The 144,179-nt window shown below is 42.5% G+C and overlaps 1 protein-coding gene across 1 annotated transcript; it reads left to right on the top strand.

The window, feature by feature from the left end:
- The first annotated feature begins 23,367 nt into the window (after positions 1-23,367).
- LOC115131827 (alpha-1-syntrophin-like) lies at positions 23,368-142,068 on the top strand. The gene is made up of 8 exons (XM_065004093.1): positions 23,368-23,731; positions 46,778-46,963; positions 124,937-125,129; positions 132,455-132,644; positions 134,938-135,068; positions 137,065-137,261; positions 138,447-138,634; positions 139,245-142,068. The coding sequence occupies exons 1-8, from the start codon at positions 23,449-23,451 to the stop codon at positions 139,335-139,337; spliced, it is 1,461 nt and encodes a 486-aa protein (XP_064860165.1). The 5' UTR covers positions 23,368-23,448; the 3' UTR covers positions 139,338-142,068.
- Positions 142,069-144,179: the final 2,111 nt, after the last annotated feature.

Genomic DNA, 144,179 nt, shown 5'->3' with positions numbered 1-144,179 from the left:
TGTTTACTTGGACAATGTAAGTTATTTAACTTTCCGTGTCAATAAAGTTTATTGAATTGCTTTGAGAAAGAGATGGAGAAAGAGAGGGAGAGAGAGGAAGAGAGAGGGAGGGGAAAAGAGGGCGAAAGAGGGAGAAAGATGGAGAGAGAGGGAGAGAGAGAGAGTGAGAGAGCGGAAGAGAGCAAGAGAGAGAACGCGAGGGAGGGAGAAAGGGAGGTTGTCACAACTGCATTTATATGCTTATCTTTAAATCTTCTAGAAGGGAACAGGCATCCCCTCAATCTCCAGATCTATCTTCATCATCTCCATCAACAGCACAGAGCCTATACTATTCTAGGAAACAGATGAAGAGATGACTAGGGAACAGATGAAGAGATGACTAGGAACAGATGAAGAGATGACTAGGAACAGATGAAGAGATGACTAGGGAAAAGATGAAGAGATGACTAGGGAACAGATGAAGAGATGACTAGGGAACAGATGAAGAGATGACTAGGGAAGAGATGACTAGGGAAGAGATGACTAGGGAACAGATGAAGAGATGACTAGGGAACAGATGAAGAGATGACTAGGGAACAGATGAAGAGATGACTAGGGAACAGATGAAGAGATGACTAGGGAAAAGATGAAGAGATGACTAGGGAACAGATGAAGAGATGACTAGGGAACAGATGAAGAGATGACTAGGGAAGAGATGACTAGGGAAGAGATGACTAGGGAACAGATGAAGAGATGACTAGGGAACAGATGAAGAGATGACTAGGGAACAGATGAAGAGATGACTAGGGAACAGATGAAGAGATGACTAGGGAACAGGTTAAGAGATGACTAGGGAACAGATGAAGAGATGACTAGGGAACAGATGACGAGATGACTAGGGAACAGATGAAGAGATGACTAGGGAACAGATGAAGAGATGACTAGGGAACAGATGAAGAGATGACTAGGGAACAGATGAAGAGATGACTAGGGAACAGATGAAGAGATGACTAGGGAACAGATGAAGAGATGACTAGGGAACAGATGAAGAGATGACTAGGGAACAGATGAAGAGATGACTAGGGAACAGATTAAGAGATGACTAGGGAACAGATGAAGAGATGACTAGGGAACAGATTAAGAGATGACTAGGGAACAGGTTAAGAGATGACTAGGGAACAGATGAAGAGATGACTAGGGAACAGATGAAGAGATGACTATGGAACAGATGAAGAGATGACTAGGGAACAGATGAAGAGATGACTAGGGAACAGATGAAGAGATGACTAGGGAACAGATGAAGAGATGACTAGGGAACAGATGAAGAGATGACTAGGGAACAGATGAAGAGATGACTAGGGAAGAGATGACTAGGGAACAGATGAAGAGATGACTAGGGAACAGATGAAGAGATGACTAGGGAAAAGATGAAGAGATGACTAGGGAACAGATGAAGAGATGACTAGGGAACAGATGAAGAGATGACTAGGGAACAGATGAAGAGATGACTAGGGAAGAGATGACTAGGGAACAGATGAAGAGATGACTAGGGAACAGATGAAGAGATGACTAGGGAACAGATGAAGAGATGACTAGGGAACAGGTTAAGAGATGACTAGGGAACAGATGAAGAGATGACTAGGGAACAGATGACTAGGGAACAGATGAAGAGATGACTAGGGAACAGATGAAGAGATGACTAGGGAACAGATGAAGAGATGACTAGGGAACAGATGAAGAGATGACTAGGGAACAGATGAAGAGATGACTAGGGAACAGATGAAGAGATGACTAGGGAACAGATGAAGAGATGACTAGGGAACAGATGAAGAGATGACTAGGGAACAGATGAAGAGATGACTAGGGAACAGATGACTAGGAACAGATGAAGAGATGACTAGGAACAGATGAAGAGATGACTAGGGAAAAGATGAAGAGATGACTAGGGAACAGATGAAGAGATGACTAGGAACAGATGAAGAGATGACTAGGGAACATATGAAGAGATGACTAGGGAAGAGATGACTAGGGAACAGATGAAGAGATGACTAGGGAACAGATGAAGAGATGACTAGGGAACAGATGAAGAGATGACTAGGGAACAGGTTAAGAGATGACTAGGGAACAGATGAAGAGATGACTAGGAACAGATGACTAGGGAACAGATGAAGAGATGACTAGGGAACAGATGAAGAGATGACTAGGGAACAGATGAAGAGATGACTAGGAACAGATGAAGAGATGACTAGGGAACAGATGAAGAGATGACTAGGGAACAGATGAAGAGATGACTAGGGAACAGATGAAGAGATGACTAGGGAACAGATGAAGAGATAACTAGGGAACAGATGAAGAGATGACTAGGGAACAGGTTAAGAGATGACTAGGGAACAGATTAAGAGATGACTAGGGAACAGATGAAGAGATGACTATGGAACAGATGAAGAGATGACTAGGGAACAGATGAAGAGATGACTAGGGAACAGATGAAGAGATGACTAGGGAACAGATGAAGAGATGACTAGGGAACAGATGACTAGGGAACAGATGAAGAGATGACTAGGGAACAGATGAAGAGATGACTATGGAACAGATGAAGAGATGACTAGGGAAAAGATGAAGAGATGACTAGGGAACAGATGAAGAGATGACTAGGGAACAGATGAAGAGATGACTAGGGAACATATGAAGAGATGACTAGGGAAGAGATGACTAGGGAACAGATGAAGAGATGACTAGGGAACAGATGAAGAGATGACTAGGGAACAGATGAAGAGATGACTAGGGAACAGGTTAAGAGATGACTAGGGAACAGATGAAGAGATGACTAGGGAACAGATGACTAGGGAACAGATGAAGAGATGACTAGGGAACAGATGAAGAGATGACTAGGGAACAGATGAAGAGATGACTAGGGAACAGATGAAGAGATGACTAGGGAACAGATGAAGAGATGACTAGGGAACAGATGAAGAGATGACTAGGGAACAGATGAAGAGATGACTAGGGAACAGATGAAGAGATAACTAGGGAACAGATGAAGAGATGACTAGGGAACAGGTTAAGAGATGACTAGGGAACAGATTAAGAGATGACTAGGGAACAGATGAAGAGATGACTATGGAACAGATGAAGAGATGACTAGGGAACAGATGAAGAGATGACTAGGGAACATATGAAGAGATGACTAGGGAACAGATTAAGAGATGACTAGGGAACAGATGAAGAGATGACTAGGGAACAGATGAAGAGATGACTAGGGAACAGATGAAGATATGACTAGGGAACAGATGAAGAGATGACTAGGGAACAGATGAAGAGATGACTAGGGAACAGATGAAGAGATGACTAGGGAACAGATGAAGAGATGACTAGGGAACATATGAAGAGATGACTAGGGAACAGATGAAGAGATGACTAGGGAACAGATGAAGAGATGACTAGGGAACAGATGAAGAGATGACTAGGGAACAGATGAAGAGATGACTAGGGAACAGATGAAGAGATGACTAGGGAACTGTCACGCCTTGGTCATTGTATTTTGTGTTTTCATTATATGTTTGGGTAGGCCAGGGTGTGACATGGGTTTATATGTTGTTTTTCGTATTGGGGTTTGTAGTATTTGGGATCGCGGCTGATTAGGGGTGTTGTATAGGCTTGGCTGCCTGAGGCGATTCTCAATCAGAGTCAGGTGATTCTCGTTGTCTCTGATTGGGAACCGTATTTAGGTAGCCTGAGTTCACTTTGTATTTGGTGGGTGATTGTTCCTGTCTTTGTGTTGTATTCACCAGATAGGCTGTAATAAGTTTCACGTTCCGTTTGTTGTTTTGTCTTTATAGTTATTTCATGTATCGTTTCGTTTTCTTCATTAAAGTAACATGAGTAACCACCACGCTGACTTTCGGTCCGACTCTCTTTCTACAAACGAGGAACGCCGTTACAGAATCACCCACCACACACGGACCGAGTGGCGTGGTAACAGGCAGCAGGAGCAACGAAGGGAGGACGTTATGGACAGCAATGGCATGGAGTATATGACGTGGGAAGAAATCGACAGGTGGGCGGCCGACCCAGAGAGAGTGCAGGAGCCCTACTGGGATTCGCTGGAACAGTGTGACGAGGGCTATAGACGAATGGAGTTGAAAAGGAAAACACGGCGGCGCAGAGCGAAAACCGAAAGTAACCCCCAAATATTTATTGGGGGAGGGCGCAGAGAGAGAGTGGCTGAGTCAGGAGTCAGACCTGAGCCTACTCTCCCTGTTAATTGTGAGGAGCAGCAATATAAGGACTTCTGGTCTTGGGAGATGATATTAGACGGAAGAGGTTCCTGGGCTCAGCCTGGTGAATATCGCCGCCCCAAGGAGGAAGCAGAGGCAGCAGGAGATAGGAGCCGACGATACGAGGGAACACGGTTGGCAAGGAAGCCCGAAAAGCAACCCCAAAAAATTATTGGGGGGGGGACTTACAGGGAGTATGGCTATGCCAGGTAGGAGACCTGCGCAAACTCCCTGTGCTTTCCGGTGGGCTAGAGAGACCGGGCAGACACCGTGTTATGCTATGGAGCACACGGTGTTTCAGTGCGGGGCATAGCCCGGTGCGGTAACCAGCCCTTCGTATTGGCCGGGCTAGAGTGGGCATCGAGCCAGGTAAGCTTGGGCAGGCTCGGTGCTCAAGAGCTCCAGTGCGCCTGCACGGTCCGGTCTATCCAGAGCCACCTCCACACACCAGTCCTCCGGTAGCAGCTGGTCCGGTCTATCCAGAGCCACCTCCACACACCAGTCCTCCGGTAGCAGCTCCCCGCACCAGGCTTCCTGTGCGTGTCCTCGATCCTGTAGCACCAGTTCCAGCACCACGCACCAGGCCTTCAGTGCGCCTCGCCTGTTCAACACAGCCAGAGCCTTCCTTCCCTCCTACGCTGTCAGAGTCTCCCGCCTGTTCAGCACAGCCAGAGCCTTCCTTCCCTCCTACGCTGTCGGAGTCTCCCGCCTGTTCAGCGCAGCCAGAGCCTGTCTCCTCTCCTGCGCTGTTGGAGTCTCCCGCCTGTTCAACACAGCCAGAGCCTTCCTTCCCTCCTACGCTGTCGGAGTCTCCTGCCTGTTCGGAGCAGCCTGAGCTGCCAGTCTGCAGAGAGCTGTCAGTCTGCATGAAGCAGCCAGAGCTGTCAGTCTGCAAAGAGTTGCCAGTCTGCAGAGAGCTGTCAGTCTGCAAAGAGCTGCCAGTCTGCAGGGAGCTGTCAGTCTGCAAGGAGCTGTCAGTCTGCATGAAGCAGCCAGAGATGTCAGTCTGCAAAGAGCTGCCAGTCTGCAGAGAGCTGTCAGTCTGCAGGGTGCTGTCAGCCTGCATGGAGCAGTCAGAGCTGTCAGTCTGCATGAAGCAGCCTGAGCTGCCAGTCTGCAGAGAGCTGCCAGTCTGCAGGGTGCTGTCAGCCTGCATGAAGCAGCCAGAGCTGCCAGTCTGCAAAGAGCTGCCAGTCTGCAGGGTGCTGTCAGCCTGCATGGAGCAGTCAGAGCTGTCAGTCTGCATAGAGCAGCTAGATCCGCCAGTCAACCAGATTCTTCCAGATCTGCCAGTCAACCAGAATCTTCCAGATCTGCCAGTCAACCAGAATCTTCCAGATCTGCCAGTCAACCAGAATCTTCCAGATCTACCAGTCAACCAGTCTCTTCCAGATCTGCCAGTCAACCAGACTCTTCCAGATCTGCCAGTCAACCAGTCTCTTACAGATCTGCCAGTCAACCAGAATCTTCCAGATCTGCTAGTCAACCAGAATCTTCCAGATCCGCCAGCCAGCCAGGATCTACCGGAGCCTACTACCTGCCTGGGCTTCCTCTCAGTACTGGGCTTCCTCTCAGTACTGGGCTTCCTCTCAGTACTGGGCTTCCTCTCAGTACTGGGCTTCCCCTCAGTCCCGGGCTGCTTCTGTCCCGAGCTGCCCCTCTGTCCCGAGCTGCCCCTCTGTCCCGAGCTGCCCCTCTGTCCCGAGCTGCCCCTCTGTCCCGAGCTGCCCCTCAGTCACGAGCTGCCCCTCAGTCCAGTGGGGATCTGGGTGAGGACTATTAGGCCATGGTCGGCGGCGAGGGTGGATTATCCCAGGACGAAGGAGGAACTATGACTTTAATGAAGTGGGGTCCACGTCCCGAGCCGGAGCCGCCACCATGGACAGACGCCCACCCGGACCCTCCCTATGGTTTTGAGGTGCGTCCGGGAGTCCGCACCTTAGGGGGGGGGGGGTTCTGTCACGCCTTGGTCATTGTATTTTGTGTTTTCATTATATGTTTGGGTAGGCCAGGGTGTGACATGGGTTTATATGTTGTTTTTCGTATTGGGGTTTGTAGTATTTGGGATCGCGGCTGATTAGGGGTGTTGTATAGGCTTGGCTGCCTGAGGCGATTCTCAATCAGAGTCAGGTGATTCTCGTTGTCTCTGATTGGGAACCGTATTTAGGTAGCCTGAGTTCACTTTGTATTTGGTGGGTGATTGTTCCTGTCTTTGTGTTGTATTCACCAGATAGGCTGTAATAAGTTTCACGTTCCGTTTGTTGTTTTGTCTTTATAGTTATTTCATGTATCGTTTCGTTTTCTTCATTAAAGTAACATGAGTAACCACCACGCTGCATTTCGGTCCGACTCTCTTTCTACAAACGAAGAACGCCGTTACAGGAACAGATGAAGAGATGATTAGGGAACAGATGAAGAGATGACTAGGGAACAGATGAAGAGATGACTAGGGAACAGATGAAGAGATGACTAGGGAACAGATGAAGAGATGACTAGGGAACAGATGAAGAGATGACTAGGGAACAGATGAAGAGATGACTAGGGAACAGATGAAGAGATGACTAGGGAACAGATGAAGAGATGACTAGGGAACAGGTTAAGAGATGACTAGGGAACAGATGAAGAGATGACTAGGGAACAGATGAAGAGATGACTAGGGAACAGGTTAAGAAAAACTATGATGTATGAAGTTCAAAATTGGGTTTGATAGTTCAAATTATCACACCATGTTGGAATTACATGTCACCAAACCATGAGAAAGCAGAGTATCATAACACAAAAATATTGCGTTTTGGAAAAAGTACCCAATTGTCATACTTGAGTAAATGTAAAGATACCTTAATAGAAAATGACTCAACAAAAGTGAAAATCACCCAGTAAAATTCTACTTGAGTAAAATACTAAAAGTATTTGGTTTTAAACATACTTAAGTATCAAAAGTAAAAGTTTAAATCATTTCCTTATAATAGGCAAACAGGATGGGACGATTTTCTTGTTTTTTAAATTGACGGATAGCCAGGGGCACACTACAACACTCAAACAATTTAAAAACGAAGCATTTGTGTTTAGTGAGTACGCCAGATCAGAGGGGGTATGGATGACCAGGGATGTTCTCTTCATAAGTGCTTGAATTGGACCATTTTCATGTCCTGCTAAGCATTCAAAATGTAACAAGTATTTTAGGTGAGTACTATATATAAAAAGTACAGATACCCCCCAAAAAATATTTAAGTAGTACTTTAAAATATATTTACCTAAGTACTTTACACCACTGAAAATACTAATCAATGGGTTGAATGAAGGGATGATATATTGTTTACAAGTTCAACTTCCGAGCACAAGAGCACACTGCTTGTTGTAGACACTGTCTAGCCACTCTGAACATAAACAAGCAGTTTAAGAGTTTTCTAATTATATTCTCCCAAATCATATTCTCCCAAACAGTACGTAAAACCCCTAGTAAAACATGTTTCAGTAGAGTAACTAAACAGCACCTAAAACCCCTAGTAAAACAAGTTTCAGTAGAGTAACTAAACAGCACCTAAAACCCCTACTAAAACAAGTTTCAGTAGAGTAACTAAACAGCACCTAAAACCCCTAGTAAAACAAGTTTCAGTAGAGTAACTAAACAGTACCTAAAACCTCTAGTAAAACATGTTTCAGTAGAGTAACTAAACAGTACCTAAAACCCCTAGTAAAACAAGTTTCAGTAGAGTAACTAAACAGTACCTAAAACCCCTAGTAAAACAAGTTTCAGTAGAGTAACTAAACAGCACCTAAAACCCCTAGTAAAACAAGTTTCAGTAGAGTAACTAAACAGTACCTAAAACCCCTAGTAAAACAAGTTTCAGTAGAGTAACTAAACAGTACCTAAAACCCCTAGTAAAACATGTTTCAGTAGAGTAACTAAACAGCACCTAAAACCCCTACTAAAACATGTTTCAGTAGAGTAACTAAACAGTACCTAAAACCCCTAGTAAAACATGTTTCAGTAGAGTAACTAAACAGTACCTAAAACCCCTAGTAAAACATGTTTCAGTAGAGTAACTAAACAGCACCTAAAACCCCTACTAAAACAAGTTTCAGTAGAGTAACTAAACAGTACCTAAAACCCCTAGTAAAACAAGTTTCAGTAGAGTAACTAAACAGTACCTAAAACCCCTAGTAAAACATGTTTCAGTAGAGTAACTAAACAGTACCTAAAACCCCTAGTAAAACAAGTTTCAGTAGAGTAACTAAACAGCACCTAAAACCCCTAGTAAAACAAGTTTCAGTAGAGTAACTAAACAGCACCTAAAACCCCTAGTAAAACAAGTTTCAGTAGAGTAACTAAACAGCACCTAAAACCCCTAGTAAAACAAGTTTCAGTAGAGTAACTAAACAGCACCTAAAACCCCTAGTAAAACAAGTTTCAGTAGAGTAACTAAACAGTACCTAAAACCCCTAGTAAAACATGTTTCAGTAGAGTAACTAAACAGCACCTAAAACCCTACTAAAACAAGTTTGTGACACGTTAACAAAAGCTGGTTAGAGTCCAAGAGTGAAGCTAAGAGAGCAGAGTCAGACGGCCGGGATTTGCCCGTCATTATTGCCCTGTGTGTGACAGCTGGCCTCTGCATCTTTGTTACCGTTCCCTTAATCACACACCAGCAGGTCTGCTGCAGCCTGTGGGTGACCTGGCAGATCGCACGCCCTGAAAAATAACTGTTCACCCTGCCACACTTCCTGCTCCTACTGACAGCTGACTGACTGGCCGGCCCTGGCCCGGTGACTCTTAACCCGGGCCGACCCAGGGCCGATTCTGTGGGGTTAGGGCCAAGGCCATGGTTTAGGGGGTTTGGGAGGCCATTGTAATAGTTAATGTGGTCGTCATTCAGTGACCCTGAGCCTGCTGTCCACTTGTCTTTTACTGGTCTTCCTCCACCTCTTTCTTCTCCCTTTGCTTGTTGGGGCCACACGGCGGCACGCTTATCAGCTGAGCTCAGGAAACAGTCGGTGTAAGAGGGGTCACGCGGCAGACGCTGTGTTCATTCTCTAGAGTAAAGCCCCCCACGACCTTCAACACACACACACACATACACCAGCACTGGCATCACCCTCAACATGCGCACGCTCACACACACACCATCAGTCTTGACATACACACAAACATCCCTACCCTTAAACATGCATGTGGAAACACACACCAAATCCCGCAAGTACCCCATCAGTATGAGAAAGTGCAGAGAGCATCCATATCATTAGTAGGGGGGAGAGGGACCCCCAGACAGACAGACAGTAGGGATTACAAAATCCATGGCCCAGACAGAGAGAGAGATAGCCCATTACGTAGCTCCTCCCTCTATCCTCATGCATATATATACCTTTACATTATTCAGGAAGAAAAAGACAGAGGAAATAATGAGATCAACCGAACACCGCGGGGACAATAGAGGACAGAGTTATACAGCAGAAGGTGCAGCCGCCCTGACCTCGCGCTGTCACTTGACACCCTCGTTCTCACCCAAAGTCTCACTCACGACTCGAGTCAACCGGGTGGGTAAGTACATATTGGTAAGTGGATGGGGTGAGTCGGCCCTAACCTGCCCACCCCAATTTGTTACAACTAATTGAAATGTAAAGTAATTTACAGTACTGTAAAGCAATATAAAATAATGTAAACAAATGTAAAGTACTGTAAAGTAACATAAGGTACTGCAATGTACTGTAAAGGGCTCCTGAATGGCGCAGCGGTCTAAGGCACTGCATCTCAGTGCAAGAGGTATCACTACAGTCCCTGGTTCAAATCCAGGCTGTATCACATCTGTCTGTGATTGGGAATCCCATAGGGTAGGCTGTCCTTTAAAAACATTTTTTTTTTCTTAAGGTTCAATTTAAAAAAGACTTAAAAAAAGACTAAAAAAGTAATGTAATGTAAGCACTATATACAGTATAGGGACGGTATTAATCTGAAATTGGGTCTGTGTAACCCTGTATGAATCAGGCAGGCAGAAGCCCCCTCCACCCTCCATCCACCACCCTCCCTGACAGGCTGCTGGGGATGGGGGTAGCAGGCCAGGCTGCCAGCCGTCACCTCAAATGGACACACTGGCCCATATGGCATATCTGGAGAGGGTGGAGGGGGATTTGAAATGAATCAGCAGACCATCCCCAACTGTCCTCTACCACCACCACCTCACTACTACTACCACCACCAATGCAACACACACAAAATCACAGTCAACTGATGTGCATGTGTGTTTATATGGATCAATACAGTTAACACTCAAGTATGTGTTTGTATCTACACACTTTGTTGTGTCTACGAGTCTTATGAACCCTGCAGGTATTCCATTCATTGCAGCTTTTAGGAATATTAGATTGGATCCTTTAGAATGGCTTGGGGTGGCCACCTGCCATACACATTACGAAGAAGCAGCAGTATGACAGATGCATGAAGAGCAGGTTATATGGTCAAAGAATGTCATAATTCCATTGTTGTATGTGCTACTCAAATCAAACAGCATTGTCCACTTAGATAGATCATTTGATACTGTCAGGGTTTTCGCTGCTGGTCATTTGAGTCAAATGCAGGAGAGCAGAGATAGGTGATCAGGTGACTTTATTTGCCATTAGCAATAATAGACGAGCGCAAACAGCTCATGCCAACCGGCAAAAGTGACAAGCTCAAAATACCATCAAGAATACAACCATAAGTTTCACCAAAATTTCCCCAATAGGGTACAGGCAATGCCCAGGGTGAAAAAACCAGACTGGTGCGATACAATAAACACAAAACAAAGACTGTGATTAGGGAATGTAAATCAGGTGTGCGGGGAACAAGACAAAACAAATAGAACAATGAAAAATGGAGCAGCGATGGCTAGAAGACCAGTGACGTCGTCCGCCGAATGCCGCCCGAACAAGGAGAGGGTACAACTTTGGCGGAAGTCGTGCCAGTACCCTCCTTGGAGCCACGCGATGACACCGGCCTCGGGGAAGACCCGGAGAGCGAGGCGTAGGGCAATCGGGCCGGAAGCGGTGGAACTCCCGCAGCATTTCATGGTCCAACACGTCCGCCACCGGAACCCACCACCTCTCCTCCGGTATGTACCTCTCCCACTCCACGAGGTACAGAAGGCCCGACGCCTCGAATCCCGACGCCTCGAATCCAGGATGGGACGAACGGAGTACGCCAGGACACCCTCTCGATGTCCAGAGGGGGTGGAGGAACCTTCCTTACCTCAGACTCCTGGAGTGGACCAACCACCACCGGCCTGAGGAGAGACACATGGAACGAGGGGTTAATACGGTAATCGGGGGGAAGCTGTAACCTGTAACACACCTTGTTCACTCTCTTCAGGACTTTGAATGACCCTTCAAACCGCGGGCCAAGCTTCCGGTAGGGCAGGTGGAGGGGCAAGTTTCAGGTCAAGAGCCAGACCCGGTTCGCACCGGGCCTCACTGCGGCGACGGTCCGCGCTGGTTTTTTGTCGCAGCGCAGCCCGCTGGAGGTGGACATGGGCGGCTTCCCATGTCTCCTCTGCGCGCCTGAACCAGTCGTCCAACGCAGGAGCCTCGGTTTGACTCTGATGCCACGGTGCCAGAACAGGCTGGTACCCCAATACGCACGGAAAGGGGGAGAGGTTAGTGGAGGAGTGGCGGAGTGAGTTCTGTGCCATCACGGCCCAGGTTATGAACGCCGCCCACTCCCCCGTCCGGTCCTGGCAATAAGACCGCAGAAACCTGCCCACATCCTGGTTGACTCTCTCTTCCTGCCCGTTACTCTCGGGGTGAGAACCTGAGGTGAGGCTGATTGAGACCCCCAGACGTTCCATGAACGCTCTCCAGACTCTCGAAGTGAACTGGGGACCTCGATCAGACACTATATCCTCAGGCACCCCGTAGTGCCCGGAAGACTTGTGTAAATAAGGCCTCCGCAGTCTGTAGGGCCGTAGGGATACCGGGCAAAGGGAGGAGACAACAGGACTTCGAGAAACAATCCACAACGACCAGGATCATGGTGTTTCCCTGTGAGGGAGGAAGATCGGTCAGAAAATCCACCGACAGGTGTGACCAAGGCCGTTGTGGAACGGGTAAGGGATATAGCTTACCTCTGGGCAGGTGTCTAGGAGCCTTACACTGGGCGCACACCGAGCAGGAGGAAACATAAACCCTCACGTCCTTTGCCAAGGTAGGCTACCAGTTTTTCCCACTCAGACAGCACACCGTCCGAACGATCACCGGATGACCAGAGGAGGATGACGTGTGGGCCCAATAGATCAACTGGTCACGGACAGTAGACGGAACGTACAGATGCGCGACGGGACACTGAAAGGGAGTGGGCTCTATATGTAACGCCTGCTCAATGTCCGGGTCCAGCTCCCACACGACCGGCGCTAGCAGGCAGGAGGCCGGGAGTTGGGGAGTCTGATCCATGGGCCGCTCCTCTGTGTCATACAGCCAGGAGAGTGCGTCTGCTTTCACATTTTGGGAACCTGGTCTGTAGGACAGGGTTAACACAAAATGGGTAAAGAACATGGCCCACCTTGCCTGACGAGGATTCAGTCTCCTCGCTGCCCGGATGTACTCCAGGTTGCGGTGGTCAGTTCAGATGAGGAAAGGGTGTTTAGCCCCCTCAAGCCAATGTCTCCACGCCTTCAAAGCTTTAACCACAGCCAACAGCGCCAGGTCCCCCAAATCATAGTTCCGCTCCGTCGGGCTGAGTTTCTTCGAGAAGAAAGCACAGGGGCGAAGCTTCGGTGGCGTACCCGAGCGCTGAGAGAGCACAGCTCCTATCCCAGTCTCGGATGCGTCCAGCTCCACTATGAACGCCAAAGAGGGATCTGGATGGGCCAGCACGGGAGCCGAGGTAAACAGAGCCCTTAGGTGCCCAAAAGCCCTGTCTGCCTCAGTCTACCACTGCAAACGTACAGGACCCCCTTCAGCAGTGAGGTAATAGGAGCAGCCACCTGCCCAAAACCCCAGATAAATCTCCGGTAGTAATTGGCAAACCCTAAAAACCGCTGCACCTCCTTTACCGTGGTGGGAGTCGGCCAATTAAGCACGGCTGTGAAAATGCGATACCCTAGGAAGGAGACGGCCTGCTGAAAGAACAGTCGTCCAAGTACCCTGCGCACCAAGGACACATGCTCGACACGTGTAGCGGAGTATATCAGAATGTCATCGATATACACCACTACACCCTACATGTGTAGGTCCCTGAAAATCTTGTCTACAAAGGATTGGAAGACTGATGGAGCATGCATCAACCTGTACAGCATGACGAGGTACTCATGATGCCCTGAGGTGGTACTAAACGCTGTCTTCCACTTGTCTCCCTCCCGGATACGTACCAGGTTGTAAGAACTCCTGAGATCCAGTTTAGTGAAGAAGTGCGCCACGTGCATTGACTCAATCGCCGTGGCGATGAGAGGTAACGGGTAACTGTACCTCACCGTAATTTGATTTAGACCTCGATAGTTAATGCGCAGACCTCCCTCCTTCTTCTTCACGAAAAAGAAACTCGAGGAGGCGGGTGAAGTGGAGGACCGAATGTACCCCTGACACAGGGATTCAGAAACATATGTCTCCATAGCTGCCGTCTCCGCTTGCGACAGGGGATACACGTGACTCCTGGGAAGTGTAGCGTCTTCCAGGAGATTTATCGCACAATCCCCCGTCGATGGGGAGAAGGAGAGAGCCAAATCTGCATATTCTGGGGGAATGTGCACAACGGAAACCCCTACACACCTCCCCGAGCACTCTCGCGACCACCCCGTGAGAGCCCTCTGTTGCCATGAAATGGTGAGGTCATGACGAGCCAACCAGGGAAGGCCTAATACCACGGGAAACACAGGAGAGTCAATGAGGAAGAGACTGATTCTCTCCTCGTGACCCCCCTGCGTCACCATGGTCAGGGAGATGGTGGCTTCCCTGATTAACCCTAATGGTCGACTATCCAGAGCGTGTACAGGGAAAGCTCTAACCACAGGAATAATGGGGATCCCTAAACTAAGGGCGAACGCTCTGTCGACAAAATTACCAGCCATGCCTGAATCGACGAGCGCCTTATGCTGACTCTGAAAAAAACAAACATGGTTGTTGGTTATTGGATTCGCATTTATCGTCGAAAGAATGAGCGTTACATCGAGGCCTGTAATCTGGAGCAGGATCGATTTGGAGGTGGAGGGTCCATCACGGTCTAGGGCAGTGTGTCACAGCATCATCGGACTGAGCATATTTTCATTGCAGGCAATCCCAACGCTGTGCATTACAGGGAAGACATCCTCCTCCCTCATGTGGAACCCTTCCTGCAGGCTCATCCTGACATGACCCTCCAGCCTGACAATGCCACCAGCCATACAGCTCATTCTGTGTGTGATTTCCTACAAGACAGGAATGTCAGTGTTCTGCCATGGCCAGTGAAGAGCCCAGATCTCAATCCCATTGAGCAAGTCTGGGACCTGTTGGATTGGAGGGTGAGTGCTAGGGCCATTCCCCCCCCAGAAATGTCCGGGAACTTTCAGGTACCTTGTCGGAAGAGTGAGTACCGTGCAGTATTTCTAACTTAATTGAGGAAAATAAGAACAATCCGAAATTCCTTTTTGATACTGTCGCAAAGCTAACTAAAAAGCAGCATTCCCCAAGAGAGGATGGCTTTCACTTCAGCAGTGATAAATTCATGAACTTCTTTGAGGAAAAGATCATGATTATTAGAAAGCAAATTACGGACTCCTCTTTAAATCTGCGTATTCCTTCAAAGCTCAGTTGTCCTGAGTCTGTACAACTCTGCCAGGACCTAAGATCAAGAGAGACGCTCAAGTGTTTTAGTACTATATCTCTTGACACAATGATGAAAATAATCATGGCCTCTAAACCTTCAAGCTGCATACTGGACCCTATTCCAACTAAACTACTGAAAGAGCTGCTTCCTGTGCTTGGCCCTCCTATGTTGAACATAATAAACGTCTCTCTATCCACCGGATGTGTACCAAACTCACTAAAAGTGGCAGTAATAAAGCCAAACCTTGACCCACAAAATATCCAAAACTATCGGCCTATATCGAATCTTCCATTGCTCTCAAAAATGTTAGAAAAGGCTGTTGCGCAGCAACTCACTGCCTTCCTGTAGACAAACAATGTATACGAAATGCTTCAGTCTGGTTTTAGACCCTATCATAGCACCGAGACTGCACTTGTGAAGGTGGTAAATTACCTTTTAATGGCATCAGACCGAGGCTCTGCATCTGTCCTCGTGCTCCTAGACCTTAGTGCTGCTTTTGATACCATCGATCACCACATTCTTTTGGAGAGATTGGAAACCCAAATTGGTCTACACGGACAAGTTCTGGCCTGGTTTAGATCTTATCTGTCGGAAAGATATCAGTTTGTCTCTCTGAATGGTTTGTCCTCTGACAAATCAACTGTAAATTTCGGTGTTCCTCAAGGTTCCGTTTTAGGACCACTATTGTTTTCACTATATATTTTACCTCTTGGGGATGTCATTCGAAAACATAATGTTAACTTTCACTGCTATGTGGATGACACACAGCTGTACATTTCAATGAAACATGGTGAAGCCCCAAAATTGCCCTCGCTAGAAGCATGTGTTTCAGACATAAGGAAGTGGATGGCTGCAAACTTTCTACTTTTAAACTCGGACAAAACAGAGATGCTTGTTCTAGGTCCCAAGAAACAAATAGATCTTCTGTTGAATCTGACAATTAATCTTAATGGTTGTACAGTCGTATCAAATAAAACTGTGAAGGACCTCGGCGTTACTCTGGACCCTGATCTCTCTTTTGAAGAACATATCAAGACCATTTCAAGGACAGCTTTTTTCCATCTACGTAACATTGCAAAAATCTGAAACTTTCTGTCCAAAAATGATGCAGAAAAATGTATCCAAGCTTTTGTCACTTCTAGGTTAGACTACTGCAATGCTCTACTTTCCGGCTACCCGGATAAAGCATTAAATAAACTTCAGTTAGTGCTAAATACGGCTGCTAGAATCCTGACTAGAACCAAACAATTTGATCATATTAATCCAATGCTAGTCTCCCTACACTGGCTTCCTGTCAAGGCAAGGGCTGATTTCAAGGTTTTACTGCTAACCTACAAAGCATTACATGGGCTTGCTCCTACCTATCTCTCTGATTTGGTCCTGCCGTACATATCTACACGTACGCTACGGTCACAAGATGCAGGCCTCCTAATTGTCCCTAGAATTTCTAAGCAAACAGCTGGAGGCAGGGCTTTCTCCTATAGAGCTCCATTTTTATGGAATGGTCTGCCTACCCATGTAAGAGACGCAAACTCGGTCTCAACCTTTAAGTCTTTACTGAAGACTCATCTCTTCGGTGGGTCATATGATTGAGTGTAGTCTGGCCCAGGAGTGTGAAGGTGAACAGAAAGGCTCTGGAGCAACGAACCGCCTTTGCTGTCTGTGCCTGGCCGGTTCCCCTCTTTCCACTGGGATTCTCTGCCTCTAACCCTATTACAGGGGCTGAGTCACTGGCTTACTGGGGCTCTTTCATACCGTCCCTAGGAGGGGTGCGTCACTTGAGTGGGTTGAGTCACTGATGTGATCTTCCTGTCTGGGTTGGCGCCCCCCCTTGGGTTGTGCCTTGGCGGAGGTCTTTGTGGGCTATACTCGGCCTTGTCTCAGGATGGTAAGTTGGTGGTTGAAGATATCCCTCTAGTGGTGTGGGGGCAGTGCTCTGGCAAAGTGGGTGGGGTTATATCCTTTCTGTTTGGCCCTGTCCGGGGGTGTCCTCGGATGGGGCCACAGTGTCTCCTGACCCCTCCTGTCTCAGCCTCCAGTATTTATGCTGCAGTAGTTTATGTGTCGGGGGGATAGGGTCTGTTTGTTATATCTGGAGTACTTCTCCTGTCCTATTCGGTGTCCTGTGTGAATTTAAGTGTGCTCTCTCTAATTCTCTCTTTCTTTCTCTCTCTCGGAGGACCTGAGCCCTAGGACCATGCCTCAGGACTACCTGACATGATGACTCATTGCTGTCCCCAGTCCACCTGGCTGTGCTGCTGCTCCAGTTTCAACTGTTCTGCCTTATTATTATTGGATCATGCTGGTCATTTATGAACATTTGAACATCTTGGCCATGTTCTGTTATAATCTCCACCCGGCACAGCCAGAAGAGGACTGACCACCCCACATAGCCTGGTTCCTCTCTAGGTTTCTTCCTAGGTTTTGGCCTTTCTAGGGAGTTTTTCCTAGCCACCGTGCTTCTACACCTGCATTGCTTGCTGTTTGGGGTTTTAGGCTGGGTTTCTGTACAGCACTTTGAGATATCGGCTAATGTACGAAGGGCTATATAAATAAATTTGAATTGAATTGAATTGAAAAATGTAACATCTCACAGCAAGATCTGGCAAATCTGGTGCAGTCCATGAGGAGGAAATGCACTGCAGTACTTAATGCAGCTGGTGGCCACACCAGATACTGACTGTTACTTTTGATTTCGACCCCCCCTTTGTTCAGGAACACATTATTCCATTTCTGGCAGTCACACATCTGTGGAACTTGTTCAGTTCATGTCTCAGTTGTTGAATCCTGTTATGTGGATAGAAATATTTACAGATGTTAAGTTTGCTGAACATAAACGCAGTTGACGGTGAGAGGACATTTCTTTCTTTGCTGAGTTTATGTTCTACTGTACTTGTCTGTAACTATTAGTCAATCTATTTTCACCTGCACATAATGCTGGTTAACGCAGAACTAAAATCTTGCGTAATTTGGTCAGACTTGTAGTCTTTCCACGAGAGATGACATCGCCAAGGTCTTCAAATAACAAATCCTTTTCACAGTGTTTTAACACATATCAGATCTGCAGCAGTAAATTGTATTGTCAGAACTGGGAAGATTATTGTGGGGTCTCACTTTATAAAAAACTACAACTCAAAAAAGGCTTCATACATTTACTTAACTAGGCAAGTCAGTTAAGAACAAATTCTTATTTACAATGACGGCCTACACTGGCCAAACCTGGACGACACTGGGCCAATTGTGCACCGCCCTATGGAACTCCCAATCACAGCCGGCGGGGATACAGCCTGGATTCCAACCAGGGTGTCTATAGTGATGCCCCTAGTACTGAGAAGCAGTGCTGCGCCACTTTGGAGGGTTATGTGTGGGTCTGGGGTGGGTGGGTGGGTGGGTCTGTCTGTCTGTCTGTCTGTCTGTTTTAAGATCGATCTATCTACACGTCAAACAGATTAATTTAAATTACCTTTGGAGATTAGGTGTACAGTTGAAGTCAAAGGTTTACATACACCTTAGCCAAATACATTTAAACTAGTTTTTTTCCACAATTCCTGACATTTAATCAGAGTAAAAATTCCCTGTTTTAGGTCAATTAGGATCACCACTTTATTTTAAGAAAGTGAAATGTCAAAATAAAAAATATAAATAATGATTGATTTCAGCTTTTATTTCTTTCATCACATTCCCAGTGGGTCAGAAGTTTACATACACTCAAATAGTATTTGGTAGCGTTGCCTTTAAATTGTTTAACTTGGGTCAAACATTTCGGGTAACCTTCCACAAGCTTCCCACAATAAGTTGGGTGAATTTTGGCCCATTCCTCCTGACAGAGTCAGGTTTGTAGGTCTCCTTGCTCACCCACGCCTTTTCAATTCTCCCCACAGATTTTCTACAGGGTTGAGGTCAGGGCTTTGTGATGGCCACTCCAATACCTTGACTATGTGGTCCTTTAGCCATTTTGCCACAACTTAGGAAGTATGCTTGGGGCCATTGTCCATTTGGAAGACCCATTTGCGACCAAGCTTTAACTTCCTGACTAATGTCTCAAGATATTCTTTCAATATATCCACATTATTTTCTTCCCTCATGATGTCATCTATTTTGAAGTGCACCAGTCCTGCAGAAAAGCACCCCCACAACATGATGCTGTCTCCCTCGTGCTTCACTGTTGGAATGGTGTTCTTCGGCTTGGAAGCATCCCCCTTTTTCCCCCAAACATAACAATGGTCATTATGGCCAATCAGCAGACCAGAGGACATTTCTCCAAAAAGTACAATATTTGTCCCCATGTGCAGTTGCAAACCGTAGTCTGGCTTTTTTATGGCAGTTTTGGAGCAGTGGCTTCTTCCTTGCTGAGCGGCCTTTCAGGTTATGTCGATATAGGACTCGTTTTACTGTGGATATAGATAATTTTGTACCTGTTTCCTCCAGCATCTTCACAAGGTCCTTTGTTGTTGTTCTGTGATTGATTTGCACTTTTCGCACCAAAGTACGTTAATCTCTAGGAGACAGAACGTGTCTCCTTCCTGAGCGGTATGACGGCTGCGTGGTCCCATGGTGTTTATACTTGCACACTATTGTTTGTACAGATGAACGTGGTACCTTCAGACATTTGGAAATTGCTCCGAAGGATGAACCAGACTTGTGGAGGTCTACCATTTTTTTCAGAGGTCTTGGCTGATTTCATTTGATTTTCCCATGATGTCAAGCAAAGAGACACTGAGTTTGAAGGTAGGCCTTGAAATACATCTACAGGTAACCCTCCAATTGACTCAACTTATGTCAATTAGCCTATCAGAAGCTTCTAAAGCCCCAACACCATTTTCTGGAATTTTCCAAGCTGTTTAAAGACACAGTCAACTTAGTGTATGTAAACTTCTGACCCACTGGAATTGTGATACAGTGAATTATAAGTGAAATATTCTGTCTGTAAACAATTGTTGAAAAACTTACTTGTGTCATGCACAAAGTAGATGCGCTAACCGACTTGCCCAAACTATAGTTTGTTAATAAGAAATGTGTGGAGTGGTTGAAAAGCGAGTTTTAATGACTCCAACCTAAGTGTATGTAAATTTCCGACTTCAACTGTATATATCTGAGCTTTGATTTCATGTCTGTGTGTGTGTGTCTGTGTGTGTAAAAGGCAAAACTGCTCCTAGATCGGCGTTCATAATCAACTATCTTTTATGAATATGGGCCCAAGTTTTGTCGACTCCAGACTACATAAACCACCTGGCGGTGGGGCCACCCTTATCCACATATTCTTTCATCTGTCTCCCCATTTCAGTATTGCATTAAAAAAACATCAACATCTATTTAAATGTAAAGTATTGTAGTTGTAGCTGAGGTCAGAGGTCAGCCCACATGGCTACATTTAGCTTTTCCTGGCTACTTCTGAATTTTCTCTTCTTCCTCCCAAAGTGTGCACTTGTTCAATTCCCTTGACTGATTTAAAAATACCATGGTGGAACCTCCCCATTCACCTTTACATTGCAAATACAAGTCTCCTATGTAAAGATACCATAAACGTATGTGGAGACACACGCGATAGGTAGGTTCAACCACCAGAGGGTGGCAAAGGCTTGAAAACCCCAAGAAATAGGATCTAAAAAGCTATTGAACTCCATCGAAGTATTTCCCAGTGTCTTTCTTACTTTTTATTTTCTATTTCCCACAGATCACGAGCTATGGGCCAGTGAGCACAAAGTATAAATTATTAGCCTTCCAAAAATGTATAGGTGAAACCATATACAGAATACGCTTCTAAGTGTTTTGCACTGACAGATGTTCTATTGGAGTTATTTTACGGGAAACTTTCCTCACGATGTGTATCGTGGGTTAAAGGTAGACTGCATTCAACTTGAAGGGACTCCATTAGTGTAGTTCCTTCCTGTATCCTTGTAAGGGGTGTAAAGCAGTACAAAAAAACTACATTAACTAGAGAGAGAGGGAAAGACATGCGGGTTGAAGCTCCACGTTCTAAATCGGGGTAACTGCTGTGCTGTTTCACCTGCTGCCTAGTAACAGATGCAGCGCATTTACAGCTAGACTATAGCTTGACAGACATTTCTTTCTCGCGACTGTCTTGTTGTGTTCCAAATTGCAACCCTATTCCGTATTGTGGTGCGCAGGTTAGCGTTTTTCGTCATGAATCTTGTTCTGGAGGAAGCTCTGCAGAGTAGTCACTAGCTGGCACAGCCACTAAGTCATACATACAATCAGAACCATAAACTCAACCACACTGCTAAGACTAATGCCTATAACCCAAACCTTAAATTTAGACTAAAAAGCACATTTTTGTTTTCATGAATTTGAACAATATTGTCAATTTTGACTTTGCAGCTGACCTACCTAAGGGGAAATCGCGCAGTTCTGCCTCCAGCACAAGACTCATGACAATAAACGTCAACCTGCATGTATAATGCACTACTTTTGACCAGAGCAACCAGAAACCTATAGGGCCCTGACCAAAAGTGCAGGGAATAGGGTGCCATTTGGTATGGACCCTCTGTTCTCTGTACTAAGAGCACACTCCCCTTACCCCTCAGGAATTCACATTTTGTCTGCCTCAGGCTCTTCGGAGTAATTGGCAGATAGGGTTGTTATTGATTAGGTTTCAGAGCCCCATACTACATCCTCGTCTACAGCATGGTGTTAACTTCTTTAGAGGAAGGGCCATATGCTAAGAGCCCAAGAACGAGGTCAATAGAGTTTGTATCCCAAATGGCTCCCTATTCCCTATATAGTGCACTACTGTTGACCAGGGCCCATAGTGGTCTAATAGTGAAAAGAGTACTGTTTCTGGCCTAGTGAGATGGTTGGGATGGTTGTCTCCTATAAAACAGTTTATAGGTTATTGATGATCCTATTACACTGGCAATTTTAATCTCAAAGTGGACTGAGTTGCTATTTCTCAGCACTTTTATAAAGTAGGCCTATGTTTCACCTTCTTCATTGAATGTGTTTTTTATATACTAAAACAAAAGGGATACATATCATGTCTTTCCTTTAACCTTTTGAGGTGCAAAACTGTAGTGGACTATTAGGCTATAATGTAAATGAATCATATAGAGTTTCCCTCTGGTAGAATTCAATATCATCACTAAAGAGGGATTGTATTGTAATACATTTTGGCTAAAGATAATGGGATATTTAGATCTACCACCATTAGATACAATGCAACATCATACAAATTGTGTATGTTTCATACAAGTGTAAAGAACAAGTTACAACATGATATTGTGGTTCCCGAGTGGCACAGCGGTCTAAGTCACTGCATTTCAGTGCTTGAGGCGTCACTACAGACACCCTGGTTTGAATCCAGACTGTATCACAACCGGCCGTGATTCGGAGTTCCATAGGGCGGTGCACAATTGGCCCAGTGTCAACAGGGTTTGGCCGGTGTAGGCCGTTATTGTAAATAAGAATTAGTTCTTAACTGACTTGCCTAGTTATATATAAAAAAATACAAAGTAAATTGTGGTGACCTTAACCCAACACCTAGTGGCTGGTTAAGGTGTTGGTTTGACAGTTGCTGGACCTGGGTTTGAGTTCCGTTTGGGACTACCCCCCCTGAATTCGCTACACTGGTGTCAGAAGCGGGATGGCACTTGAGGCCATCGGAGGGGCATGGTGAGCGACTCGGTAAAGAGAAGCATGAGGACACTCTCCTGAAGGAAGGGGATATTATATAACCTAGCAACCTCATCAAATGGTTTGGGTATAATGGCTTGACTTGACTATTTCACTAGTCAAGTCAGTTAAGAACACATTTTTATTTACAATGACGGCCTATCCCAGCCAAACCCTAACGACTATGGGACTCCCAATCACGGCCAGCTGTGATACAGCATGGATCGAACAAGGGTTTATAGTGATGCCTCTAGCACTGAGATGCAGTGCCTTAGACACCTGCGCCACTCGGGAGCCACAATTGCTGGACTGGTGTCCGAGTCCCGGTTGTGGCTACCCCGAATTCGCTACAATATCAATAAAACAAATTATCAGAGAAAACATCAAACCTAAACCATGGTCAATAATATTAAAATATAAGATTAAAATATTTGACCCATCAAAAACATCGTTAGGAGTAGTTTGATTTGGTAGGCTACTGCAGCCTTTGATTCATGCTAAATCGGGATGTCTGTCAATAGAATGATTTCTAACACTTTATTGTGGTTTTTATGAAGAAATATGAAAGTCCAGGACCAATTAACTATTTTCATCGTCCCCAAAAAATGTTGGCCCCACTGCACCAACTTTGTTCATTAATGAAAAGAATTGTGCTCAATTAACTTTCGAGTATGATATTGCATAACATCTTGGAATAGGAGAGAGAGTTGGAGGAGGGGGCTGGGTCTCCTGCCTTACCCCTATCTCTTTACACGACTGCCAACCCGTCTATAGAGTTATTCCAGGAATGTGTTGAACATGGCTGCCGCGATGAAGGCACAGAAAACTGGACTGTTGGAACTTCGAGTTACCGTGGACCGTTGGATCCGTGTATTAGCCACACTTACGGAGGAGACTTTAACCGTGAGCCCCGGAGAGGTCGCCGAAGAACCAGCGAAACCCAACCCAACTCCCGCCGTTGACATTAATGGAGACCCAGCCAACCTCAGCTCCTTTCCCGTCCCAGAAACGATCACCAACGTTAAGCGCACGGTGAGAGTTACAAAGCAAGATGTGGGAGGACTTGGAATTAGTATTAAAGGTAAGTCCAACATGGCGCTAATAAACAACACTCTAAAACGTGTATTTGGTCCCTTTCCTAAATGTAACTATGTAAACTACCCGACACTTGGATTAGAATGACCTAAAAGTAAATGCTGAAAGTAGCCTACTAAAATTATCCCTCACCGAAGACTTCAACTCTTCAAAGGTCAGTCATTGGGTTGAAGGTTTTCGTGCTGTATGTATTGCACTAGATAGACTACGCCTATTTATCAAAGTTCTAACAGCAGAAACCTATTGAAAGAACACATCACAAACTATTCTCACCAAGACCAGCCATATCAGTTCATCATGAAAGTATCCCAATAACCCGTACAACGTTGCAAGCAACTGTATTTATTTCGACATTTTATTTTGATGACCTGATTCTCTCTGTAAACACGTTATATGACAGGGTGAGATCGACTACCAGGAACGTTCGAAGTTGGTAAGGATGCAATGGTAACTTTTAGTGAAAGCTAGTCTATCTGCCATGCAGTCATGGCATATAGTAAACTCTTCATATAGAAATAAAAGCTGGTGTTATGCAAGCACCACTGTGAAACAGTTCCATGATGTCATGGGAGTGAAATGTCTAATGTAGTCCTGTGGGAATTTGGAGCCAGAGTCTGAAATCCATACCAAAAGCTGACATTTAAGATGATATGGCAGTCTACTACATCAAACAAGTAGGCTAAGGTCCATATGTTGTATTGAATTAGAAAATCTATTTATTACATGATTTTTCTTTCAAATACTGTGTTTACAAGTTATTATTCCCAACATCAAAATGTCTCCGAATAGTCCATTGTCTTTTTCAAGTATTCCTCAATCAAAGTTATGGCTCAAACATGTGATTGGGAGGCAATGATCTACCTGCTTACTGTGTCATCGAAATCGAAAAGCAAATAAATAAAAACATTTGAGACACACCCTTTTCATGTAGGCTACTGGATCATCTATTGTACACCACCCAGGGCACCATTGGAAATGAGATCCTGCTCTCAATTGGGCTCCCCTGATTCAATAAAAGTTAATAAAATATTTGTGTGTATATATATATATATATATATTTTTTTTAAACTGTAGCGTGCACATGCAATCGGATACATTGATGAAACATGCTTGTAGGAAGAGCAAGACTTTTGAGGTCTCAAGCAGAAAATACAGTATTTCTAAGAATACTACTCTACTCTTGTTTGAGCTTGAGAGGGGGTGTGTGTGTGTGTGTGTGTGTGTGTGTGTGTGTGTGAAGGGGGTGAGGGGAGTTCAACCCCTTCAAAATCACTTGATCTAGAGAATAACATTCCTGTGCTCAGTTATGTTTAGTAGCGCCCAGGCTGATAAACTATTTTCCTCCACAAGCTTCTGCCCACCTGTAAGAACAGGCAGCTGCCACTCAGATCTCCCAACATGGTGTCTCAGATCTCCCAACATGGTGTGGTGGCCTATAGCCTCAGCTGTCACTCAGATCTCCCAACGTGGTGTGGTGGGCTATAGCCTCAGCTGTCACTCAGATCTCCCAACATGGTGTGGTGGCCTATAGCCTCAGCTGTCACTCAGATCTCCCAACATGCTGTCACTCAGATCTCCCAACATGGTGTGGTGGCCTATAGCCTCAGCTGTCACTCAGATCTCCCAACATGGTGTGGTGGGCTATAGCCTCAGCTGTCACTCAGATCTCCCAACATGGTGTGGTGGGCTATAGCCTCAGCTGTCACTCAGATCTCCCAACATGCTGTCACTCAGATCTCCCAACATGGTGTGGTGGCCTAATAGCCTCAGCTGTCACTCAGATCTCCCAACATGCTGTCACTCAGATCTCCCAACATGGTGTGGTGGGCTATAGCCTCAGCTGTCACTCAGATCTCCCAACATGGTGTCACTCAGATCTCCCAACATGGTGTGGTGGCCTATAGCCTCACATTCCTTTTGATGTTTAAAACAGCAGCAGAGCTGGTTAGTAAAATACCTCTCAGTCTAGTCAATGACACACACATGAACATATGCACTATACACACACATACACATGGATTTAGTACTGTAGATATGTGGTAGTGGTAGAGTAGGGGCCTGAGGGCACACAGTGTGTTGTGAAATCTGCAAATGTATTGTAATGTTTTTAAAATTGTATAAACTTCTATCATATAAAATAAGGCACCGTCATCAAACTCTCTTCTCTGTATACATCAATGAGGTCGCTCTTGCTGCTGGTGAGTCTCTGATCCACCTCTACGCAGACGACACCATTCTGTATACTTCCGGCCCTTCTTTGGACACTGTGTTAACAACCCTCCTGGCAAGCTTCAATGTCATACAACTCTCCTTCCGTGGCCTCCAATTGCTCTTAAATACAAGTAAAACTAAATGCATGCCCTTCAACCGATCGCTACCTGCACCTACCCGCCTGTCCAACATCACTACTCTGGACGGCTCTGACTTAGAATACGTGGACAACTACAAATACTTAGGTGTCTGGTTAGACTGTAAACTCTCCTTCCAGACCCATATCAAACATCTCCAATCCAAAGTTAAATCTAGAATTGGCTTCCTATTTCGCAACAAAGCATCCTTCACTCATGCTGCCAAACATACCCTTGTAAAATTGACCATCCTACCAATCCTCGACTTTGGCGATGTCATTTACAAAATAGCCTCCAATACCCTACTCAACAAATTGGATGCAGTCTATCACAGTGCTATCCGTTTTGTCACCAAAGCCCCATATACTACCCACCATTGCGACCTGTACGCTCTCGTTGGCTGGCCCTCGCTTCATACTCGTCGCCAAACCCACTGGCTCCATGTCATCTACAAGACCCTGCTAGGTAAAGTCCCCCTTATCTCAGCTCACTGGTCACCATAGCATCTCCCACCTGTAGCACACGCTCCAGCAGGTATATCTCTCTAGTCACCCCCAAAACCAATTCTTTCTTTGGCCGCCTCTCCTTCCAGTTCTCTGCTGCCAATGACTGGAACGAACTACAAAAATCTCTTAAATTGGAAACACTTATCTCCCTCACTAGCTTTAAGCACCAACTGTCAGAGCATCTTACAGATTACTGCACCTGTACATAGCCCACCTATAATTTAGCCCAACAACTACCTCTTTCCAAACTGTATTTAATTTATTTATTTATTTTGCTCCTTTGCACCCCATTATTTTTATTTCTACTTTGCACATTCTTCCATTGCAAAACTACCATTCCAGTGTTTTACTTGCTATATTGTATTTACTTTGCCACCATGGCCTTTTTTGCCTTTACCTCCCTTCTCACCTAATTTGCTCACATTGTATATAGACTTGTTGTTTTTTTTTTTTTACTGTATTATTGACTGTATGTTTGTTTTACTCCATGTGTAACTGTGTCGTTGTATGTGTCGAACTGCTTTGCTTTATCTTGGCCAGGTCGCAATTGTAAATGAGAACTTGTTCTCAACTTGCTTACCTGGTTAAATAAAGGTGAAATAAATAAATAAATAAAAACATCAATGGCTTTGTTTATCATGGCTGTTGTGAATAATGCTTATCATGGAGAGACGCTATGGCAGGGAGCTGGGCGATATGTGCAGAAATCCATATTGCGATAAATGACCTGAATTGATGCGATAACTGTAAATAGAATGAAAAGTTTATAACATTCATTTGCACCACAGTTTATTTTATATATATATATATTTTTATTCTTTAAACTACTACTGTCATCCAGGACCTCTATCAGGTGGTGTCAGAGGAAGAGACAAAAAATGACCAAAGACTCCAGCCATCCAATCCATAGACTGTTCGCTCTGCTACCGTCTCACAAACGGTACCAGAGCATTGGCTCTTAGACCAACATGCTCAGAGACAGCTTCTACCCCTAAGCCATAAGACAGCTAAATAGCCAGACTGCTAAGTAGTCAATTAATGGTACCGGAATGATCTGCACTGACCCTACACACACTCACTAGACTATATATAGACACTAAATTGACAATGCCCAAAATACTTGTATTTCTAACAATAATCAACAACCATCTTGACAGAGCTTGAAGAATCTGTTTAAATAATAATGGGAAAATATTGTACAATCCAGGTGTGGAAAGCTCTTAGAGACTTACCCAGAAAGAGTCACAGCTGTAATCACTGCCCAATATGATTTTAACATGTATTGATTCTGGGGGTTGAATACTTCTCTAATCAAGATACATTTAAGTCATTTAGCAGACGCTCTTATCCAGAGCGACTTACAAATTGGTGCATTCACCTTATGACCTCCAGTGGGACAGTAGTGCATCTAAATCTTTTCAGGGGGAGGGGGGGTGAGAGGGATTACTTTATCCTATCCTAGGTATTCCTTAAAGAGGTGTATATTAGTGGTTTATTTTTTATTAATAAAAAAAAATGTTAGAATTTTTCTTCCACTTTGACAGAGTATTTTGTGTAAATAATTCACACAAAAAAAGACAATTAAATCAATTTGAATCCCACTTAGTAACACAACAAAATGTGGAAAAAGTCAAGGGGTGTGAATACCTTCCCAAGTTCTCTCAACCTTCCCAAGTTCTCTCACGTCACCCCGCTCCTCCGCTCTCTCCACTGGCTTCCAGTTGAAGCTCGCATCCGCTACAAGACCATGGTGCTTGCCTACGGAGCTGTGAGGGGAACGGCACCTCAGTACCTCCAGGCTCTGATCAGGCCCTACACCCAAACAAGGGCACTGCGTTCATCCACCTCTGGCCTGCTCGCCTCCCTACCACTGAGGAAGTACAGTTCCCGCTCAGCCCAGTCAAAACTGTTCGCTGCTCTGGCCCCCCAATGGTGGAACAAACTCCCTCACGACGCCAGGACAGCGGAGTCAATCACCACCTTCCGGAGACACCTGAAACCCCACCTCTTTAAGGAATACCTAGGATAGGATAAAGTAATCCTTCTCCCCCTTAAAAGACCTAGATGCACTATTGTAAAGTGGCTGTTCCACTGGATGTCATAAGGTGAAAGCACCAATTTGTAAGTCGCTCTGGATAAGAGCGTCTGCTAAATGACTTAAATGTAATACTTTCTGAAGGCACAGTACATACAGTTGAAGTTTACATACACCTTAGCCAAATACATTTAAATTTATTTTTTCACAATTCCTGACATTTAATCCTAGTAGAAATTCCCTGTCTTATGTCAGTTAGGATCACCACTTTATTTTAAGAATGTGAAATGTCAGAATAATCACATTCCCAGTGTTTCAGAAGTTTACATACACTCAATTAGTATTTGGTAGCATTGCCTTTAAATTGTTTAACTTGGGTCAAATGTTTCGGTAGCCTTCCACAAGCTTCCCACAATAATTTGGGTGAGAGGACATTTCTCCAAAAAGTACAATCTTTGTCCGCATGTGCAGTTGCAAACCGTAGTCTGGCTTTTTTATGGCAGTTTTGGAGCAGTGGCTTCTTCCTTGCTGAGTGGCCTTTCAGGTTATGTCGATATAGGACCACTTACATATCTGTTCAATCTAACCCTGGAATGTAAGGAATTTCTGAACATCGGGAAATCAGCATTTGTCCTACCAATTTTTCAAAGGGGGAGATCAAACTCTTTTAAATAATTATAGGCCAATCTCAAAGCTATCACCCCTGGTGAAAATACTTGAAACCCTTGTGAGTGAACAGCTAAAAGAGTTTTTATTTACTAACTCTATTTTATCAATGTACCAATCGGGCTTCAGGAAGAAGCATAGCACAATTACAGCAGCCATGAAGGTTTTAAATGATACCACTGAAGCCCTTGACAAAAAACAGCACTGTGTCTCACTTTTTATTGATCTCGCTAAGGCTTTTGATACAGTTGATCATGCTATACTAAGGCAGAGAGTGTAGGTCTTTCAGAGCATGCAGTTGCATGGTTTGCTAACTATCTGTCTGATAGAACTCAGTGCACTCAATTTGATGGGCTTGTCTGTTAAATTGGCTGTCTTTAATGGTGTGCCCCAAGGTTCTGCTCTGTACTTGGTCCTCTCTTATTTACAATGTATATAAATGATTTTGACAAACATTTCCAAAATGCGCAACATTTTTTTTTATGCTGATGATACTGTTATTTACTGTTGTGCCTTGTCTCTTACAAAAGCTTTCCAGAACATGCTAACTGCTTTTTATACTGTTCAACATACCTTGTGTCAATTGAAGCTTATCCTCAATACTGACAACTAAACTAATGGTGTTTTCTAAAGCAAGAAATATACCACTGAACCTTTCACCTTTAACTACCTGTCAGGGCAAGGAGATTGAGGTTGTAACCTCATATAAATATCTTGTAATTTTAATTGATGCAGGCCTCTCTTTTAAATTGCATATTCAACAACTTACAAAAAAATTGAATCTGAAATTGGGATTTCATTTTAGCAATAAGGCCTGTTTTCGTTTGAAGCCAGAAGCAGGCTAGTATCAGCTACATTTATGCCTTTACTAGACTATGGGGATATTTTATATATGAATGCTTCCGCTCAGTGTTTGAGATCAATTGACACCCTTTACCATGGCACTTTGAGATTTATTTTAAACTGCAAAACCATTACGCACCACTGCACTTTGTATAGGACTTGTCCCGATTGTTTTTAAAAAAAATCACTGATGAAGGATCTTGAGACTGATTCCCTGACCTGTCAATGTTTTTAATTAGCTGTTTTTGATTTTGTTATACTCTTGTGAATTCTATGGTGTTGACTAGATTACTTGTAGTTTTTCATGTTTGTCATTTTTGTAATGACTTGGTGCTGCCTATCTTGGCCAGGACGCTCTTAAAAAAGAGATTTAAAATCTCAATGAGCCCTTCCTGGTTAAATAAAGGTTAAATGCATAAATAGGACTCATTTTACTGTGGATATAGATACTTTTGTACCTGTTTCCTCCAGCATCTTCACAAGGTCCTTTGCTGTTGTTCTGGGATTGATTTGCACTTTTCGCACCAAAGTACATTCATCTCTAAGAGACAGAGCGCGTCTCCTTCCTGAGTGGTATGACAGCTGCTTTTTCCCATGGGGTTTATACTTGCATACTATTGTTTGTACAGATGAACGTGGTACCTTCAGGCGTTTGGAAATTGCTCCCAAGGATGAACCAGACTTGTGGAGGTCTACAATTTTTTTCTGAGGTCTTGGCTGATTTCTTTTGATTTTCCCATGATGCCAAGCAAAGAGGCACTGAGTTTGAAGGTAGGCCTTGAAATACATCCACAGGTACACCTCCAATTGACTCAAATTATGTCAATTAGTCTATCAGGAGCTTCTAAAGCCACAACATCATTTTCTGGAATTTTCCAAGCTGTTTAAAGGCACAGTCAACTTAGTGTATGTAAACCTCTGACCCACTGGAATTGTGATACAGTGAAATAATCTGTCTGTAAACAATTGTTGGAAAACTTACTTGTGTCATGCACAAAGTAGATGTCCTAACTGACTTGCCAAAACTATAGTTTGTTGACGAGAAATTTGTGGAGTGGTTGAAAAACGAGTTATGTAAACTTCCGACTTCAACTGTATATACCTCAAATACTTCGTACCTCTGCACATTTATCTGGTACTAGTACTCCCTGTACAGTGCATTCGCAAAGTATTCAGACCCCTTGACCTTTCCACATACATGTGCATGTGTCTGATCAAATGGTCAGAAACAGACTCCATGAGGGTTGTATGAGGGCCTGACGTCCACAGGTGGGTGTTGTGCTTACAGCCCAACACCGTGCAGGACGTTTGGCATTTGCCAGAGAACACCAAGATTGGCAAATTCGCCACTGGTGCCCTGTGCTCTTCACAGATGAAAGCAGGTTCACACTGAGCACATGTGACAGAGTCTGGAGACGACGTGGAGAACATTCTGCTGCCTGCAACATCCTCCAGCATAACCGGTTTGGCGGTGGGTCAGTCATGGTGTAGGGTGGCATTTCTTTGGGGGGCCGCACAGCCCTCCATGTGCTCGCCAGAGGTAGCCTGACTGCCATTAGGTACCGAGATGAGATCCTCAGACCCCTTGTGAGACCATATGCTGATGCGGTTGGCTCTGGGTTCCTCCTAATGCAAGACAATGCTAGACCTCATGTGGCTGGAGTGTGTCAGCAGTTCCTGCAAGAGGAAGGCATTGATGCTATGGACTGGCCCGCCCGTTCCCCAGACCTGAATCCAATTGAGCACATCTGGGACATCATGTCTCGCTCCATCCACCAACGCCACGTTGCACCACAGACTGTCCAGGAGTTGGCGGATGCTTTAGTCCAGGTCTGGGTCTGGGAGGAGATCCCTCAGGAGACCATCCGCCACCTCATCAGGAACATGCCCAGGCGTTGTAGGGAAGTCATACAGGCACTTGGAGGCCACACACACTACTGAGCCTCATTTTGACTTGTTTTAAGGACATTACATCAAAGTTGGATCAGCCTGTAGTGTGGTTTTCCACTTTAATTTTGAGTGTGACTCCAAACCCAGACCTCCATGGGTTGATAAATTTGATTTCCATTGATCATTTTTGTGTGATTTTGTTGTCAGCACATTCAACTATGTAAAGAAAAAAGTATTTAATAAGAATATATCATTCATTCAGATCTAGGATGTGTTATTTTAGTGTTTCCTTTGTTTTTTTGAGCAGTGTATATATATTTTTAAATAAGCATTGGTTGTATCCCTCAGGGCAGACAAAGTGAAACATGCCAATTATAAATCTCCTTAGATAATTTAGTCAAAATCAATTAAGTGTTTTGCGTTCATCATTGAATTGTTAGTCAAACCGTCTATTCACACAGTGGGAACAAAGGAGTGATGTCCTCCTGAAAGGTTGTAGTTTGCCCAGATACAGGGACAAGACTCTACAGCTGACTTAAGGGAAATTCTGAAGAGCACTCGTCTGGTGGTCTATACTGTACTATGCAGATGATATACTGTAGTATGTTATCGTGTCCGTCCAGGGGTTTTGGCAGCCGTCCCAGCCAGTTAAGCATTATACGGGTGAAAGTGTACTGACCAGGTCCTGGGGTGATTATTGGCATCCAATGGCTTGTATTTGCACTGTCCTGGGGGCAGGGTAAGAGGTCCAGAGTGTTTTGTGTAATACAGTGAAAGAAGCTTACGTGATAATTGGCTATAGTTTCTCTGGTACAAATGCTCAATGAAAAAGCTTAAGATATTATTTTAAGATTCACGGTGTGGGCCCTTGGACCTTTGAGACTTATACGGTTAAGAGGTGGCTCAAGTCTGTGCATAAAATATTCAGAGACACTTACTGTCCTCTACACTCTCACATGCAAGCTTTACGAAAGCTCTATGTTAATGTAGACCTCAGCATTACGAAAGATCTATGTTAATGTAGGCCTCAGCATTATAAAGATCTGTTAATGTTAATTACAAAGATCTGAGTTAATGTAGACCTCAGCATTATGAAAGATCTATGTTAATGTAGGCCTCAGCATTACAAAGATCTATGTTAATGTAGGCCTCAGCATTATAAAGATCTGAGTTAATGTAGGCCTCAGCATTATAAAGATCTGAGTTAATGTAGGCCTCAGCATTATAAAAATCTATGTTAATGTAGGCCTCAGCATTATAAAGATCTGAGTTAATGTAGGCCTCAGCATTATAAAGATCTGAGTTAATGTAGGCCTCAGCATTACGAAAGATCTATGTTAATGTAGGCCTCAGCATTATAAAGATCTATGTTAATGTAGGCCTCAGCATTATAAAGATCTGAGTTAATGTAGGCCCTCAGCATTATAGCATTAATGAAAGATCTATGTTAATGTAGGCCTCAGCATTATAAAGATCTGAGTTAATGTAGGCCTCAGCATTATAAAGATCTGTTAATGTTAAAAGATCTGAGTTAATGTAGGCCTCAGCATTATAAAGATCTATGTTAATGTAGGCCTCAGCATTATAAAGATCTATGTTAATGTAGGCCTCAGCATTATAAAGATCTATGTTAATGTAGGCCTCAGCATTACAAAGATCTATGTTAATGTAGGCCTCAGCATTACAAAGATCAGCATTACAAAGATCTGATGTTAATGTAGGCTACAAAGATCTGTTAGTTAATGTAAAGATCTATGCCTCAGCATTATAAAGATCTATGTTAATGTAGGCCTCAGCATTATAAAGATCTATGTTAATGTAGGCCTCAGCATTATAAAGATCTATGTTAATGTAGGCCTCAGCATTATAAAGATCTATGTTAATGTAGGCCTCAGCATTATAAAGATCTATGTTAATGTAGGCCTCAGCATTATAAAGATCTATGTTAATGTAGGCCTCAGCATTATAAAGATCTGAGTTAATGTAGGCCTCAGCATTATAAAGATCTATGTTAATGTAGGCCTCAGCATTATAAAGATCTATGTTAATGTAGGCCTCAGCATTATAAAGATCTATGTTAATGTAGGCCTCAGCATTATAAAGATCTATGTTAATGTAGGCCTCAGCATTATAAAGATCTATGTTAATGTAGGCCTCAGCATTATAAAGATCTGAGTTAATGTAGGCCTCAGCATTATAAAGATCTATGTTAATGTAGGCCTCAGCATTATAAAGATCTGAGTTAATGTAGGCCTCAGCATTATAAAGATCTGAGTTAATGTAGGCCTCAGCATTACAAAGATCAAATGTAGATTATAAAGATCTATGTTAATGTAGGCCTCAGCATTACAAAGATCTGAGTTAATGTAGGCCTCAGCATTATAAAGATCTATGTTAATGTAGGCCTCAGCATTACAAAGATCTATGTTAATGTAGGCCTCAGCATTATAAAGATCTGAGTTAATGTAGGCCTCAGCATTATAAAGATCTGAGTTAATGTAGGCCTCAGCATTATAAAGATCTATGTTAATGTAGGCCTCAGCATTATAAAGATCTGATGTTAATGTAGGCCTCAGCATTATAAAGATCTGAGTTAATGTAGGCCTCAGCATTATGAAAGATCTATGTTAATGTAGGCCTCAGCATTATAAAGATCTAGATCTCAGCATTATAAAGATCTATGTTAATGTAGGCCTCAGCATTATAAAGATCTATGTTAATGTAGGCCTCAGCATTATAAAGATCTGAGTTAATGTAGGCCTCAGCATTATAAAGATCTGAGTTAATGTAGGCCTCAGCATTATAAAGATCTATGTTAATGTAGGCCTCAGCATTATAAAGATCTATTATAAAGATCTGAGTTAATGTAGGCCTCAGCATTATAAAGATCTGAGTTAATGTAGGCCTCAGCATTACGAAAGATCTATGTTAATGTAGGCCTCAGCATTATAAAGATCTGAGTTAATGTAGGCCTCAGCATTACGAAAGATCTATGTTAATGTAGGCCTCAGCATTATAAAGATCTATGTTAATGTAGGCCTCAGCATTATAAAGATCTATGTTAATGTAGGCCTCAGCATTACAAAGATCTGAGTTAATGTAGGCCTCAGCATTATAAAGATCTGAGTTCATGTAGGCCTCAGCATTACAAAGATCTGAGTTAATGTAGACCTCAGCATTATGAAAGATCTATGTTAATGTAGGCCTCAGCATTATAAAGATCTATGTTAATGTAGGCCTCAGCATTATAAAGATCTATGTTAATGTAGGCCTCAGCATTATAAAGATCTATGTTAATGTAGGCCTCAGCATTATAAAGATCTATGTTAATGTAGGCCTCAGCATTATAAAGATCTAAATGTAGGCCTCAGCATTATAGTTAATGGCCTCAGCATTACAAAGATCTATGTTAATGTAGGCCTCAGCATTATAAAGATCTTATAAAGTTAATGTAGGCCTCAGCATTATAAAGATCTATGTTAATGTAGGCCTGTTAATGTAGGCCTCAGCATTATAAAGATCTATGTTAATGTAGGCCTCAGCATTATAAAGATCTGTTAATGTTAATGTAGGCCTCAGCATTACAAAGATCTTATAAAGATCTATGTTAATGTAGGCCTCAGCATTATAAAGATCTATGTTAATGTAGGCCTCAGCATTACAAAGATCTATGTTAATGTAGGCCTCAGCATTATAAAGATCTATGTTAATGTAGTTAATGTAGGCCTCAGCATTATAAAGATCTGAGTTAATGTAGGCCTCAGCATTATAAAGATCTATGTTAATGTAGGCCTCAGCATTATAAAGATCTGTTAATGTTAATTATAAAGTCTAGTTAATGTAGGCCTCAGCATTATAAAGATCTATGTTAATGTTAATTATAAAGATCTGAGGCCTCAAAGATCATTTAATGTAAAGATCTATGTTAATGTAGGCCTCAGCATTATAAAGATCTGAGTTAATGTAGGCCTCAGCATTACGAAAGATCTATGTTAATGTAGGCCTCAGCATTATAAAGATCTGAGTTAATGTAGGCCTCAGCATTATAAAAGATCTATGTTAATGTAGGCCTCAGCATTATAAAGATCTGAGTTAATGTAGGCCTCAGCATTATAAAGATCTGAGTTAATGTAGACCTCAGCATTACGAAAGATCTATGTTAATGTAGGCCTCAGCATTATAAAGATCTATGTTAATGTAGGCCTCAGCATTATAAAGATCTGAGTTAATGTAGGCCTCAGCATTATAAAGATCTATGTTAATGTAGGCCTCAGCATTATAAAGATCTATGTTAATGATCTAGTTAATGCCTCAGCATTATAAAGATCTGAGTTAATGTAGGCATTATAAAGATCAGCATTATAAAGATCTATGTTAATGTAGGCCTCAGCATTATAAAGATCTATTAATGTTAATTATAAAGATCTAGGCCTCAGCATTATAAAGATCTATGTTAATGTAGGCCTCAGCATTACAAAAGATCTATGTTAATGTAGGCCTCAGCATTATAAAGATCTATGTTAATGTAGACCTCAGCATTATAAAGATCTATGTTAATGTAGGCCTCAACATTATAAAGATCTATGTTAATGTAGGCCTCAGCATTACAAAGATCTGAGTTAATGTTAATTATAAAGATCTATGTTAATGTAGGCCTCAGCATTAGAAAGATCTATGTTAATGTAGGCCTCAGCATTACAAAAGATCTATGTTAATGTAGGCCTCAACATTATAAAGATCTATGTTAATGTAGGCCTCAGGAGCCGAATTCCTAACAAAGCCTGAATTCCAAACATCAAACACATCAGGTCCTGCTCCAGGTGTTTGAAACAAGAATCAATAGTAAGTGAGTTTAAACATGTAAGATGTCCTTTTAAGTGTGATTATTTTCCCTTATAACTAATATGATGCATGGTCAAATAAATAGCGTGGAAATTATAATGTTAAAATCAGAACAATGACATCTGATTATATTTCTTTGGTGAAAATCACATTCAATAAACTCCTTGGGGTATGAATGCTTGCTATTTAAGTATTGCGCAATATTCAGTGTGATTTCTTTGTTTAGAATTTCACATTCAACTTGATTGCCAAGAATGTAGTCAATGAAATATTGCCCCAGAAGCTTATGATTGGTTCATGATCTAATCTAAAAGTCTATTTGGAGTTTGTTCCTTGGTGATTTCTATTTGATCACCTGGTGATATTACAGTCTGGATAAATTTTTCTGCAATTTCTGTTTTTATCAGTTGAATCACTGAGGATATTTTTTCCTGCTGTCTCTCGCCTCAAATGCCTCTCACACAATTCATCAGAGGGCAGAATCTCAACTTGGTGGGCATTATTTCTGCACCTCAATCACCGAACAAACAAACATCAAATGTCACTCTAGTGTGCACCGCTAGACCTAGACAGACATAAAAGGCATAGATCATGTTGACAGCGGAGGGAGTCGCCGTCTATGCCGATACCACTGGGATTGAGATGCATGGGCGAGGTGTATCAACCTCAGCTTTTTTTATTGAAGGCACCTGGCTCTAGTCTCAGAAAGACGATGCACAATGTAAATCTGTGGAATCGCCACGTATGAGCCAACCTGTGAAAGATATATATATTCTGAATTAATTTGATTTAATCCTCTTTCTGTACATTTCTCAGCCGCTTTAAGGACGAGACCTAACTGGCCTTGACAATATTTACCAAGAAAGGGCCCCTTGGAAGTAGCAGATTCATCAGTCTATGAACTGAGCTTCATTATCCTGTTAGAGAGAAGAGACTGCAGTGGGGCAAAGTGGATGACTGGTGTCCTCGTATGTTCTAAAACTGCAGTCTTAATGGGGAACTTATCCCTTGCTCAGCTTTTCGAAAGAACTGCTTGAGCACGGCTTTGCCTTCAGAAAGTATTCAAACCCCTAGACTAAATCCACATTTTGTTGTGTTACAGACTGAATTCAAAATGGATGAAATGTATTTTTTGCCCACCCATCTACACACAATACCCCATAATGACAAAGTGAAAACATGTTTTAGAAATGTTTGCAAATGTATTATATCTAATTTACATAAGTATTCCCACCCCTGAGTCAATGCTTTGTAGAAGCACCTTCAGCGGAGATTACAGCTGTGAGTTTTTCTTGATATGTCCCTAAGAGTTTTCCACACCTGGATTGTGCAACATTTGCCCATTTATTATTTTCAAAACTCTTCAATCTCTGTTAAATTGGTTGTTGATCATCGCTAGACAATCATTTTCAGATCTTGCCATAGTTTTTTAAGCAGTCAATGAGCAAAAGCGCCCTCTTTGGCCTTTTGGGTGGAAGGTTATTTATATTTTTCTGAATGTAATAATTAATAAAGATTATTTAGAAAACCTGATGAAATTGTGGTATTTCTAATGTCAAACAGTTTTGTTATATTTCAGTCTTATGTGATGTATACAAAGTGTAATAGTGGGATGCAAACTCAAAATTGAATAAATGTCAACTCAATATGTTTGTTTCTCTCTGGCAACTGAGTTAGGAAGAACGCCTGTATTTTTGTAGTGACTGGGTGTATTGGCACACCATCCAAAGTGTAATTAATAACTTCACCATGCTCAAAGGGATATTCAATGTCTGTTCATTTTATTTTTACCCATCTTCCAATAGGTGCCCTTCTTTACAAGGCATTGGAAAACCTCCCTGGTCTTTGTGGTTGAAATTCACTGCTCTACTGAGGGACCTCACAGATAAGTGAGATGAGGTAGTCATTCAAAAATCATGTTAAACACTATTATTGCACACAGTGAGTCAAAGCAACTTATGTGACTTGTTAAGCACATGTTTTTCTCCTGAACTTATTTAGCCTTGCCATAAGAACGGGGTTGAATACTTGACTCAAGACATTTTCAGCTTTTCATTTTTAATGAATTTTTAAATATTTATAAAAACATAATTCCCTTTTGACATTATGGGGTATTGGGTACAGGCCAGTGACCAAAAAAATATATTTAATCCATTTTAAATGCAGGCTGTAACACAACAAAAATGTGGAATTAGTCAAGGGGTGTGAATAGTTTCTGAAGTGCCCACCTGAATTATTGGCACCCTTGGTAAATATGAACAAAAAAGGCTGTGAAAAATGTCATTGTTGTTTGTCAGCTTGATCTGACATTCCAAATATCACATGACTTTAAAATGTTAAGTTACAATTGTTCAAATAAAATACAATTGTCATTAATAAATCATTATTTAGATCAAAAACATGCATGTCTCAATTATTGGCACTCCTGCGTTTTGTACTTAGTGCCCCCCTCCCTCTGCCAAGATAACAGCTCTGAGTCGTCTCCTATAATGTTTGATGAGGTGGGAGAGTACACCCTCCCTCTGCCAAGATAACAGCTCTGAGTCGTCTCCTATAATGTTTGATGAGGTGGGAGAGTACACCCTCCCTCTGCCAAGATAACAGCTCTGAGTCGTCTCCTATAATGTTTGATGAGGTGGGAGAATACACCCTCCCTCTGCCTAAATTTTATCAGCATATCGATTGCGCAACCAGGGGTGGAAAAACCTTGGATCATTGTTACTCTAACTTCCGCGACGCATATAAGGCCCTGCCCCGCCCCCCTTTCGGAAAAGCTGACCACGACTCCATTTTGTTGATCCCTGCCTACAGACAGAAACTAAAACAAGAGGCTCCCACGCTGAGGTCTGTCCAACGCTGGTCCGACCAAGCTGACTCCACACTCCAAGACTGCTTCCATCACGTGGACTGGGATATGTTTCGTATTGCGTCAGATAACAATATTGACGAATACGCTGATTCGGTGTGCGAGTTCATTAGAACGTGCGTTGAAGATGTCGTTCCCATAGCAACGATTAAAACATTCCCTAACAAGAAACCGTGGAATGATGGCAGCATTCGCGTGGAACTGAAAGCGCGAACCACTGCTTTTAATCAGGGCAAGGTGTCTGGTAACATGACCGAATACAAACAGTGCAGCTATTCCCTCCGCAAGGCTATCAAACAAGCTAAGCGTCAGTACAGAGACAAAGTAGAATCTCAATTCAACGGCTCAGACACAAGAGGCATGTGGCAGGGTCTACAGTCAATCACGGACTACAAGAAGAAATCCAGCCCAGTCACGGACCAGGATGTCTTGCTCCCAGGCAGACTAAATAACTTTTTCGCCCGCTTTGAGGACAATACAGTGCCACTGACACGGCCTGCAATGAAAACATGCGGTCTCTCCTTCACTGCAGCCGAGGTGAGTAAGACATTTCAACGTGTTAACCCTCGCAAGGCTGCAGGCCCAGACGGCATCCCCAGCCGCGCCCTCAGAGCATGCGCAGACCAGCTGGCCGGTGTGTTTACGGACATATTCAATCAATCCCTATACCAGTCTGCTGTTCCCACATGCTTCAAGAGGGCCACCATTGTTCCTGTTCCCAAGAAAGCTAAGGTAACTGAGCTAAACGACTACCGCCCCGTAGCACTCACTTCCGTCATCATGAAGTGCTTTGAGAGACAAGTCAAGGACCATATCACCTCCACCCTACCTGACACCCTTGACCCACTCCAATTTGCTTACTGCCCAAATAGGTCCACAGACGATGCAATCTCAACCACACTGCACACTGCCCTAACCCATCTGGACAAGAGGAATACCTATGTGAGAATGCTGTTCATCGACTACAGCTCGGCATTCAACACCATAGTACCCTCCAAGCTCGTCATCAAGCTCGAGACCCTGGGTCTCGACCCCGCCCTGTGCAACTGGGTACTGGACTTCCTGACGGGCCGCCCCCAGGTGGTGAGGGTAGGCAACAACATCTCCTCCCCGCTGATCCTCAACACTGGGGCCCCACAAGGGTGCGTTCTGAGCCATCTCCTGTACTCCCTGTTCACCCACGACTGCGTGGCCACGCACGCCTCCAACTCAATCATCAAGTTTGCGGACGACACAACAGTGGTAGGCTTGATTACCAACAACGACGAGACGGCCTACAGGGAGGAGGTGAGGGCCCTCGGAGTGTGGTGTCAGGAAATAACCTCACACTCAACGTCAACAAAACTAAGGAGATGATTGTGGACTTCAGGAAACAGCAGAGGGAACACCCCCCTATCCACATCGATGGAACAGTAGTGGAGAGGGTAGCAAGTTTTAAGTTCCTCGGCGTACACATCACAGACAAACTGAATTGGTCCACCCACACAGACAGCATCGTGAAGAAGGCGCAGCAGCGCCTCTTCAACCTCAGGAGGCTGAAGAAATTCGGCTTGTCACCAAAAGCACTCACAAACTTCTACAGATGCACAATCGAGAGCATCCTGGCGGGCTGTATCACCGCCTGGTACGGCAACTGCTCCGCCCTCAACCGTAAGGCTCTCCAGAGGGTAGTGAGGTCTGCACAACGCATCACCGGGGGCAAACTACCTGCCCACCCGATGTTACAGGAAGGCCATAAAGATCATCAAGGACATCAACCACCCGAGCCACTGCCTGTTCACCCCGCTATCATCCAGAAGGCGAGGTCAGTACAGGTGCATCAAAGCTGGGACCGAGAGACTGAAAAACAGCTTCTATCTCAAGGCCATCAGACTGTTAAACAGCCACCACTAACATTGAGTGGCTGCTGCCAACACACTGACACTGACTCAACTCCAGCCACTTTAATAATGGGAATTGAAGGGAAATGATGTAAATATATCACTAGCCACTTTAAACAATGCTACCTTATATAATGTTACTTACCCTACATTATTCATCTCATATGCATACGTATATACTGTACCCTATATCATCGACTGCATCCTTATGTAATACAGGTATCACTAGCCACTTTAACTATGCCACCTTGTTTACATACTCATCTCATATGTATATACTGTACTCGATACCATCTACTGTATCTTGCCTATGCTGCTCTGTACCATCACTCATTCATATATCCTTATGTACATATTCCTTATCCCCTTACACTGTGTATAAGACAGTAGTTTTGGAATTGTTAGTTAGATTACTTGTTGGTTATTACTGCATTGTCGGAACTAGAAGCACAAGCATTTCGCTACACTCGCATTAACATCTGCTAACCATGTGTATGTGACAAATAAATAAAATTTGATTTGATTTGAAGATAACAGCTCTGAGTCGTCTCCTATAATGTTTGATGAGGTGGGAGAACACATATTAAGAGATTTGAGACCATCCTCCATATAGAACCTCTAGATCCTTCAGAGTCCTTGGTACTGCTGAAATTGTTGCAACTCCTATTACTAGCCTGTTCAACCTCTATTTCATATCATCTGAGATTCCCAAAGATTGGAAAGCTGCCACGGTCATCCCCCTCTTCAAAGGGGGAGACACTCTAGACCCAAACTGCTAAAGACCAACAATTGAAGTCGGAAGTTTACATACACCTTAGCCAAATACATTTAAACTCAGTTTTTCACAATTCCTGAAATTTAATCCTAGTAAAAATTCCCTGTCTTAGGTCAGTTAGGATCGCCACTTCATTTTAAGAATGTGAAATGTCAGAATAATAGGAGAGAGAATTATTTATTTAAACTTTTATTTCTTTCATCACACTCCCAGTGCGTCAGAAGTTTACATACACTAAATCAGTATTTGGTAGCATTGCCTTTAAATTGTTTAACTTGGGTCAAACGTTTCGGGTAGCTGTTTAAAGGCACAGTCAACTTAATTTAATTTGATTTGACCTAAGTGTATGTAAACTTATGACTTCAACTGTATATCTATCCTACCCTGCCTTTATAAGGTCTTCGAAAGCCAAGTTAACAAACAGATTCGAAATGGTGGGATTCGAAATGGTCGGTGATCTGTTTGTTAACTTGGCTTTCGAAGACCTTATAAAGGCAGGGTAGGATAGATATACAGTTGAAGTCATAAGTTTACATACACTTAGGTCAAATCAAATTAAATTAAGTCCGCTATGCAATCTGGTTTCTGAGCTGGTCATCAGCCACGCTCAAGGTTGTAAACGGTATCCTAACTGCCATCGATAAGAGACAATACTGTGCAGCTGTATTCATCGACCTGGCCAAGGCTTTCGATTTTGTCAATCACCACATTCTTATCGGCAGACTCAACAGCCTAGCTTTCTCAAATGACTGCCTCGCCTGGTTCACCAACTACTTCTCTAATAGAGTTCAGTGTGTCAAATCGGAGGGCCTGTTGTCCGGACCTCTGGCAGTCTCTATGGGGGTGTCACAGGGTTCAATTCTCGGGCCGACTCTCTTCTCTGTATACATCAATGATGTCACTCTTGCTGCTGGTGATTCTCTGGTCCACCTCTACGCAGATGACACCATTCTGTATACCTCTGGCCCTCCTTTGGACACTGTGCTAACTAACCTCCAGACGAGCTTCAATGCCATACAACTCTCCTTCCGTGGCCTCCAACTGCTCTTAAATGCAAGTAAAACTAAATGCATGCTCTTCAACCGATCATTGCCCGCACCTGCCCACCCATCCAGCATCACTACTCTGGACAGTTCTGACTTAGAATATGTGGACAACTACAAATACCTAGGTGTCTGGTTAGACTGTAAACTCTCCTTCCAGAGTCACATTAAGCATCTCCAATCCAAAATTAAATCTAGAATCGGCTTCCTATTTCGCAACAAAGCATCCTTCACTCATGCTGCCAAACACCCTCGTAAAACTGACTATCCTCCCGATCCTTGACTTCGGCGATTTACAAAATAGCCTCCAACACTCTTCTCAGCAAACTGAATGTAGTCTATCTATTACAGTGCCATCTGTTTTTTCACCAAAGCCCCATATACTACCCACCACTGCGACTTGAATGCTCTTGTTGGCTGGCCCTCACTTCATATTCATCGCCAAACCCACTGGCTCCAGGTCATCTATAAGTCTTTGCTTGGTAAAGCCCCACCTTATCTCAGCTCACTGGTCACCATACCAGCACCCACCTGTAGCACGCACTACAGCAGGTATATTTCACAGGTCACCCCCAAAAGCCAATTCCTCTTTTGGCCGCCTTTCCTTCCAGTTCTCTGCTGCCAATGACTGGAACGAACTGCAAAAATCACTGAAGCTGGAGACACATATCTCCCTCCCTCACTAACTTTAAGCACCAGGCGTCAGTGCAGCTCACAGATCACTGCACCTGTTCATAGCCCATCTGTAAATAGCCCATCCAACCATCCAACTACCACATCCCCATACTGTTATTTATGTAGCTCCTTTGCACCCCAGTATCTTTACTTGCACAATCATCTTCTGCACATCTATCACTCTTATTTAATTGCTATATTTTAATTATTCCGCCACCATGGCCTATTTATTGCCTCACCTCCCTTATCCTACCTCATTCCCACACTGTATATATACTTTTTCTATTGTATTATTGACTGTGTGTTTTTTTATTCCATGTGTAACTCTGTTTTGTTTGTGACACACTGCTTTGCTTTATCTTGGCCAGGTCGCAGTTGTAAATGAGAACTTGTTCTCAACTGGCCTACCTGGTTAAATAAAGGTGAAATAAATAAAACATATACTCACTTGTGGACTCCTCTTAAGCTTACCCCGCACATTTTCAATGGGGTTTAGGTCAGGGGACTGGGATGGCCATTGCAAAAGCTAGATTATAGGGTCAGTAGTTGTGGAGACTTGGTGACCCCAAGATGTAATCAATTTATACAATTCTCCAACTGTGATCTTTGGAGATTTTTTTGCCACTTGAACCATCCTTCTCATTGTGCGTGGAGGCAAAATACTCTTGCTTCATCACAGCTCCAGTTGTTTTAAATGTCTTCATTATTGCCCTCATAGTGGAGATGGGTATTTTCAGGCGTGTTGCTATCTCTATATAGCCATTGCCTGATTTGTGAAGGTCAACAACATTTTGTCTCCTTTCACTTGTGTGTTCCCATGTTGATGGATGACTAAGGGAGTTTAGTGTGTCACCTCATATTTATACCCCAGTGAAACAGGAAGTAATGGATTACCACTTAAGATTTCCTAATACTCAGATGAACTTTAAAAAGTAAAATATGAATCAGAATATACATCAATTAGATTTTGTTCATAAGAATTTCTAGGTTGCCAATCATTTTTTTAAACAATTTGAAAGATTACATTTTTTCACAGCCTTTTTTGTTCATACTGTATTTACCTATGGTGCCAATATTTCAGGAGGGCACAGTATATATTGTTAGTATGAACAGTGGGGAGATCAAGTATTTGATACACTGCCGATTTTGCAGGTTTTCCTACTTACAAAGCATGTAGAGGTCTGTAATTTTTATCATAGGTACACTTCAACTGTGAGAGACGGAATCTAAAACAAAATCCAGAAATTCACATTGTATGATTTTAAAGTAATTCATTTGCATTTTATTGCATGACCTAAGTATTTGGGCTTTATAAATAGTTTATTTGTATGTGTTGGGCTTTAGCTGAGATGATTCTTTACACAGTTAAGTGTATTTGTCAAGGCTTTAATTGTTCCTTGACGACCCCCCTTCATTCTCACTGTGGATAATTCTAATGGTATAACTTTGAACAGGAAGTGTATCCACTGGAGTATTGGGAGAGAGTCAGGTGTCCAACATCTTTTCTGCAGCGGTGCTGCCAGTAGTAATCATCATTAAATAACATAGTAGATGCAAAGCATTTGAATATTTACATTCATGCACATTGAAATTCATTTTGAACACTTTGTGTTAGAAACATTTAACTGCAGGGCATCCCACATCATATGAAGGAATGTGCCTACCTTATTTAGCAGACACAGTCAACAGTTGGGAGTAGGGGCCAATTTAATCGTAAAATGTTTTCTTGCTGTTAAATACAGTCTGTGAACAAACTTAAAATGCATACGTTGATGGTTCGAATTACAGGATGCCAAGGTCATATTTTTCCATATTCTGTTCCATCACTTATATCTGTGGACCATCCTTTTTTATATATATATCAGTCCTTTTTGGGAGCCCAGATAATTTATTTATAAATCCCATCATTGGATGGTTCGGTACATATGAAAAGCATTTTCTCAATCACAAATATTCATACCACTTTGAACTGTCCATAAATAAAGATCCCTGTAAACAGTAGTGTGGTTTCAAGCGATTTATTATAGGTAGCTAGAAGGAGATCAGCGTCTTACCTTCCTGTTCTGCAGCATAAATCTGACAGACCACCTACTGTCACAGTGGAGCACAAGTGAAACATGAAAACTACTTTGAAATCCCGGCACCGGGTTTTTTTCCTGACTGGAATAGCTGGATCAAATGTAAAACGGGAAATAGAGTTCTGATTGTGTTCTGCACTGTACAATATCGAGCATGTGAGCTCAGAGATGTGAAATTGTGCACTAAAATCAAAATATGGAATTTTCACAATGCCCTCAAATGACATAATTTCCAAACATTCCAAAGAAGCATGTTGACTGGTCCCCTCCTTTAGTGTTATATCAAAGATGCAAAATCTAACCTTACCAACATATTATTGCAGATCATTTGATGATGTATTTAGCTGTTGTATAATGAAAGTTCTGGAAAAACAGCAAAAAACCTTTTCATGTCACCTTTAAGCCCTAGGAAAAAGCATATGTACGGTATTCCTGTAGACCACCATATTTCATATTCACATCCCTTCTCCATTAAGAGAGGGGCACAAACTTAGACTGGTAACCATCTGGTTTATACTTTGTATGAGAAGCGCACCAGGTTCCTTTAAGATGAACTGAACCGATGCCATATGCTTTACTTTGCAGGTGGGAAAGAGAATAAAATGCCTATTCTCATCTCGAAGATCTTCAAAGGGTTGGCTGCTGACCAGACGGAGGCCCTGTACGTGGGTGACGCCATCCTTTCGGTCAACGGCTCTGACCTCCGGGAGGCCACACACGATGATGCCGTGCAGGCTCTAAAGAAGACGGGCAAGGAGGTCATCCTAGAGGGTAAGCACCACCAGGACATTTCTGCCAGGCCGGGGTTCCAAGAAATGTTCTAGCATGACCAAGTCGATTATCGACCAAAAGGTCGCTGGTGTAGAGGTTCAAACCCAGCATTGCATGCCATGAGGTAGATTGCTTCTCCTTCAGTGGATTAGAAGCAAGATGAACTGTGAGTAAGTGAACAGTAAGTAACTTTGGATAGAAGTAGCGAACGACTGCCAAGAAATAAAAATGTCTCACCTCGAGGAAAAGCCTCTTAGCACACTGAGATCGAGCCGGGGCTGCAGAGGGGGGTTACAGATGTAGGATCTTCATTTGATCACCCTGTTTGTTGCAGGATGACTTGTAGTGTTACATTTTGTAGTGTATTTGAGGTTTTAAAAGGCTTCTGAAGTTTGTAAATGTCATATTTATCAACCCCTAGAAAAATGTCCATGAATTATAATCCACATAATAATTCACATTTTCTGTTGCTGCATGATTAATTTCCTGCAGCAGCAAAATGGCTGTATCAGAGTCGATCCTATTTAACCAAAAATAATGGCTGCAGCAAATCCCATCAGAACCCATCAAACACCCCATTGAAAATAGCTAAAATGAGAACTTCTGGGCTGCCGGTTGGCACTGCAGGGGATCAATGTGGAGAAAGTCCTGGAGGTGGTCATGTAGGCTCACTGCTCTCTGTCTGTCAGCCAGGCCAGGCAGCTCCAGCAGCAGGCGAAGGGAAACAGACAGTGTTGAATTGGAGACGAGGTCTTTAACTGAGATCAATAGAAAGCTTGCATGTTGTCCATCGATTGCATCACAGGTGTTCTGTGACTCCCAATATTTTATGTGCGTAATGAATGTGCACATCATTGGACCGGTCTGTTATTCTACCCTCTACAAAAGGGACTTATGCTGTGCTCTAGAAGGAAGCACAATATCCACAGTGAATTTCTGTAGCATTAAGTTAGGCTGTTGACCACCAACTTCTCCAGTACTGTCCAGATGGTCCTCTGAGACATGCATACAGTAGACGGATACACAAGTTTATTAATGTGAGGCGGGTTAGCTTGCTGGCACACAACTCCACAACCAGCTAGGCAAGGGAAATCCCTCTAAATCCCTCTGCCCTGTCAACACCGGAGCAGAAAAGGATCAGGCAGCTCATCCAACAGACCTGTGATCCATAATGTCAGAAATCATTTCATGGGTTACTCATCCTGAGGAGCGGATTTGGCAGGAAACAAGTCGAGAGGCTTTGGGACTTTGCTGAGGGGGAGGTTATTGAGAGGCTTCTGTTGTGTCTAGGAGTTGCTCCAACAGTTTATAAACAACCGCGCTAAGCCTGAGGTAGTTTGGTTGTCTGATCTCAAGGCAACATGGCATTGTATTCACTACTTTGTCCATAGTGACACCTGTGATAACCTTATGACTACCTGAACTTGGAAAAGAGAAGTAGTCTCACACTGTCTCTGTGCTCCTGTCTTAGCAACTTAGTTGAAGATGTGAGTATTTTTCTTTATTTTCTATTGAAAATTGATTGCATTTTGAATCTTGATATGTGTTGTCTTCCATTGCACACACAACATTTTTCTTGAGGCAAGTCGAAGTTCGGTAGCCAAAGTCTACGCCCCTTCATCGGTGATTGGTTAACAGTAGGGGTGGGAAATATGGACGGGATTCTTCAATGAAGTGTTTGCTGTCATTCAACGAGAAAGACGAGAGTGCAGCCAATGATGTATATAAACCCTGGATTGTTGATGTTATGTGTTGAGACGCTTTGAATCCACCAGTCAGCCATGTTGGCGCTCCTCAGAAAAGCAGTCTTCCATAGGAATGAATGGAATTCTACAGTATTTTATTGAAATGTTTGAAGGAAAAAAATACATGTATTGAAGTATATTTTGATTGTGGTGGGGACAATAACATTAGTACTTTCTAATAATATATATATATATATATATATATCTACACACACACACACACACACACACACACACACACACACACACACACACACACACACACACACACACACACACACACACAGTTGAAGTCGGAAGTTTACATACACCTTAGCCAAATAGGTTTAAACTCAGTTTTTCACAATTCCTGACATTTAATCCTAGTAAAAATTCCCTGTTTTAGGTCAGTTAGGATGACCACTTTATTTTAATAATGTGAAATGTCAGAATAATAGTAGAGAGAATTCTTTATTTCAGCTTTTATTTCTTTTATCACATTCCCAGTGGGTCAGAAGTTTACATACACTCAATTTGTATTTATTAGCATTGCCTTTAAATGGTTTAACTTGGGTCAAATGTTTTGGGTAGCCTTCCAAAAGCTTCCCACAATAAGTTGGGTGAATTTTGGCCCATTCCTCCTGACAGAGCTGGTGTAACTGAGTCAGGTTTGTAGACCTCCTTGCTCGCAGACACTTTTTTCTAGTTCTACCCACACATTTTCTATAGGATTTGTGGGCTTTGTGATGGCCACTCCATTACCTTGACTTTGTTGTCCTTACGCCATTTTGCCACAACTTTGGAAGTATGCTTGGGGTCATTGTCCATTTGGAAGACCCATTTGCAACCAAGCTTTAACTTCCTGACTGATGTCTGTCTTGAGATGTTGCTTATAATTTTATAATTAATTAATTTTGTAATTTTCATGCCTCATGATGCCATCTATTTTGTGAAGTGCAACAGTCCCTCCTGCAGCAAGCACCCCCACAACATGATGCTGCCACCCCCGTGCTTCACGTATGTGATGGTGTTTTTTGGCTTGCAAGCCTCCCTCTTTTTCCTCCAAACATGACTATGGTCATTATGGCCAAACAGTTCTATTTTTGTTTCATCAGACCAGAGGACCAGTACCATCTTTTGTCCCCATGTGCAGTTGCAACCCGTAGTCGTCTGGCAAACCGCAAACCGTAGTCTGGCTTTAAGGCAGTTTTGGAGCAGTGGCTTCTTCCTTGCTGAGCGGCCTTTCAGGTTATGTCCATATAGGACTCATTTGACTGTGGGTAAAGATACTTTTGTACCTGTTTCCTCCAGCATCTTCACAGGGTCCTTTACTGTTGTTCTGGGATTGATTTGCACTTTTCGCACCAAAGTATGTTCATCTCTAGGAGACCGAACGCGTTTCCTTCCTGAGCGGTATGACAGCTGTGTGGTCCCATGGTGTTTATACTTGCATACTATTCTTTTTACAGATGAACGTGGTACCTTCAGGCATTTGGATATTGCTCCCAAGCATGAACCAGACTTGTGGAGGTCTACCATTTTTTTTTCTGAGGTCTTGGCTGATTTCTTTTGATTTTCCCATGATGTCAAGCATAGAGGCACTGAGTTTGAAGGTAGGCCTTGAAATACAGCCACAGGTACACCTCCAATTGACTCAAATTATGTCAATTTGCCTATCAGAAGCTTCTAAAGCCATGAAAGTAGATGTCCTAACCGACTTGCCAAAACTTTAGTTTGTTAACAAGATATTTGTGGAGTGGTTGAAAAAAGAGTTTTAATGACTCCAACGTAAGTGTATGTAAGCTTCCGACTTCAACTGTATACACACAGTGCATTCGGGAAATTACTCAGACGCCTTGACTTTTTCCACATTTTGTTATGTTTTGCCTCATTCTATAATTGAAAAAATAATATATGTTTTGCTCTATTCATCTTTCCCTCGGTCCTGACTGGTCTCCCAGTCCATGCCGCTGAAAAACATCCCCACAAGCTCATGTTGCCACCATCATACTTCACAGTCCTCCAGACGTGGCGCTTGGCATTCAGGCCAAAGATGGTCTGAGAGTCTTTAGGTGCCTTTTGGCAAACTCCAAGCGGGCTGTGACGTGCCTTTTACTGAGGAGTGTCTTCCGTCTGGCCACTCTACTATAATGGCCTGATTGGTGGAGGGCTGCAGAGATGGTTGTCCTTCTGGAAGGTTCACCCACCTCCACAGAGTAACTCTGGAGCTCTGTCAGAGTAACCATTGGGCTCTTGGTCACCTCCCTGACAAAGGACCTTCTCCCACGATTGCTCAGTTTGGCCGGGAGACCAGCTCTTGGAAGAGTCTTGGTGGTTCCAAACTTCTTCCATTTAAGAATGATGGAGGCCACTGTGTTCTTAGGGACCTTCAATTCTGCAGAAATGTTTTGGTACCCTTCCTCAGATCTGTGCCTCGTCACAATCCGGTTTCTGAGCTCTACGGACAATTCCTTCGACCTCATGGCTTGGTTTTTGCACTGTCAATTGTGTGACCTTATATAGACAGGTGTGTGCCTTTCCAAATCATGTCCAATCAATTGAATTTACCACAGGTGGACTCCAATCAAGTTGTAGAAACATCTCAAGGATGATCAATGGAAATAAGATATACCTGAGCTCAATTTTCTAGTCTCAATGCAAAGGGACTGAATACTTATGTAAATAAGGTATTTCTGTTTTTTTATTTAAAAAAATGAAAACAAACAAACAAAAAACGTTGTTTTTTTGTCATTGTGAGGTATTGTGTGTAGATTGATGAGTTCTATTTTTTAAATTCAATTTTAGAATTGGGCTGTAACGTAACAAAATGTGGAAAAAGTCAAGGGTTCTGAATACTTTCCGAATTGTGTGTGTGTTTAATACAATTTACAATTATGCATTAATGTGTCTGTAATAGAATACATGTGGGAAAAACAAATGTAGACGTTTATAAATGCTTCTCTACAAAGTATTTGTTACAATGGTGGGGGAGTGGCAAGATGGAGGCGTGTGGTTTCAAAACAGCGCCCCCTGTCAGTCATCAAATGTAAATTGTATATACAGTAGTATGTGGAACGGGACCGTCAAGTGCTGAAGTGTGTAGCGTGTAAAAATGTCTGTCCTCGGTTACAACACTCACTACCGAGTTCCAAACTGCCTCTGGAAGCAACATCAGCACAATAACTGTTCATCGGGAGTTTCATGAAATGGGTTTCCATGGCTGAGCAGCCGAACACAAGCCTAAGATCACCATGTGCAATACCAAACTTCGGCTGGAGTGGTGTAAAGCTTGCCGCCATTGGACTCTGGAGCAGTGGAAACGCGTTCTCTGGAGTGATGAATTACGCTTCACCATCTGGCAGTCTGAAGGACGAATCTGGGTTTGGTGGATGCCAGGAGAATGCTACCTGTCCCGAATGCATAGTGACAACTAAAGTTTGGTGGAGGAGGAATAATGGTTTGGGGCTGTATTTCATGGTTCGGGCTTGGCTCCTTAGTTCTAGTGAAGGGAAATTTGAACGCATACATAGACATTGTAGACAATTCCTGTTTCAGCATGACAATGCCCCTGTGCAAGGTCCGTACAGAAATGGTTTGTTGAGATGTGTGGAAGAACTTGACTGGCCTGCACAAAGCCCTGACCTCAACCCCATTGAAAACCTTTGGGATGAATTGTAACGCCAGCTGCGAGCCAGGCCTAATTCACCCAAAATGACTTGAATGGGATTATTGCCACAAATGCAAAAATCTTAGCATTAGGAAACAGTGCCAGGGAACTAAAGCAAAGCATGTCATACTTTGTCCATTGACTGCTTTCAGGGTAATGAAACCAATAATTCATTTTGTAATTTGGGGGAACTATCCCTTTAAGTTACAACAGATATCCCTCGAGCCTGTGGTATGTTACTTTAGATTATTGCACTTTATGTTCATAATAATATTGAATGATAGTGCAGGGCATAATGGACATGAACATATTTAAGGAGTGTAGAGGGAAAGGCTCTTCAGTATTCCTGGCATCCCTCCAATGGAATAATCAATCTCCAACTGGGTTACACAGACACCTGAGAAGGTCAGATACATATAACAGAAAAACATCACCGCTTAAATCGTAAAACTGCAGCAGGCTTTCATTTCTTATCTGAGCTTACTGTTTGTGTGTGCGTGTGTGACAGAGAGAGAGAGAGAGAGAGAGAGAGAGAGAGAGAGAGAGAGAGAGTGAACAAGATGGAGAAGGTGGGCTGCACCTGATATGGTTATACTTTACATAATGTGTCTGTACCAGTCAAAAGTTTGGACACACCTACTCATTCAAGGCTTTTTCTTTATTTTTTTTGACTATTTTCTACATTGTAGAATAATGGTGAAAACATAATTTGAAATAAATAACACATATGGAATCATGTAGTAACCAAAAAAGTGTTAAAGAATTCAAAATATATTTTAGATTCTTCAAAGTAGCCACCCTTTGCCTTGATGACTGCCAAGTGTGTGCAAAGCGTTCTCTCAACCAGCTTTTCCAGCTGTGTTAAAGGAGTTCCCACATGCTGAGCACTTGTTGGCTGCTTTTCCTTCACTCTGCAGTTCAACTCATCCCAAACCATTTTAATTGGGTTGAGGTCGGGTAATTGTGTAGGCCAGGTCATCTAATGCAACAATCCATCACTCTCCTTCTTGGTAAAATAGCCCTTACACAGCCTAGAGGTGTGTTTAGGGTCATTGTCCTGTTGAAAAACAAATGATAGTCCCACTAAGTGCAAACCAGATGGGATGGCGTATAGCTGCAGAATACTGTGGGAGCCATGTTGGTTAAGTGTGCCTTGAATTGTAAATAAATCACTGTCCGTGTCACCAGCAAAGCACCATCACACTTCTTCTTCCATGCTTCACGGTGGGAACCACACAAGCAGAGATCATCCGTTCACCTACTCTGCGTCTCACAAAGACACGCCGGTTGGAACCAAAAATCTCAAATTTGGACTCATCAGACCAAAGGACAAATTTCCACCTGTCTAATGTCCATTGCTCGTGTTTCTTGGCTCTTCTTCTCATTGGTGTCCTTTAGAAGTGGTTTCTTTGCGACTGCACTTGAGAAAACTTTCAAAGTTCTTGAAATGTTCCATATTGACTGACCTTCATGTCTTAAAGTAATGATGGCATGTTGTTTCTCTTTGCTTATTTGAGCTGTTCTTGACGTAATATGGACTTGATATTTTACCAAATAGGGCTATCTTCTGTATACCACCCCTACCTTGTCACAACACAACTGATTGGCACAAACACATTAAGAATTCCACAAATGAACTTTTAACAAGGCACACTTGTTAATTGAAATGACTACCTCATGAAGGTGGTTGAGAGAATACCAAGAGTGTGCAAAGCTGTCATCAAAGCAAAGTGTTACTACTTTGAAGAATCTCTTTTTTGGTTACTAAATGATTCCATATGTGTCATTTCATAGTTTTGATGTCTTCACTATTATTCTACAATGGAGAAAAAAAAATTGAGAATGAGTAGGTTTGTGCAAACTTTTGACTGGTACTGTATATTGGATGTATATATAACATAATACAATATAGAGAATAATTCATACTGTTATATAGTATACTTTACTTTAATACTGTATAATAGCAGTTTGTCCTGTTCATTCCTCTAACCTCTGGCTTGGAGGAGAGGTACAAAAGCACTGGACCAACTTCGACCTGGTTAAGGCAACACTGCCACTGACACATATCTCAGCCTGGACCTCATTTGGATTCTGCCCTGAGACTGCACTCATCACTGCCCCTGGCCAACCATGCAGCATTCCCACACAGTGAGAGGGAACCAGGGGGGGGAGGGTGGCAGCATGCTCCCCAGGGCAACCAAGCCTAACAGGGTGTCACAGAGGGTGGCTGGTTGGAGTAGAGGTGACACCATGACATGGACAGGAGAGAGAAACTGTGTGTGTGTGTGTGTGTGCAAGCATGTTTTTGTGTCCATGCATACATGCAGCTTACATGCACACTGTGTACATACGGTATGTGCAGTGTTTGATGTGTCTTGTGGGGGGGGGGTAAGAGTACCGGCAGTGCACCATGTGCTGTGGTGTGGGGCAGAATGGAAGGTCTCTAGGGAAAGGTGATGAGCAGGATGTAGCTCTTCCTAAACCCCACCAGACCAGGAATCTTTTGCTCCACTATATGTGGTATCTACATGGTCTACCGTCTGAAAAGGACACTCTACTGTATGTGCTAATGAGAGACTAGGGCTGCCTCCTTAACTCTACCCTATTCTGGTCAAAAGTAGTGTCTTATGTAGGCAATAGAATGCCATGTGGGACACAGTCTTACATGTATTCAGTAGAGACCAACAGATGGGGAAGGTTACATTGTAGCGTGAGAAAGTGCTGCTATCGCAGCACCGTTCCTCAACTATAAGCAAGGGTATTTTCTTAATGTCAGGCTAACGTTTGGTTGAATTTTACTGGACCAGTCTCTGGCCAATGGCAGTAAATCCGTGGCTGAAATGTGCTGGTGCCCATTGCCAAGACATTTAACGAGGAACACTGGTCACGACTGACAGAGCGGCCCAGCCTGCCTGCCTGCACACAGAGCTAAGGGCCCTATAGTGCACTGATGCAGCAGGGTTTAGAGTAGTTACATTGTAGCCTGGTTGCCAGACTCTTATTGCCAGAGACAACTTTTTGTGGTCTTATGTTAGATCGTTGTTGAATACACACTACTGAGACAATCAGGTCAATGTTCAGTAGCGAACACTGTAGCCAATCGTTTTGAAACGGACAACGAAAATAAGCATTACTGATTGGACTAGCCTTTTACCGGTTCCTCCATGTTTTAAAGCATTTTCTGGTTGTGGTGTATGTAAAAGCATGTCAATATCTTGTTGCTTCTTAATGTTACAGTAGATGTATTACGACTATTGATGAACATCAAATTGAAGTGCATCATTCCAAGATCAAACTTACAACTGCATTTCTCTTGTTTGTGAGCTAAGCAACCTCTTTAGTTATAGGGTTTTTCTACAGGGGATCAGTTCCTGACTTGAACTGTTTCAGTGCCATAAAAAGTCTATACAATTGAACATATACACAAAGTGCCTTCAGAAAGTATTCGTACCCTTGACGTATTCCACATTTTGTTGTCTTACAGCCTGAATTCAAAATGGATTCAATAGATTTTTTAAAAATCTCATCCATCTACACACAATAGCCCATAAGTGAAACTTGTTTTTAGAAATGTTTGCAAATATATAAAAAATGTAATACAGAAATATCTTATTTACATAGTTATTCACACCCCTGAGTCAATACTTTGTAGAAGCACCTTTGGCAGCGATTACAGCTGGAGCTTTCCACACCTGGATTGTGCAACTTTTGCTGATCATTTTTGTAAAATTCTTCAAGCTCTGTCAAATGGGTTATTGATCATTGCTAGACAACCATTTTCAAGTCTTGCCATAGATTTTCAATTATGGCAAGAACAGCTCAAATAAGCAAAGAGAAACAACAGTCTTATCATTACTTTAAGGCATGAAGTTCAGTCAATACGGAAAATGTCAAGAACTTGGAAAGTTTCTTCAAGTGCAGTGGCAAAAACCATCAAGCGCTATGATGAAACTGGCTCTAATGAGGACAGCCACAGGAAAGGAAGACCCAGAGTTTCTGATGCAGAGGATAAGTTCATTAGAGTTACCAGCCTCAGAAATTGGGGCCCAAATAAATGCTTCACGGAGTTCAAGTAACAGACGCATTTCAGCATCAACTATTCAGAGGAGACTGTGTGAATCAGGCCTTCATGGTCGAATTGCTGTAAAGAAACCACTACTAAAGGACACCAATAGCAAGAAGAGACTTGCTTGGGCCAAGAAACACGAGCAATGGACATTACACCGGTGTAAATTTGTCCTTTGGTTTGGAGTCCAAATTGGAGATTTTTGGTTCCAACCGCCGGTGTGGGTGAACGGATGATTTCCGCATGTGTATGTTCCACCGTAAAGCATGGAGGAGGAGGTGCTATGGTGTGGGATTGCTTAGCTAGTGACACTGTCTGTGTGATTTATTTAGAATTCAAGTAACACTTAACCAGCATGGCTACCACAGCATTCTGCAGCGATATGCCATCCCATCTGGTTTGGGCTTAGTGGTACTATCATTTGTTTTTCAACAGGACAATGACCCAACACACCTCCAGGTTGTGTAAGGGCTATTTTACCAAGAAGGAGAGTGATGGAGTGCTGCATCAGATTACCTGGCATCCACAAACCCCTGACCTCAACTAAATTTAGATGGTTTAGGATGAGTCGGACCGTAGAGAAGGAAAAGCAGCCAACAAGTGCTCAGCATATGTGGGAACTCCTTCAAGAAAGTTGGAAAAACATTCCAGGTGAAGCTGGTTGAGAGAATGCCAAGAGTGTGCAAAGCTGTGATCAAGGCAATGGGTGGCTATTTTGAAGAATCTAAAATGTATTTTGATTTGTTGAACACTTTTTTGTTTACTACATGATTCCATATGTGTTATTTCATAGTTTTGATATCTTCACTATTATTCTACAATGTAGAAAATAGTAAAAATAAAGAAAAGCCTTGAATGACTAGGTGTTTCTCAAAGGTATGACCGGAAGTGTTAGTCAAAACTGTAACTCGGCCACTCAGGAACATTTACTTTCTTCTTGGTTAGCAACTCCAGTGTAGATTTAGCCTTGTGTTTTAGGTTATTGTCCTGCTGAAAGGTGAAATCATCTCCCAGTGTCTGATGGAAAGCAGACTAAACCAGGTTTTCCTCTAGGATTTTGCCTGTGCTTAGCTCCATTCTGTTTATTTTTAATCCTGAAAAACTCCCCAGACCTTAACAATTACAAGCATACCCATAACATGATGCAGCCACCGCTATGCTTGAAAATATTGAGAGTGGTACTCAGTAATGTGTTGTACTGGATTTTCCACAAACATACCACTTTGTATTCTGGACATACAGTTAATCTATTTGCAGTATTACTTTAGTGCCGTGTTGCAAACAGGATACATGGTTTGTAATATTTGTATTCTGTACAGGCTTCCTTCTTTTTACTCTGTCAATTAGGCTACTATTATGGAGTAATTACAGTGTTCTTGGTCCATCCTCAGTTTTCTCCCATCACGGCCATTAAACTGTTTTAAAGTCACCATTGGCCTCATGGTGAAATCCCTGAGCGGATTTGTTTTATTTTTTCCCCATCTACCCATAGGTACCCCTCTTTGCAAGGCATTGGAAAACCTCCCTGGTCTTTTGTGGTTGAATATGTATTTCAAATTCACTGCTCAACTGAGGGACCTTACAATTATCTGTATGTGTGGGGTACTGAGATGAGGTAGTCATTCAGAAATCATGTTAAACACTATTATTGCACACAGAGTCCATAAAACTTACTATGTGATTTGTTAAGCACATTTTTACTCCTAAACGTACTTAGGCTTGTCATAACAAAGGGGTTGAATACTTATTGACTTAAAACATTTCAGCTCTTCATTTGTAAACAAAAATCTAAAACCATAATTCCACTTTGACATAATGGGGTATTGTGTGTGTGTGCCAGTGACAAACAAATCCAAAAGGAATCTATTTAAATTCAGGCTGTAACAATAAAATGTGGACTAAGTCAAGGGGTGGGAATCCTTTCTGAATGTCATGAAAATGTGTCAGTACTCAGGAATGTCTGAGACGGAATTTTTTTATTTGATTTTTTTATTGTTATTTTTTTACCTCTATTTAACTAGGTCAGTTAAGAACAAATTATTATTTTCAATGACGGCCTAGGAACAGTGGGTTAACTGCCTGTTGGATATTGGATATTAAATAGGATATTAAAGGCGTCAATTTCTGCCTGTGATAAGTATTGGCTCCAGGGTTTCTTGTCAGCATTTCAAGTAAGAACTAACACCCCTTAGCTAATAGGGCTCTGAGGACGATGTAGGGCAGGCAGTGAAATGTAGACCATTTCAGCGGTACACTGACAAGGCAATGACAAGTAGCTCTAGAGCTATTGCAACCACAACTCTGCGCTCCTCGAACTAATCAGGTACTTGAAAATCCCTCTGTGTTTATTTGTGTGTGTCTGTGCATGTATTTCTCAGTCTACATGACAATGATGCTAATATGTCCTGGCCGAGTGTGTTTGGTCCAATGAATAATGTGCCAATAGAGTTCCCAGAGTTCTACAGCCGCAGGCCACGCTTCCCAGAGTTCTCCAGCTGGAGCCACAGCCAGACTTCCGTCACTGAAGCAACAGGTGATGGCGAGCAACTATGTCCACATCTCACTTCCCCTTCCCTGCACATCCCAATACCAGCCTTCCCTGCTGATCTGGAGATCGGCCAAACAGAAGAGTGCAAGGCCTTGGAATTGGGAAAGGCTAGGAAACCGGGAAGTACTGTTGGATCCGTGGTAAATTCCTCTCATCCCACAATTCCTGTTCTTTCCCATGGCCGAAGTAAGAAAAGGCGTAACTCCCCAGGACTTATGACATGAGGGGCGGCAGGGTAGCTTAGTGGTTAGAGACTTGGACTAGCAACCGGAAGGTTGCAAGTTCAAACCCCCGAGCTGACAAGGTACAAATCTGTCGTTCTGCCCCTGAACAGGCAGTTAACCCACTGTTCCTAGGCTCTCATTGAAAATAAGAATTTGTTCTTAACTGACTTGCCTAGTTAAATAAAGGTAAAATATATATATATTTTTTAAATGAGCTACAGACAATATATATATTTTTTCCTAAAGTAATTGAGCCTCCTTGTCTTGGCACAAGCAGCTGTCCTACTTCTTTTTCTCCCTTTTTAGGTTGCCAGTGAGGCAGTGCATTTTGATTAATTGGCAGTTGGGTGCCAGTTTTGTGCCCACGCAGCCTTTCCCAGTCAGCAATGTGTGAGGTAGCAGCCGGAGCTAACCTGACCCTAAAGCTCTCGTGCGGCAGGACTAGCCTTGGTAACATGTTAGCCTAGCAACTTAGCAAGACTTGTATAGCTTTACTGTAAGCTTAGTAACTGGCTGGTCCAACAGCAAGAATACATAGACATGAATTCGGTTGAGAGTTGCTAAAACCATCTTCAGAGCTGTTTCTAAAAGGGTTAAAAATATCAAATGAAATGTTACCTCCCTGGTAAGCAATGCCAAAGATGTTATTATATTATATATTATTATATATTATATTGGCAAGACAGTTGAGTGACCACTCTAACAATGGAAACAAATGTCCTCAAAGATGGAAGGCAGGCAGGAGGAGGCGAGATCAGGTGGGACCATTCTAGCCAATGAGAGGGGCAGATACGTGTGTGAAATGCCATGTGTGTCCACTTTTATCAGTGCATTCATAACATTCTAAACATTACAAAACGTATGTTCAATCAAATAAGCCTCACATAGCAAATTAGCAATAAAAAACAACAACATTTGTTTACCAAATTCAGCACTCATAGATTGAAAAATTCCTTACTTCGTGGTCTTATTTTCGTGGACATAAACCCTCTGGTTTCACCTCTTCCTCTCTGGCAACACCACACTGATTACTGAAGAAGTTCCCTGAAGAAGGGACTGAGGTATAACATACTATCGGGAGTCAACGACCAATCCTATTCACCTAAAGCAAACTAAAATTACGCCCAACGGCTCAATGGATGCCAAGTCCGCCCTCGTAAGCCCCGCCTTCCTGGCTATAATACCGGTGCTCGTATCCATTTCCTCAATTTCAGTACCGCTCTTGAGCGAACCCAAACCCCCTGACGGCGCTGGGCCAAAATATATTACACCTGGTTCCCTCCTTCAGGGAACAGTAGTTATATCAGAACCATATGTTCCGTTTCAGTAGGTAACTTGGTATAACATACTATGGGACAGACAATCACGCCCCATCTAGCACAGAGCGTACCAAACTAGGAGGCCCATGGCAGCACAAGCACACACAGGTTCTACCAATTCCAAAAAGGGGGGAAGCCACCCTTTCCCCAAAACGTACCCGAGAAGGCTGAACTGTCAGAGCCTCATGAGGACTGAACTGTTAGGGAACCAGAACCTGTTGCAACTTTGCTGTGCACAATGTAACTGCAGACCAAATCCATAGAACATACGGTTCCATGAACGATGCTTACCTTGCGAGCCTGAAATGTCAGAATTCGTACAAGGAATCGCCGGTCCAAAACAACAGATCACCTGCCTTGACTTGGTAAAGTGCACACGTGCACTGCATAGCATCAACCAGAGTCGATGAACCATGGCAACCCAAGGCTCTAACCCACAGGTAACTGTGGTAACCCGGAGAAATGCTGCCTATCATCAACCACGGAGCCCTACGTACATAGACCCTACCGATTCCAAAAAGGCTCACAGAGACCTAATGCTTCGGGAATGCCAGGAATCACACAAGGAACTGCAAGTCCAAAACAACAGGGCACCTGCTGTGACTTGATAATGTGCACTCGCGCACCAAATCAGCGACGAACCACGGCAGCCCTAGGCTCAAACCCACAGTGAAACTGTGGTAACCTGGATAAATGCGCAATCTGTGCACTGCCGGATACCAAAGCAGCCCAAGGCTCAATCGCACGGGGGGAACTGTGGTAACCCGGATAAGGCAACTGTTGTCATTTGCTGTCATATGCCCGGGAAATAGCCTCCACAATCCAAATATGAAAGACTACCCCAAGCTGGATTAGCGAAACAGACAAAAAGCTGGTCATAAACACGGACATTCTTGTTTTGATCCATATAAGCGCGTAAAGAGCGCACCGGACACAGGCCATGAGAAAGGGAACACTTTGAAAGCCAGGGACCTGTAAAACATAGGCATAACCTTGGGAGCAAACTGCATTAGAACGTAACTTTACTTTGTAGTCGCCAGGCACGAACTCCACACAGGAAGGGTGCACTGATAGCGTGTGGAGCACCCCAACACACTTGGTGGTCACCAAGGCCAATGAGCAGGACAGTCTTATAGGAAAGGACCCTCAGGTCCACAGACTCCAATGGTCCAAATGGAGGCTTCAACAAATCGTCCAGGACCAACTCCAGGTCCCAGGTTGATGCCATAGGCTTAGACACTGTTCGGAGCTGACGCCTTTCAGGAACTGCACCGCCAGAGGATGAGACCCTGGAGTAGAGCCGTCACCCCTACAGAACACGCCGAAATGTGGAAAAAGAAAACCCGTACTCCAAAACCTCTTGCATAGAACATCAAAATGTCCACCAAAGAGCTCTGAAGAGGAGAAACTCTGCCATCAACACTAAAACGCATGCCACTTATATGTATACAACCCTCTCCTATAGTGTTGGAGCCCCTGGCTATCTGTACATTAAAATAAACAAAATGATGCTGTCTGGTTTGCTTAATATAAGGAATTTGAAATGGTTTACACTTTTACTTTTGATACTTTAGTATATTTTCGCAATTACATTTTACTTTTGACTTAAGTATATTTCAAACCAAATACTTTTAGACTTTTACTCAAGTAGTAACTTTCACTTTTACTTGAGTCATTTTCTATTAAGGTATCTTTACTTTTACTCAAGTATGAGAATTGGGTACTTTTTCCACCATGTAGCAATCAGCCAGAGCTGAAACAGACGCATCAACAGAAGTGCCAGAACCACAGCTCATAGAGGTCATCAGACCTAATAACCGCAGGCACAAGCGAAAAGGCACCGAGTGCCCTTGCTGAAACTGTGCCAGACAGAGCTAGATTGCGACCCTCTGTTGGGACAAAGCACATGATTCAGAACTGAGTTCAGAACGAGACCCAGAAACTGAATGCACTGAGCTGGAGTCAAATACTGTAACTTTTCTTGTGATTTACTACGAACCCCAGAGATTTGAATCTGGGAAACCAGCGTGGCAGTGTGGAGCTCTGCTTGTCTTGACTCGGAATGACCAGCCTGTTTTAAGACAGGCACTAGGACCCCGGGTAGCAAGGAGGAGGACGCACAGCGAACTGCAGACCGTATCCCCTCATCTCCGTCTTTGTCAACTACACATGACCGTCACTGGACAGAGTACACTGCCAGTCTCCCATACAGTACAAAGGGGTAGAGCACCACCATTTTTGTTGTCCTACTTGTTTTCATATCCACCAATATTGACAACCGTGTGTCTGAACGTGGGGAAGGAACTGTGCGTTCTGATACCCGGCCCACACCGGGTTCGGGGACCTTGGCAACCAGTAACTTAGCACCATTGACCGAGCCACTTGGGAGCACTAGTATGTTATACCGAGTGACCGACTGAAAGGAAACGTAGCTATGACAAAGCTACTGTGGCATTGAACAGTAGTTAAGTAACTCGCTACATCGGTAACATTTTTAAACGGGGGTAAGTGACGCTTCACCGCTGCAGGGACAGGAGGTAAATATCTTCCCCCAAACCTGGAGGAACTCTGCTGTGGGGGAAGATAACAAATTCAAAGTTACATTCACCAGCAATAGTTCAGTCTCCCCTACCGAATCCAAAGCCGGAGCTTCAGGCTGCCCCTGGCTGATGTCATCCGATTCACACTCTGAAATCTCTTAAGAGGGGATTGTATATCATCCCCGGAATCCGGACTTTGAAAACTGCCAGAGAAACTGGAATGAGTCTCACTTGTCTGGGATGATACCCCTATCAACTCCCACCACCAATCATCCTCACAAAGTCAGACAATGGTCACACTAACTGGTCTGAGCCAAGGCCTCCTGAGTGTATTTCCACCCCAAGGCAACAGGACAGCACTCGTGAGTATCTTTAATTTTCATTGTCCGTGCCCTAGGGCATGTGGTTTCACAGAGGTTCAAACTCGGCTGGTTAGCCTTTTTCTAACGTACTCTTACCACTGGCCATTTTACTCAAGCAAGGAAGGGCTGGCTACACAAGTAGAGTAGAAAGTAGCTTTTAGCAAACACAAAAACTGATACCAAGACCAAACTCACAACAGCTACAGTAGGTGGATATGAGTACTCTCTCCCCAGTAAGAGATATCTAAATTGGAGCCGAATCACGCAACCTTCACGTGCTAGCAAAGTTTGGAAATAGCATGATACGTTCTTTCAGGTGAGCTGAAAAGTGAAGAATTTAGGAAATGGATGCAAGGGTATTTTAGCCAGGAAGGCGGAGCTTCCCGAGGGCGGGCTCGGCATCCGTTGGCTTGTTGTGCATGATTTCAGTTTGCTTAAGGTGAATAGGATTGGTCGTTGACTTCCCATAGTACGTTAGTACTAAGAGTGTCCGACTGAAAGGAAATGGAGGTTATTATGGTTGGCCTGTCAATCAAAATAAATTTGCTTGTGAAACTCAATGACACTATCGCAATGGTCCACATCAAAGTAACAAAACATTGTGCCAACAAAATAGCGGATGATCCCGTTACAGTATTACCCCACAGGATGGGAGCTAACCTTTGAGGCACCATCATGCTTTTTTTGCTGAACTAGCCCTATGATGGTGCCCTATAGATCCGACGGTCCAGACCACCTATGCCTAGTAGCACCCAAGCTGTTAATACTTGAATACTTGAATGTCCAACTGTCTTTCAACAGCGTACACATAAAACAACCTATGACAACACAAACCACGTTTCCATCCAACTATTTCATGAGGATGAATTAATTACCTGACGCATGAAAAAAGTCACGACCGGGCTGATGGAAACATGAAATGCCGATACAATGCCAACAGATAAATTGTTTGTTCGACATGGGTGGGATCTTTTTGTGTCTGTAAAATGTATTATGCGAGAAATGGCATTGGAAACGCCTTTATGTGCAAATATTGCTATAATAACCTTCATATCGATGTAGCCATGCTTTCCTCACTACGGAAAGCATGGAGTTAATTAAGGCTAGAGATGAAATCAATTATGATGAACTTCATAGGGTGGTGAATGTGCAAGGTGATGAGCTTGATGCTCCTTTCAATAAATATTGAGGATCTTATTCTGGTGACATGATCGATGCTTGCCTGCCATTTGACAAATACAAAATAATATCACTCTTATCCATAATAATCTCAATGTAGGTAGCCTACCCTAATAATCTCAATGTAGGTAGCCTACCCTAATAATCTCAATGTAGGTAGCCTACCCTAATAATCTCAATGTAGGTAGCCTACCCTAATAATCTCAATGTAGGTAGCCTACCCTAATAATCTCAATGTTGGTAGCCTACCCTAATAATCTCAATGTAGGTAGCCTACCCTAATAATCTCAATGTAGGTAGCCTACCCTAATAATCTCAATAATCTCAATGTTGGTAGCCTACCCTAATAATCTCAATGTAGGTAGCCTACCCTAATAATCTCAATGTTGGTAGCCTACCCTAATAATCTCAATGTAGGTAGCCTTCCCTAATAATCTCAATGTTGGTAGCCTACCCGCACTGTATCTGCGAGCTTTTAGCTAGAGCACATATTGCCAAGACCAGAGTGGGTACATTCACTATATAACATTTAAAAAAATTGAGACAAAACCATTAGTAGAGTTGAAAATGCAACGGAAACCCATTTAACTTGTATTTTTCATTCAGTACATGGGAATTTAACTTAAGTTATTTTATGTGCAGTACTTCATCACACATGGTCTTTCATCTGCAAAAAGTCAGTTTGATGGAAAAACATCTCTGTGGGAAAGTGTGCATATTGTTTTATGCAGATTTTTAGAATATTCACATGGAAATCTATCACAAATTGGATGGAAACCTAGCTACAAAGGCTCTTTTGATTCAAACTTGGTAAATTTAAAAGGCCTGTGAACAATGTCAGTTTGCCTAACAGGTCTGCTACAATAGACGTGTAATTTCTGCTGACCGTGAGATGCTCCCATTCATTTCTTACACTGCTCTGGTTCTATTTTCAAGATTTTGACACTTGATAATGTGGCTGGCGCTCTCTCACTGTCAAACGTTACGCTTCCAGTGCATTGTATTTGTAGTGTTTCATAAGGATCCCCATTCCAGCTCCTCTTCCTGGGGTCCAGCAACATTAAGGCAGTTATATCAAATAAAACATATTACATGATATTACATTTCATAACACTTTTCACAACTATGACTAGACATATGTTATGATCAATAATAACCTTCTCGGGAACCATTCAGCGTCTATATATTTCTACACCACCTTATTACAAATTAATATTAAGTTACTCAACACAATCCTCAGCATAGAAAAATATAATGGCTACAACAAAGAACAAAGTGCCAAAGCGCATATCTATCGCCTTATTAAAACATCCATGACAATATAATGATCACTTTCCATATAAACAAACCTCTACCTTATAACTGGCTCTTTATTTGTACCACATTCCATTTAGCACCAACTTCCAGGGTCTCAAGTCTCGACTCGTCTCTTGATAATGTATTTGCCCCACGCGACTTACTTTGCTGTAAAGTGATCAAGACTTTTCTCTTAGCCACCTTTTAGTCTGATGTTTGGTTGCTTGGTTGCTATTTGCAAGGTGAGGGTCAATGCCATTTCAACTCAGTCCATAAATGAAATTGTAATTTGTCTATGTTCGCTGAGACTCTTACACAAAGTATAAGCTGTCTTGGGCAACAGGGCTTTGGTCCACTTAGAGTATACACCAGAATGTCATTTTGTAATGAGCATCTATTCATATAGGCCATATGTAGCAGATGCTTAGTTTGGAGTCTGTTTTGGCTATAGCCACACTTTTGTATTGTTACAACACGGCCAGGAGTTGGCTAAAGTTGAAACTTAGAAGTCAATGGTGAATGAGATACACGCAGATTTACTCAGCGTTTGCACTTTGCACCACGTTTTCCCCCGGAATAAAACACCAAAACAAGCTAAAACATGAAACTGTATTCTTTCTCATAACCTTAACCTGCTTCAGAGAGTTAAGTAAGTAATTCTTATGAAAAATAATTTGTAGAAATACATTGCATAATTCTACTAATGTTGTGCCACTGACAAAAATAACTATCTCCAAAACCTTATTGGGGTTGGAATGGCTTGGGCTTTCAACTACAGTTTGTGTTTTCCATTGACTGAACCACCGGCCCGGAGGAAAATATGTGTGTCCTATTCCCAAAGACATTCTGGCCTGTGTGCACATTCTGGTCAGACTCATGGGTGGATTAGTACCACAAAAGAGAACGTTTCAATTAAATCACAACTCCTTCCTGACCCTTTCTCTTCCAGGGCCCCTGAACCCCCACACCCACCTCCAACTAGGCAAAGCCCCCTCCAGATCAGTGCCCCTAACCTACCCCCTAAAGCCTGCCGCATGCTTCGGTTCGGCTCTATACTTGCGCTTGAAAAACGAGAAACAAATTGGCAATAGTACTGTTTATCCATTTTGAGATGCCGTAGCCAGTATACGCTTCCACAAAATAGTCAGAATTAAAGAAATCTGTCATTAATTTTGATGTTTTTGCTGAGGAGATCTTAGTCGTGCAATTTTGCATCTAACTAAGAAAAAATTTGCACGAAAGCAATTAACTCTAGTTGAATGACAACGACAAAGAGGCAAAGACTTCGGCTTCCGAACATCAGCTTGCTGTAGAAAAAAATGTTCGCAAACAGACGAAAAAAACCCTTGCCGAAGACCAAAACGAGCAAAAACATCACAAAATGTTGTCGTAAGATATGCACAAACTGTTTGAGATGGGAAGCATGCGGACATCTTAACAGAGGCCTAGTTCCCCACAATAACTCCTTAACTCTTGAGACGGGAAAACATCTTGAATGGGAAAACATGAAGTTTGTTATAAAGTTGAACATGTGCTCTTTGACAGAATGTAAGCATTTTGTGAAATAGTTATTTATAAATATACCATGTACAGTGCCTTCATAAAGTATTCTAGGATTGAGCCTTGGGGTACTCCCTTGGTGACTTTATACACTGCACTCTTTGAGAGACAAGATATTGTTTTTGTTGTGTCTTTAGCAAACCAGGCCAAAGACCCTTCAGAGACACCAACACTCCATAGCCGGCCCACAAGAATGGAATGGTCTACCGTATCAAAAGCTTTGAGCAAGTCAATAAAAATAGCAGTACAACATTGCTTAGAAACAAGGGCATTGGTGACATCACTGAGGACCTTTAAGGTTGCAGTGACACATCCATAATCTGAGCAGAAACCAGATTGCATACCAGAGAGAATACTATAGACATATTTTTTGATTAACAGGGCAAAATAGATGTCTCCCACACTACCCCCGGATCACTACTGGCTGTAGGCGAACGAGTGATGCTCCGTTTGGAGCAATACTGGCTGTATCCAAGGCGCAGTCAATCATTTACATAACAACAGAATGCAGCGCAGAACGTGACTGAGGAAAGAAGAGACAACCAACTTACTAGTTACAGCATCAGCGCGCGCTCTGGAAAGGCAGCTTGCCTGAACGATAAGATGTAACGTTAGGTGAGGAGCCTGACCACAGAGACTGGGCTGAGAAGGTGATGAAGCATACTTCATGAGCTGGAACTGAAAAACTACTGTCTTTGGAAAGTTTGAGGTGAGGGAGAAAGTGTGGTGGAACAAGTATTAGCGTTAAGTATCTTGCTAGCTGTATCGAGTTCTCTGTTAGCTAGCCAGAGAAATGTTGAGCAACATTATCCAATTTATCTGATCAAATAATTTAGTTCATGGTGTGAAAATTAGCTTGCCAATAAAGTCAAGACAGCTAACATGAGCTAGCTAACGTTACAGCATCAGATGAGCTAAAGTTAGTAACCTAACCAATTCACTATAGTATTAACTGGTATACAACTCCTTGCCGTTACACGGAACCCAAACCGGCTGTGCGAGAGCGCCATCATGCACCATCGTGCATACATTTATTTTGTCCCCCTTCACCATACGCGATCCCGACACGCAGGTTAAAATATCAAAACAAACTCTGAACCAATGGCATTAATTTGGGGACAGGTCGAAAAGCATTAAACATGTATGGCAATTTAGCTAGTTAGCTTGCACTTGCTAGCTAATTTGTCCTATTTAGCTAGCTTGCTGTTGCTAGCTAATTTGTCCTGGGATTTAAACATTGAGTTGTTATTTTACCTGAAATGCACAAGGTCCTCTACTCCCACAATTAATCCACATATTAAACGACCAACTGAATCGTTTCTTGTCATCTCTCCTCCTTCCATGCCTTTTCATCTTTCAACTTATATGGTGATTGGCATCTACACTTTCACTTTCCATGACAACCGGCAAAACATTTAGTCTTTCAATCACCCATGTGGGTATAACCAATGAGGAGATGGCACATGGGTACCTGCTTCTATAAACCAATGAGGAGATGGGAGATCCAGGACTTGCAGCGTGATCTGCGTCAGAAATAGGAATGACTTCTATTTTAGACCTTGGCAATACACGATGTGTCCGGTCGGGTCAGCATGTTGCTCAAGTTATAATGCGTTAGTTGCTTACTGGACCCTGGCAATCTCTGTGTAATGTTAACTAGCTAACAAACTAACCACTATCTGTTAACAAATGTTTTCCTTCTACAGTATGTGGTTAATTTTTAGAATGAGAGAATTAGGTGAAAATGAGGCGTTGCTTGTTAAACAAGTGGATTCAGGGATCAAGTGTAGCTGGGCCTGGCTTACGCTGGATGCCACTATAGAGGTGAAAGGAACACCACACACTTTCCCTCTTTCTCACTTTTGCTGGCACATTGAAGAAAAGATGTCCACAGGCAGAAAGTGTACAACGTAATAATGTGCAGTGTAGCCCGAAGATACTGTTTTTGTTGTAACTTGACAGTAACACGTGTGTGAGTGAGGGGGATTATACTTTTTTTTACTCAGTGAATGTTATTTTTGCACACATGTGTCCTTGTGCACTTGATCATGTCTAATATAGTGGCCACTGTAGTAGAGTAAAAATAGAATGCCTGTTTTTTTTCATTCTATTTCTCCTTTAAAACCTCTTGGTGCTAGGGGGCAGTATTTTCATTTTTGGAGAAAAAACGATATTTTGTCAGGAAAAGATGCTAGAATATGCATATAATTGAGAGCTTTGGATAGAAAACACTCTAACGTTTCCAAAACTGTAAAGATATTGTCTGCGAGTATAACAGAACTGATGTTGCAGGCGAAAGCCTGAGAAAAATCCAATCCGGAAGTGCCCCAGGTTTTTGAAAGCGCTGCGTTCCAATGACTCCCTATTCAGCTGTGAATGTACCATCAACGAGCTTACGCTTTCTACCTATCCCCCAAGGTGTCTACAGCATTGTGACGTAGTTTTACGCATGTCTGTTGAAGAATAGCCGTAGGCGGCCACATTGCGTAAGTGGTCACATGGTGGCTCCGAGAGAGATTCTCGTGGAAAATACAGAGGTAGCCATTACTCCAATCGGTCCTAGTGAAAAACTAATTGTCCCAACGGATATATTATCGAATAGATATTAGAAAAACACCTTGAGGATGGATTCGTTTGCCATGTTTCTGTTGATATTATGGAGCTAATTTGGAATATTTTTCGAGTTGTGGTGACCGCAATTTCGGGCGATTTCTCAGCCAAACGTGAAGAACAAACGGAGCTATTTCGCCTACAAATATAATATTTTGGGAAAAAATGAACTTTGGCTGTCTACCTGGGAGTCTCGTGAGCGAAAACATCCGAAGTTCATCAAAGGTAAACGATTTAATTTGATTGCTTTTCTGATTTCCGTGACAAGGTTGCCTGCTGCTAGCAAGGCATAATGCTATGCTAGGCTATGATAAACTTACACAAATGCTTGTCTAGCGTTGGCTGTAAAGCATATTTTGAAATTCTGAGATGACAGGGTGATTAACAAAAGGCTAAGCTGTGTTCCAATATATTTCACTTGTGATTTTCATGAATAGGAAGATTTTCTAGGAAGATTTATGTCCGTTGCGTTATGCTAATTTGTGTCAGGCGATGATTACGCTCCCGGATCCGGGTTATTTTTGCACACATGTAGCCTTGTGCACTTGATCATGTCTAATATAGTGGCCACTATAATAGAGCAAAAATAGAATGCCTGTTTGTTTCATTCTATTTCTCCTTGAAGAAGCTTTTTTCCCAAGTGCAATATTTAGATGTGTGTGTGATCACAAGCGTTCTATTATAAAGGCTGTCATGGCTAACTGCAATATTAGTGTATTGTTTTTCCTCAAGACTTGAGTGTCATTTGCAGTAAAGTCTAGGTAACAAATAACATTGGATTGCTTTCTTTACATGTTTTATCTGTGAGTTAGGATCACATGAACCACTTTTTATTTTGCACACAGAGACTGATCATATAGATCATATTCTTTGTTGTTTAATTAGTTAACCTCTTCAGTCGACCCTCTACTTTTTTGAACATTTTGTTAAAAATCGCGCAACATTTCAGCGCCCTGCTACTCATGCCAGGAATATAGTACGTTCATATGGTTAGAATGTGTGTATAGGAAACCCTCGGACGTTTTTAAAACTGGTTAAATCACGACTGTGGCTATTACATAACGTGCGTTACATCGGAAAGCGCAGGAAAACCTGATCACAGAAAATGGAAATAAATATCCTTGCGCCACTACCGCAATTGTTAACAGTGAGCCGAATTAGATAAGACCGAGCATTCAACTCCCACAGCATCCCCATGTTGTCGAGTATCTTGTGAATTTAATCCTCTTTGATTCTTGGTTGAACCGAAAGAGGGGCACGACGTACCTCCGGTCTCCGCCCAGATCATTCCGGAAGAGCTCTCTCCTGAAATTTTTTCCAAGACGACAGCTAATGATATGTACATCGCCTACGGATGATTTTTATCGCTTATTAACGTTTACTAATACCTAAAGTAGCATTACAAACGTATTTCGAAGTGTTTTGTGAAAGTTTATCGTCTACTTTTTGAATTTAAAAAATGACGTTACGTTGTGAAATCGCTGTTTTTTTCGTTTATCACACAGTCTACATATAATGATATCTTGGCTTTATATGGCCCGATTTAATCGAAATAAAGACCCAATAGTGTTTATGGGACATCTAGGAGTGCCAACAAAGAAGATGGTGAAAGGTAATGACTGTTTTCTATTTTATTGTGCGGTTTGTGTAACGCCGAAATGCTAATTATTTTGTTTACGTCCCCTGCTGTGCTTTTCTGTTGTAGTGTATTGGTGCATGCTATCAGATAATAGCTTCTCATGCTGTCGCCGAAAAGCATTTTAAAAATCTGACTTGTTGCCTGGATTCACAACGAGTGTAGCTTTAATTTGATACCCTGCATGTGTATTTTAATGAACTTTTGAGTTTTAACTAATACTATTAGCATTTAGCGTAGCGCATTTGCATTTCCAGAGCTCTAGTTGGGACGCAAGCGTCCCAGGTAGAGGTAAGAGGTTAAAACCTGCATTTCCCCCTAGCAGGGACTTTTTGCATGGTTCAGTGCAACGAAAAAGTGTCACCTTTTTGGGACCTCAGCAGTTTGCATCCCTGCTCGTTACACTACACAAGTACTGTATCTCTCCTGGACCTAGTTTGTCCTGAAAGTAGTGTAGTATAAAGAGGCCCATTGCTGTAGCCATGTCGCCACAGCAACCTGCTATGGGCGCAACAAGAACCACCTCTGGCACCAGGGGTGGTTTACATAGATTGATAGTATTTACATTGTGTCAGGGGTAGTTTACATAGATTGATAGTATTTACATTGTGACAAGTTTTTTTACATAGATTGATAGTATTTACATTGTGCCAGGGGTAGTTTACATAGATTGATAGTATTTACATTGTGCCAGGGGTAGTTTACATAGATTGATAGTATTTACATTGTGCCAGGGGGGGTTTACATAGATTGATAGTATTTACATTGTGCCAGGAGGGGGTTTATACATAGATTGATAGTATTTACATTGTGCCAGGGGTGGTTTACATAGATTGATAGTATTTACATTGTGCCAGGGGTAGTTTACATAGATTGATAGTATTTACATTGTGTCAGGGGTAGTTTACATAGATTGATAGTATTTACATTGTGTCAGGGGTAGTTTACATAGATTGATAGTATTTACATTGTGCCAGGGGGGGTTTACATAGATTGATAGTATTTACATTGTGCCAGGGGTAGTTTACATAGATTGATAGTATTTACATTGTGCCAAGGGGGGTTTTACATAGATTGATAGTATTTACATTGTGCCAGGGGGGGGGGTTTATACATAGATTGATAGTATTTACATTGTGCCAGGGGGGGTTTACATAGATTGATAGTATTTACATTGTGCCAGGGGTAGTTTACATAGATTGATAGTATTTACATTGTGCCAGGGGGTTTACATAGATTGATAGTGACATTGTATTTACATTGATTGATAGTATTTACATTGGGGTAGTTTACATAGATTGATAGTATTTACATTGTGCCAGGGTAGTTTACATAGATTGATAGTATTTACATTGTGCCAGGGGTAGTTTACATAGATTGATAGTATTTACATTGTGCCAGGGGTAGTTTACATAGATTGATAGTATTTACATTGTGCCAGGGTAGTTTACATAGATTGATAGTATTTACATTGTGCCAGGGGTAGTTTACATAGATTGATAGTATTTACATTGTGCCAGGGTAGTTTACATAGATTGATAGTATTTACATTGTGCCAGGGTAGTTTACATAGATTGATAGTATTTACATTGTGCCAGGGGTAGTTTACATAGATTGATAGTATTTACATTGTGTATTTACATTGTGTCAGGGGTAGTTTACATAGATTGATAGTATTTACATTGTGCCAGGGGTAGTTTACATAGATTGATAGTATTTACATTGTGCCAGGGGTAGTTTACATAGATTGATAGTATTTACATTGTGCCAGGGGTAGTTTACATAGATTGATAGTATTTACATTGTGCCAGGGGTAGTTTACATAGATTGATAGTATTTACATTGTGCCAGGGGTAGTTTACATAGATTGATAGTATTTACATTGTGCCAGGGGTAGTTTACATAGATTGATAGTATTTACATTGTGCCAGGGGTAGTTTACATAGATTGATAGTATTTACATTGTGCCAGGGTAGTTTACATAGATTGATAGTATTTACATTGTTTTTACATAGATTGATAGTATTTACATTGTGTCAGGGGGTAGTTTACATAGATTGATAGTATTTACATTGTGTCAGGGGGTAGTTTACATAGATTGATAGTATTTACATTGTGCCAGGGTAGTTTACATAGATTGATAGTATTTACATTGTGCCAGGGGTAGTTTACATAGATTGATAGTATTTACATTGTGTCAGGGGTAGTTTACATAGATTGATAGTATTTACATTGTGCCAGGGGTGTTTACATAGATTGATAGTATTTACATTGTGCCAGGGGTAGTTTACATAGATTGATAGTATTTACATTGTGCCAGGGGTAGGTTTACATAGATTGATACATTGTGTCAGGGTAGATTGATTGATAGTTTTACATTGTGCCAGGGGTAGTTTACATAGATTGATAGTATTTACATTGTGCCAGGGTAGTTTACATAGATTGATAGTATTTACATTGTGCCAGGGGTAGTTTACATAGATTGATAGTATTTACATTGTGCCAGGGGTAGTTTACATAGATTGATAGTATTTACATTGTGCCAGGGGTAGTTTACATAGATTGATAGTATTTACATTGTGCCAGGGTAGTTTACATAGATTGATAGTATTTACATTGTGCCAGGGTAGTTTACATAGATTGATAGTATTTACATTGTGCCAGGGGTAGTTTACATAGATTGATAGTATTTACATTGTGTCAGGGGTAGTTTACATTGAGATTTATAGTATTTACATTTGTGTATTTACATTGTGCCAGGGTAGTTTACATAGATTGATAGTATTTACATTGTGCCAGGGGTAGTTTACATAGATTGATAGTATTTACATTGTGCCAGGGGTAGTTTACATAGATTGATAGTATTTACATTGTGCCAGGGTAGTTTACATAGATTGATAGTTTTACATTGTGCCAGATTGATAGTATTTACATTGTGCCAGGGGTGGTTTACATAGATTGATAGTATTTACATTGTGTCAGGGGTAGTTTACATAGATTGATAGTATTTACATTGTGTCAGGGGGGTAGTTTACATAGATTGATAGTATTTACATTGTGCCAGGGGTAGTTTACATAGATTGATAGTATTTACATTGTGCCAGGGGGTTTATACATAGATTGATAGTATTTACATTGTGTCAGGGGTAGTTTACATAGATTGATAGTATTTACATTGTGCCAGGGGTAGTTTACATAGATTGATAGTATTTACATTGTGCCAAGGGGGGTTTTACATAGATTGATAGTATTTACATTGTGCCAGGGGTGGTTTACATAGATTGATAGTATTTACATTGTGTCAGGGGGGTAGTTTACATAGATTGATAGTATTTACATTGTGCCAGGGGGGGTTTACATAGATTGATAGTATTTATATTGTGCCAGGGGTAGTTTACATAGATTGATAGTATTTATATTGTGCCAGGGGTAGTTTACATAGATTGATAGTATTTACATTGTGACAAGTTTTTTTTTACATAGATTGATAGTATTTACATTGTGCCAAGGGGGGTTTTACATAGATTGATAGTATTTACATTGTGCCAGGGGTGGTTTACATAGATTGATAGTATTTACATTGTGCCAGGGGTAGTTTACATAGATTGATAGTATTTACATTGTGCCAGGGGGGGTTTACATAGATTGATAGTATTTACATTGTGTCAGGGGGTAGTTTACATAGATTGATAGTATTTACATTGTGCCAGGGGGTTTACATAGATTGATAGTATTTACATTGTGCCAGGGGTAGTTTACATAGATTGATAGTATTTACATTGTGTCAGGGGTAGTTTACATAGATTGATAGTATTTACATTGTGCCAGGGGGGTTTATACATAGATTGATAGTATTTACATTGTGTCAGGGGTAGTTTACATAGATTGATAGTATTTACATTGTGCCAGGGGTAGTTTACATAGATTGATAGTATTTACATTGTGCCAGGGGTGGTTTACATAGATTGATAGTATTTACATTGTGCCAGGGGTGGTTTACATAGATTGATAGTATTTACATTGTGTCAGGGGGGTAGTTTACATAGATTGATAGTATTTACATTGTGTCAGGGGGGTAGTTTACATAGATTGATAGTATTTACATTGTGCCAGGGGTAGTTTACATAGATTGATAGTATTTACATTGTGCCAGGGGGGGGGGTTTATACATAGATTGATAGTATTTACATTGTGTCAGGGGGTGTTTACATAGATTGATAGTTTTACATTGATTGACATAGATTGATTATTTACATTGTGCCAAGGGGGTTTAAATAGATTGATAGTATTTACATTGTGCCAGGGTGGTTTACATAGATTGATAGTATTTACATTGTGCCAGGGGTAGTTTACATAGATTGATAGTATTTACATTGTGCCAGGGGGGGTTTACATAGATTGATAGTATTTACATTGTGTCAGGGGGGTAGTTTACATAGATTGATAGTATTTACATTGTGCCAGGGGTAGTTTACATAGATTGATAGTATTTACATTGTGCCAGGGGTAGTTTACATAGATTGATAGTATTTACATTGTGCCAGGGGTAGTTTACATAGATTGATAGTATTTACATTGTGACAAGTTTTTTTACATAGATTGATAGTATTTACATTGTGCCAAGGGGGGTTTTACATAGATTGATAGTATTTACATTGTGCCAGGGGTGGTTTACATAGATTGATAGTATTTACATTGTGCCAGGGGTAGTTTACATAGATTGATAGTATTTACATTGTGCCAGGGGGGGTTTACATAGATTGATAGTATTTACATTGTGTCAGGGGGGTAGTTTACATAGATTGATAGTATTTACATTGTGCCAGGGGGGGTTTACATAGATTGATAGTATTTACATTGTGCCAGGGGTAGTTTACATAGATTGATAGTATTTACATTGTGTCAGGGGTAGTTTACATAGATTGATAGTATTTACATTGTGCCAGGGGGTTTATACATAGATTGATAGTATTTACATTGTGTCAGGGGTAGTTTACATAGATTGATAGTATTTACATTGTGCCAGGGTAGTTTACATAGATTGATAGTATTTACATTGTGCCAGGGGTGGTTTACATAGATTGATAGTATTTACATTGTGCCAGGGGTGGTTTACATAGATTGATAGTATTTACATTGTGTCAGGGGGGTAGTTTACATAGATTGATAGTATTTACATTGTGTCAGGGGGGTAGTTTACATAGATTGATAGTATTTACATTGTGCCAGGGGTAGTTTACATAGATTGATAGTATTTACATTGTGCCAGGGTAGTTTACATAGATTGATAGTATTTACATTGTGCCAGGGTAGTTTACATAGATTGATAGTATTTACATTGTGCCAGGGGTAGTTTACATAGATTGATAGTATTTACATTGTGCCAGGGGTAGTTTACATAGATTGATAGTATTTACATTGTGCCAGGGGTAGTTTACATAGATTGATAGTATTTACATTGTGTCAGGGGTAGTTTACATAGATTGATAGTATTTACATTGTGTCAGGGGGTAGTTTACATAGATTGATAGTATTTACATTGTGCCAGGGGGTTTATACATAGATTGATAGTATTTACATTGTGTCAGGGGTAGTTTACATAGATTGATAGTATTTACATTGTGCCAGGGTGGTTTACATAGATTGATAGTATTTACATTGTGTCAGGGGGTAGTTTACATAGATTGATAGTATTTACATTGTGTCAGGGGGTAGTTTACATAGATTGATAGTATTTACATTGTGCCAGGGGTAGTTTACATAGATTGATAGTATTTACATTGTGCCAGGGGTTATACATAGATTGATAATATTTACATTGTGCCAGGGGTGGTTGATAGTATTTACATTGTGCCAGGGGTGGTTTACATAGATTGATAGTATTTACATTGTGTCAGGGGTAGTTTACATAGATTGATAGTATTTACATTGTGCCAGGGGGTAGTTTACATAGATTGATAGTATTTACATTGTGCCAGGGGTAGTTTACATAGATTGATAGTATTTACATTGTGCCAGGGGGGTTATACATAGATTGATAGTATTTACATTGTGCCAGGGTGGTTTACATAGATTGATAGTATTTACATTGTGTCAGGGGTAGTTTACATAGATTGATAGTATTTACATTGTGCCAGGGGGGGGTTTACATAGATTGATAGTATTTACATTGTGCCAGGGGTAGTTTACATAGATTGATAGTATTTACATTGTGTCAGGGGTAGTTTACATAGATTGATAGTATTTACATTGTGTCAGGGGGTAGTTTACATAGATTGATAGTATTTACATTGTGTCAGGGGTTTTACATAGATTGATAGTATTTACATTGTGCCAGGGGTGGGTTTACATAGATTGATAGTATTTACATTGTGCCAGGGGTAGTTTACATAGATTGATAGTATTTACATTGTGTCAGGGGTAGTTTACATAGATTAATAGTATTTACATTGTGCCAGGGGGGGGGTTTATACATAGATTGATAGTATTTACATTGTGTCAGGGGTAGTTTACATAGATTGATAGTATTTACATTGTGCCAGGGGTAGTTTACATAGATTGATAGTATTTACATTGTGCCAGGGGTGGTTTACATAGATTGATAGTATTTACATTGTGCCAGGGGTGGTTTACATAGATTGATAGTATTTACATTGTGTCAGGGGGGTAGTTTACATAGATTGATAGTATTTACATTGTGTCAGGGGGGTAGTTTACATAGATTGATAGTATTTACATTGTGCCAGGGGTAGTTTACATAGATTGATAGTATTTACATTGTGCCAGGGGTAGTTTACATAGATTGATAGTATTTACATTGTGCCAGGGGTAGTTTACATAGATTGATAGTATTTACATTGTGCCAGGGGTAGTTTACATAGATTGATAGTATTTACATTGTGCCAGGGTAGTTTACATAGATTGATAGTATTTACATTGTGCCAGGGGTAGTTTACATAGATTGATAGTATTTACATTGTGTCAGGGGGTTTACATAGATTGATAGTATTTACATTGTGTCAGGGTAGTTTACATAGATTGATAGTATTTACATTGTGCCAGGGGTGGTTTATACATAGATTGATAGTATTTACATTGTGTCAGGGGTAGTTTACATAGATTGATAGTATTTACATTGTGCCAGGGTGGTTTACATAGATTGATAGTATTTACATTGTGTCAGGGGTAGTTTACATAGATTGATAGTATTTACATTGTGTCAGGGGTAGTTTACATAGATTGATAGTATTTACATTGTGCCAGGGTAGTTTACATAGATTGATAGTATTTACATTGTGCCAGGGGGGTTATACATAGATTGATAGTATTTACATTGTGCCAGGGGTGGTTTATTTGATAGTATTTACATTGTGCCAGGGGTGGTTTACATAGATTGATAGTATTTACATTGTGTCAGGGGGGTAGTTTACATAGATTGATAGTATTTACATTGTGTCAGGGGGGTAGTTTACATAGATTGATAGTATTTACATTGTGCCAGGGGTAGTTTACATAGATTGATAGTATTTACATTGTGCCAGGGGGTTATACATAGATTGATAGTATTTACATTGTGCCAGGGGTGGTTTACATAGATTGATAGTATTTACATTGTGCCAGGGGTAGTTTACATAGATTGATAGTATTTACATTGTGCCAGGGGTGGTTTACATAGATTGATAGTATTTACATTGTGCCAGGGGTGGTTTACATAGATTGATAGTATTTACATTGTGTCAGGGGGGTAGTTTACATAGATTGATAGTATTTACATTGTGCCAGGGGGTAGTTTACATAGATTGATAGTATTTACATTGTGCCAGGGTAGTTTACATAGATTGATAGTATTTACATTGTGCCAGGGGGTTATACATAGATTGATAGTATTTACATTGTGCCAGGGGTGGTTTACATAGATTGATAGTATTTACATTGTGTCAGGGGGGTAGTTTACATAGATTGATAGTATTTACATTGTGCCAGGGGGGGGTTTACATAGATTGATAGTATTTACATTGTGCCAGGGGTAGTTTACATAGATTGATAGTATTTACATTGTGTCAGGGGTAGTTTACATAGATTGATAGTATTTACATTGTGTCAGGGGTAGTTTACATAGATTGATAGTATTTACATTGTGTCAGGGGTAGTTTACATAGATTGATAGTATTTACATTGTGCCAGGGGTTTTACATAGATTGATAGTATTTACATTGTGCCAGGGGGTTTACATAGATTGATAGTATTTACATTGTGTCAGGGGTAGTTTACATAGATTGATAGTATTTACATTGTGCCAGGGGGTTTACATAGATTGATAGTATTTACATTGTGCCAGGGGTAGTTTACATAGATTGATAGTATTTACATTGTGTCAGGGGGGTAGTTTACATAGATTGATAGTATTTACATTGTGCCAGGGGTAGTTTACATAGATTGATAGTATTTACATTGTGCCAGGGGTAGTTTACATAGATTGATAGTATTTACATTGTGCCAGGGGTTTACATAGATTGATAGTATTTACATTGTGCCAGGGGTAGTTTACATAGATTGATAGTATTTACATTGTGTCAGGGGTAGTTTACATAGATTGATAGTATTTACATTGTGCCAGGGGTAGTTTACATAGATTGATAGTATTTACATTGTGCCAGGGGTAGTTTACATAGATTGATAGTATTTACATTGTGCCAGGGTAGTTTACATAGATTGATAGTATTTACATTGTGCCAGGGGGTTTTTACATAGATTGATAGTATTTACATTGTGCCAGGGGTAGTTTACATAGATTGATAGTATTTACATTGTGCCAGGGTAGTTTACATAGATTGATAGTATTTACATTGTGCCAGGGGTAGTTTACATAGATTGATAGTATTTACATTGTGCCAGGGGGTTTACATAGATTGATAGTATTTACATTGTGTCAGGGGTAGTTTACATTTGATAGTATTTACATTGTGCCAGGGGGTTTACATAGATTGATAGTATTTACATTGTGCCAGGGTAGTTTACATAGATTGATAGTATTTACATTGTGTCAGGGGTAGTTTACATAGATTGATAGTATTTACATTGTGTCAGGGGTAGTTTACATAGATTGATAGTATTTACATTGTGCCAGGGGGGTAGTTTACATAGATTGATAGTATTTACATTGTGCCAGGGGGTTTACATAGATTGATAGTATTTACATTGTGCCAGGGTAGTTTACATAGATTGATAGTATTTACATTGTGTCAGGGGGTAGTTTACATAGATTGATAGTATTTACATTGTGCCAGGGTAGTTTACATAGATTGATAGTATTTACATTGTGCCAGGGGTAGTTTACATAGATTGATAGTATTTACATTGTGCCAGGGGTAGTTTACATAGATTGATAGTATTTACATTGTGTCAGGGGGGGTTTACATAGATTGATAGTATTTACATTGTGTCAGGGGTAGTTTACATAGATTGATAGTATTTACATTGTGTCAGGGGGGTAGTTTACATAGATTGATAGTATTTACATTGTGCCAGGGGTAGTTTACATAGATTGATAGTATTTACATTGTGCCAGGGGTAGTTTACATAGATTGATAGTATTTACATTGTGCCAGGGGTAGTTTACATAGATTGATAGTATTTACATTGTGCCAGGGGTAGTTTACATAGATTGATAGTATTTACATTGTGTCAGGGGGGTAGTTTACATAGATTGATAGTATTTACATTGTGCCAGGGGTAGTTAACATAGATTGATAGTATTTACATTGTGCCAGGGGTAGTTTACATAGATTGATAGTATTTACATTGTGTCAGGGGTAGTTTACATAGATTGATAGTATTTACATTGTGTCAGGGGGGTAGTTTACATAGATTGATAGTATTTACATTGTGCCAGGGGTAGTTAACATAGATTGATAGTATTTACATTGTGCCAGGGGTAGTTTACATAGATTGATAGTATTTACATTGTGTCAGGGGTAGTTTACATAGATTGATAGTATTTACATTGTGTCAGGGGGGGTTTACATAGATTGATAGTATTTACATTGTGCCAGGAGGGGGTTTATACATAGATTGATAGTATTTACATTGTGCCAGGGGTAGTTTACATAGATTGATAGTATTTACATTGTGTCAGGGGTAGTTTACATAGATTGATAGTATTTACATTGTGCCAGGGGGGAGGTTTATACATAGATTGATAGTATTTACATTGTGCCAGGGGTAGTTTACATAGATTGATAGTATTTACATTGTGCCAGGGGGGTTTATACATAGATTGATAGTATTTACATTGTGTCAGGGGGTTTACATAGATTGATAGTATTTACATTGTGTCAGGGGTAGTTTACAGATTGATAGTATTTACATTGTGTCAGGGTTTTACATAGATTGATAGTATTTACATTGTGCCAGGGGGTTTATACATAGATTGATAGTATTTACATTGTGCCAGGGGTAGTTTACATAGATTGATAGTATTTACATTGTGACAAGTTTTTTTTTTACATAGATTGATAGTATTTACATTGTGACAAGTTTTTTTTTTACATAGATTGATAGTATTTACATTGTGCCAGGGGTAGTTTACATAGATTGATAGTATTTACATTGTGCCAGGGGTGGTTTACATAGATTGATAGTATTTACATTGTGCCAGGGGTAGTTTACATAGATTGATAGTATTTACATTGTGCCAGGGGGGGGATTTATACATAGATTGATAGTATTTACATTGTGTCAGGGGGTTTACATAGATTGATAGTATTTACATTGTGTCAGGGGTAGTTTACATAGATTGATAGTATTTACATTGTGTCAGGGGTAGTTTACATAGATTGATAGTATTTACATTGTGACAAGTTTTTTTTTTACATAGATTGATAGTATTTACATTGTGACAAGTTTTTTTTTTACATAGATTGATAGTATTTACATTGTGCCAGGGGTAGTTTACATAGATTGATAGTATTTACATTGTGTCAGGGGTAGTTTACATAGATTGATAGTATTTACATTGTGCCAGGAGGGGGTTTATACATAGATTGATAGTATTTACATTGTGCCAGGGGGGGTTTACATAGATTGATAGTATTTACATTGTGCCAGGGGTAGTTTACATAGATTGATAGTATTTACATTGTGCCAGGGGTAGTTTACATAGATTGATAGTATTTACATTGTGTCAGGGGTAGTTTACATAGATTGATAGTATTTACATTGTGTCAGGGGTAGTTTACATAGATTGAAAGTATTTACATTGTGCCAAGGGTAGTTTACATAGATTGATAGTATTTACATTGTGTCAGGGGTGGTTCACATAGATTGATAGTATTTACATTGTGCCAGGGTAGTTTACATAGATTGATAGTATTTACATTGTGCCAGGGGTAGTTTACATAGATTGATAGTATTTACATTGTGCCAGGGTAGTTTACATAGATTGATAGTATTTACATTGTGCCAGGGGTAGTTTACATAGATTGATAGTATTTACATTGTGCCAGGGGTAGTTTACATAGATTGATAGTATTTACATTGTGCCAGGGGTAGTTTACATAGATTGATAGTATTTACATTGTGCCAGGGGTAGTTTACATAGATTGATAGTATGTACATTGTGCCAGGGGTAGTTTACATAGATTGATAGTATTTACATTGTGCCAGGGGTAGTTTACATAGATTGATAGTATTTACATTGTGCCAGGGGTAGTTTACATAGATTGATAGTATTTACATTGTGTCAGGGTAGTTTACATAGATTGCTAGTATTTACATTGTGTCAGGGGTTTTACATAGATTGATAGTATTTACATTGTGCCAGGGGGTTTTACATAGATTGATAGTATTTACATTGTGCCAGGGGTAGTTTACATAGATTGATTTTTACATTGTGCCAGGGGTATTGATAGTATTTACATTGTGCCAGGGTGGTTTACATAGATTGATAGTATTTACATTGTGCCAGGGGTGGTTTACATAGATTGATAGTATTTACATTGTGTCAGGGGGTAGTTTACATAGATTGATAGTATTTACATTGTGCCAGGGGTAGTTTACATAGATTGATAGTATTTACATTGTGCCAGGGTAGTTTACATAGATTGATAGTATTTACATTGTGCCAGGGGGTTTTATACATAGATTGATAGTATTTACATTGTATTTACATAGATTGATGTATTTACATTGGGGGGTAGTTTACATAGATTGATAGTATTTACATTGTGCCAGGGTAGTTTACATAGATTGATAGTATTTACATTGTGCCAGGGGTAGTTTACATAGATTGATAGTATTTACATTGTGCCAGGGGTAGTTTACATAGATTGATAGTATTTACATTGTGCCAGGGGTAGTTTACATAGATTGATAGTATTTACATTGTGACAAGTTTTTTTTTACATAGATTGATAGTATTTACATTGTGCCAGGGGTAGTTTACATAGATTGATAGTATTTACATTGTGCCAGGGGTGGTTTACATAGATTGATAGTATTTACATTGTGTCAGGGTAGTTTACATAGATTGATAGTATTTACATTGTGCCAGGGGGTTTACATAGATTGATAGTATTTACATTGTGTCAGGGTAGTTTACATAGATTGATAGTATTTACATTGTGCCAGGGGGGTTTACATAGATTGATAGTATTTACATTGTGCCAGGGGTAGTTTACATAGATTGATAGTATTTACATTGTGTCAGGGTAGTTTACATAGATTGATAGTATTTACATTGTGTCAGGGTAGTTTACATAGATTGATAGTATTTACATTGTGCCAGGGGTAGTTTACATAGATTGATAGTATTTACATTGTGCCATGGGGGTTTACATAGATTGATAGTATTTACATTGTGCCAGGGTAGTTTACATAGATTGATAGTATTTACATTGTGTCAGGGGGTAGTTTACATAGATTGATAGTATTTACATTGTGCCAGGGGTAGTTTACATAGATTGATAGTATTTACATTGTGCAGGGGTAGTTTACATAGATTGATAGTATTTACATTGTGCCAGGGGTAGTTTACATAGATTGATAGTATTTACATTGTGTCAGGGTAGTTTACATAGATTGATAGTATTTACATTGTGTCAGGGGTAGTTTACATAGATTGATAGTATTTACATTGTGTCAGGGGTAGTTTACATAGATTGATAGTATTTACATTGTGTCAGGGGGGTAGTTTACATAGATTGATAGTATTTACATTGTGCCAGGGGTAGTTTACATAGATTGATAGTATTTACATTGTGCCAGGGGTAGTTTACATAGATTGATAGTATTTACATTGTGCCAGGGGGGTTTACATAGATTGATAGTATTTACATTGTGCCAGGGGTAGTTTACATAGATTGATAGTATTTACATTGTGTCAGGGGGGTAGTTTACATAGATTGATAGTATTTACATTGTGCCAGGGGTAGTTTACATAGATTGATAGTATTTACATTGTGCCAGGGGTTTACATAGATTGATAGTATTTACATTGTGTCAGGGTAGTTTACATAGATTGATAGTATTTACATTGTGTCAGGGGTAGTTTACATAGATTGATAGTATTTACATTGTGCCAGGGTAGTTTACATAGATTGATAGTATTTACATTGTGCCAGGGGTAGTTTACATAGATTGATAGTATTTACATTGTGCCAGGGGGGGTTTACATAGATTGATAGTATTTACATTGTGTCAGGGGTAGTTTACATAGATTGATAGTATTTACATTGTGCCAGGGGTAGTTTACATAGATTGATAGTATTTACATTGTGTCAGGGTAGTTTACATAGATTGATAGTATTTACATTGTGTCAGGGGTAGTTTACATAGATTGATAGTATTTACATTGTGACAGGGGTAGTTTACATAGATTGATAGTATTTACATTGTGCCAGGGGTAGTTTACATAGATTGATAGTATTTACATTGTGCCAGGGGTAGTTTACATAGATTGATAGTATTTACATTGTGCCAGGGGTGGTTTACATAGATTGATAGTATTTACATTGTGTCAGGGGTAGTTTACATAGATTGATAGTATTTACATTGTGTCAGGGGTAGTTTACATAGATTGATAGTATTTACATTGTGTCAGGGGTAGTTTACATAGATTGATAGTATTTACATTGTGACAAGTTTTTTTTTTACATAGATTGATAGTATTTACATTGTGCCAGGGGTAGTTTACATAGATTGATAGTATTTACATTGTGCCAGGAGGGGGTTTATACATAGATTGATAGTATTTACATTGTGCCAGGGGTGGTTTACATAGATTGATAGTATTTACATTGTGCCAGGGTAGTTTACATAGATTGATAGTATTTACATTGTGCCAGGGGTAGTTTACATAGATTGATAGTATTTACATTGTGCCAGGGGTAGTTTACATAGATTGATAGTATTTACATTGTGTCAGGGGTAGTTTACATAGATTGATAGTATTTACATTGTGCCAGGGGGTTTATACATAGATTGATAGTATTTACATTGTGCCAGGGGTAGTTTACATAGATTGATAGTATTTACATTGTGCCAGGGGTAGTTTACATAGATTGATAGTATTTACATTGTGCCAGGGGTAGTTTACATAGATTGATAGTATTTACATTGTGCCAGGGGTAGTTTACATAGATTGATAGTATTTACATTGTGTCAGGGGTAGTTTACATAGATTGATAGTATTTACATTGTGCCAGGGGGTAGTTTACATAGATTGATAGTATTTACATTGTGCCAGGGGTAGTTTACATAGATTGATAGTATTTACATTGTGCCAGGGGGTTTACATAGATTGATAGTATTTACATTGTGCCAGGGTTTTTTACATAGATTGATAGTATTTACATTGTGACAGGGGGTTTTACATAGATTGATAGTATTTACATTGTGCCAGGGGTTTTTACATAGATTGATAGTATTTACATTGTGTCAGGGGTAGTTTACATAGATTGATAGTATTTACATTGTGCCAGGGGTAGTTTACATAGATTGATAGTATTTACATTGTGCCAGGGGTTTACATAGATTGATAGTATTTACATTGTGCAGGGGGTTTTACATAGATTGATAGTATTTACATTGTGCCAGGGGGGTTTTACATAGATTGATAGTATTTACATTGTGCCAGGGGTAGTTTACATAGATTGATAGTATTTACATTGTGCCAGGGGTAGTTTACATAGATTGATAGTATTTACATTGTGCCAGGGGTTTTACATAGATTGATAGTATTTACATTGTGCCAGGGTAGTTTACATAGATTGATAGTATTTACATTGTGCCAGGGGTAGTTTACATAGATTGATAGTATTTACATTGTGCCAGGGGTAGTTTAACATAGATTGATAGTATTTACATTGTGCCAGGGGTAGTTTACATAGATTGATAGTATTTACATTGTGCCAGGGGTAGTTTACATAGATTGATAGTATTTACATTGTGCCAGGGGTAGTTTACATAGATTGATAGTATTTACATTGTGCCAGGGGTAGTTTACATAGATTGATAGTATTTACATTGTGCCAGGGGTAGTTTACATAGATTGATAGTATTTACATTGTGCCAGGGGTAGTTTACATAGATTGATAGTATTTACATTGTGCCAGGGGGGGGGGTTTATACATAGATTGATAGTATTTACATTGTGTCAGGGGGGTAGTTTACATAGATTGATAGTATTTACATTGTGCCAGGGGGTTTACATAGATTGATAGTATTTACATTGTGCCAGGGTAGTTTACATAGATTGATAGTATTTACATTGTGCCAGGGGTAGTTTACATAGATTGATAGTATTTACATTGTGTCAGGGGTAGTTTACATAGATTGATAGTATTTACATTGTGCCAGGGGGTAGTTTACATAGATTGATAGTATTTACATTGTGCCAGGGTAGTTTACATAGATTGATAGTATTTACATTGTGCCAGGGGGTTTACATAGATTGATAGTATTTACATTGTGCCAGGGGGGTAGTTTACATAGATTGATAGTATTTACATTGTGCCAGGGGTAGTTTACATAGATTGATAGTATTTACATTGTGCCAAGGGGGGTTTTACATAGATTGATAGTATTTACATTGTGTCAGGGGTAGTTTACATAGATTGATAGTATTTACATTGTGCCAGGGGTAGTTTACATAGATTGATAGTATTTACATTGTGCCAGGGGTAGTTTACATAGATTGATAGTATTTACATTGTGCCAGGGTAGTTTACATAGATTGATAGTATTTACATTGTGCCAGGGGTAGTTTACATAGATTGATAGTATTTACATTGTGCCAGGGGTAGTTTACATAGATTGATAGTATTTACATTGTGCCAGGGGTAGTTTACATAGATTGATAGTATTTACATTGTGCAAGGGTAGTTTACATAGATTGATAGTATTTACATTGTGCCAGGGGTAGTTTACATAGATTGATAGTATTTACATTGTGCCAGGGGTAGTTTACATAGATTGATAGTATTTACATTGTGTCAGGGGTAGTTTACATAGATTGATAGTATTTACATTGTGCCAGGGGTAGTTTACATAGATTGATAGTATTTACATTGTGCCAGGGTAGTTTACATAGATTGATAGTATTTACATTGTGTCAGGGGTAGTTTACATAGATTGATAGTATTTACATTGTGCCAGGGGTAGTTTACATAGATTGATAGTATTTACATTGTGCCAGGGGTAGTTTACATAGATTGATAGTATTTACATTGTGCCAAGGGGGGTTTTACATAGATTGATAGTATTTACATTGTGTCAGGGGTAGTTTACATAGATTGATAGTATTTACATTGTGCCAGGGGGTTTACATAGATTGATAGTATTTACATTGTGCCAGGGGTGGTTTACATAGATTGATAGTATTTACATTGTGCCAGGGTAGTTTACATAGATTGATAGTATTTACATTGTGTCAGGGTAGTTTACATAGATTGATAGTATTTACATTGTGCCAGGGTAGTTTACATAGATTGATAGTATTTACATTGTGCCAGGGGTAGTTTACATAGATTGATAGTATTTACATTGTGCCAGGGGGGGTTTACATAGATTGATAGTATTTACATTGTGCCAGGAGGGGGTTTATACATAGATTTATAGTATTTACATTGTGCCAGGGGGGTTTACATAGATTGATAGTATTTACATTGTGCCAGGGGTAGTTTACATAGATTGATAGTATTTACATTGTGCCAGGGGTAGTTTACATAGATTGATAGTATTTACATTGTGTCAGGGGTAGTTTACATAGATTGATAGTATTTACATTGTGTCAGGGGTAGTTTACATAGATTGATAGTATTTACATTGTGCCAGGGGTAGTTTACATAGATTGATAGTATTTACATTGTGCCAGGGGTAGTTTACATAGATTGATAGTATTTACATTGTGTCAGGGGTAGTTTACATAGATTGATAGTATTTACATTGTGCCAGGGGTAGTTTACATAGATTGATAGTATTTACATTGTGTCAGGGGTAGTTTACATAGATTGATAGTATTTACATTGTGCCAGGGGGTTTACATAGATTGATAGTATTTACATTGTGTCAGGGTAGTTTACATAGATTGATAGTATTTACATTGTGCCAGGGGTAGTTTACATAGATTGATAGTATTTACATTGTGCCAGGGTGTTTACATAGATTGATAGTATTTACATTGTGCCAGGGTAGTTTACATAGATTGATAGTATTTACATTGTGTCAGGGGGTAGTTTACATAGATTGATAGTATTTACATTGTGCCAGGGGGTAGTTTACATAGATTGATAGTATTTACATTGTGCCAGGGTAGTTTACATAGATTGATAGTATTTACATTGTGCCAGGGGGTTTACATAGATTGATAGTATTTACATTGTGCCAGGGTAGTTTACATAGATTGATAGTATTTACATTGTGTCAGGGGTAGTTTACATAGATTGATAGTATTTACATTGTGCCAGGGGTAGTTTACATAGATTGATAGTATTTACATTGTGCCAGGGGTAGTTTACATAGATTGATAGTATTTACATTGTGCCAGGGGTAGTTTACATAGATTGATAGTATTTACATTGTGTCAGGGGGTAGTTTACATAGATTGATAGTATTTACATTGTGCCAGGGGTAGTTACATAGATTGATAGTATTTACATTGTGCCAGGGGTAGTTTACATAGATTGATAGTATTTACATTGTGCCAGGGGTAGTTTACATAGATTGATAGTATTTACATTGTGCCAGGGGGGGTTTACATAGATTGATAGTATTTACATTGTGCCAGGGGGTTTACATAGATTGATAGTATTTACATTGTGCCAGGGGTAGTTTACATAGATTGATAGTATTTACATTGTGCCAGGGTAGTTTACATAGATTGATAGTATTTACATTGTGCCAGGGTAGTTTACATAGATTGATAGTATTTACATTGTGCCAGGGGTAGTTTACATAGATTGAAAGTATTTACATTGTGCCAGGGTAGTTTACATAGATTGATAGTATTTACATTGTGTCAGGGGTAGTTTACATAGATTGATAGTATTTACATTGTGTCAGGGGTAGTTTACATAGATTGATAGTATTTACATTGTGCCAGGGGGTTTACATAGATTGATAGTATTTACATTGTGTCAGGGGTAGTTTACATAGATTGATAGTATTTACATTGTGCCAGGGGTAGTTTACATAGATTGATAGTATTTACATTGTGTCAGGGTAGTTTACATAGATTGATAGTATTTACATTGTGCCAGGGTGGTTTACATAGATTGATAGTATTTACATTGTGCCAGGGGTAGTTTACATAGATTGATAGTATTTACATTGTGTCAGGGGGTTTACATAGATTGATAGTATTTACATTGTGCCAGGGGGTTTACATAGATTGATAGTATTTACATTGTGCCAGGGGTAGTTTACATAGATTGATAGTATTTACATTGTGCCAGGGTAGTTTACATAGATTGATAGTATTTACATTGTGTCCAGGGGGGTTTACATAGATTGATAGTATTTACATTGTGTCAGGGGTAGTTTACATAGATTGATAGTATTTACATTGTGCCAGGGTAGTTTACATAGATTGATAGTATTTACATTGTGCCAGGGGTAGTTTACATAGATTGATAGTATTTACATTGTGCCAGGGGTAGTTTACATAGATTGATAGTATTTACATTGTGACAGGGTTAGTTTACATAGATTGATAGTATTTACATTGTGCCAGGGTAGTTTACATAGATTGATAGTATTTACATTGTGCCAGGGGTGGTTTACATAGATTGATAGTATTTACATTGTGCCAGGGGTAGTTTACATAGATTGATAGTATTTACATTGTGCCAGGGGGGGTTTACATAGATTGATAGTATTTACATTGTGTCAGGGGTAGTTTACATAGATTGATAGTATTTACATTGTGCCAGGGGGGGTTTACATAGATTGATAGTATTTACATTGTGCCAGGGGTAGTTTACATAGATTGATAGTATTTACATTGTGTCAGGGGTAGTTTACATAGATTGATAGTATTTACATTGTGCCAGGGGTAGTTTACATAGATTGATAGTATTTACATTGTGCCAGGGGTAGTTTACATAGATTGATAGTATTTACATTGTGCCAGGGGGGTTTACATAGATTGATAGTATTTACATTGTGCCAGGGTAGTTTACATAGATTGATAGTATTTACATTGTGTCAGGGGGTTTACATAGATTGATAGTATTTACATTGTGCCAGGGGTTTTACATAGATTGATAGTATTTACATTGTGCCAGGGTAGTTTACATAGATTGATAGTATTTACATTGTGCCAGGGGTAGTTTACATAGATTGATAGTATTTACATTGTGTCAGGGGTAGTTTACATAGATTGATAGTATTTACATTGTGCCAGGGGTAGTTTACATAGATTGATAGTATTTACATTGTGCCAGGGGTAGTTTACATAGATTGATAGTATTTACATTGTGTCAGGGTAGTTTACATAGATTGATAGTATTTACATTGTGTCAGGGGTAGTTTACATAGATTGATAGTATTTACATTGTGCCAGGGGTAGTTAACATAGATTGATAGTATTTACATTGTGCCAGGGGTAGTTTACATAGATTGATAGTATTTACATTGTGTCAGGGTAGTTTACATAGATTGATAGTATTTACATTCTGTCAGGGGGTTTACATAGATTGATAGTATTTACATTGTGTCAGGGTAGTTTACATAGATTGATAGTATTTACATTGTGTCAGGGGGGTAGTTTACATAGATTGATAGTATTTACATTGTGCCAGGGGGGGTTTACATAGATTGATAGTATTTACATTGTGCCAGGGGTAGTTTACATAGATTGATAGTATTTACATTGTGTCAGGGGGTAGTTTACATAGATTGATAGTATTTACATTGTGCCAGGGGGTTTACATAGATTGATAGTATTTACATTGTGCCAGGGTAGTTTACATAGATTGATAGTATTTACATTGTGTCAGGGGTAGTTTACATAGATTGATAGTATTTACATTGTGCCAGGGGTAGATAACATAGATTGAAAGTATTTACATTGTGCCAGGGGTAGTTTACATAGATTGATAGTATTTACATTGTGTCAGGGGTAGTTTACATAGATTGATAGTATTTACATTCTGTCAGGGGGGGTTTACATAGATTGATAGTATTTACATTGTGTCAGGGGTAGTTTACATAGATTGATAGTATTTACATTGTGTCAGGGGTAGTTTACATAGATTGATAGTATTTACATTGTGCCAGGGGGGTTTACATAGATTGATAGTATTTACATTGTGCCAGGGGTAGTTTACATAGATTGATAGTATTTACATTGTGTCAGGGGGTTTACATAGATTGATAGTATTTACATTGTGCCAGGGGGTTTACATAGATTGATAGTATTTACATTGTGCCAGGGGTAGTTTACATAGATTGATAGTATTTACATTGTGTCAGGGGTAGTTTACATAGATTGATAGTATTTACATTGTGCCAGGGGTAGTTAACATAGATTGATAGTATTTACATTGTGCCAGGGGTAGTTTACATAGATTGATAGTATTTACATTGTGTCAGGGGTAGTTTACATAGATTGATAGTATTTACATTGTGTCAGGGGTAGTTTACATAGATTGATAGTATTTACATTGTGCCAGGGGTAGTTTACATAGATTGATAGTATTTACATTGTGCAGGGTGGTTTACATAGATTGATAGTATTTACATTGTGCCAGGAGGGGTTTATACATAGATTGATAGTATTTACATTGTGTCAGGGGGGTAGTTTACATAGATTGATAGTATTTACATTGTTTCAGGGTGGTTTACATAGATTGATAGTATTTACATTGTGCCAGGGGGGTTTATACATAGATTGATAGTATTTACATTGTGTCAGGGGGTTTACATAGATTGATAGTATTTACATTGTGTCAGGGGGGGTTTACATAGATTGATAGTATTTACATTGTGTCAGGGGGGGTTTACATAGATTGATAGTATTTACATTGTGTCAGGGGGGGTTTACATAGATTGATAGTATTTACATTGTGTCAGGGGGGGTTTACATAGATTGATAGTATTTACATTGTGCCAGAGGTAGTTTACATAGATTGATAGTATTTACATTGTGCCAGGGGTGGTTTACATAGATTGATAGTATTTATATTGCCTTTCACATCACCTTTGACTGCAAAGAGCAGTGTCTAGTTCTGAATAACAAAATAGAGTAAAATTAACTATTTAATTCCTTCGCCGGGAAATTACACCTTGCAATGGCCACTTGCAATAGGCAAATATTGATATGGTTATCTGTGGTAAAAACAAATAAAGAATAATAAATAACTGCTACAATGGAAAGTGGAAGATTAAGTGGAACCTGGTCGAGTTCTTCATTTTGTCCTCTGCTGCTGAATTCACTTTCTCTACTTTGGTGAAAATGTATATAATTACCTCTTGACATTTTATGCAAAGCAATCAAGTTTTTAAGTTATATCATATATCTGAATTAGTTATGAAGAATGCTTTACTCCCTGTTTGCATCCCAAATGGCACCCTATTCCCTACTATCTACCCCTATGAGTCCTGGTCAAAAGTAGTGCACTACATAAGGAATCGGATGCCCTTTAGGACAAAGCCTCTTGCCCATGATTGTAGTGAGATGGACTGTGTGGATGATTGGCCTGTCCCACTTCGATGTAAATCATATGCGGCGGTGGGAATACCTAACTTCCTTACCCATTCTAGCCAAGTGAGTCAGTCCACATTACAGGCCTGCCTCTTATCAATCTTACCCCATTAAGTTCAGGAATACACACTCACTCCACATCACATGTGGCTTTGACTTCTGTGTGTCTGGTGTAGCGCTGTGTGTCTGGTATAGTGCCGTGTGTCTGGTATAGCGCTGTGTGTCTGGTATAGAGCTGTGTGTCTGGTATAGAGCTGTGTGTCTGGTATAGAGCTGTGTGTCTGGTATAGTACTGTCTTTGGTGTAGCGCTGTGTGTCTGGTATAGCGCTGTGTGTCTGGTATAGAGCTGTGTGTCTGGTATAGAGCTGTGTGTCTGGTATAGAGCTGTGTGTCTGGTATAGAGCTGTGTGTCTGGTATAGAGCTGTGTGTCTGGTATAGAGCTGTGTGTCTGGTATAGAGCTGTGTGTCTGGTATAGTACTGTCTCTGGTGTAGCGCTGTGTGTCTGGTATAGCGCTGTGTGTCTGGTATAGAGCTGTGTGTCTGGTATAGAGCTGTGTGTCTGGTATAGAGCTGTGTGTCTGGTATAGAGCTGTGTGTCTGGTATAGAGCTGTGTGTCTGGTATAGAGCTGTGTGTCTGGTATAGAGCTGTGTGTCTGGTATAGAGCTGTGTGTCTGGTATAGAGCTGTGTGTCTGGTATAGCGCTGTGTGTCTGGTATAGAGCTGTGTGTCTGGTATAGAGCTGTGTGTCTGGTATAGAGCTGTGTGTCTGGTATAGAGCTGTGTGTCTGGTATAGAGCTGTGTGTCTGGTATAGAGCTGTGTTTCTGGTATAGAGCTGTGTGTCTGGTATAGAGCTGTGTGTCTGGTATAGAGCTGTGTGTCTGGTATAGAGCTGTGTGTCTGGTATAGCGCTGTGTGTCTGGTATAGAGCTGTGTGCCTGGTATACAGCTGTGTGTCTGGTATAGAGCTGTGTGTCTGGTATAGAGCTGTGTGTCTGGTATAGAGCTGTGTGTCTGGTATAGAGCTGTGTGTCTGGTATAGAGCTGTGTGTCTGGTATAGAGCTGTGTGTCTGGTATAGAGCTGTGTGTCTGGTATAGAGCTGTGTGTCTGGTATAGAGCCGTGTGTCTGGTATAGCGCCGTGTGTCTGGTATAGCGCCGTGTGTCTGGTATAGCGCCGTGTGTCTGGTATAGCGCCGTGTCTCTGGTGTAGCGCTGTCTCTGGTGTAGCGCTGTGTGTCTGGTATAGCGCCGTGTGTCTGGTATAGTACCGTGTGTCTGGTATAGTACCGTGTGTCTGGTATAGTACCGTGTGTCTGGTATAGTACCGTGTGTCTGGTATAGTACCGTGTGTAGGGTATAGTACCGTGTGTCTGGTATAGTACCGTGTGTCTGGTATAGTACTGTCTCTGATATAGTACCGTGTCTCTGGTATAGTGCCGTGTGCCTGGTATAGTGCCGTGTGCCTGGTATAGTGCCGTGTGCCTGGTATAGTGCCGTGTGCCTGGTATAGAGCCGTGTGTCTGGTATAGTGCCGTGTGTCTGGTATAGTGCCGTGTGTCTGGTATAGTGCCGTGTGTCTGGTATAGTACCGTATTTGTGGTATAGTACCGTGTGTCTGGTATAGTACTGTGTGTCTGGTATAGTACTGTCTCTGGTATAGTACCGTGTGTCTGGTATAGTACTGTCTCTGGTATAGTACCGTGTGTCTGGTATAGTACTGTGTGTCTGGTATAGTACTGTGTGTCTGGTATAGTACTGTCTCTGGTATAGTACCGTGTGTCTGGTATAGTACCGTGTGTCTGGTATAGTACCGTGTGTCTGGTATAGCGCTGTGTGTCTGGTATAGAGCTGTGTGTCTGGTGTAGCGCTGTGTGTCTGGTATAGTACCGTGTGTCTGGTATAGCACCTTGTGTCTGGTATAGCGTGTCTGGTGTAGCGCTGTGTGTCTGGTATAGTACCGTGTGCCTGGTATAGTGCCGTGTGTCTGGTATAGTGCCGTGTGCCTGGTATAGAGCCGTGTGTCTGGTATAGTACTGTGCGTCTGGTATAGTACTGTGTGTCTGGTATAGAGCCGTGTGTCTGGTATAGAGCCGTGTGTCTGGTATAGTGCCGTGTGCCTGGTACAGAGCCGTGTGTCTGGTATAGAGCCGTGTGTCTGGTATAGAGCTGTGTGTCTGGTATAGAGCTGCGTGTCTGGTATAGAGCTGCGTGTCTGGTATAGAGCTGCGTGTCTGGTATAGCGCTGCGTGTCTGGTATAGTGCCGTGTGTCTGGTATAGCGCTGTGTGTCTGGTATAGCACTGTCTCTGGTGTAGCGCTGTGTGTCTGGTATAGCGCTGTGTGTCTGGTATAGTACCGTGTGTCTGGTATAGTGCCGTGTGTCTGGTATAGAGCCGTGTGTCTGGTATAGTGCCGTGTGTCTGGTATAGTGCCGTGTGTCTGGTATAGTGCCGTGTGTCTGGTATAGTGCTGTGTGTCTGGTATAGTGCCGTGTGTCTGGTATAGTGCCGTGTGCCTGGTATAGTGCCGTGTGCCTGGTATAGTGCCGTGTGCCTGGTATAGTGCCGTGTGCCTGGTATAGTGCCGTGTGCCTGGTATAGTGCCGTGTGTCTGGTATAGTACTGTCTCTGATATAGTACCGTGTGTCTGGTATAGTACCGTGTCTCTGATATAGTACCGTGTCTCTGATATAGTACCGTGTTTGTGGTATAGTACCGTGTTTGTGGTATAGTACCGTGTGTCTGGTATAGTACTGTGTGTCTGGTATAGTACTGTCTCTGGTATAGTACCGTGTGTCTGGTATAGTACTGTCTCTGGTATAGTACCGTGTGTCTGGTATAGTACTGTCTCTGGTATAGTACCGTGTGTCTGGTATAGTACCGTGTGTCTGGTATAGTACTGTGTGTCTGGTATAGTACTGTCTCTGATATAGTACCGTGTCTCTGATATAGTACCGTGTGTGTGGTATAGTACCGTGTGTCTGGTATAGTACCGTGTGTCTGGTATAGTACTGTCTCTGATATAGTACCGTGTGTGTGGTATAGTACCGTGTGTGTGGTATAGTACCGTGTGTGTGGTATAGTACCGTGTGTCTGGTATAGTACCGTGTGTCTGGTATAGTACTGTCTCTGATATAGTACTGTCTCTGATATAGTACCGTGTGTGTGGTATAGTACCGTGTGTCTGGTATAGTACCGTGTGTCTGGTATAGTACCGTGTGTCTGGTATAGTAGCGTGTGTCTGGTATAGTACCGTGTGTCTGGTATAGTACCGTGTGTGGTATAGTACCGTGTGTCTGGTATAGTACCGTGTGTCTGGTATAGTACCGTGTGTCTGGTATAGTACTGTCTCTGATATAGTACCGTGTCTCTGGTATAGTGCCGTGTGCCTGGTATAGTGCCGTGTGTCTGGTATAGTGCCGTGTGCCTGGTATAGAGCCGTGTGTCTGGTATAGAGCCGTGTGTCTGGTATAGAGCCGTGTGTCTGGTATAGTGCCGTGTGTCTGGTATAGAGCCGTGTGTCTGGTATAGAGCCGTGTGTCTGGTGTAGAGCCGTGTGTCTGGTGTAGCGCTGTGTGTCTGGTATATCGCTGTGTGTCTGGTATAGTGCCGTGTGTCTGGTATAGCACCTTGTGTCTGGTATAGCGCTGTGTGTCTGGTATAGCGCTGTGTGTCTGGTATAGAGCTGTGTGTCTGGTGTAGTACCGTGTGTCTGGTGTAGTGCCGTGTGTCTGGTATAGTGCCGTGTGTCTGGTATAGTGCCGTGTGTCTGGTATAGTGCCGTGTGTCTGGTATAGCGCCGTGTGTCTGGTATAGCGCCTGGTATAGTGTGTGTCTGGTATAGTACTGTGTGTCTGGTATAGAGCTGTGTGTCTGGTATAGAGCTGTGTGTCTGGTATAGAGCTGTGTGTCTGGTATAGAGCTGTGTGTCTGGTATAGAGCTGTGTGTCTGGTATAGAGCTGTGTGTCTGGTATAGAGCTGTGTGTCTGGTATAGACCGTGTGTCTGGTATAGTATGTCTCTGGTAGTAGCTGTGTGTCTGGTATAGTACTGTCTGTGTCTGTGTATGGTATAGCTGTGTGTCTGGTATAGAGCTGTGTGTCTGGTATAGAGCTGTGTGTCTGGTATAGAGCTGTGTGTCTGTATAGAGCTGTGTGTCTGGTATAGAGCTGTGTGTCTGGTATAGAGCTGTGTGTCTGGTATAGAGCTGTGTGTCTGGTATAGAGCTGTGTGTCTGGTATAGTGTGTGTCTGGTATAGCTGTGTGTCTGGTATAGAGCTGTGTGTCTGGTATAGAGCTGTGTGTCTGGTATAGAGCTGTGTGTCTGGTATAGAGCTGTGTGTCTGGTATAGAGCTGTGTGTCTGGTATAGTCTGTGTGTCTGGTATAGAGCTGTAGTGTCTGGTATAGAGCTGTGTGTCTGGTATAGAGCTGTGTGTCTGGTATAGTGTGTGTCTGGTATAGAGCTGTGTGTCTGGTATAGAGCTGTGTGTCTGGTATAGAGCTGTGTGTCTGGTATAGAGCTGTGTGTCTGGTATAGTGCTGTGTGTCTGGTATAGAGCTGTGTGTCTGGTATAGAGCTGTGTGTCTGGTATAGAGCTGTGTGTCTGGTATAGAGTGTGTGTGTCTGGTATAGCGCTGTGTGTCTGGTATAGAGCCGTGTGTCTGGTATAGAGCCGTGTGTCTGGTATAGAGCCGTGTGTCTGGTATAGAGCTGTGTGTCTGGTATAGAGCTGTGTGTCTGGTATAGAGCTGTGTGTCTGGTATAGCGCCGTGTGTCTGGTATAGAGCCGTGTGTCTGGTATAGAGCCGCGTGTCTGGTATAGAGCCGCGTGTCTGGTATAGAGCTGCGTGTCTGGTATAGAGCTGCGTGTCTGGTATAGAGCTGCGTGTCTGGTATAGCGCTGTGTGTCTGGTATAGTGCCGTGTGTCTGGTATAGCGCTGTGTGTCTGGTATAGCACTGTCTCTGGTGTAGCGCTGTGTGTCTGGTATAGCGCTGTGTGTCTGGTATAGCGCTGTGTGTCTGGTATAGTACCGTGTGTCTGGTATAGTACCGTGTGTCTGGTATAGTACCGTGTGTAGGGTATAGTACTGTGTGTCTGGTATAGTACCGTGTGTCTGGTATAGTACTGTCTCTGATATAGTACCGTGTCTCTGGTATAGTGCCGTGTGCCTGGTATAGTGCCGTGTGCCTGGTATAGTGCCGTGTGCCTGGTATAGTGCCGTGTGCCTGGTATAGTGCCGTGTGCCTGGTATAGAGCCGTGTGTCTGGTATAGTGCCGTGTGTCTGGTATAGTGCCGTGTGTCTGGTATAGTGCCGTGTGTCTGGTATAGTGCCGTGTGGCTGGTATAGAGCCGTGTGGCTGGTATAGAGCCGTGTGTCTGGTATAGTGCCGTGCGTCTGGTATAGTACTGTGCGTCTGGTATTGTACTGTGTGTCTGGTATAGAGCCGTGTGTCTGGTATAGTGCCGTGTGTCTGGTATAGAGCCGTGTGTCTGGTATAGAGCCGTGTGTCTGGTATAGAGCCGTGTGTCTGGTATAGAGCCGTGTGTCTGGTATAGAGCCGTGTGTCTGGTATAGTGCCGTGTGTCTGGTATAGTGCCGTGTGTCTGGTATAGTGCCGTGTGTCTGGTATAGTGCCGTGTGCCTGGTATAGTGCCGTGTGCCTGGTATAGTGCCGTGTGCCTGGTATAGTGCCGTGTGCCTGGTATAGTGCCGTGTGCCTGGTATAGTGCCGTGTGCCTGGTATAGTGCCGTGTGCCTGGTATAGTGCCGTGTGTCTGGTATAGTACCGTGTGTCTGGTATAGTACTGTCTCTGATATAGTACCGTGTGTCTGGTATAGTACCGTGTCTCTGATATAGTACCGTGTCTCTGATATAGTACCGTGTTTGTGGTATAGTACCGTGTTTGTGGTATAGTACCGTGTGTCTGGTATAGTACTGTGTGTCTAGTATAGTACTGTCTCTGGTATAGTACCGTGTGTCTGGTATAGTACTGTCTCTGGTATAGTACCGTGTGTCTGGTATAGTACTGTCTCTGGTATAGTACCGTGTGTCTGGTATAGTACCGTGTGTCTGGTATAGTACTGTGTGTCTGGTATAGTACTGTCTCTGATATAGTACCGTGTCTCTGATATAGTACCGTGTCTCTGGTATAGTACCGTGTGTGTGGTATAGTACCGTGTGTCTGGTATAGTACCGTGTGTCTGGTATAGTACTGTCTCTGATATAGTACCGTGTGTGTGGTATAGTACCGTGTGTGTGGTATAGTACCGTGTGTGTGGTATAGTACCGTGTGTGTGGTATAGTACCGTGTGTCTGGTATAGTACCGTGTGTCTGGTATAGTACTGTCTCTGATATAGTACTGTCTCTGATATAGTACCGTGTGTGTGGTATAGTACCGTGTGTCTGGTATAGTACCGTGTGTCTGGTATAGTACCGTGTGTCTGGTATAGTACCGTGTGTCTGGTATAGTACCGTGTGTCTGGTATAGTACCGTGTGTCTGGTATAGTACCGTGTGTCTGGTATAGTACCGTGTGTCTGGTATAGTACCGTGTGTCTGGTATAGTACTGTCTCTGATATAGTACCGTGTCTCTGGTATAGTGCCGTGTGTCTGGTATAGAGCCGTGTGTCTGGTATAGTGCCGTGTGTCTGGTATAGAGCCGTGTGTCTGGTATAGAGCCGTGTGTCTGGTGTAGAGCCGTGTGTCTGGTGTAGCGCTGTGTGTCTGGTATATCGCTGTGTGTCTGGTATAGCGCTGTGTGTCTGGTATAGAGCTGTGTGTCTGGTGTAGCGCTGTGTGTCTGGTATAGCACTGTGTGTCTGGTATAGTACCGTGTGTCTGGTATAGCACCTTGTGTCTGGTATAGCGCTGTGTGTCTGGTATAGCGCTGTGTGTCTGGTATAGAGCCGTGTGTCTGGTGTAGCGCCGTGTGTCTGGTGTAGCGCCGTGTGTCTGGTATAGTGCCGTGTGTCTGGTATAGTGCCGTGTGCCTGGTATAGTGCCGTGTGTCTGGTATAGTGCCGTGTGTCTGGTATAGCGCCGTGTGTCTGGTATAGCGCCTTGTGTCTGGTATAGCGCTGTGTGTCTGGTATAGCGCTGTGTGTCTGGTATAGAGCTGTGTCTCTGGTATAGTGCCGTGTGCCTGGTATAGTGCCGTGTGTCTGGTATAGTGCCGTGTGTCTGGTATAGTGCCGTGTGTCTGGTATAGTGCCGTGTGCCTGGTATAGTGCCGTGTGCCTGGTATAGTGCCGTGTGCCTGGTATAGTGCCGTGTGCCTGGTATAGTGCCGTGTGCCTGGTATAGTGCCGTGTGTCTGGTATAGTACCGTGTGTCTGGTATAGTACTGTCTCTGATATAGTACCGTGTGTCTGGTATAGTACCGTGTCTCTGATATAGTACCGTGTCTCTGATATAGTACCGTGTCTCTGGTATAGTACCGTGTTTGTGGTATAGTACCGTATTTGTGGTATAGTACCGTGTGTCTGGTATAGTACTGTGTGTCTGGTATAGTACCGTGTGTCTGGTATAGTACCGTGTGTCTGGTATAGTAGCGTGTGTCTGGTATAGTACCGTGTGTCTGGTATAGTACCGTGTGTCTGGTATAGTACCGTGTGTCTGGTATAGTACCGTGTGTCTGGTATAGTACCGTGTGTCTGGTATAGTACTGTCTCTGATATAGTACCGTGTCTCTGGTATAGTGCCGTGTGTCTGGTATAGAGCCGTGTGTCTGGTATAGTGCCGTGTGTCTGGTATAGAGCCGTGTGTCTGGTATAGAGCCGTGTGTCTGGTGTAGAGCCGTGTGTCTGGTGTAGTACTGTGTGTCTGGTATAGTACTGTGTGTCTGGTATAGCTGTGTGTCTGGTATAGTAGCTGTGTGTCTGGTGTAGCGCTGTGTGTCTGGTATAGCACTGTGTGTCTGGTATAGCACCGTGTGTGGTGGTATAGCGCTGTGTGTCTGGTATAGCGCTGTGTGTCTGGTATAGAGCCGTGTGTCTGGTGTAGCGCCGTGTGTCTGGTGTAGTGCCGTGTGTCTGGTATAGTGCCGTGTGCCTGGTATAGTGCCGTGTGTCTGGTATAGTGCCGTGTGTCTGGTATAGCGCCGTGTGTCTGGTATAGCGCCTTGTGTCTGGTATAGCGCTGTGTGTCTGGTATAGCGCTGTGTGTCTGGTATAGAGCTGTGTCTCTGGTATAGTGCCGTGTGCCTGGTATAGTGCCGTGTGTCTGGTATAGTGCCGTGTGTCTGGTATAGTGCCGTGTGTCTGGTATAGTGCCGTGTGCCTGGTATAGTGCCGTGTGCCTGGTATAGTGCCGTGTGCCTGGTATAGTGCCGTGTGCCTGGTATAGTGCCGTGTGCCTGGTATAGTGCCGTGTGTCTGGTATAGTACCGTGTGTCTGGTATAGTACTGTCTCTGATATAGTACCGTGTGTCTGGTATAGTACCGTGTCTCTGATATAGTACCGTGTCTCTGATATAGTACCGTGTCTCTGGTATAGTACCGTGTTTGTGGTATAGTACCGTATTTGTGGTATAGTACCGTGTGTCTGGTATAGTACTGTGTGTCTGGTATAGTACTGTCTCTGGTATAGTACCGTGTGTCTGGTATAGTACTGTCTCTGGTATAGTACCGTGTGTCTGGTATAGTACTGTGTGTCTGGTATAGTACTGTGTGTCTGGTATAGTACTGTCTCTGGTATAGTACCGTGTGTCTGGTATAGTACCGTGTGTCTGGTATAGTACCGTGTGTCTGGTATAGCGCTGTGTGTCTGGTATAGTAGCTGTGTGTCTGGTGTAGCGCTGTGTGTCTGGTATAGTACCGTGTGTCTGGTATAGCACCTTGTGTCTGGTATAGCGTGTCTAGTGTAGCGCTGTGTGTCTGGTATAGTACCGTGTGCCTGGTATAGTGCCGTGTGTCTGGTATAGTGCCGTGTGCCTGGTATAGAGCCGTGTGTCTGGTATAGTACTGTGCGTCTGGTATAGTACTGTGTGTCTGGTATAGAGCCGTGTGTCTGGTATAGAGCCGTGTGTCTGGTATAGTGCCGTGTGCCTGGTACAGAGCCGTGTGTCTGGTATAGAGCCGTGTGTCTGGTATAGTGCCGTTTGCCTGGTATAGTGCCGTGTGTCTGGTATAGAGCCGTGTGTCTGGTATAGCGCCGTGTGTCTGGTATAGTGCCGTGTGCCTGGTATAGTACTGTGCGTCTGGTATAGTACTGTGTGTCTGGTATAGTACTGTGTGTCTGGTATAGAGCCGTGTGTCTGGTATAGCGCCGTGTGCCTGGTATAGTGCCGTGTGCCTGGTATAGTGTCGTGTGCCTGGTATAGAGCCGTGTGTCTGGTATAGTACTGTGCGTCTGGTATAGTACTGTGTGTCTGGTATAGTACTGTGTGTCTGGTATAGAGCCGTGTGTCTGGTATAGTGCCGTGTGTCTGGTATAGAGCCGTGTGTCTGGTATAGAGCTGTGTGTCTGGTGTAGCGCTGTGTGTCTGGTATAGTACCGTGTGTCTGGTATATCGCTGTGTGTCTGGTATAGTACCGTGTGTCTGGTATAGTACCGTGTGTCTGGTATAGTACCTTGTGTCTGGTATAGCACCTTGTGTCTGGTATAGTGCCGTGTGTCTGGTATAGTGCCGTGTGTCTGGTATAGTGCCGTGTGTCTGGTATAGCACCGTGTGTCTGGTATAGCACCTTGTGTCTGGTATAGCGCTGTGTGTCTGGTATAGAGCTGTGTGTCTGGTGTAGCGCCGTGTGTCTGGTATAGTGCCGTGTGTCTGGTATAGTGCCGTGTGCCTGGTATAGTGCCGTGTGCCTGGTATAGTGCCGTGTGTCTGGTATAGTGCCGTGTGTCTGGTATAGCACCTTGTGTCTGGTATAGCGCTGTGTGTCTGGTATAGAGCTGTGTGTCTGGTGTAGCGCTGTGTGTCTGGTATAGCACCTTGTGTCTGGTATAGCGCTGTGTGTCTGGTATAGAGCCGTGTGTCTGGTATAGAGCCGTGTGTCTGGTATAGAGCCGTGTGTCTGGTATAGAGCCGTGTGTCTGGTATAGAGCCGTGTGTCTGGTATAGTACCTTGTGTCTGGTATAGTGCCGTGTGTCTGGTATAGAGCCGTGTGTCTGGTATAGTACTGTGTGTCTGGTATAGTACCGTGTCTGCTATAGTACCGTGTGTCTGCTATAGTACCGTGTGTCTGTTATAGTACTGTCTCTGGTATAGTACCGTGTCTCTGGTATAGTACCGTGTCTCTGGTATAGTACCGTGTGTCTGGTATAGTACCGTGTGTCTGATATAGTACCGTGTCTCTGATATAGTACCTTGTCTCTGGTATAGTACCGTGTTTGTGGTATAGTACCGTATTTGTGGTATAGTACCGTGTGTCTGGTATAGTACTGTGTGTCTGGTATAGTACTGTCTCTGGTATAGTACCGTGTGTCTGGTATAGTGCCGTGTGTCTGGTATAGTGCCGTGTGTCTGGTATAGCGCTGTGTGTCTGGTATAGAGCTGTGTGTCTGGTGTAGCGCTGTGTGTCTGGTATAGTCCCGTGTGTCTGGTATAGTGCCGTGTGTCTGGTATAGTGCCGTGTGTCTGGTATAGTGCCGTGTGTCTGGTATAGCGCTGTGTGTCTGGTATAGCGCCGTGTGTCTGGTATAGAGCCGTGTGTCTGGTATAGAGCCGTGTGTCTGGTATAGATCCGTGTGTCTGGTATAGTACCGTGTGTCTGGTATAGTGCCGTGTGTCTGGTATAGAGCCGTGTGTCTGGTATAGTACTGTGTGTCTGGTATAGTACCGTGTGTCTGGTATAGTACCGTTTGTCTGGTATAGTACCGTGGGTCTGGTATAGTTCCGTGGGTCTGGTATAGTACTGTGTGTCTGGTATAGCGCTGTGTGTCTGGTATAGCGCTGTGTGTCTGGTATAGCGCTGTGTGTCTGGTATAGAGCCGTGTGTCTGGTATAGAGCCGTGTGTCTGGTATAGAGCCGTGTGTCTGGTATAGTACCGTGTGTCTGGTATAGTGCCGTGTGTCTGGTATAGAGCCGTGTGTCTGGTATAGTACTGTGTGTCTGGTATAGTACCGTGTCTGCTATAGTACCGTGTGTCTGCTATAGTACCGTGTGTCTGTTATAGTACTGTCTCTGGTATAGTACCGTGTCTCTGGTATAGTACCGTGTCTCTGGTATAGTACCGTGTGTCTGGTATAGTACCGTGTGTCTGATATAGTGCCGTGTCCTGATATAGTACCGTGTCTCTGGTATAGTACCGTGTTTGTGGTATAGTACCGTGTTTGTGGTATAGTACCGTGTGTCTGGTATAGTACTGTGTGTCTGGTATAGTACTGTCTCTGGTATAGTACCGTGTGTCTGGTATAGTACTGTCTCTGGTATAGTACTGTGTGTCTGGTATAGTACTGTGTGTCTGGTATAGTACTGTGTGTCTGGTATAGTACTGTCTCTGGTATAGTACCGTGTGTCTGGTATAGTACCGTGTGTCTGTTATAGTACCGTGTGTCTGGTATAGTACCGTGTGTCTGGTATAGCGCTGTGTGTCTGGTATAGAGCTGTGTGTCTGGTGTAGCGCTGTGTGTCTGGTATAGTACCGTGTGTCTGGTATAGCACCTTGTGTCTGGTATAGCGTGTCTAGTGTAGCGCCGTGTGTCTGGTATAGTACCGTGTGCCTGGTATAGTGCCGTGTGTCTGGTATAGTGCCGTGTGCCTGGTATAGAGCCGTGTGTCTGGTATAGTACCGTGTGTCTGGTATAGTACCGTGTGTCTGGTATAGTACCGTGTGTCTGGTATAGTACCTTGTGTCTGGTATAGCACCTTATGTCTGGTATAGTGCCATGTGTCTGGTATAGCACCGTGTGTCTGGTATAGCACCTTGTGTCTGGTATAGCGCTGTGTGTCTGGTATAGAGCTGTGTGTCTGGTGTAGCGCCGTGTGTCTGGTATAGTGCCGTGTGTCTGGTATAGTGCCGTGTGCCTGGTATAGTGCCGTGTGCCTGGTATAGTGCCGTGTGTCTGGTATAGTGCCGTGTGTCTGGTATAGTGCCGTGTGTCTGGTATAGCGCTGTGTGTCTGGTATAGAGCTGTGTGTCTGGTGTAGCGCTGTGTGTCTGGTATAGTACCGTGTGTCTGGTATAGCACCTTGTGTCTGGTATAGCGCCGTGTGTCTGGTATAGAGCCGTGTGTCTGGTATAGAGCCGTGTGTCTGGTATAGAGCCGTGTGTCTGGTATAGAGCCGTGTGTCTGGTATAGAGCCGTGTGTCTGGTATAGAGCCGTGTGTCTGGTATAGTGCCGTGTGTCTGGTATAGTGCCGTGTGTCTGGTATAGTGCCGTGTGTCTGGTATAGCGCCGTGTGTCTGGTATAGAGCTGTGTGTCTGGTGTAGCGCTGTGTGTCTGGTATAGCGCCGTGTGTCTGGTATAGTGCCGTGTGTCTGGTATAGTGCCGTGTGTCTGGTATAGTGCCGTGTGTCTGGTATAGCGCCGTGTGTCTGGTATAGCGCCGTGTGTCTGGTATAGCGCTGTGTGTCTGGTATAGAGCCGTGTGTCTGGTATAGAGCCGTGTGTCTGGTATAGAGCCGTGTGTCTGGTATAGAGCCGTGTGTCTGGTATAGAGCCGTGTGTCTGGTATAGTGCCGTGTGTCTGGTATAGAGCCGTGTGTCTGGTATAGAGCCGTGTGTCTGGTATAGTACTGTGTGTCTGGTATAGTACCGTGTGTCTGGTATAGTACCGTTTGTCTGGTATAGTACCGTGGGTCTGGTATAGTTCCGTGGGTCTGGTATAGTACTGTGTGTCTGGTATAGCGCTGTGTGTCTGGTATAGCGCTGTGTGTCTGGTATAGAGCCGTGTGTCTGGTATAGAGCCGTGTGTCTGGTATAGAGCCGTGTGTCTGGTATAGAGCCGTGTGTCTGGTATAGAGCCGTGTGTCTGGTATAGTACCGTGTGTCTGGTATAGTGCCGTGTGTCTGGTATAGAGCCGTGTGTCTGGTATAGTACTGTGTGTCTGGTATAGTACCGTGTCTGCTATAGTACCGTGTGTCTGCTATAGTACCGTGTGTCTGTTATAGTACTGTCTCTGGTATAGTACCGTGTCTCTGGTATAGTACCGTGTCTCTGGTATAGTACCGTGTGTCTGGTATAGTACCGTGTGTCTGATATAGTACCGTGTCTCTGATATAGTACCGTGTCTCTGGTATAGTACCGTGTTTGTGGTATAGTACCGTATTTGTGGTATAGTACCGTGTGTCTGGTATAGTACTGTGTGTCTGGTATAGTACTGTCTCTGGTATAGTACCGTGTGTCTGGTATAGTACTGTCTCTGGTATAGTACCGTGTGTCTGGTATAGTACTGTGTGTCTGGTATAGTACTGTGTGTCTGGTATAGTACTGTCTCTGGTATAGTACCGTGTGTCTGGTATAGTACCGTGTGTCTGGTATAGTACCGTGTGTCTGGTATAGCGCTGTGTGTCTGGTATAGAGCTGTGTGTCTGGTGTAGCGCTGTGTGTCTGGTATAGTACCGTGTGTCTGGTATAGCACCTTGTGTCTGGTATAGCGTGTCTGGTGTAGCGCTGTGTGTCTGGTATAGTGCCGTGTGCCTGGTATAGAGCCGTGTGTCTGGTATAGTACTGTGCGTCTGGTATAGTACTGTGTGTCTGGTATAGAGCCGTGTGTCTGGTATAGAGCCGTGTGTCTGGTATAGTGCCGTGTGCCTGGTACAGAGCCGTGTGTCTGGTATAGAGCCGTGTGTCTGGTATAGTGCCGTTTGCCTGGTATAGTGCCGTGTGTCTGGTATAGAGCCGTGTGTCTGGTATAGCGCTGTGTGTCTGGTATAGTGCCGTGTGCCTGGTATAGTGCCGTGTGCCTGGTATAGTGTCGTGTGCCTGGTATAGAGCCGTGTGTCTGGTATAGTACTGTGCGTCTGGTATAGTACTGTGTGTCTGGTATAGTACTGTGTGTCTGGTATAGAGCCGTGTGTCTGGTATAGTGCCGTGTGTCTGGTATAGAGCCGTGTGTCTGGTATAGAGCTGTGTGTCTGGTGTAGCGCTGTGTGTCTGGTATAGTACCGTGTGTCTGGTATATCGCTGTGTGTCTGGTATAGTACCGTGTGTCTGGTATAGTACCGTGTGTCTGGTATAGTACCTTGTGTCTGGTATAGCACCTTGTGTCTGGTATAGTGCCGTGTGTCTGGTATAGTGCCGTGTGTCTGGTATAGCACCGTGTGTCTGGTATAGCACCTTGTGTCTGGTATAGCGCTGTGTGTCTGGTATAGAGCTGTGTGTCTGGTGTAGCGCCGTGTGTCTGGTATAGTGCCGTGTGTCTGGTATAGTGCCGTGTGCCTGGTATAGTGCCGTGTGTCTGGTATAGTGCCGTGTGTCTGGTATAGTGCCGTGTGTCTGGTATAGTGCCGTGTGTCTGGTATAGCGCTGTGTGTCTGGTATAGAGCTGTGTGTCTGGTGTAGCGCTGTGTGTCTGGTATAGTACCGTGTGTCTGGTATAGCACCTTGTGTCTGGTATAGCGCTGTGTGTCTGGTATAGCGCTGTGTGTCTGGTATAGAGCCGTGTGTCTGGTATAGAGCCGTGTGTCTGGTATAGAGCCGTGTGTCTGGTATAGAGCCGTGTGTCTGGTATAGTGCGGTGTGTCTGGTATAGTACCGTGTGTCTGGTATAGAGCCGTGTGTCTGGTATAGAGCCGTGTGTCTGGTATAGAGCCGTGTGTCTGGTATAGTACCGTGTGTCTGGTATAGTGCCGTGTGTCTGGTATAGTACCGTGGGTCTGGTATAGTTCCGTGGGTCTGGTATAGTACTGTGTGTCTGGTATAGTACTGTGTCTGCTATAGTACCGTGTGTCTGCTATAGTACCGTGTGTCTGGTATAGTACTGTCTCTGGTATAGTACCGTGTCTCTGGTATAGTACCGTGTCTCTGGTATAGTACCGTGTTTCTGGTATAGTACCGTGTGTCTGATATAGTACCGTGTCTCTGATATAGTACCGTGTCTCTGGTATAGTACCGTGTTTGTGGTATAGTACCGTATTTGTGGTATAGTACCGTGTGTCTGGTATAGTACTGTGTGTCTGGTATAGTACTGTCTCTGGTATAGTACCGTGTGTCTGGTATAGTACTGTGTGTCTGGTATAGTACTGTGTGTCTGGTATAGTACTGTCTCTGGTATAGTACCGTGTGTCTGGTATAGTACCGTGTGTCTGGTATAGTACCGTGTGTCTGGTATAGCGCTGTGTGTCTGGTATAGAGCTGTGTGTCTGGTGTAGCGCTGTGTGTCTGGTATAGTACCGTGTGTCTGGTATAGTGCCGTGTGCCTGGTATAGTGCCGTGTGTCTGGTATAGTGCCGTGTGTCTGGTATAGTACCGTGTGTCTGGTATAGCGCTGTGTGTCTGGTATAGAGCTGTGTGTCTGGTGTAGCGCTGTGTGTCTGGTATAGTACCGTGTGTCTGGTATAGCACCTTGTGTCTGGTATAGCGCTGTGTGTCTGGTATAGTACTGTGTGTCTGGTATAGTACCGTGTGTCTGGTATAGTACCGTTTGTCTGGTATAGTACCGTGGGTCTGGTATAGTACCGTGTGTCTGGTATAGTACTGTGTGTCTGGTATAGTACTGTGTCTGCTATAGTACCGTGTGTCTGCTATAGTACCGTGTGTCTGCTATAGTACCGTGTGTCTGGTATAGCACCGTGTGTCTGGTATAGCACCTTGTGTCTGGTATAGCGCTGTGTGTCTGGTATAGAGCTGTGTGTCTGGTGTAGCGCCGTGTGTCTGGTATAGCGCCGTGTGTCTGGTATAGTGCCGTGTGCCTGGTATAGTGCCGTGTGTCTGGTATAGTGCCGTGTGTCTGGTATAGTGCCGTGTGTCTGGTATAGCGCCGTGTGTCTGGTATAGAGCTGTGTGTCTGGTGTAGCGCTGTGTGTCTGGTATAGTACCGTGTGTCTGGTATAGCACCTTGTGTCTGGTATAGCGCTGTGTGTCTGGTATAGCGCCGTGTGTCTGGTATAGAGCCGTGTGTCTGGTATAGAGCCGTGTGTCTGGTATAGAGCCGTGTGTCTGGTATAGAGCCGTGTGTCTGGTATAGAGCCGTGTGTCTGGTATAGAGCCGTGTGTCTGGTATAGTACTGTGTGTCTGGTATAGTACCGTGTGTCTGGTATAGTACCGTGTGTCTGGTATAGTACCGTTTGTCTGGTATAGTACCGTGGGTCTGGTATAGTACTGTGTCTGCTATAGTACCGTGTGTCTGCTATAGTACCGTGTGTCTGGTATAGTACTGTCTCTGGTATAGTACCGTGTCTCTGGTATAGTACCGTGTCTCTGGTATAGTACCGTGTGTCTGGTATAGTACCGTGTGTCTGGTATAGTACCGTGTCTCTGATATAGTACCGTGTCTCTGGTATAGTACCGTGTTTGTGGTATAGTACCGTATTTGTGGTATAGTACCGTGTGTCTGGTATAGTACTGTGTGTCTGGTATAGTACTGTCTCTGGTATAGTACCGTGTGTCTGGTATAGTACTGTCTCTGGTATAGTACCGTGTGTCTGGTATAGTACTGTGTGTCTGGTATAGTACTGTCTCTGGTATAGTACCGTGTGTCTGGTATAGTACCGTGTGTCTGGTATAGTGCCGTGTGTCTGGTATAGCGCTGTGTGTCTGGTATAGAGCTGTGTGTCTGGTGTAGCGCTGTGTGTCTGGTATAGTACCGTGTGTCTGGTATAGCACCTTGTGTCTGGTATAGCGTGTCTGGTGTAGCGCTGTGTGTCTGGTATAGTACCGTGTGCCTGGTATAGTGCCGTGTGTCTGGTATAGTGCCGTGTGCCTGGTATAGAGCCGTGTGTCTGGTATAGTACTGTGCGTCTGGTATAGTACTGTGTGTCTGGTATAGTACTGTGTGTCTGGTATAGAGCTGTGTGTCTGGTGTAGCGCCGTGTGTCTGGTATAGTGCCGTGTGTCTGGTATAGTGCCGTGTGCCTGGTAGAGTACCGTGTGTCTGGTATAGCGCTGTGTGTCTGGTATAGAGCTGTGTGTCTGGTGTAGCGCTGTGTGTCTGGTATAGTACCGTGTGTCTGGTATAGCACCTTGTGTCTGGTATAGCGCTGTGTGTCTGGTATAGCGCTGTGTGTCTGGTATAGAGCCGTGTGTCTGGTATAGAGCCGTGTGTCTGGTATAGAGACGTGTGTCTGGTATAGTGCCGTGTGTCTGGTATAGAGCCGTGTGTCTGGTATAGTACCGTGTGTCTGGTATAGTACCGTGTGTCTGGTATAGTACCGTTTGTCTGGTATAGTACCGTGGGTCTGGTATAGTACCGTGTGTCTGGTATAGTACTGTGTGTCTGGTATAGTACTGTGTCTGCTATAGTACCGTGTGTCTGCTATAGTACCGTGTGTCTGCTATAGTACCGTGTGTCTGGTATAGTACTGTCTCTGGTATAGTACCGTGTCTCTGGTATAGTACCGTGTGTCTGGTATAGTACCGTGTGTCTGATATAGTACCGTGTCTCTGATATAGTACCGTGTCTCTGGTATAGTACCGTGTTTGTGGTATAGTACCGTATTTGTGGTATAGTACCGTGTGTCTGGTATAGTACTGTGTGTCTGGTATAGTACTGTCTCTGGTATAGTACCGTGTGTCTGGTATAGTACTGTCTCTGGTATAGTACCGTGTGTCTGGTATAGTACTGTGTGTCTGGTATAGTACTGTCTCTGGTATAGTACCGTGTGTCTGGTATAGTACCGTGTGTCTGGTATAGTACCGTGTGTCTGGTATAGCGCTGTGTGTCTGGTATAGAGCTGTGTGTCTGGTGTAGCGCTGTGTGTCTGGTATAGTACCGTGTGTCTGGTATAGCACCTTGTGTCTGGTATAGCGTGTCTGGTGTAGCGCTGTGTGTCTGGTATAGTACCGTGTGCCTGGTATAGTGCCGTGTGTCTGGTATAGTGCCGTGTGCCTGGTATAGAGCCGTGTGTCTGGTATAGTACTGTGCGTCTGGTATAGTACTGTGTGTCTGGTATAGTACTGTGTGTCTGGTATAGAGCCGTGTGTCTGGTATAGTGCCGTGTGCCTGGTATAGAGCCGTGTGTCTGGTATAGAGCCGTGTGTCTGGTGTAGCGCTGTGTGTCTGGTATAGTACCGTGTGTCTGGTATAGCACCTTGTGTCTGGTATAGCGTGTCTGGTGTAGCGCTGTGTGTCTGGTATAGTACCGTGTGCCTGGTATAGTGCCGTGTGTCTGGTATAGTGCCGTGTGCCTGGTATAGAGCCGTGTGTCTGGTATAGTACTGTGCGTCTGGTATAGTACTGTGTGTCTGGTATAGTACTGTGTGTCTGGTATAGAGCTGTGTGTCTGGTGTAGCGCCGTGTGTCTGGTATAGTGCCGTGTGTCTGGTATAGTGCCGTGTGCCTGGTATAGTGCCGTGTGTCTGGTATAGTGCCGTGTGTCTGGTATAGTACCGTGTGTCTGGTATAGCGCTGTGTGTCTGGTATAGAGCTGTGTGTCTGGTGTAGCGCTGTGTGTCTGGTATAGTACCGTGTGTCTGGTATAGCACCCTGTGTCTGGTATAGCGCTGTGTGTCTGGTATAGCGCTGTGTGTCTGGTATAGAGCCGTGTGTCTGGTATAGAGCCGTGTGTCTGGTATAGAGACGTGTGTCTGGTATAGTGCCGTGTGTCTGGTATAGAGCCGTGTGTCTGGTATAGTACCGTGTGTCTGGTATAGTACCGTGTGTCTGGTATAGTACCGTTTGTCTGGTATAGTACCGTGGGTCTGGTATAGTACCGTGTGTCTGGTATAGTACTGTGTGTCTGGTATAGTACTGTGTCTGCTATAGTACCGTGTGTCTGCTATAGTACCGTGTGTCTGCTATAGTACCGTGTGTCTGGTATAGTACTGTCTCTGGTATAGTACCGTGTCTCTGGTATAGTACCGTGTGTCTGATATAGTACCGTGTCTCTGATATAGTACCGTGTCTCTGGTATAGTACCGTGTTTGTGGTATAGTACCGTATTTGTGGTATAGTACCGTGTGTCTGGTATAGTACTGTGTGTCTGGTATAGTACTGTCTCTGGTATAGTACCGTGTGTCTGGTATAGTACTGTCTCTGGTATAGTACCGTGTGTCTGGTATAGTACTGTGTGTCTGGTATAGTACTGTCTCTGGTATAGTACCGTGTGTCTGGTATAGTACCGTGTGTCTGGTATAGTACCGTGTGTCTGGTATAGCGCTGTGTGTCTGGTATAGAGCTGTGTGTCTGGTGTAGCGCTGTGTGTCTGGTATAGTACCGTGTGTCTGGTATAGCACCTTGTGTCTGGTATAGCGTGTCTGGTGTAGCGTTGTGTGTCTGGTATAGTACCGTGTGCCTGGTATAGTGCCGTGTGTCTGGTATAGTGCCGTGTGCCTGGTATAGAGCCGTGTGTCTGGTATAGTACTGTGCGTCTGGTATAGTACTGTGTGTCTGGTATAGTACTGTGTGTCTGGTATAGTACTGTGTGTCTGGTATAGTACTGTCTCTGGTATAGTACCGTGTGTCTGGTATAGTACCGTGTGTCTGGTATAGTACCGTGTGTCTGGTATAGCGCTGTGTGTCTGGTATAGAGCTGTGTGTCTGGTGTAGCGCTGTGTGTCTGGTATAGTACCGTGTGTCTGGTATAGTGCCGTGTGCCTGGTATAGTGCCGTGTGTCTGGTATAGTGCCGTGTGTCTGGTATAGTACCGTGTGTCTGGTATAGCGCTGTGTGTCTGGTATAGAGCTGTGTGTCTGGTGTAGCGCTGTGTGTCTGGTATAGTACCGTGTGTCTGGTATAGCACCTTGTGTCTGGTATAGCGCTGTGTGTCTGGTATAGAGCCGTGTGTCTGGTATAGAGCCGTGTGTCTGGTATAGAGCCGTGTGTCTGGTATAGTGCCGTGTGTCTGGTATAGAGCCGTGTGTCTGGTATAGTACTGTGTGTCTGGTATAGTACCGTGTGTCTGGTATAGTACCGTTTGTCTGGTATAGTACCGTGGGTCTGGTATAGTACCGTGTGTCTGGTATAGTACTGTGTGTCTGCTATAGTACCGTGTGTCTGCTATAGTACCGTGTGTCTGGTATAGCACCGTGTGTCTGGTATAGCACCTTGTGTCTGGTATAGCGCTGTGTGTCTGGTATAGAGCTGTGTGTCTGGTGTAGCGCCGTGTGTCTGGTATAGCGCCGTGTGTCTGGTATAGTGCCGTGTGCCTGGTATAGTGCCGTGTGTCTGGTATAGTGCCGTGTGTCTGGTATAGTGCCGTGTGTCTGGTATAGCGCCGTGTGTCTGGTATAGAGCTGTGTGTCTGGTGTAGCGCTGTGTGTCTGGTATAGTACCGTGTGTCTGGTATAGCGCTGTGTGTCTGGTATAGCGCTGTGTGTCTGGTATAGAGCCGTGTGTCTGGTATAGAGCCGTGTGTCTGGTATAGAGCCGTGTGTCTGGTATAGAGCCGTGTGTCTGGTATAGAGCCGTGTGTCTGGTATAGTACTGTGTGTCTGGTATAGTACCGTGTGTCTGGTATAGTACCGTGTGTCTGGTATAGTACCGTTTGTCTGGTATAGTACCGTGGGTCTGGTATAGTACTGTGTCTGCTATAGTACCGTGTGTCTGCTATAGTACCGTGTGTCTGGTATAGTACTGTCTCTGGTATAGTACCGTGTCTCTGGTATAGTACCGTGTCTCTGGTATAGTACCGTGTCTCTGGTATAGTACCGTGTGTCTGGTATAGTACCGTGTGTCTGGTATAGTACTGTCTCTGATATAGTACCGTGTCTCTGGTATAGTGCCGTGTGCCTGGTATAGTGCCGTGTGCCTGGTATAGAGCCGTGTGTCTGGTATAGAGCCGTGTGTCTGGTATAGTACCGTGTGTCTGGTATAGTACTGTGTGTCTGGTATAGTGCCGTTTGCCTGGTATAGTGCCGTGTGTCTGGTATAGCGCTGTGTGTCTGGTATAGCGCTGTGTGTCTGGTATAGAGCCGTGTGTCTGGTATAGAGCCGTGTGTCTGGTATAGAGCCGTGTGTCTGGTATAGAGCCGTGTGTCTGGTATAGAGCCGTGTGTCTGGTATAGTACTGTGTGTCTGGTATAGTACCGTGTGTCTGGTATAGTACCGTGTGTCTGGTATAGTACCGTTTGTCTGGTATAGTACCGTGGGTCTGGTATAGTACTGTGTCTGCTATAGTACCGTGTGTCTGCTATAGTACCGTGTGTCTGGTATAGTACTGTCTCTGGTATAGTACCGTGTCTCTGGTATAGTACCGTGTCTCTGGTATAGTACCGTGTGTCTGGTATAGTACCGTGTGTCTGGTATAGTACTGTCTCTGATATAGTACCGTGTCTCTGGTATAGTGCCGTGTGCCTGGTATAGTGCCGTGTGCCTGGTATAGAGCCGTGTGTCTGGTATAGAGCCGTGTGTCTGGTATAGTACCGTGTGTCTGGTATAGTACCGTGTGTCTGGTATAGTGCCGTTTGCCTGGTATAGTGCCGTGTGTCTGGTATAGAGCCGTGTGTCTGGTATAGAGCCGTGTGTCTGGTATAGTACTGTACGTCTGGTATAGTGCCGTGTGTCTGGTATAGTGCCGTGTGTCTGGTATAGAGCCGTGTGTCTGGTATAGAGCCGTGTGTCTGGTATAGAGCCGTGTGTCTGGTATAGAGCCGTGTGTCTGGTATAGAGCTGTGTGTCTGGTGTAGAGCTGTGTGTCTGGTGTAGCGCTGTGTGTCTGGTATAGTACCGTGTGTCTGGTATAGTACAGTGTGTCTGGTATAGTACAGTGTGTGTGGTATAGTACAGTGTGTCTGGTATAGTACAGTGTGTCTGGTATAGTACAGTGTGTCTGGTATAGTACAGTGTGTGTGGTATAGTACAGTGTGTCTGGTTTAGTACCATGTGTCTGGTATAGTACAGTGTGTCTGGTATAGTACTGTCTCTGATATAGTACCGTGTCTCTGGTATAGTACCCGTGTGTGTGGTATAGTACCCGTGTGTCTGGTATAGTACCGTGTGTCTGGTATAGTACTGTCTCTGATATAGTACCGCGTGTGTGGTATAGTACCGTGTGTCTGGTATAGAGCTGTGTGTCTGGTATAGTACCGTGTGTCTGGTATAGTAATGTCTCTGGAATAGTACTGTCTCTGGTATAGTACTGTCTCTGGTATATTCCTGGGCTGTATTAGGGTGTAGGGACTGTATTATGTTTTGTCTGCCAGGAACATTTTGCGAGGGAGGTAAAGGGACATTCCAGTGGCTACTGGGGCATACAGCATGCTTCAAATGTCCCAATGTAGCTAATGAAATGGAATTCCAGTCGCTCCCACGGCAACAAGGAAGCAGGGGGGCTCGACCACAGAGGATTTTTGTCTTTGACTTGGCAACGGAGAGTTGTGTTTGCCAAGTTAGGACGTGAAACTAATGACCACCACTGTGCTGACTGACGATACCAGTCTTCACCCCCCAGTTGCCAGTGGACACACATCATGACATGGACACACAAAGTGTGCGTGACATGGTTTACCCCTATAGTTTCTCCCCCTTTGAGAATAGCATCTTCCCCATTAATAACTCCAAAGGGGGATTTGGAAGATGTGGTTTCGTTTACCCCATCTTTTTCAGTTTTTCGGCAATTTAAGTGGCGACTGCTGGGCTGTGTTTTTTGGCCCATTAGGTGATTTAGCTTGCCTTTAAAAAACGCCTCCTGTTAAGTGAACCGTGTTGAACTAAATTGGGGAGGAAATACATGGTCTGGATTTAGGGGTAGAATGTGAAGAGTCCCGAAGAAAAGCTTAGCGGGGGATTCTGCAATTGGAGCAATGAAACTCAGCGCGCGCGCGCGCGCACACACACACACACACACACACACACACACACACACACACTACTTGTTTGGCCTGCCAGATGAACTAAAGTAATAACAGTACAGTCTCAGCTAATTTTAACCCTGCTATTTATGTGCCCGCAACTGGTATTCAGGGAAACTTTTGGATTCTGTTAAACATCTTTTGCCTCTGGTTGAATCGAGCTTAGTCATATGTTCCACCCCAGGATGCTTTCATTCTCTACAGCGCCAAGCTATTCAGCAATGGCCTCCTCCCTTCCCTTTCCATTTGTCCTGCTCGGTTTCAATTATATATTTGCCATTAGTGATGTATGGAAATTGAAAATACCTCATATTATTAATCTAGAAAATGCTCCTAGTTTTTTGGGAAATCATCTAAACTTGTGTAACTCTACGTACCTTTTCATTTATCATCCAAGTCCATTCACTCAGTACCCACAATGCACCTAGGGGTTATACTGTATATAATAGGGCCTTGACAATACCAGTATCGCAATACTCATTAGTATCGTGGCAAGGAAACAAAACACAAAGCGGATTTAACTCTTTAAGAAAACAGCTCTAATGTTGGAAACAAGCGTCAATATGTTGTCATCGAGACACATGTATTAATTTTCCAGCCTATAGCACACAATATTTACGTACAGTAGGTTTTTGAAGGTTTTTAAGTCTGCTTCATGTTTTCCCATTTGAAGGCCCTCGGATCAATTTTCAACTCAGTTCGGGTCTCAACTTACTGCTGCAAGCTAGAATAGTAGAATATAAAATGTCTCAAATTGTGGTAGTGCATCAGCAGTTTTCTCTGGTCATGTCAGTCACTGATAGTCACTCAATTAGCCATGTCAGCTAAAATGTGTCTTGGCTGTCAAGAAGGGGGTTGCAATTTATTTTTGCTCCCAATATGTTGGGGAGTGGGGAGTACACAGACCCCTCATGATGAGGTCAGATTTTTTCTGTGGCCCCCACCCCCATCCAAGTTACCCATCCCTGGACTAGGGGGTCTATTTTGGGGGACAGAGGAAGCCCCTGTTGTCCCCTGAGAGTACAACTTCACCCCCCCCCCCCTCCCCCCACAGTGATACCCGGGTGGTGCTACTCTGGTCTTTCCGTAGCGTCCTCTGGTCTAAACCAGAATGGAGTTCCTCTGGTTCCTCCGTAGCGTCCTCTGGTCTAAACCAGAATAGAGCTCCTCTGGTTCCTCCGTAGCGTCCTCTGGTCTAAACCAGAATGGAGCTCCTCTGGTTCCTCCGTAGCGTCCTCTGGTCTAAACCAGAATGGAGCTCCTCTGGTTCCTCCGTAGCGTCCTCTGGTCTAAACCAGAATGGAGCTCCTCTGGTTCCTCCGTAGCGTCCTCTGGTCTAAACCAGAATGGAGCTCCTCTGGTTCCTCCGTGTCCCCTGGTCTAAACCAGAATGGAGCTCCTCTGGTTCCTCCGTAGCCCTCTGGTCTAAACCAGAATGGAGCTCCTCTGGTTCCTCCGTAGCGTCCTCTGGTCTAAACCAGAATGGAGCTCCTCTGGTTCCTCCGTAGCGTCCTCTGGTCTAAACCAGAATGGAGCTCCTCTGGTTCCTCTGTAGCGTCCTCTGGTCTAAACCAGAATGGAGCTCCTCTGGTTCCTCCGTAGCGTCCTCTGGTCTAAACCAGAATGGAGCTCCTCTGGTTCCTCCGTAAACATCGTCCTCTGGTCTAAACCAGAATGGAGCTCCTCTGTTCCTCCGTAGGCGTCCTCTGGTCTAAACCAGAATGGAGCTCCTCTGGTCTTTCCGTAGCGTCCTCTGGTCTAAACCAGAATGGAGCTCCTCTGGTTCCTCCGTGGCGTCCTCTGGTCTAAACCAGAATGGAGCCTCTGGTTCCTCCGTGGTCCTCTGGTCTAAAACCAGAATGGAGCTCCTCTGGTTCCTCCGTAGCGTCCTCTGGTCTAAACCAGAATGGAGCTCCTCTGGTTCCTCCGTATAGTCCTCTGGTCTAAGCCAGAATGGAGCTCCTCTGGTTCCTCCGTAGCGTCCTCTGGTCTAAACCAGAATGGAGCTCCTCTGGTTCCTCCGTAGCGTCCTCTGGTCTAAACCAGAATGGAGCTCCTCTGGTTCCTCCGTAGCGTCCTCTGGTCTAAACCAGAATGGAGCTCCTCTGGTTCCTCCGTAGCGTCCTCTGGTCTAAACCAGAATGGAGCTCCTCTGGTTCCTCCGTAGCGTCCTCTGGTCTAAACCAGAATGGAGCTCCTCTGGTTCCCCCGTAGCGTCCTCTGGTCTAAACCAGAATGGAGCTCCTCTGGTCTTTCCGTAGCGTCCTCTGGTCTAAACCAGAATGGAGCTCCTCTGGTTCCTACGTAGCGTCCTCTGGTCTAAACCAGAATGGAGCTCCTCTGGTCTTTCCGTAGCGTCCTCTGGTCTAAACCAGAATGGAGCTCCTCTGGTTCCTCCGTAGCGTCCTCTGGTCTAAGCCAGAATGGAGCTCCTCTGGTTCCTCCGTAGCGTCCTCTGGTCTAAACCAGAATGGAGCTCCTCTGGTTCCTCCGTAGCGTCCTCTGGTCTAAACCAGAATGGAGCTCCTCTGGTCTTTCCGTAGCGTCCTCTGGTCTAAACCAGAATGGAGCTCCTCTGGTTCCTCCGTAGCATCCTCTGGTCTAAGCCAGAATGGAGCTCCTCTGGTTCCTCCATGGCGTCCTCTGGTCTAAACCAGAATCTAAACCAGTCCAAAAGGCTCCTTAACAGCTTCTACCACCAAGCCATGCTGAACAATTAATATAATTCCCCCCCCACCTTTGATTTTGTTTTTACACTGTTACTACTCACTGTTTATTATCTATCTGTTCTTTAGCTTGCAAGCCTCCCCCTTTTTCCTCCAAACATAACGATGGTCATTATGGCCAAACAGTAGAGGTCGACCGATTTATGATTTTTCAACGCCGATACCGATTATTGGAGGACAAAAAAAGGCCGCTACCGATTAATCGGACGATTTTTTAAAAATGTATTTGTAATAATGACAACTACAACAATACTGAACGAACACTTATTTTAACATAATATAATACATCAATAAAATCAATTTAGCTTCAAATAAATAATGAAACATGTTCAATTTGGTTTAAATAATGCAAAAACAAAGTGTTGGAGAAGAAAGTAAAAGTGCAATATGTGCCATGTAAGAAAGTTAGCGTTTAAGTTCTTTGCTCAGAACATATGAAAGTTGGTGGTTCCTTTTAACATGACTCTTCAATATTCCCAGGTAAGAAGTTTTAGGTTGTAGTTATTATAGGAATTATAGGACTATTTCTCTCTATACCATTTGTATTTCATGTACCTTTGACTATTGGATGTTCTTATAGGCACTTTAGTATTGCCAGTGTAACAGTATAGCTTCCGTCCCTCTCCTCGCTCCTACCTGGGCTCGAACCAGGAACACAACAACAACAGCCACCCTCGAAGCAGCAGAGCAAGGGGAAAAACTATGCAGAGCAAGGGGAACAACTTCAAAGTCTCAGAGCGAGTGACATTTGAAACGCTATTAGCGCGCACCCCGCTAACTAGCTAGCCATTTCACATCACATCGTTACACCAGCCTAATCTAGGCTTGAAGTCATAAATAGCAGAGCTGCTGGCAAAACGCACCAAAGTGCTGTTTGAATGAATGCTAATGAGCCTGCTGGTGCCTACCATCGCTCAGTCAGACTGCTCTATCAAATCATAGACTTAATTATAACATAATAACACACAGAAATGCGAGCCTTAGGTCATTAATATGGTCGAATCCGGAAACGATCATATCGAAAACAAGACGTTTATTCGTTCAGTGAAATACAGAACCGTTCCATATTTTATCTAACGGGTGGCATCCATCAGTCTAAATATTCCTGTTACATTGCACAACCTTCAATAATAAATGTCATAATTACGTAAAATTCTGGCAAATTAGTTCGCAATGAGCCAGGCAGCCCCAACTGTTGCATATACCCTGACTCTGCGTGCAATGAACGCAAGAGAAGTGACACAATTTCACCTGGTTAATATTGCCTGCTAACCTGGATTTATTTTAGCTAAATATGCAGGTTTAAAAATATATACTTCTGTGTATTGATTTCAAGAAAGGCAGTGGTGTTTATGGTTAGTTACACGTTGGAGCAACGACAGTCCTTTTTTGCGAATGCGCACTGCATCGATTATATGCAACGCAGGACACTCTAGATAAACTAGTAATATCATCAACCATGTGTAGTTATAACTAGTGATTATGATTGATTAAGTTTAATGCTAGCTAGCAACTTACCTTGGCTTCTTACTGCATTCGCGTAACAGGCAGGCTCCTCGTGAGGCAGGTGGTTAGAGCTTTGGACTAGTTAACCGTAAGGTTGCAAGATTGAATACCAAGATTGAATCTGTCGTTCTGCCCCTGAACAAGGCAGTTAACCCACTGTTCCTAGGCCGTCATTGAAAATAAGAATGTGTTGTTAACTGACTTGCCTCGTTAAATAAAGATTCAATAAAGGTTTACGATTGTTATGAAAACTTGAAATCAGCCCTAATTAATCGGCCATTCCGATTAATCGATCGACCTCTACCAAACAGTTCTATTTTTGTTTCATCAGACCAGAGGACATTTCTCCAAAAAGTATGATCTTTGTCCCCATTTGCAGTTGCAAACCATAGTCTGTTTTTTTATGGCTGTTTTTCCTCCAGCATCTTCACAAGGTCCTTTACTGTTGTTCTGGGATTGATTTGCATACTTTTCGCACCAAAGTACGTTCAACTCTAGGAGACAAAACACGTCTCCTTCCTGAGTGGTATGACGGCTGCGTGGTCCCATGGTGTTCATACCTGTGTACTATTGTTTGTACAGATGAACGTGGTACCTTCAGGCGTTTGGAAATTGCTCCCAAGGATGAACCAGACTTGTGGAGGTCTCAAATTATTTTTGTGAGGTCTTGACGGATTTCTTTTGATTTCCTTATGATGTCAAGCAAATTAAGTTTGAAGGTAGGCCCTGAAATACATCCACAGGTACACCTCCAATTGACTCAAATGATGTCAATTAGCTTATCAGAAGCTTCTAAAGCCATGACATAATTTTCTGGAATTTTCCAAGCTGTTTAAAGGCACAGTCAACTTAGTTTATGTAAACTTCTGACCCACTGGAATTTTGATACAGTGAATTATAAGTGAAATAATCTGTCATTTAACAATTGTTGGAAACATTGATTGAAAAACAAGTTTTAATGACTCCAACCTAAGTGTATGTAAACTTCCGACTTCAACTGTAGAAGCAAAGTATCCAGGAGTCACTGAGGTTTGAAACAGTGTAGGGCTATCAGGTGCTTGTGTGTGTGCGTGTATGTGCGTATATGTAGGTCAGAGTTTGTTGTGTGAAAGTGTTGCCCATGTTTGGGCTTTTGCAAGTGTGAGGGGTGTTAAACCAGCGTGTTTGAGAGCACAGAGACAGCAGCCAGGTCGTGCAAGATCCACTGCGAAGTAGGACATCGGGAGATGACTTGACAAAGAGCCACTAGGGGCAACGGTGAGCGCTACTATCCAGTAGGCTTGGTTTTACTAGGAGTGTCCGGTTCCGAGAGTCACGTGTTTGAACCCTATACCAAATCTTAATGGACAAACATCAGTGAGTGAGTGAGTGAGTGAGTGAGTGTGAGTGAGTGAGTGAGTGAGTGAGTGAGTGAGTGAGTGAGTGAGTGAGTGAGTGAGTGAGTGAGTGAGAATAATGCTGACTGGCGTCTGGGTGATAGACTGACTCACTGATTGAATGACTAACTCACTGACTGACACACTGACTGACACACTGACTGACTGACTGACTGACTCACTGACTCACTTTCACTGACTGACTGACTCACTGGCTGACTAGCTGACACTGAGTCACTGACTGATTGAATCACTGACTGACTGAATCACTCACTGACTGACTTGCTGACTGACTCGCTGACACTGACTGACTCATCAACACTGGCTGACTGACTGACTCACTGACACACTGACTGACACACTGACGCTGACTGACTCACTGACGCTGACTGACTCACTGACGCTGACAGACTCACTGACGCTGACTGACTCACTGACGCTGACTGACTCACTGACGCTGACTGACTCACTGACGCTGACTGACTCACTGACGCTGACTGACTCGCTGACGCTGACTGACTCGCTGACGCTGACTGACTCGCTGACGCTGACTGACTTGCTGACACTGACTAATTGACACTGACTGACTCTCTGACTGACCGACCGGGGCAGGGATGGGCAACTGACGGCCCGCGGCCTCCCTTTTGAAAGCCATCAGATCAATTTGTATATATTTTTTTCAACTCAGTCAGGGTCTCAAATTACTATTGAATAGAAGAATACACAAGGTCCAATTTCTACATTTGGTTGTGCATCAAGTCAGTCAATTAGCCCACGTCAGCAAACCTTTTTTAGATCGGTGTTAGTCTAGCGGCCAGCTATCTAAACTTAGTAATCATGGTCCACTGATTGGTGTTAGTCTAGCGGCCAGCTATCTAAACTTAGTAATCATGGTCCACTGATTGGTGTTAGTCTAGCGGCCAGCTATCTAAACTTAGTAATCATGGTCCACTGATTGTTGTTAGTCTAGCGGCCAGCTATCTAAACTTCGTAATCATGGTCCACTGATTGTTGTTAGTCTAGCGGCCAGCTATCTAAACTTAGTAATCATGGTCCACTGATTGTTGTTAGTCTAGCGGCCAGCTATCTAAACTTAGTAATCATGGTCCACTGATTGTTGTTAGTCTAGCGGCCAGCTATCTAAACTTAGTAATCATGGTCCACTGATTGTTGTTAGTCTAGCGGCCAGCTATCTAAACTTAGTAATCATGGTCCACTGATTGTTGTTAGTCTAGCGGCCAGCTATCTAAACTTAGTAATCATGGTCCACTGATTGGTGTTAGTCTAGCGGCCAGCTATCTAAACTTAGTAATCATGGTCCACTGATTGGTGTTAGTCTAGCGGCCAGCTATCTAAACTTAGTAATCATGGTCCACTGATTGGTGTTAGTCTAGCGGCCAGCTATCTAAACTTAGTAATCATGGTCCACTGATTGTTGTTAGTCTAGCGTATCTAAACTTAGTAATCATGGTCCACTGATTGTTGTTAGTCTAGCGGCCAGCTATCTAAACTTAGTAATCATGGTCCACTGATTGTTGTTAGTCTAGCGGCCAGCTATCTAAACTTAGTAATCATGGTCCACTGATTGGTGTTAGTCTAGCGGCCAGCTATCTAAACTTAGTAATCATGGTCCACTGATTGTTAGTCTAGCGGCCAGCTATCTAAACTTAGTAATCATGGTCCACTGATTGTTGTTAGTCTAGCGGCCAGCTATCTAAACTTAGTAATCATGGTCCACTGATTGGTGTTAGTCTAGCGGCCAGCTATCTAAACTTAGTAATCATGGTCCACTGATTGGTGTTAGTCTAGCGGCCAGCTATCTAAACTTAGTAATCATGGTCCACTGATTGTTGTTAGTCTAGCGGCCAGCTATCTAAACTTAGTAATCATGGTCCACTGATTGTTGTTAGTGTCACTCAGATATCATATTAAAAACATTTCTCTGTGCTCTATGGCAAAATGTGTGGAATTGCATGAAATGTGTTATAAAATCCATGTGTAGGAATAGGAGGCCATGTGTAGGAATAGGAGGCCATGTGTAGGAATAGGAGGCCATGTGTAGGAATAGGAGGCCATGTGTAGGAATAGGAGGCCATGTGTAGGAATAGGAGGCCATGTGTAGGAATAGGAGGCCATGTGAGAGAGAAGGGATGCGTGGTGTGCAGGGTGAGCAGAGGATCAGGATTTGACTCAGTGACTTCATAAGTCACAGCAGTGAAAGAGAATACTTATGAAGTTCACAACATTGATAAGATACCAGGCTATACTCCAAACTCCAAGTTCATTTGACTAATGAACCTTCTAATGCACACTCCATTAGCTAAACATTGAGGGGTGGTTTGCCGGACACGAATCAGGCGTAGTTCTGAATTAAAAATGATTCTCAATGGAGATTTTTAGTCTTGGTTTACAGGCTTAATCTGTGTCTAGGAAACCGACCCTTGTAGTATCAAAGTCGGAATAGTTGTTCTTACTCTCACTGCTTCCAATTCACCTGATATGATACCTTACATACCTTCCTTCTCCCTCTCAATATGAATCCTCCTTAATACAACTCTCCCCATCTCTTGTTTCCTATCTCAGTGAAATACATCAAGGAGATGTCAGCCTTCTTTAAGAACACCTTGCCCGGTGCACCCCTACCCTGGGACTCCCCTCATGCCACGCCACAGAAGGGCGCAGACGCCCCCCCTACTGAGCTGAAGGAGGCCAGGACCATCCCCCTGAAAATGTGCCAGGTGACCAGGAAGCAGTGCCCCCCGGACACAGAGAACAGGTACTGTGGGTGGAACCCAGTTCAATGGGAAACTGAGTTACATGATCAAAGAGAGAGCGAGACAGAGAGAGAGGAAAAAAAGAGAGAGAGAGCGGGAGACGGACGGAGAGACAGAGAGAGGGAGACGGACGGAGAGAGGGAGAAACTGGGTACGATAGCTTGTATCTTGAATTCAGTTCATGAAGTCAGATGACTCACAAGGCACTCCTTTTGGAATCTAAATCAAGGCTCCTTGAATATAACGAGCACTCTACATTTGAATATTTACCTGATGCAAAGTAACACTCCTTTTTCTCACCAAGGTATGGGCCTGTACCCACAAGAGGTATGGGCCTGTACCCACAAGAGGTATGGGCCTGTACCCACAAGAGGTATGGGCCTGTACCCACAAAAGGTCTGGGCCTGTACCCACAAAAGGTCTGGGCCTGTACCCACGAAAGGTCTGGGCCTGTACCCACGAAAGGTCTGGGCCTGTACCCACGAAAGGTTTGGGCCTGTACCCACGAAAGGTTTGGGCCTGTACCCACGAAAGGTTTGGGCCTGTACCCACGAAAGGTTTGGGCCTGTACCCACGAAAGGTTTGGGCCTGTACCCACGAAAGGTTTGGGCCTGTACCCACGAAAGGTTTGGGCCTGTACCCACGAAAGGTTTGGGCCCGTACCCACAAAAGGTTTGGGCCCGTACCCACAAAAGGTCTGGGCCCGTACCCACAAAAGGTCTGGGCCCGTACCCACAAAAGGTCTGGGCCCGTACCCACAAAAGGTCTGGGCCCGTACCCACAAAAGGTCTGAGCCCGTACCCACAAAAGGTCTGAGCCCGTACCCACAAAAGGTCTGGGCCCGTACCCACAAAAGGTCTGGACCTGTACCCACAAAGCTTAGGCCTGGTCCTGTATCCACAAAGCATCTTCAAGTAGGAGAACTGATCTATGGTCTGTCCATGTAATCTTAATCAACATGATCTAAAATACAAAACTGATCCTAAATCAGCACTCCTACTCTGAGGCTCTTTGAGCTCCAGCTGTCCCCTCTGGTTAAACTTTTCGTAGCTTATGGCCAGACAAAGTCCTCTCTTGGATCCAAAAGTTGTTATGCTAATCCTAAGTAAGGCCGTGTAGTGGAGTGTCATGACGTTGGCCTGGGGATAGGTTTATGACAGTCATAAATACCTCTTCCCCCCTTTTTCTTCTCTCTACCCTACTGATGTTACATTTGCAAAACCCTTGGTTAACATAGAGATTCTGGGAACATCAGAAGGTGGGGGGAAATGAACTATATTCTGCTAATCCGACCAATTGAACATATGTGGTGGTACTTAACCTCTTAAGTCGACCCTCTACTTTTTTGAACATTCTCTTAAAAATCGCGCAACATTTCAGCGCCCTGCTACTCATGCCAGGAATATAGTATATGCATTTGCTTACTCTGTGTGGATAGAAAACACTCAGACGTTTAAAAACTGGTTAAATCACTGCTGTGGCTTTACCAGAACGGCATTTACATCGGCCAGGAAAAACTGATCACTGAAAATGGGAAAATATATCCATGCGCTACTTGAACCCATTGATAAAGGTGAACCACAATTAATTGACTGAGGTTGCAGTACCTACAGCTTCCACACGGTGTCTAGAGTCTTGTCATTTCCTTCGAGTTTTTCTTGGTCAAACACATGCAGGACACCAGTATCTCCTCCGGTCTAGGACCGGATATTTTCGTTGAGTTTCTAGCCGGACATTTTTCCAGACGGACAGCTAATGATCTTTACATCGCCTCCTGATGAATTTTATCGCTTATTAACGTTTACTAATACCTAAAGTTGCATTACAAACGTATTTCAAGTGTTTTGTGAAAGTTTATCGTCGACTTTTTCAATTTTAAAAATGACGTTACGTTTTGAAACAATGTTTTTTTTCGTTTATCACACAGTCTACATATAAGGATATCTAGGCTTTATATGGACCGATTTAATCGAAATAAAGACCCAAATAGTGTTTATGGGACATCTAGGAGTGCCATCAAAGAAGATGGTGAAAGGTAATGAATGTTTTCTATTTTATTGTGCGGTTTGTGTAACGCCGAAATGCTAATTATTTTGTTTACGTCCCCTGTGGGTCTTTTGGGGTGTTGCATGCTATCAGATAATAGCTTCTCATGCTTTCGCCGAAAAGCATTTTAAAAATCTGACTTGTTGCCTGGATTCACAACGAGTGTAGCTTTAATTCGATACCCTGCATGTGTATTTTAATGAACTTTTGCGTTTTAACTAATACTATTAGCATTTAGCGTAGCGCATTTGCATTTCCAGAGCTCTAGTTGGGACGCAAGCGTCCCGAGTAGAAGCAACAGGTTAATGAATATGATGTCAGTTTGGTTGTCATCTGAGACATTCTCATCAATGATAAGATGATATAAACTCTACAGTAGAAAGTCTACACATCAGAGTTATTGGATTCACATGGAATTGTTGTTCAATTTAAATGTTTCAATATGAAATTATTTGTGATGGGATGAAGCGTGATTTTAAGCTTCTAAAATGTGAGATTTGGGTTTTCATAAGGTAGGGCTCTGCTCAATCAGTGGCCCGTCCCTGTGAAGGGACATGGGCTATTGTCACGCCTTGGTCATTATATTTTGTGTTTTTGGTATAGGTTTGGGTAAGCCAGGGTGTGACATGGGTTTATATGTTGTGTTTCGTATTGGGGTTTGTAGTATTGGGATTGTGTTGATTAGGGGTGTGTCTAGTTAGGCTTGGCTGCCTGAGGCGATTCTCAATTGGAGTCAGCTGCTTATCGTTGTCTCTGATTGGGAACCGTATTTAGGTAGCCTGAGTTTGCGTCGTATTTTGTGGGTGTTTGTCCTGTCTCTGTGTTATAGTCACCAGATAGGCTGTATTAGTTTCACGTTCCGTTTGTTGTTTTGCTTAGTATGTTATTGAGTTATTTCATGTACGCATTCTTTCATTAAAGTCATGAGTAACCTACACGCTGCATTTCGGTCCGACTCTCTTTCTACAAACGAAGAACGCCGTTACAGCTATAAAACTTTTCAAACACGCCCTCCTCTCCCTTCCTATATAAAGCATTGACGACAATATAACCTCCTGTTCCAAGGATGTGAGGACGACGGTCCGATGTCAGAAGGGTTCAGATAATAACTACAGAACGAAGCCAACATCAGTGTGAGCTTTGGTTGCGAATGGTAAGAACTTTGAACCCTTGTTCACTACAGAAGTGATACCTCCTAGCCGTTGAGCTAGCAACAGCAGCTGCAAACGCAGGTTAGGAAGGAACAGACAGAGTATTCCGTCTATCAGACAACGACGTTACTACAACGTATCCAATTTACCAGCAGAGACATTCTTCAAAGGACTCGGTTGGGCAACACGGCTTCCATCTACCACCAACCTACCGAAGCGCAGCTCAGAGTAAATATTTATTGCTTTTTCCTTTTCCAAATGGGCGGTAATTTAGAATGCATAAGATTCTGTATTTACGATAGCACAGCTTCGCCCTTTGTTCCTCAGTCTTCCCGCTCTTTCACTCAAACCCAGCCCCTTTCTTCTGTGTAACCAGCTGTCATATCTGTTCCGCCCGCTAGGGCCGTTTTCCTTTATGACGTAATTTGTAATTAAGTTACGATTTAATTATGTGTAATTCTGTGTGATTAGTTAGGTATTTAGTAAATAAATAATTAAACCCAATTTTGTATTGCTGATTCAACCTGTTAGCCAGGGTTTGTGCAGATAACCAAGAATTTACTACTTTCAGATGAGACTGAATTAAGATGACGATTAATATTGACTGCTATTGATATAAAATATTACTAGGTCTTTAATAGTTTATTCGGAAGATAACAGCTCTATAAATATTATTTCCTGGTGCCCCGACTCTCTAGTTAATTACATTTACATGATTAGCTCAATCAGGTAATATTAATTACGTATCAATTATTTTATAGAATAGCATGTCACTTAATCCGGCATAGCCAAAGACACGACAGGAACGATAGTGCGTATGGGTCCTGCTTCATCTCTCTTCATATCTCACCCCTTATGGCTTGTTCCAGGTGAAAACGTTGAAATATTTCAACGAGAATCTACAGCACACTGGTATTGGGTTACCTTGTATGCTCCACAATGAGCTTTAATAGCGCTCTATGTGAACAGACCCAACGCCATGGTAAACCTAAGCACTGGCTGTAGTGCTATAGGTCTGGGGGTGTGTCAGAAATATTTTTGCTATTTTCACAGACGTTATTATGAGCGCAATCGCTGGCGCAAAATGACTGGGTTTTGATGAGTAGGCAAGTTGTAGGAGTGATACTGCATGCGTTCGTCTCAGGTTCTGTTGGTTATTGACTAGTGATGGGGGCAAAAATTGATACAGTTACATATCGAGATATTATTTTGGACTAATATATCATATCGGTTTGACAATATAACAATATTATTTTTGCGCTAGTTGGCTGTACTTGCAATACATGTTGTATCAGTTAAGAGCATTGGGCCAGTAACCGAAATGTCGCTGGTTCGAATCAAAATCGAATTTTATTGGTTGCGTACCCATATATAGCAGATGTTATTGCCGGTGTAGTGAAATGCTTGTGTTCCTAGCTCCTCCCAAAAAATCTGTTGATGTGCCCTTGAGCAAGGCACTTAACCCTCATTGCTTCTGTAAGTCTCTCTGGATAAGAGCGTCTGCTAAATGATTAAAATGGCAATTTAATACATATCGTATCGGCACCAAAGTATTGTGATATCATATCGCGAGGTCCCTGGCAATTCCCAGCCCTATAATTGACAGTCTTTGCGTTGTCATCAATTCCATTTTGTCTGGGAGCACGGAATATCCTCGTCCTAGTCCATTGTGGATTCATACGACAGTCCATTGTGGATTCATATGACAGTCCATTGTGGATTCATACAACAGTTTATTAAATAGCATAGGTAAGAGTAATAAGTGATAGCAACATTTGTTTTTAAATCCAGCGTTTTCTGTAATTGCCTTATGTAATATAGGTCTTTAAGTAATCGCAGTTCTCCTCAAATACAATTTACAGGAGCGTAGTATTTTTTATCATATGTGTGCACGTTCTCAACAAGCAAAATATAGCCTAGGCCTATAATATGGTGTTATAGGACTGAACATTTTGAAAAGCCTATGTTTGGAGGAGTGTGTCTTTGGCGCTCTTTTGGAAATGGAGAGGGATAGAAGCCAAATGTAGTAATGCACTGTAGGTAGGCCTATGTGAGTTATGAATAATGTAGTAATGCACTGTAGGTAGGCCTATGTGAATTGTGAATAATGTAGTAATGCACTGTAGGTAGGCCTATGTGAGTTGTGAATAATGTAGTAATGCACTGTAGGTAGGCCTATGTGAATAATGTAGTAATGCACTGCAGGTAGGCCTATGTGAATTGTGAATAATGTAGTAATGCACTGTAGGTAGGCCTATGTGAGTTGTGAATAATGTAGTAATGCACTGTAGGTAGGCCTATGTGAATAATGTAGTAATGCACTGCAGGTAGGCCTATTTGAATTGTGAATAATGTAGTAATGCACTGTAGGTAGGCCTATGTGAATTGTGAATAATGTAGTAATGCACTGTAGGTAGGCCTATGTGAATAATGTATGTGAAGGCCTATGTGAATAATGTAGTAATGCACTGTAGGTAGGCCTATGTGAATAATGTAGTAATGCACTGTAGGTAGGCCTATGTGAATTGTGAATAATGTAGTAATGCACTGTAGGTAGGCCTATGTGAATAATGTAGTAATGCACTGCAGGTAGGCCTATGTGAATTGTGAATAATGTAGTAATGCACTGTAGGTAGGCCTATGTGAATTGTGAATAATGTAGTAATGCACTGTAGGTAGGCCTATGTGAGTTGTGAATAATGTAGTAATGCACTGTAGGTAGGCCTATGTGAATTGTGAATAATGTAGTAATGCACTGTAGGTAGGCCTATGTGAATTGTGAATAATGTAGTAATGCACTGTAGGTAGGCCTATGTGAATTGTGAATAATGTAGTAATGCACTGCAGGTAGGCCTATGTGAATAATGTAGTAATGCACTGTAGGTAGGCCTATGTGAATAATGTAGTAATGCACTGTAGGTAGGCCTATGTGAATAATGTAGTAATGCACTGCAGGTAGGCCTATGTGAATTGTGAATAATGTAGTAATGCACTGCAGGTAGGCCTATGTGAATAATGTAGTAATGCACTGCAGGTAGGCCTATGTGAATAATGTAGTAATGCACTGCAGGTAGGCCTATGTGAATAATGTAGTAATGCACTGCAGGTAGGCCTATGTGAATAATGTAGTAATGCACTGCAGGTAGGCCTATGTGAATAATGTAGTAATGCACTGCAGGTAGGCCTATGTGAATAATGTAGTAATGCACTGTAGGTAGGCCTATGTGAATAATGTAGTAATGCACTGCAGGTAGGCCTGTAGGTAGGCCTATGTGAATAATGTAGTAATGCACTGCAGGTAGGCCTATGTGAATAATGTAGTAATGCACTGTAGGTAGGCCTATGTGAATAATGTAGTAATGCACTGCAGGTAGGCCTATGTGAATAATGTAGTAATGCACTGCAGGTAGGCCTATGTGAATAATGTAGTAATGCACTGCAGGTAGGCCTATGTGAATTGTGAATAATGTAAAAGCATGACGGAAAAAGCTTCACAAGTAGATCATTTAGAATCCTTCTATGGAAGGGCTTCTTGGTTAATGCATGGCCAGGATAAAGAAGACACCCAACACATTGCTGTTGAACCAGCCTTCATTATAGTAGGTTAAGGGTAGTTTATTAATCAAATAAAACAGAGAAGAAAAATTGTTACAGGAAAATAACTTAAATGTTTGTAAATATGAGAGTCACTGGATTATCTCATCTCTCGTTGCATGATGGGCATATAGCCGACATGCAGGGTTTTTACATACATCCTCAATAACAACAGAAGCATCGCAGCTGGAGAGGCTGCGCTTACATTGTCAAAATCGATGTCATAACCAACTGGGTTACTGCTAAAACCAGCTTTGTCCAGAGGTACAGGAGAGGAGAGTTTTAATAGGATGTAAATGTATTTGTCACAGGAGGCAAGCTAATTGACCCTCCTCAACTTCAAGGGTCATCAAAATGGATTTTAGTGCATTCTCCAGGGACCTGACCACAGCTAACACTGTTTTCTTGTGTGCGTCTCTCCCCTTTCTCTCCTTACCTCTTTTCTTTCTCCATGTCTCTCACTTCACCCCCTCCCTCTCTCTCTTTCTGTCCCCTCTCTCTCCCCCTTTCCCACTCCCTCTCTTCCCTCCACACAGGTACTTTGAGGTGATCTCGTCCAGCAGAAAGAGCTCAGTGTTCCTGAGGGCCAAGGACCCTGCCATGGCCCAGTCCTGGTATAACGCCATCCAAGCCGGGGTTTCGGCCCTGGTGCCCCGAGTCAGGGATGAGCTGAGGGCCATGCAGGCGGGCCTGGAGGTCAAACACATGGGATGGATCACTGAGCAGGTACAAAGAGTCAAAGGTCAAATGTGAGTTTGTGTTAGGCTTTATGTATTTCTATTTATGGCAGCCTGTCCTGGGTCCAAATAATAACTTTGAACATTTGCTTTAGACTTCCTGGAGTCCCAGGTGGGCGGGTCTTTGTATTTTCGGGACTTTCGCAACAGACAAGCTCAATCAAGCACTGATAAAGTATTTGAAATGATTTTAAATAGTATTTGATCCCAGGTCTTGGCGCAATTATTTCTTTACTTGTTAGTTTTGACAAATGGTAAAAACCGAATTAAGACAGGCCTCTCTATTGGCTAGTCAGCTAATGTGTCTCCTGAGTGCGTTCCAATAAACATTGTCTGTAACATCAGTTGTTGTGACTGAAAATGTAATCTGGTTTATATCTGATGCGAAGGCCAGATTAGCAATGTCTGACTCAAAAGAATGTCTGACTCAAACACTGTGTGCATTAAGTGCATTAGCGACTAGTCTAGTGTCTGTTTAGTCTGTTAAGTGACTTTCTGAGAAGATTTTTTGCGCTAGCCTTGTGCTGAGGAGCTGTCAATTAGAAAGTCTTATGTGCCTTGAAAAGGGGAAAGAATGAAACATATACAGTTGAAGTGGGTCAGAAGTTTACATACACTCAATCAGTATTTGGTAGCATTGAATTGTTTAACTTGGGTCAAACATTTCTGTTAGCCTTCCACAAGCTTCCCACAATATGTTGGGTGAATTTTGGCCCATTCCTTCTGACAGAGCTGGTATAACTGAGTCAGGTTTGTAGGCCTCCTTGCTTGCACACACTTTTTCAGTTCTGCCCACAAATCTTCTATGGGATTGAGGTTAGGTCTTTGTGATGGCCACTCCAATACCTTGACTTTGTTGTCCTGAAGCCATTTTCCACAACTTAGGAAGTATGCTTGAGGTCATTGTCCATTTGGAAGACCCATTTGTGACCAAGCTTCAACTTTCTTGAGCAATATTCTTGAGATGTTGCTTCAATATATCCACATCATTTTCCTCCCTCATGTTGCCATCTATTTTGTGAAGTGCACCAGTCCCTTCTGCAGCAAAGCACCCCCACAACATGATGCTGCCACCCTTGTGCTTCACGGTTGGTATGGTGTTCTTCGGCTTGCAAGCCTCCCCTGTTTTCCTCCAAACATAACTATGGTCATTATGGCCAAACAGTTCTATTTTTGTTTCATCAGACCAGAGGACATTTCTCCAAAAAGTATGATCTTTGTCCCCATGTGCAGTTGCAAACCGTAATCTGGCTTTTTTATGGTGGTTTTGGAGCAGTGGCTTCTTCCTTGCTGAGCGGCCTTTTAGGTTAAGTCGATATAGGACTTGTTTTACTGTGGATATAGATACTTTTGTACCTGTTTCCTCCATCATCTTCACAAGGTCCTTTGTTGTTGTTCTGGGATTCATTTGCACTTTTTGGGCACCAAAGTATGTTCATCTCTCGGAGACAGAACGCTTCTGCTTCCTGAGCGGTATGACGGCTGTTGAAATACATCCACATTTACACCTCCAATTGACTCAAATGATGTCAATTAGCCTATCAGAAGCTTCTAAAGCCATGACATCATTTTCTGGAATTTTCCAAGCTGCATAAATGCACAGTCAACTTAGTGTATGTAAACTTCTGGCAAAACTGGAATTGTGATACAGTGAATTATAAGTGAAATAATCTGTCTGTAAACAATTGTTGAAAAATGACTTGTCATGCACAAAGTAAATGTCCTAAAGTAAATTGCCAAAAGTATAGTTTGTTAACAAGAAATGTATGGAGTGGTTAAAAAACAAGTTTTAATGACTCCAACCTAAGTGTATGTAAACTTCCGACTTCAACTGTACAACGCATATTGTTGAAAACCCAACAACAATGTCTAAAACCCTTTGATGGATGGAACAGGATCATTATAGACCTACAAGACATTGAATTTTCCAAGAAAATATTTCTGTTCATGTTTTTAATTGTCCTTGCCCACTGTGAATTCTGACAAATAGACATTCTTTGGAATGAAAAGAGACACATGTGAACCTACTGATCAAATAGTCACTAACAAGACACCCATTGGTATGCTTCAGGAGAAATTATGTTACACATTTTCCCCGCTTGTACTTCAGTATGGAATTGAAATGAATATTTGATGTTAATATTTGATGTTAACCTTTTGTCAAGGAGGTATTTAAATGTGTGACAGTGTGTGCATTACATTCATAGGGATGTGTACATATGTTGTGATATGAATCATGAAGAGTGTGTGTGTGTTGTCTGTTTGTCCTCCTCTCCCTCAAGGCGACCCAGGGTCCAGAGAGACCGGTGCTGGCTCTGCTGACTGAGAGAGACCTGCTGCTGTACCCCACCCTTCCTGACAGTAAAGACGGCATCAACAGCCCAGCCAAGAGCCACCCGCTCATCACAACTAGGTAGGATCCACACAATAAAAACCATGCACTGCACTTAGACCACACGGTTGAATATCTTTCAAAAGCATTTAGTCAAATAGCCATTTTCACAAAACTGTCTCCATTGATGGCTGAGTTTAGTCCATGAAAATGAGCAGTATATCTAATATGATCTATTTCTAGGCTACTAAATGCTTTTTAGCCTATACAACCTCACCCCCAGTCCCCCAAAAGCAGCCTTTTCATAAAGCTCTTAAGCCTTGTTCACACTGCAGGCCTTAATGCTCAAATCACTTTTGTTTTTCCAATCCGTTTTGGAATACTGACTGTCCAAACAGCAAGTCATTTGCTGACATGGCTATGCTAGTTGTCATAGTAACATCGGGTGTGTGCAGTGGTGTAGGCTGATTGGTGGTAGTGCTCCTGCTTCCTCTCACTCAGAAGTTACGTAGCAAGCTAACAACGCCTGTCATGGATGTTTCCCAGTTTCTTTGAATGTTCAAAATCATAGTGTAGGAAAACTTTTAAAGCCTCAAAGGAAAAGATGATTCAACTTTCAAAACAAGTCATTTTGGCCAAGGCAGGCAACTAGCTAGCTAGGTAGCTGTTCACATTTCTAGCACATTCACTCATTTGTTTGTTAACAATTCACAAGCTCGGGGCGGCATGGTAGCCTAGTGGTTAGAGCATTGGACTAGTAACCGAAAGGTTGTAAGTTCAAATCCCCGAGCTGACAAGGTACAAAATCTGTCGTTCTGCCCCTGAACAGGCAGTTAACCCACTGTTCCTAGGCCGTCATTGAAAATAAGAATTTGTTCTTAACTGGCTTGCCTAGTAAAATAAAGGTAAAAAATAAAATTAAAATTAAAATAAAAAAACCATGTTCCTGTAAAACTGTCAGCAGAGTAGCTAGCAAGCAACAAGATACTGTATGTCAAATATCAGTCTAAAAACCACTTGAGGGCAAATAAATCAGATATGACTGTTCAGACACAAATCACACGGCAAGGAATCAGATTTGTTTCTAACTTCAAACCACCTACGAAGATGGTTTGAAATGTGGCTTCAAATATCAGATTCCATAGATTTGGCTGTTCAGACGGTAGGAAAAAGAACAGATTCATATCACTTCAAACATCCAATGTGAACACTGCTTTAATGCTCTCTTAAAGGGGTGAGCAATGGAAATGGAAATGGCAGCTATATTTTTAAAAAATTATTCGACCTTTATTTAACTAGGCAAGTCAGTTAAGAACAAATTCTTATTTTCAATGACGGCCTCGGAACAGTGGGTTAACTGCCTGTTCAGGGGCAGAACGACAGATTTGTACCTCGTCAGCTCAGGGATTTGAACTTGCAACCTACCGGTTACTAGCCCAATGCACTAACTACTAGGCTACCCTGCCGCCCCATTGATTTGCCAGTGCAAATAATGCAGTCAGAACTTGCAGATACATCATACAAATATTAACGAAAAGACACGTAGAAAGGTTCAACCCTATAAGGGTTTCTAACTTTAAGTCTAAGCCGTTGGGCAGGTGGGGTTCTTAGCTGACATATGGAATTGTTTTAAGATGGTCTTACTATGGATCATGTAGCTATTTGATTTAGAATTTTAGGACCCCTTTAGGTATAAAATATTGAATTTGGCCTTTACTTACTAGCCCAGAGAAACGCATTGAATAACATGAAAAAAAGACAGTCAAAAAATAAATAATAAGAAACAAGGTTTTGCAGTGTTTGTCCTTTATCTAGGAGATTTAAGAAAGCGCAGGAAATATACAGCACCAGTCAAAAGTTTAGACACACCTTCTCATTCCAGGGTTTTTCTATATTTTCTACATTGTAGAATAATAGTAAAGACATCAAAACTATGAAATAACACATATGGGATCATGTTTTAACCAATAAAGTGTTAAAACAAAATATAGTTTATATTTGAGATTCTTCTTTGCACACTCTTCTCTCTTCCAACCTCTTACCACCTTTCCCCTCTATTCCTTCCTGTCTCCTCCAGACTGGTCCACTCAGGACCGGGGAAAAGCTCTCCCCTGCTGGACTCGGAGCTCTCCTTTGGGCTGCGCACCGGCACCAAGCAGGGCGTGGAGACCCACTTGTTCCGGGTGGACTCGGCCAAGGAGCTTTCAGCCTGGACCCACATGCTGGTGGACGGCTGCCACAACGCTGCCGAGCTCATCCAGGAGGTCACCACAGGTATAGATACAGGAGTAGCAGATTAAGTTAGCCCACTGGGGGAGTTAATGCGAGTCTTCAGATCTCAGACAAGGTTCCAGTTGGGGAATGAGGAGCCTCTGCCAAGTTAGCCCGCTGAGCTAATGCATGAGCTCGGGAAGCTAACACAAGTCTTCAGGTCTCTGACAGGGTTTCAATACAGAACCATGTTCGTGTGATGAGGGGTCTGAGACTGGAGGACTTGCATTAGGTCTATGTGGACTTTTCCATTAATTCAATGAATGTTAATTCCCTTCCTGAAAAGGAATTGAACCCATCTCTAATGTCAAATAATATGCCAGGTCCCACTTAATCAAAACAAACAGCTACAAATACTACATACAGGGCATTCAAAAGTCAACCTGTACTTTCAAAAACATTGTGAATTGATTGATAATCAAGTTAGTGCATGGTTTCGCCTACAAGAGTGTGTCACTATAGCAATTAATCGTTGCTGCAGCACAGGTACTTTTTGGGGCGGCAGGTAGCCTAGTGGTTAGAGTGTTGGGCCAGTAACCAAACGGTTGCTGGATCGAATCCCTGAGCTGAACAGGTAAAAATCTGTCGTTCTGCCATTGAACAAGGCAACCCACTGTTCCCCGGTAGGCCATCATTGTAAATAAAAATTTGTTCTTAACTGACTTGCCTTGTTAAATAAAATAAAAATAAAATAAAAAATTGTTGAAAAGTTACATTTTACGGCTCCAACTGCAATAAATCATCATGAATGGCTGCAAGAAATGACTTAAATGACTTAAATGTAAATGTAAATGCAAGACAGCAGCAGCAAAGACCTTCAGCAAGTATGCAGGTCTGGCTGTTTTATATAGGGTAGTACTGCCCTCTGCTGGCGTTGGGGTGTGTTAAACCATAAAAACAATAAAAAGCCACTCATTGCATTCATATTCACTGTGATAGAACAGATCAGTCAATCAACTACTGTACCTTCAGTATTCAGTTTTGTAAATGGAGTGTTACAGAAACACAGAGCAACCTATAATCAGAACCTTTAGGGGTAGTTTCCTGGTTTTCCTGATCATGGACTAAAAAGCAAGAGAATCTCCATTGAGAATGCTTTTTGGTCGAGCACTAGGCCTAGTCTATGTCTGGAAAAACTGGCCCTTAATGACCAACCTTCCTAATGCCTATATCTGTGGTCCCTGGCAGCCTGCAGCTGGAACGGGAAGGAGTGCAACCTGGGAGTGCACATCGACGAGGGCTTTAGCCTGTTCACTGAGGAGATGGGCATCAGAAAAACGGTGCTCCTCCAGCAACCCTTCGAGCGTCTGCGCATGTCCTCCGATGACGGTGTACACATGATCTTCCTCGACTTTGGAGGGCCAGAGGCGGAGATTGTGAGTTGGATTGTTGACTGAGTGTTTTGCTTGGTGTTGGTTGGTTGGTTTGTCTCTCTCTCTTTCTCCTTTCTCTTTTGTTTTCTCTTTTGTTTACTCTTTCTTTATCTTGCTTCTACTCTCTTTCTCTCTCTCTCTTGCTTCTACTCTCTTTCTCTCTCTCTCTTGCTTCTACTCTCTTTTCTCTCTCTCTCTCTTGCTTCTACTCTCTCTCACTCTTTCTCTCTCTCTCTCTCTCTCTCTCTCTCTCTCTCTGTGTTTTAACAGAGTAGTCATTGTTTGCTATGCTAACATACTGCTCTGCTAACATACTCAACTATAACAACGTCAAAGGTAATTAACATCTCTCTCTCTTCCCTCTGCCTCCCCCTTCCTCTCCCTCTCTCTTCCTCCTTCCCTCTGCCTCCCCTTCCTCTCCCTCTCTTCCTCCTTCCCTCTGCCTCCCCCTTCCTCTCCCTCTCTCTTCCTCCTTCCCTCTGCCTCCCCCTTCCTCTCCCTCTCTCTTCCTCCTTCCCTCTGCCTCCCCCTTCCTCTCCCTCTCTCTTCCTCCTTCCCTCTGCTTCCCCCTTCCTCTCCTCTCTCTTCCTCCTTTCCTCTTCCTCCCTTGCAGCAACTGGACCTCCACTCCTGCCCCAAGACCATGGTGTTCATTATCCACTCCTTCCTCTCTGCTAAGGTCAAGCGGCTAGGCCTGTTAGCATGATAACAGATTGACCTGCAACCCCTCTGCCCACCCTGAAAAACCACCAAACCACCGAAGCGTATTTACACGAAGCCATGACTCTAACATTAGGAGGATGTGATATCACTACAGAGGACCATGTCACCGCTCTGTTTTAAACCGCCACCAAGGGGTTACAACAGACAGCATCAAAAATCATGACGGCTTCTAAATTTGTTACAGAATTTTCCAATGTTACCTGCACTGTTTACTGATTGAATTATTCAGAGAGGTTTGTGTTTTATCATCCTAAATGTACTTTTTTGTTTTGGCCTCCATTTTGAGAAACATTATTTTATGTCTGCTATTAAGGATGTTTTCCAAGTGCTGATTCAGAGCCATTTTGAGTCTCCCTGCATTTCTTTAGTAGATTCATAAATGTTTCCCATAGCCAATATCAACATGAAGATAAACTATATGTCATAAATCTGATTTTAAACTTAACCCCTAAATGGATTATTGCCATTGTTAAGTGAAATTACTAAACAAAAACCCCACTCTCCAACTAACTTGAATGACCTTATGTATAAGAGTACTATGCCTTTGTATCGATACAATATATACATATTTCGACACTATAACTTCTGACACGAAGTTCACCCTCTAGATCATTTTAATTTTAATGAAAGACGGATGGAATAGTTCTAACGTTGATATTACCAGAGCCTTATAGCTGTAGGTGTTTGGACCTAGAAACCTACAGTGCCTTCATAAAGTATAACATTTTTTTTGACTTGTTCCACATTGTGTTGTGTTACAGCCTACATTAAAAATGGATTCAATATTATTTCTCATCCATCTACACACAATACCCTATAATGACAAAGTGAAAACATGTTTTTAGAAATGTTTGCAAATGTATTGAAATGCAGAAATATCTCATTTACATAAGTATTCACCCATGAGATATGTTAGAATCACCTGGATTGTACAATATTTGCACATCATTATTTTTAAAATTCTACAAGCTCTGTCAAGTTGGTTGTTGATCATTGCTAGACAGCCATTTTCAAGTCTTGACCTAACTTTAACCAGGCCACTCAGGATCATTCCATGTTGTCTTGTTAAGCAACTCAACAGCAACAGTTTATATTTGGCCTTTTAGGTTGTTGTCCTGCTGAAAGATGAATTTGTCTCCCAGTGTCTGTTGGAAAGCAGACTGAACCAGGATTTCCTTTAGGATTTTGCCTGTGCTTTGTAGCTCCATTGCAGAGGACAAGCATACCCATAATATAATTCAGCCACCACCATGCTTGAAGATGTGAAAAGTGGTATTCAGTGAGGTGTGTATTTGCCCCAAACATAACGCTTTGTATATAGAACATAACATTAATTTATTTTCCAAGTGTTTTGCCGTATTACTTTAGTGCCTTATTGCGAACAGGATGCATGTTTTGGAATATCTTTATTCTGTACAGGCTTCCTTCTTTTCACTCTGTCATTTAGGTTAGTATTGTGGAGTAACTATAATGTTGTTGATCCATCCTCAGTTATCTCCTATCACAGCCATTAAACTCTGTAACTGTTTTAAAGTCACCATTGCCCTCATGGTGAAATCCCTGAGTGGTTTCCTTCTTCTCCGGCAACTGAGTTAGGAAGGACTCCTGTATCTTTGTATGACTGGGTGTATTGATACACCATCCAAAGTGTAATTAATAACTTCACCATGCTCAAAGGGATGTACAATTTCAGCTTTTTATTTTTACCCATCTACCAATAGGTGCCCTTCTTTGCAAAAGCATTGGAAAACCTCAGGTCTTTGTGGTTGAATATGTTTTTGAAATTCACTGCTCGACTGAGGGACCTTACAGATAATACATAGTATGTGTGGGGTACAGAGATGAGGTCGTCATTCAAAAATCATGTTAAACATTATTATTGCACACAGAGTGAGTCCATGCAACTGATTATGTGACTGTTAATTAAGCACATTTTTACTCCTGAACTTATTTAGGCTTGTCATAACAAAGGGGTTGAATACTTATTGACTCAAGACATTTCAGCTTTTCATTTTCAACAAATTTGTGAACATTTCTAAAAACAATTCCACTTTGACATTATGGGGTATTGTATGTAGGTCAGTGACACAAAATCTCAATTTAATCCATTTTAAATTCAGGCTGTAACACAACAAAATGTGGAAAAAGTCAAGGGGTATGAGTACTTTCTGAAGGAACTGTATGTATATATTTAGGTCTGGGTATAACATTATCAATGAATACATTGATAGTGTTTCATATTGAAACAGCAATGAGTTGTCAGAATATATGCAGCAGGTACTGAGATGATATATTGAAATCGTCCTTACAAAGCTAGTTGAATTTGTCTTAACGACTACAGCCAAAATCACAGATGCATTTGAGAGATATCAGCTTGTTGTGGCGTAATGGTGCGGTTTTCATACAGCTTTAGTCTTTTTGTTAGTGTGTGTATTTCCAGAAATCATCGCAAACCAACTGAAAATGAACAAAAATGGCATCTATATTTTACATGACAATATGTTCAATTGACCCCATTTCTTTTGTGTCAATGGGATATCCACAATTCGTGGCCTTCTCTCTACAATGCTAAACAAACTTATATTAATATATTTCAAAACTAATACTTTTTTGCTTTCACGAATACAAATGTATTGTATATTCTTATTTAAACAAGAGGTGTGCCTTGCAGGGTTGTTTGTATATAAAAGTGTAATAAACTTTGTTAACTTTTACTGTTCTTTATTGGTAGATCTTTAGATTATATTATTTTATTTAACCTTTATTTTAACAGTGAAGACAAATTGAGAACTAGGTCTCTTCAAATGCGCACTGTTTAATAAAACCTAAATATACACACACACACACATATATACAGTGCCTTGTGAAAGTATTCGGCCCCCTTGAACTTTGCGACCTTTTGCCACATTTCAGGCTTCAAACATAAAGATATAAAACTGTATTTTTTTGTGAAGAATCAACAACAAGTGGGACACAATCATGAAGTGGAACGACATTTATTGGATATTTCAAACTTTTTTAACAAAGCAAAAACTGAAAAATTGGGCGTGCAAAATTATTCAGCCCCCTTAAGTTAATACTATGTAGCGCCACCTTTTGCTGCGATTACAGCTGTAAGTCGCTTGGGGTATGTCTCTATCAGTTTTGCACATCGAGAGACTGAAATTTTTTCCCATTCCTCCTGGCAAAACAGCTCGAGCTCAGGTGAGGTTGGATGGAGAGCATTTGTGAACAGCAGTTTTCAGTTCTTTCCACAGATCCTCGATTGGATTCAGGTCTGGACTTTGACTTGGCCATTCTAACACCTGAATATGTTTATTTTTGAACCATTCCATTGTAGATTTTGCTTTATGTTTTGGATCATTGTCTTGTTGGAAGACAAATCTCCGTCCCAGTCTCAGGTCTTTTGCAGACTCCATCAGGTTTTCTTCCAGAATGGTCCTGTATTTGGCTCCATCCATCTTCCCATCAATTTTAACCATCTTCCCTGTCTCTGCTGAAGAAAAGCAGGCCCAAACCATGATGCTGCCACCACCATGTTTGACAGTGGGGATGGTGTGTTCAGGGTGATGAGCTGTGTTGCTTTTACGCCAAACATAACGTTTTGCATTGTTGCCAAAAAGTTCAATTTTGGTTTCATCTGACCAGAGCACCTTCTTCCACATGTTTGGTGTGTCTCCCAGGTGGCTTGTGGCAAACTTTAAACAACACTTTTTATGGATATCTTTAAGAAATGGCTTTCTTCTTGCCACTCTTCCATAAAGGCCAGATTTGTGCAATATACGACTGATTGTTGTCCTATGGACAGAGTCTCCCACCTCAGCTGTAGATCTCTGCAGTTCATCCAGTGATCATGGGCCTCTTGGCTGCATCTCTGATCAGTCTTCTCCTTGTATGAGCTGAAAGTTTAGAGGGACGGCCAGGTCTTGGTAGATTTGCAGTGGTCTGATACTCCTTCCATTTCAATATTATCGCTTGCACAGTGCTCCTTGGGATGTTTAAAGCTTGGGAAATCTTTTTGTATCCAAATCCGCTTTAAACTTCTTCACAACAGTATCTCGGACCTGCCTGGTGTGTTCCTTGTTCTTCATGATGCTCTCTGCGCTTTTAACGGACCTCTGAGACTATCACAGTGCAGGTGCATTTATACAGAGACTTGATTACACACAGGTGGATTGTATTTATCATCATTAGTCATTTAGGTCAACATTGGATCATTCAGAGATCCTCACTGAACTTCTGGAGAGAGTTTGCTGCACTGAAAGTAAAGGGGCTGAATAATTTTGCACGCCCAATTTTTCAGTTTTTGATTTGTTAAAAAAGTTTGAAATATCCAATAAATGTTGTTCCACTTCATGATTGTGTCCCACTTGCGGTTGATTCTTCACAAAAAAATACAGTTTTATATCTTTATGTTTGAAGCCTGAAATGTGGCAAAAGGTCGCAAAGTTCAAGGGGGCCGAATACTTTCGCAAGGCACTGTATATACATACATTGCATCTGGAACATATTCAGACCCTTTCACTTCATCCACATCTTGTTACGTTACAGCCTTATTCTAAAACGCTTTAAATAAAATAATTTCCTCATCAATCTATACACAATACCCCATAATGACAAAGTGAAAACCGGTTCTAACATTTTTGCAAAAAACACAAAAAAATGAAATACCTTATTTAAACAGAAGTATTCAGACCCTTTGATATGAGACTGGAAATTGACTTCAGGCGCATCCTGTTTCCATTGATCATCCTTGATGTTTCTGCAACTTTATTGGGGCCTGCCTGTGGTAAATTAAATTGATGGGACATGATTTGGAAAGGCA

The sequence above is a fragment of the Oncorhynchus nerka genome, linkage group LG2 (genome assembly GCF_034236695.1).
Source record: "Oncorhynchus nerka isolate Pitt River linkage group LG2, Oner_Uvic_2.0, whole genome shotgun sequence".
In the NCBI taxonomy this organism is placed as follows: Eukaryota; Metazoa; Chordata; class Actinopteri; order Salmoniformes; family Salmonidae; genus Oncorhynchus; species Oncorhynchus nerka.
Note: the sequence above shows the minus strand (reverse complement) of the source record. Positions and strands in the feature narration are given on the sequence as shown.

Excerpts from the sequence above, each read along its gene's own strand:
- LOC115131827 (XM_065004093.1), top strand. The coding sequence starts at position 23,449 with ATGGCTGCCGCGATGAAGGCACAGAAAACTGGACTGTTGGAACTTCGA. Across the intron at positions 46,964-124,936 it reads CAAGGAGGTCATCCTAGAGG|TGAAATACATCAAGGAGATG; the intron begins GTAAGCACCACC and ends TTCCTATCTCAG. Across the intron at positions 137,262-138,446 it reads CATCCAGGAGGTCACCACAG|CCTGCAGCTGGAACGGGAAG; the intron begins GTATAGATACAG and ends GGTCCCTGGCAG.